The sequence below is a fragment of the Hippopotamus amphibius genome, chromosome 14, assembly GCF_030028045.1.
Source record: "Hippopotamus amphibius kiboko isolate mHipAmp2 chromosome 14, mHipAmp2.hap2, whole genome shotgun sequence".
Lineage (NCBI taxonomy): Eukaryota > Metazoa > Chordata > Mammalia > Artiodactyla > Hippopotamidae > Hippopotamus > Hippopotamus amphibius.
The window spans coordinates 64,627,150-64,742,913 of NC_080199.1; the positions used below are offsets into that span (position 1 = coordinate 64,627,150).

General features: G+C 47.7%; 3 protein-coding genes across 3 annotated transcripts; 1 reads left to right on the plus strand and 2 right to left on the minus strand.

Annotated features, from left to right (window-relative positions):
- Positions 1–20,862: 20,862 nt before the first annotated feature.
- On the minus strand, positions 20,863–22,612 carry LOC130835472 (protein phosphatase 1A-like). Its single transcript, XM_057706965.1, is given in 2 exon segments — positions 20,863–22,227; positions 22,230–22,612. Coding segments are annotated over 2 exon segments (1,137 nt in total). The 5' UTR covers positions 22,294–22,612; the 3' UTR covers positions 20,863–21,154.
- Positions 22,613–33,730: 11,118 nt separating this feature from the next.
- Positions 33,731–101,839, minus strand: ATP7B (ATPase copper transporting beta). The gene is made up of 22 exons (XM_057707696.1): positions 101,535–101,839; positions 101,126–101,218; positions 68,191–69,379; positions 64,886–65,146; positions 63,147–63,310; positions 61,598–61,759; positions 59,135–59,211; positions 57,580–57,754; positions 56,297–56,530; positions 55,488–55,579; positions 48,900–49,027; positions 48,623–48,777; positions 48,338–48,418; positions 45,103–45,297; positions 42,988–43,170; positions 41,452–41,620; positions 40,155–40,298; positions 38,569–38,711; positions 36,932–37,135; positions 36,716–36,833; positions 35,597–35,699; positions 33,731–35,074 (listed from the first exon to the last, which is right to left on the minus strand). The coding sequence occupies exons 2-22, from the start codon at positions 101,165–101,167 to the stop codon at positions 34,801–34,803; spliced, it is 4,293 nt and encodes a 1,430-aa protein (XP_057563679.1). The 5' UTR covers positions 101,168–101,218; positions 101,535–101,839; the 3' UTR covers positions 33,731–34,800.
- A 343-nt stretch (positions 101,840–102,182) lies between these two features.
- On the plus strand, positions 102,183–114,966 carry ALG11 (ALG11 alpha-1,2-mannosyltransferase). The gene is made up of 4 exons (XM_057707773.1): positions 102,183–102,231; positions 106,795–107,025; positions 110,661–111,592; positions 113,866–114,966. The coding sequence occupies exons 1-4, from the start codon at positions 102,188–102,190 to the stop codon at positions 114,135–114,137; spliced, it is 1,479 nt and encodes a 492-aa protein (XP_057563756.1). The 5' UTR covers positions 102,183–102,187; the 3' UTR covers positions 114,138–114,966.
- Positions 114,967–115,764: the final 798 nt, after the last annotated feature.

Here is a 115,764-nt window from a genome sequence, read left to right on the forward strand (position 1 = left end):
AGGTAAAGGTAGAGCCAGTGATGGGAAGACCAGATAAAATCTTTTTAAGAAGCAAATTCCTAGGTCCCCTTGCCAACTCAGTACAGCCAGAAGCTGTTGCTCTTCTATTATGCAGAAGATTGGAGATGTATTCTTTGAAGGGGACAAAGCTCACAGTTTTAGAACTAGAGATATCAGGTCTAGCGGAAGATGGTGATACCGTGCTAAATATGGCTAAAAAGTAAAAATGTACATGAAAAGTGCTGAGATGCCCAACCCAACCCTAGTGGTAGCCAGCCTCCACGGTGGCTCCTTGTGGGTCTGCCCTCCCAGTATGCGTGCTCTGGGGTCGTCGCCTCCAAAACTGAATAGGGCTGATCTGGATAATCAGTCGCGTATCATGGACAATGATGGGGTATGACTTCTGAGACTAGGTCACAAAAGACATTATGGCTTCTGCCTCGCTCTCTCTTAAATCCCTCACTCTGGGCAAGGCCGCTGCCATGTCGTGAGGACACATGGGGAGGAAATGAGGCCTCCTGCCAGCAACGAGCATCTTGCCAGGAATGTTACGTGAGCCACGTTGGAAGCAGAACCTCCAGACCCAGGGAGGTGACTGTACACCCATCTCACTGTGACCTCGTGAGAGACCTGGGCCAGAATCGCTCAGTCAAGCTGTCCTCAAATTTGTAACTGACAGAAACTGGGAGACGATAACAGTTTTGTAAGCCACAAGGTTTTGGAATAGTCAGTTATCAGTTATTCAGCAATAGATTAGTAACACACACACACACACATACACACTCCACCTTTTTTTCCCCTACTCAGCTCCCAGAATGCTGGCAGCCAAGCTTGTACATTTTTGGCAGGAGCCTGAAGCGTCTGCTCTGGGGAATTTGACCATCCCAGGAGAACAGGCCTAAAAGTGTAACACTGGGGACTCACCTGTACAAACAGAGCTTTCAATCACCTCTTTATCGCCCCCCCTTAAATATGAGCGGACATCCAAGGATCACCAGGCACTTTAGAGAAGCCTCTAACATGACATAGGCTAAAATGAACAGATAACTGTAACTTGGAGGAAATAGAGAATATGCAGGGAGAGGGATGCTTTAAAGGGCTGAATTATCATTAATATCCATAGAGAAATAAGAGACAATATTGCATCCCTGAAACAAGAACAAAGGGCTAGGAATATTCAGAAAATCCAAAAAGAGTTACTGGCAGTATGGCATAGCAGGGATGGAAAGTTCAAGAAATGGCTTGGGGACTTCCCTGGCGGTCCAGTGGTTAAGATTCCTGCTTCTACTGCTGGGGTGCAGGTTCAATCCCCGGTCGAGGAATTAAGATCCCACATGCCACATGGCACAGTCAATAAAAAAGAAAGAAAGAAAAAAAAAAGAAATGGATTGGATGATAAAATTGAAGAAGTCCCTAAGAAAGATGAGAAGAAAGACGAAAATTGGTCAAGGGACGTTAAAAAAATAGAGATAGGACTAGGGTCCAGGACATCCATCCTCCAGATAATGAGATCCAGAAAGAAAAGAAAAGGAACATAGGGGAGAAAAATATCAAAGAAATAATTCAAGACTGTATCCCAGAACACAAGTTTACAGATGGAAAAAGCCAAAAGTGCCTAAAACAGTCGGTGAAAATTGGTCCAACTAGGACATTTCACTATGGAATTTCAGAACACTGAGGGCAAAGAGAAGATCCTCAAAGCTGAGAGGGAGAGAAAGACTAGAAATGAGAGATTTCTCGACACTACCACAATGGTACACAGAGGACAATGGAAGAACGGCTTCAACAGACTGAGAGAGATGATTTCCAACTATGGGCCCTATACTCAGCCAGACTGTCAACCAAGAGTGAGGGTAGAATAAAGGCATCTTCAGGCACACAGGATCTCAGTTTACCACGAACACATCCTTTTCTGAGAAGCTTCACCAAAATAAGGGAGTTTAGCAAGACAAGCGTAGATATGGGATCCAGGAAATGAGATCCGACACAGGGGTTAGGGGGAGGGAGACCCCAGGGTGACAGCTGTGGCCCAATCCAGACAGGATCCCAGGACAGACTGGAGCAGGTCTGAAAGTGTTTAAAAAAAAAAAAAAAAAAGACTTCTTCAGGAGATGAAATTGGTGGAATATTTAAAGTGACTGAATGGATTGAGGGGAGAATAACACTGTTGGAGTTTTAGGGTGAATAGCTAACTGGTGAGTAGGGAGAAAACTGAGTCACTAGAAAGAAAGCAATAGTTGTACAGTAACGTGAAACAAAGATGTGTGCAGAAAAGGGAAAAGAGCAGTAGAATACAACACCCTCAGCTATGAATAGCATTCACGTAGTTCGCTAAATATAAATACTGATTGTGATCTATCCAAAATTATAAAACACACTATTAGAATAAGAGGGGGAATGGGAAATCTGTTTTTCGTATTGTGAGAAGTCAGTATATAATGCCTAACGCTACAATGCAAAACGCAGCGACACAAGCGTGTTATTTAGAGCAGCGTTTCTCACACTCTGTCTACATCGGCCCCATCCTTTCTCCAGCCACCCAGAATGTCTCTCCTTCCCTGAACTTGAGCTCCTTAGTGACCCTTCTCACCTGCCACACCTGTAATCAGGAGTGTCCTCTTTCCCTCGGCCTTCACCTTTGCTGATAAGCTCACACTCATCCCTCAAGGATCAGCCTCTTCTCACTTGCCCCGGGTCTCCTCCCCTGACCTGTCATCTGGGTGGGGATGCTTCTGTGGGTCTCTCTTGAACCTGTACCCTGCCTGGCATGGCACTCACTGGTCACCCTGGACTGTCCTCTCTGGCTTATTTGCCTAAATCCTCCTGCAGACTGTAAAGGTGAAGAGGGCAGAGACGATGCATGTCCGTAGGCTTTGTGGCTGCCCTGGGACCCCTGAATCCCAGGATCCCAGCACCTTTGGAATACCCTTCTTATGTTTAAGGAATTTCTCACCTTATGAAGGAAGGCCAGAAATGTATTTCCCAGCCACCCTTGCAGCCGGGGCTCAGACATGCGACCCAGGCTCCAGCAATCACTCACATCCAGGCCAGACTTCAGCGAAGGAAAAGATGCCAGGCAGCAGTCACTGTGTGACAGTGGCAGGAAATGAGTTCTTAGAGACAGCGGTACTGAGGCCCTGGCAGAAGGGTCCCTGCCTGGGACAGTGGCACGCGCCTCCGAGCCCAAGCCCAACTGCAGGGGCGACAGGGGCTCCTCTAGGGCGACCGAGAGCCCTGATCTGGGCAACGTGCCTCGCTGTGCAGCCACCAGCCCCAATTCTCTGACTATTGGGGAGATTCTGTAAGCAACCTATCATCTTTCAGTAGATATTCTGATAAGCTAGCTAGAGTGTGTTGTTGTTTTTTAACTAAGTACCAGGACAAGATGGAGAGAAATTTCCCCGCTTTAGGCTTTATTCTCAGTGCCTAGCAAATCTTGGGCACTTTGTCCTCAATACACGTTGAAGGATATAGATGAATGAATGAACGATTGAGGGGAGAGCACGTCCCCTGACGTCAGGGACCCTGACCCCGACTTCCCTGAGGGTAGCCGTGTGGACGGCTGCAGGTGCTTCCAGCCCCGCCCCTTCTCAGCTTGGAACCACATATCCAGGTTCCCACCCAGGCCATGCAACCCCAGACCCCACGGAAGCGAAGGAGAGATACCCTGTCGTTCTACAGAGGATACCACGCTGAAGATATGTGACAATCTCTTTCACCCCAGAGAAGGGGAAATCATATGGTGACTTCTCTCACTCCAGCAGGTGGGGGCAAGCCTACGTCATCGCTTGTTTTCTTTTTTTTTTTCTTTTCACCCTTTGTGAGCCCCTCCAGCTGGAAAGGCTGGGTTTTTGCTCATGCGTTAGGACTATGCTATCTGTGCATGCCTCCCTCCTCCTCCACATTTGAAATGAGCTTTGGGTAGCATAAAACCATGCTTAGCAACAGCCTGACTGGGGCTCGATTGCTAGGGGTCACTGCACAGCGAGCTGCACTTTTTGCAGAACTCAGAGCTGGTTGCTTAGCAACAAAACGAGATGCTGGTTTAACTAGTTCTAGATCTATGATTTCCTAATCAATGCAGGGAAAAGACCCAGCAGAACCTTGAGGAGAGAGAATGCTCACTAATGTTGGCTGAGAGCTCACTTGGCTCTAAACACTGTTCGAAGCGCTGCCCACTGCATCCATTACATCTCAGTTAATCCTCAGCACGACTGGAGAGGTGGCACCAGGATTAACTTCAATTACGAATGAGGAAACGGAGACACAGCGAGTCCAGGGTGACACAATCAACAAGAGGTGGACTGGCATTTTGAACCCAGGTTGTCTCTGTTCTAGAACCCGAGGTTTTGTCAACTAAATTAAAAATGCCTCATTCAGTAGGCACCCCCAGATGCCTTTCCCTTAAAACAGCTGAGGCAGAAACCTCTTCCAATGGACCAGATGGGCGTTCTTCAGCCACGTAAAAAGATAAGCTGATCTTAACATACTCCTTACATCTTAAGAACGCTCATCAATGAACGACCTGGTTTTGATGGCAAGCCCCCTGTACCCCCTGCCACACACACACACACACACACACACACGCACGCACGCACACTCACGACACATCACCAAGAAGATATTCTAATGATAGTTCCCTTAACTCTGCACCCACCTGCCCCTCCCCAAACCCAGTACAGTGTCAACCAAATTCTGACACGGCCCAGGGGATATTTCTTGGCCCCAGTGTCCCCGGGGGGATTGACCTGGTACAGGGTAAGGGGAGTCTGTGGCCATGTGGGGTGTCTGGCTGGAGAGAGAGAATTGAGGGGAAAGAGCCTCCTTGCAGGAGCTGCTGACCTGAGGTGACCACACCCCTCTTCAATGCCCACATACAATCTCCTGGTGAGACTCAGCTGGCATCCAGGACATCCCTTACTGAAGGCCCCAGGGAATGAGACCTGTCTCTTCCTCTTCAGCCACAAAGATCTATTTAGACCTCGACTCCAAAACCAAAACTTTTTACCTTCAGCCCTGCCCTTCCTCCACCTTGGGTGTTCAGCCCAAGGCAATTCTGTTCTAGCTACTTTTCACCATCTGCCTTTGATCAGCTGGGGTGCTGCCTCCTAGCCCAGATCTCTTTTCATAAGTTGGGGCTTCTCTATGTCTTTTTCATCCTCAGCCCTGTACCCTACTTCTAGTTTGTTCTTTGAAGCTCTCCTGAGTTGGGGGCGAGGGTGAGGAAAGAAGGGAGCAGGAAGGCAACTAGAAACCATTGGTCAGAGCATTGTTCTCTTGGCTTCTCCCACATCCTCTCTAAATTCTACCATGACCTCTTCCCAAAGTATGTTCCCTTTTAAAAGTCCCTGTTGGCGGCTTCCCTGGTGGCACAGTGCTTAAGAATCCGCCTGCCAATGCAGGGGACACGGGTTTGACCCCTGGGCAGGGAGATCCCACATGCTGCGGAACAACTAAGCCCGTGTGCCACGACTACTGAGCCTGTGCTCTAGAGCCCGTGAGCCACAACTATTGAGCCCACATGCCACACTACTGAAGCCCATGCACCTAGAGCCTGTGCTCCACAACAAGAGAAGCCACTGCAATGAGAAGCCCGTGCACCACAATGAAGAATAGCCCCCACTCGCCGCAACTAGAGAAAGCCCGTATGCAGCAACGAAGACCCAACACAGCCAATAAATAAACAAATAAATAAATTTATTTTTACAAAAAGTCCCTGTTGGGGTTTCTCTTGAAACATGGTCAGCAGACCGCTGTTGGCCCCTCAGGTAGGGGGTCACGGAGTCATGAAATGATTTCATTAGCATACATGTCACCAGTTTGAAACTAAATTTAACTGTGAGGACCAGAAATCCTGTTAGGTTCTTAATAATCAGTAAATATGTAGCAACTTACACACGCTACAAAGATTACCCTGTCTGTGTCTTGGGTAACACCCAGTTAACTTCATTTCACATCATTTGTATCACTTTCATTATTTACTGTTAAATCTGTATGTCTGATTTTATGATTGTATTGTCTTATATCTGCATTTCTAAAATTGAGTCGCTGGCTCCAAAGTTGCTTGCTAAATGGAATGGAATGGAATGGAGATGATGGTTTAGGGAGTAATGGGTTGGTGAGAAAGCAGGTAATAAAGGGTCTGGAAAAATCAATGTTAAGTATCTACATTTGTTATTAGATATTGGAAAGCCATTAAACATTTTTGTCTGTTCGCTGGCATGTTTTTGTACATGAAAATTTCTTCTGCTATTTATAACCCCAACTAGCGTATGGGATTCTGTCAAAAGAGCAACATTTGTTGGCAGGATACTCTGATGAGTTTGTGATGGAAGCTGGAGGGCAGAGGCAGGGAGAGAGCAATTCCTTGGGATGCTAAGAGGAAAAATCTTTGGAATTCTTAGCCGGTGGTGGCTCTAGAATTTCTACCCTGCAGTGGGTTAGAGATTTAGTTGGCAGGGAGCTCTGAAGCTAAAGTCCCTTCTTCCAGCCAAAACTTGTCACCCACCACTGTTCCCAGGGCTGACCTGAGAGGCAGGGAGTGTGGACCAGAAATGGAAGAAAGAAAGAATGAAACGCAGGCCGTTTCTGTATGACTGGTGCTCTATGACCCCTCTCTACTCTCACTAAGCACTGTGCAGCTCAGGACCTCAGAGGATGAAATGTGGTGATGTATGTAAAATGCCAAACACATAGTAGCTCCTCAACAAATATCTACTCCCTGGCTTTTCGCCCCTCCACCTCATGTAATATGCCCCATTCCAATGTAAGGCTGGGCAGAGAATCTGCCTGGTCCATATTTGTTTCTTCAGCTCCTTCCACAGATCCTGGCTGATAGTAGGTGCTCAGTAACTGCGTGCGTGAGAGAATGGACCATAATTTACTAAGCCCGTTTACCAGCATTGAACCTCATGTTTGTTTTTAAATTTTTCTCCTTTATCGATATCACTACAATGAATATATTTGTTTCTTTTGGATTTGGACTCAGGGAGGTAGAAATAGTGAATCAAGGGGTAAATTTCCCCAAATTATTTTCTGATGTGTCTGTATTAATTGATCATGCTACCTGCCTTGTATAAATGGCGTTGGTTTTTCTACCTTCTCACTAACTTTGGATATTTCCATTCAAAAGAAATATGCAAATGTGTGAAAATGGGACCTTATTCTGGATTTTAAATTTGTATTAATTTCACTTGTGAGACCACACATTTTTTCTTTTTTTTTTTTAAGACTGTTTTTGATCTGGATCATTTTTAAAGTCTTTATTGAATTTGTTGCAATATAGCTTTTGTTTTATGTTTTGGTTTTTTGGACGTGAGGCATGTGGAATCTTAGCTCCCTGACCAGGGATCGAACCCACACCCCCTGCATTAGAAGGCGAGGTCTTAACCGTCAGGGAAGCCCCCGAGGCTGCACATTTTCTAATGACTATTTACTAGTTTTATTTCCTCTTTTGTGTGGATTGTCAGTTCCCATCCTTTGTTTTTTAACCTACAGGAATTTAAGCATTTTTCCCATCAATTTGTATGAAGTATCAATATTTACAGATGAGATATTAATTCCTATCTTTTGCTACAAATTCTTTTCTCACTCTGCTGTTGGCTGTGTTATTTAAGTTCTGTATGATTTTATTTCGGCTATACTGTGGTCACTTTAAATTTTTAAAAAGCTTGCAGTTGTGTTTCTCATTGTTTTTTTTTCCTGGAAAATTTACACTTAGAAAGTTCTCCTCCACACACGGATTTGATAAACATTCATTTCTAGTTTCTTCTGTTTTTTTCTCTCCCCAATAGTTCATTGTTAAGTATGCAACTCTTGAATGCATATGGAATTAGATTATTATCTGGTACATGGAGAGAGGTCAGGGCCAGAGATGTGTTTCTGAACTGCTAATTAGGAATTCCTTCACAATGTATTAAACGACTCTTCCTTTCTCTATACGAAGCCTCCTTTGTTATGTATTAAATTTATATGTAATATGATGTTTGGTTCCTTACTTCTATTTAATGTTTTAATGCATGAGTCAGAATTTCCAAAAGGACATTATATAAAAATGGTAATATTGGGCTTCCTGGTTTTGTTTTTGGTATTCATAATGGGTTGATTTGAATTTACTCTGAGATTCTGGGAATTGAAGGCTTACAGCAAACCTCCCTGAGCTGGGCAAGAGAGGCCTGGCCCCTGGCCCCACAGATCACAAACACCAGCCAAAACTGTCATTATTACTACTTTCCAATCTTGTTAGAGTGATTTTTGAGTTTTGCGACTGCTTTGGTCCATGGGAATTATGAGAGAGGGAGCTGTGACTAGGACTGGGTCTCCCAGAGCAGGCGACGGTGCGCACCCCAGCCTTGGCCTGACAGAAGAGAGACTGTGTCACCTCAAGAGTTCTTGGCAAGGGGCATCTCCCGTGCACGTGGTCTGAGGAGCAGAGCAGACCAGTTCGCAGCACAGAGGGACAGGGATCCCCAGGCTCCTCGGAGCCTGCTGCTTTCTGGTCCCTGACTTTCCACGACTGGGCTGCCCTATGAGATACTCTGGGGAGTTCCCTAGTGGTCCAGTGGTGAGGACTTGGCGCTTTCACTGTTGTGGCCCCAGGTTCAAGCCCTGGTCGGAGAACTAAGATTTCACATGCCGTGTGGTGGGGCCACAAAAAAAAAAAAGATACCCTGGTGTCCTTATAAGACTTTCTCTTTTTTACTTACATTAGTTCAAGTGGTTTCTATTTCCTGAACCTGAAAAAGTCCTAAGGAACAACACTCACCTTCGTGAACGACCACAGGTTTTGACGTCTCCACCACGGACTGGACCAGCCGTCCACTGCCGCTGCTCACAGAAGCAATCTGTCGAGTGAGTGATTGGCAACATTGCTGGGACGACGCTAAAGTGTTCCTGGGTCACCCGAACCTGCAAACAGAATGAAACGATCAAAACTTTCTAAAATTCAGAGGAAGACTTGGAACTCCGGTGAAGTTACGATGAGCGGTGCATATAAAGGCAAATGAAGAGTGTGTCCTTCATCGTCTCACCACCCACGCCCCACCACACACACAATCCTTCTTTTTCCATCAGGAATTTCAGATCACCTGTTTTGTGCCAGGCATTAAGGAGCGTGAGACTTAATTTCCACAGATGGTTGTATGAGCTCAGAGAGAGCTTTGCAGAGGGTGCTTTGGAGTGTGGAGGAGGGTCATTTAGCCCAACAAGGGGGTTGGGAAGGGCTTCCTAAAAGAATAAGAGGAAGGATAAACAGGACATCAAGTCACTGTGGATGTCTCAGCCGCCAGCCTCACTGACAGCACAGAGTCGGGTGCTCCAAGTACCCTCTTGGCCTCATTGAATGTGCAGTGATGGGGGATGGGTGGTCAACAAAGCTGTTTTCAAGCTCAAATCTGATTTCAGAACATTAGTAATAGAACAGGTATGGGTAATAAATAACAGAGTCTGTAGTTTTCGTGGGTGCTTCTTTCTGGAAGGTAGTAGGCGGCTGCAGTAATTCTGAAGCTCCTAGATTGTTGACTTTTAAATTCAATTCCTTCTACTCAAAAGAAGTAAGAATTCTATGCTGATCTGTGAACAAAGAAGAACTGAGAATCAACTGAAATACTTGAAGAGACTGCTGTAAATATTATCCCCGTCTCTGGATGCTATTACCCTGAGGCATGGGCTATAGTAGTAGTAAAATATTTGGAAATAAGAATTGGTTGTATTTTAGAACCCGACTGGGATGTCCAAGACATTAAGTAATGATGATACACATGGGGGAATAATTTTTTTACAGTAATACTTAAAGGTAAATAACAAAGGAGAAACAAAGAAAAAAGTCAGTTTCCACCTGACTCCACATAGCAATCCCAATATAGTGAAAACAAAAACAAAAACCCCAAAACCAAATACAGTCCTCCTTCAGTACTGGGGGCCTAAGGGGAGATTTTGAAACAAACAAACCACAGCAAACCCTTCCTGGGCCAGAGGGCAGAGCTGGGAGAGAGAGAAGCTGGGGGTGAGAGACTAGATTCAGGAGGTATTCTTCCCAACTGCCCCCCCTCCCCCCCCCACCGCGGCCTGTCCTGCAGCTGGGAAGAAGGCATCTGAAATCAGCATGAACTTGAGTCTGTGAAGCCCCCAGGAGAAGCCTACACCTGGCAAGCAGCTAGGGAGAGGGTAGCAGTGGTGAGGGAGGGGTACCGTGGAGGGTCTCCCACAGATTCCCTTCTGTGCATGTCACGTCTCTCGGGGTGGTGGTGAGGGCCCAGGGAAGGAGTCGCTGAGGCCACATCTCTTTCCGGAGGGCTCTAACCAGGGAAGTGGTCGGGTCACTGCTCAGACATGAGCATAAGTGATGGGCCTGTGTTTGGGGCCCACGTGGAACTCGCTGGCACGCATCACCCCGTGATCATTCAGCCACTTAAATCAAAGGAAGAGCCCACATTGTGATGTTCTTTCATCTCTTTCTCTCCAATATTCTTGAAAACTTCTGTCAAGGAAGGAAAATTACCAAAGGAAAAAACCTTGATATCTCTTTAGAGTTTACAGTTTGCAAACCACTTTCAAATGGATTATTTCATTTGATTCTTTCCCACAAAGCCTTGTCTAGTGCATAGGGATTACTTGCCTCAGCTGTCAGCTTTGCCAAAGGGCACACAGATCATAACATTTAGCAGTTTTTGTGGCAAGCCTCATTTATGTTCTTTCTGTCTCCCAACAGATTCGCTAAGGGAGTTTCTGTTATGTTTGAACAGGGGTTTACAAAGTCTGCTTGGCAAAGGCCCAGGGACTCCAAAACTGTGCCTGAGGGTCCCCGGGTTGGGAGGGGTGAGAGCAGGCGGGGGTGGTAGCACTGAGGCTTCCGTGTCTCGCTTCCTCAGGGAGATGCCATTTGCAGAGGGGATTCTGCAGGGGTGGCTTGGGGAGGAGGGCCAACTACCGCTATAGGGAAACAGAAGGAGAAAGAGGCAGGTGTTTCATTTATTTTCAAATCCCCAACTTCAAGACCTTAGTAGATGCTCAATTAACATTTTTGGAAAGACTATTTGGAGGGGGAGAGGGTGAACTTGACCATCATCGTTGAGGAGTGGGGCAGCAGACAGTCAATGGAATGGACCGGAAAGTCAAATAAAAACTTTGTAAGGTCAATGATCTTTGAAAAATATTTGTAAACTTGGGTTAACCAAACTCTGAAAACCAGGTTGATGAGTCATACAATGCAAAAATCATTTTTAGGGATTTAGCTTTCTCCCAGTGGCAATACAGTCTTTAAAAAAAAAAAAAAAAGATAAATAAGTCTTATTTTCAGGTCCAGAGGTGGAAGGGGTGAAGGACATTTGGGTCAGGGAGGGGAGCTAAAAGACTATCCTCCCCCTGCCTCATCTGAGTCCCTGCAGCAGCTACTGACTCTGGGGAAACTGAGGAAGAGCAGAATTTTTCTGAGATGCTTGGGACATTGGGATCTTTTATTCCCATTAACTATCTGTAGATCTATTGGTTTTTGTCCACTGAAGCCTGCATGTGGGAGCATCCACTCCTCAGAACACGGCATTCTTCATCCCCAGTGTCATCTCAGGGACATCGCCTGAGCCTCCTAAGTACAGCAGACTCACGTGGCAGGGAAACAGCCGGCACAGGTAAGCAGCTCACCTGCCTGCTTGCTTGCAGACCCACGCTGCCTTCCCCTGTTCCTCTCAGATTGCTGGGGTCTGGCCAAGTTCCCAGGTTCCTTTGCCCACTTGCTTTTCATTAGGTTGGGCCTGTGGGAGGCTGGGTGAATAAAAGGGAGAAGCTGTTATACACCAGCCCATCCTGTGCAACCCCCCTTCCAGCCTTGTTAGGGCAGGGGCTACATCTCTGGCAGTGACCACTTTTCCTCCTCGGACCCAGGTCTGCCACGAAGCCCCAGCCTGATTCCGCCCCACCCTCCACGCCACCAAGGCCTTGCCCGTCCAGTTGCAGCTCCTGCCTGGCAGCCAGAATCCTGGGGCCCTCAGGCAGCCCTTATTCCACAGTTCCAGCTTCCGGTTCCTGGGCTCTGAGGACTCAATCTCTTCCTTTTGTTCCTTCAATCCTATGCGTGGTAGCAGCTTCGTGAAGGTGTGAACCTCTGGGTTCCCTCCCCTGCTCCCCTCCCCACCCCAATTCCCGCTCTTGCAACTCTCTTATAACTAGCCCGCTGTACTAATTCCTTCTCCTCAACTCCCTGTCCTGGGAGCTGCTTTGCTGACTGCACCCAGACTGAAACACAGGGTTAACCCAGGAAGTGTTCTCAGTGACTTTATTCATATCTCTTTCTGTTCTCTGACAAACTGTAAGTCCACTCTTCCTTCTCTTTGTTTGGGCTTTTTTGTTTGTTTCTTTTTGGCCTCACCGCGCGGCTTGTGGGATCCTAGTTCCCCGACCAGGGATCAAACCCGCACCCTTGGGAATGAAAGCATGGAGTGCTAACCACTGGACTGCTAGGGAATTCCCCATCCTTCCTTCTCTTTGAATTGTAGGCACACTCTCAGTAAACATCCACCAGTCTTGCCAAAGTGACTGAAAACCCTGGCAGGGGCTTTGCACCAGGCTTCCTTTCTCCAAGGGCCCACAGAAGGGAAGGCCACCAAGGAAGACCTTTTTGAGTGGAGATTAGCTTAATTTGCTTTATTTGCATTTCTCAAATGTTTGCTTAGGGGATCAAGAGAGTTTAATCTGTATCTATTGTTTTGGCCATCTAAAAGGAATTTGCCTGTATTAAACGCATCAAAAGCTCTGTCTCCCTCAGTAAGAAAGGAGATGCAAAAAAGGATTCCAAATCAGAAAGTTTTGGCCTTCCATAGACAGACCAGGAAGAGGTCAAAGGTTCAGCCAAAGGGTTCTTTCTGTGCCACTGACACCCCCTCCTTTCTTCCGGCTGAACAAGGGCCTGCTGCTTCACAATCACTTTCGTCCTGCAATGAGGCAGAAAAACAACAGCAACGAACGTGTGCTTTCCAAAGACAACTTTCCATTTAGAAAAATTGTGCAAACATCTCTTCCTCTGGCTTTTTTTCACATGTACCCCCGCTCGGCGGCTACACTCCAAGAATGCGAACACTCAAAAGATCACCACCAGCCAAGGGCTTGATCACCAGGGAGTGTGATGGTGCTCAGAGGAGGCACTGGCTTCTGGATTTTAAAAAGATGTTTCTTATTTAATTAGTATTATTATTTATTGAATATGTGCCCAGAATGAAGGTCACCCCAAAAGAGATGTTTTTAAAAATGTAAACATCATCCTGAAGCAGTTGGCTATCTTTTGCAGAAAACAACTTGTTAAATCCTCAATCAGAACTTTGTATGACTTTAATAATAATAATAATAATAATAATGATGGTGATGAATGGCAAAGACAACAGTGCTGTAAGCAGAGTGGAAAGGAAAGGGTTCGTCACACAGGACAGGGCCTGAAGGACCCGGACCGGCCAGCATCACCTGCTTACTATCAGAGATTAAATGGATGGAGACCTACCGACACCCACCCTGGGGAACTGCGTGGAGCACAAGTTTCTATTCATCACAACGTTAAAGGTTAGAAATGACAGAAACAATGCAAATCATCAAGCAGAGAGTGGAGCTTATTGGTTCAGGTAACTGAAAGGGCGACCACAGACATGGCCTTAGGCACCCCTGGATTCAAGAACCAAAGCAAGGACGCGCAGCATATTCTCTTTCCGTGTTGCTCTCCTTTCCCTCTGCAGTTTTTCCCCCGCATGCCAGAGGACAAAGGCATGAGCACAGGTGACCCCAGCTTGATGCCATCCCAGTCAAGGATGAGACAGAATGAAAGAGAAGACAAAAATGTGGAAGTTCCATAGAACGGCTCTGATTGGCTGGGTGTGGGTGATGTGTTCAGCCCTGGAGCCATTTACTGTGGCAGAGGATGAGGTGATGGTGATTGGCCACGTCTCCGGGCACGTGTCCACGCATTTGTCTCTGTAATTCATAGCTCTGCCTCAATTCCTGGTAGCCGGAGGGCGGGAATCAGATGACCGGTAGTGTCCTCTCAAAAGGCCTGAAAGGACTGAGAAATCGGCAAAAGAGCAAACCCAAATGTGTGGATGGAAGTTACAGTCCCTCTGAGGAAAAGAAACCAGGGTTGGCCTGGCTGAGCTGCTTGTGGTCTTGGGGGCAGTTTGAGGGGAGGGGCCAATGACCTCTGACAGCATTGCCCTCTTCAGCCGCCGTCTCGTGGCGGGAAGCTGTGTCCGGGGGTTGGTTTTCTGGATCCTTCAGCCTGTGGGAGTGGTCACCCTGCAGGTGGACATCCCATGCTCTGATAACTGCAGGGAAATGAGCCTCCAGACAAAAGATTCGTCAGATTCTCTGCACTTTGGGGGGCCGGGGGCGGGGTTGGGGGACTACAGTGGAGTGTTCGCCAGCAGATCCACCTGGGGACACTGGCAGAGAGAATTTTCTCCTAACACACTCCTGGTTAAGAATCACTGATGCAGGATACTGTTTCCATATCTAAATGCTTTTCATTTTTCAAACAACTAATTGACAAATGAGCTCTATGGATCCTGTTTGATGGGTTGGGGAATGGGCAAATGCCTTACGGTTGAGCTTCCACTGCACAAATGTAGTTTATTCCTACATATATATACATAAAACCCCACCAGATTCAAATCTGCAGCTGCAGGAACACAGGCAGTAAAATTTAGTTCTTCTCTTTCTTCTTCTACGCTTTGCCTACTTCATGGCCTTGCCTGGAACTATGCTGGCTGCACATCAAGAATGGCTTAGATTTATGTCTTTTTCCTGCTACTGGTGGCGCTGCTGAAAGGAGTCCATTGAATCCTTCAAATGAGTCCCAGGAGAGGCACCCAGCATTCTATAAGGGCAATAAAAATGACAGAGCTGCCGGCAACCTGTTATCTGTGGTTTTATGATCTGCCACTCACTCGACTCTCCCATTCCTTCTGACTTCTTTTCCTACCTCCATCTCCACCCCATTCTGTTGGCCTTCTCAAGGCCACCTCCTAGAGGCTGTCCCCACCCTGCGTTCTCTACAGCCACAGCTCTTTCTTGTTTATTCACTCAGTGATCATTTGCAGATGACATGATCTCTTGTATAGAAACGTCTAAGGAATTCCATTCAAAGGAATATCAGAACCAATAAACGAGTACAGTGAGGTGACAGGATACAAGACCAATATACAAAAATCAACTGTATTTCTGGAAGGCAGCTGTGCTCACCACTATACCACCAACACAAAAGGGACGAAACAAGTATGGCCCGTTTTCAAGGTGTTGCGGAAAGTACCGATGCGGAGGGGGAGACTCTTGGACTTTATCTGCCGGGGGAAGGGATGCTATCATCAGCTGGGTTTCTTAACCTCATCGCTGGTAACCTTTTGGACAAGATCCTTCTTCATTGTGAGGGGCAGTGCTGTGCACCTGGCCTTCAACCACTTGATGCCAGCAGCACCACCTCCAGCAGTTACAATAAAAAAATGTCTCCAGATGCTGCTGGATGTTACCTGGGGGAGGTCAAAATCGCTCCTCGTTAAGAACCCTGAGGGGAAAGGGAGACACTGCAGAGCAATTGGCAGAGAAGATCCCTACACAGAAGAAAAGTCAAGCTGAAGGTGGCTTGTAGGAGGGATGAAAGAGATTGTTCTTCTCTGGAGAAAAGAGCCATCAACAGGAGCAGGGCCTAGAGCAGAGGTTCCAGGTTTCGGGGCAGCCTCAGCACCTGCTGTCCCCACATCCGGATGCAGCGGGGCTCACCATGGGAGCTGGACCAGCACCAGACCCTCCCCCTCCCCCCTAGACAGGGAGATGCCTTTGCCCTCTTGGGACCCTTTTGTTCAGACGGCCTCTTCTTCGAGGTGTCCGAAGGAAAGCCTGGATTCTTCTTTAACAGCTCTCTGAGATTTTTTTCTGGATGGCAAGTTACGTCTGAAAGCAGAGCAAAGGGGCAAGGCCTAGTAGCAGAGTCACCCTTCAAGCTGGAAATGGAATCCTGAAGTGTAACCACTGCCTCTGGACCCTGCTGGGTCGCTGTAAGAAGCCTCTGAGTTCTAGGAAATGCACAATGTGATCACAGGCTATGCATTTAAAAGACTGCACTCTGGTTTCCAAAGAAACAGGATATTACGGTGAAAGATGTCCCTCATTATCCCTGATTAATGTCCTCACGCGTCTAAGGAAGCAGCCCATGGCACTGGGCCGGAGAGAGACTCAGCTGGGACTCAGCCTTCTTTTCTGCAGCAGCTTGACTTGTTGGGGTTCTGAAGCACACGGATGGGCCTCTAGCTCAGACTCTTAGAAGCAGGACAAATGAGTCACCTGAATGAATCCACCGCTGCACCTCGGAGGTGATTTGGGGATCTGGAGTTGAGAGCCAGTTTGCCTTTTCTCAGGCTGTGTGTGCTCTAGGGACTGAAATCCGCTCCCAGCAAATGGTTGGCCCAGCTGGAGTATTTGGAGTGAAGACTGGGCAGAGCCGTGGGCAGGATGGGCTATATCTGGGGGTGTCAGAGCAGTATCCCCCGGGAGGAGTGAACTCCTCAGTCACTAAAGGGACTCTTTGAAGCATCTGATTCAAAGGGAGAAATAACCCCCTAATGAGTACCGCCAGAAAAGCAGGTAACGGGGCACAGAAGTGACTCACCGAAGCGCCCAAGTGAAGTAGGGGAGGGTTTGTAGGGCTCCAGTAGCCTCACCCACGGTCTCAGGGCACCTCCTAGGACCCCAAACCAATATAGATACCCTACCGAGTCCCTGAGACCCCATGGCCCCAGTCTCCACCTGTGAAAAACTAGGGTAATGACGCCTACACCATAGAGGTTGTGAGAACACATGAAAAAGCACACAAGAAGGTGCTTCATGGGCCCTCACATGTGATGTGAATGTTGGCTGGTATTGGCCCAATTCCACGTGCCTTACAAATGGTACTTTTATCATAAAGCATCTGCGCTTCTATGGGAGAAGTTACAGGGTTACTTTCACTCCTGATGAGAAAATAAGATGAGGGAGCCTGACCCTAAGACATTCAAACAGTAAAGGCCTGGGCTCCCTGCCAGGGCACGCAGTCACTTTCCTGGGATGCCAGGCCTTGGGGCAATGGGAGGGACAGCAGCTTAGAGCCATGCCAACCCGTCCCTAAACTTGCAAGACATCCCTGTGGGCTCCTGGGCAAATACCCAACTGCCCTTCAAGGCTGGGACCAACTGTGGGGAGGGAAGGTACACTCTGTCCACATAGCAGCAAAGGCAAATGAGCTGGAACTGCACTTCTTTCTGCCCTTCCTCTTGGATCTGATCAATTCAGAAAGGCCTTGGTAACATTCTAGAACCACATCCTCTGTGGCACATTGTTTGCCAAGATGGTTACAACAACCATCCCATCCCGCAGGGTGAGTGTTCCTCCCCTCCCGTCAAAAGCATGAATCTGGGGGTGGCTCTGTGACTTACTTTGACCAAACAGAAGTGATGTCACACACCTTCCAAGCCTTAAGAGCCTTGCCGCTTCCGCTCTTTCTCCTTTGAGCCACCCTTGCCGTCCTCTAAGGAAGCCGCCTCTTGAGCCCTTAATGAGAGACTCCGAGACCTCTGTCGACCTTGTCTTTTGTCTTGTGTATCTGATGCTTTGGCAGCTGGGGCTCGCTGACCCTGAGAGACCAGCCCTCCCAGGGCTGGCCAGTTCCTAGAGATAGGAAGCTGCATTCCCATGGGTGTGCCTTTCACACACTACACAAAGCAGTCCAGGGTCCACACCCCCATCACCTCCTTTATTGCGGTGTCACACTCTGGGCCACTTTCCACCTGCCTTCAACACCCTAGACAAGCAGGGATAGGCCCTAAGCCCCAGAGCCCGCTGGAATTATTTATACTCACCCATCCTGAACCTGCACACGCTGCCTCACCTGTTCCTTCCACGGAAACCACAAGGAAGGCTCTTGGCCACGTTGGCCCTCCACTCCTTCTGCCTTCTGCCTGACTCTAGTGCTTCCCCATGTGGCCCTGTGGGGCGGGCGTCGTATGTCTCCCCCTCTGGGGATTTGTCAGTAAAACAAACTCTGTTTTCAATGGCAATCATCTCCTGATCTGGAGATGCAGAGGTATTGGCCTCACGGCACCTGAAGATCAATAAAACCTATATTTTCAAACAATACTGCATAGAAAGGTCCAGATGGCCCAGCAAACCAGCTGTGCCCATCCCCGGGCTGAACCCCACCCCCACCCCCTGAACAAAACAACATGGGTGAACCCAGGCAAAACCCACAGAAGAATCTCCCAGGCAGCACAATCACAAGGAATAATAAACCAGCATCTTGAGTCACGAAGCCCTGGGGTCATTTGCTAAGGAATAATCACTAACTAAAGCCCCCACCACCTTATCACCTTGGTGTTTCAGCGTTTCTGGTCTGAAATCTCTGATTTGGATGCTTGATTTCTCCCCGCGGCAAGGCCTGGTAGGTAGTTTTATAAATAAAATTCAAGGTTTCTTACTGACCTTTGCTTTGCTGAAAAGATGTTTACTTATCTCCTCCCAGAGGAGAGAGACAGATATGCTTTCCACATTTACCCCTCCAGGAAAGGGCAGGTGGCTCACGTCTGCCTAACACCATCCTCAGCTATCCTACGTGCAGGGACTTCCCTGGTGGCCCAATGGTTAAGACTCCGAGCTCCCAATACAGGGGGTCCGGGTTCAATCCCTGGTCAGGGAAGTAGATTCCCACATGCGTGCCACAACGAAGGAGCCAGTGGGCCACAACGAAGGAGCCCGCCTGCAGCAACTAAGACCTGGTGCCACCAAAAAAAGAAACAAACAAACAACTATCCCACATGCAACTGAAACACACTAACCCCACCCCCAGAAGGAGACCCAAGGCTCTCAGTAGTGAGCGCCCTTCTTACTCGCCGTGCAAGCGTCCCTGCTCTGTGCCCCGTCTCTGAGACTCTGCACCCACAGGAATGTATGCAATGTACCATCCTTCACTGGGCTGTCCTCTCCATGCACGCACACACCTCTGCTCACCTAGACGGCTCGCTCCTCAGGATGACAAAGTACCCCCCAAAACGTCCTTCACGTAGGAGGTGTGCTGTCAGAGCTGCTCCAGGTTTCTGCTCGAAACCCACCAACCCTCCCCGTCAGCAGGAGTGGCCTTGCTCAAAACCTGCCAACCCTCTGCCTTTAGCAGGAGCAAACCTAAATCTTTAAGTTAAAGGGTCCAGAGATAAGAAACAAGACACACACACACACACACACACACGAAAAACAGACGGAGCCAGCTGGGACCAACATGGAGATGAATCTCACCTCAAACAGACCCTGCGTCTCTTACGCAGTGTGATACATTAGCATATTAAACAGCACACCTACTGGCCGCCAGGACCGGACATTAAGGACCAAAAAAGGTGGCACCCCACTCCCTCGAAAAAGGTTCTGCCCCTTCCCTGAGAGACTAATGCGTATGCCTCCTGGTCGTCAGCCTCACTCCTCCTCCCTTTGTCTTTGTAAAATTAAATCCCTCTCGCCAGGTGGGCGGGAAATTGATCTGTGAACGTCGTTTCCACGTCTCCATTCCTTGGCCACTGAATAAATCTTGTGCTGTGTCGATCACAGCTTCGATTTCAGTTTTGTTCTTCACCTACTTTAACCTAACGGAAAAAGAACCGTCCTGCCGAGGCAGAGAGCCTGGGCCAGGCTAGGGCCTGAGCAGGGGCTGTAGGACTTAATTCAGTAACAGATGTTCTATAATATTTTTGCTTAATCAGTTTCCGAAGGCCCCTGATTTTTCTTTGCGAGGCACCAGTTCGCTGCTCTGAAGTCTGAGCCTGCCCTGACCTGATAGTGGGTGACCCTGTTAAACAAAAGTCACATCGTGCCACTCCTCTGTCCAGATATCACTTCTCATCTTGCTCAGACTCAGAGCTGCCCAGTGGGTGCCCTGGCCCCATCCCTTCCCATCCTTCTGCCTCCTGGGCCTCCTTGCCTCTCCCTGAACATGACAAGTACACTGCTGCCTGGGCTTTTGCACACGCCACTTCATCCTCCTGGGACCTGCTCACCTCGGGGATCCATATGGTTGGCGCCCTCGAGCGTTTGCTCAGTGTCACCTGGCAGTGTGCTCCTCCATCCCACTTCCCACCCCCTGCACCTATTCCCTTTCTCTTTCTCCATCCCCGTCTGCAGACCATAGATTTACTCACCTGTTTTTTGTCACCCTCTCCCCATCATCACATACAGCCCCAAAGGACAGTAACTCAGTTGCTAGTACTCCCAGAACCTGGATCAGTACGTGTAGCAGGTATTCGATTTTTTTTTTAAAGATTTATTTATTTATTCATTCATTCATTCATTTTTGGCTGCATCGGGTCTTAGCTGCGGCACACGGGACCTTCACTGAGGCATGCAGGATCTTTCCTTGTGGCGCACGGACTCCAGGGTGCATGAGCTCTGTGGTGTGCACCACATCAGCTTAGTTGTCCCAGGGCATGTGGGATCTTAGTTTCCCTACCAGGGATCAAACTCGCGTCTCCTGCATTGGAAGGCAGATTCTTTACCACTGGACAGATATTCAATTAATATTTGCTTAGAAGTGACTGAATAAACGAGAGGGAGGCAGGGCTCCTGAGACCTGAGTTTTCATGCTTTTTCCCTGTGTTGCTGCCTGTGACCGCCCTGCAGGCAATATTCTCTGTCTCATGAACAGCCTCAGGTGTCACCCTTGCCCTTAAAGTTCAGCACAACCTGTGCATCCCTGACAGAGCTCCCAGCCCGCAGGCCTTCATAGGAAGTGGATCTCTAGCTAAAGACTGTGGGGAGTTTGGAAAGAGGGTTTCCATGGTGCAGCATTTGGCCACACTTTTTTTTTTTTTTTTTTTAATATGAGCATTTTATACAAGGACAATTATACTTTACAAAAAACAAAATCATACAACAAAAATTGCTGGAGTCTGATTTACAACATGAATTATGGTTTGAAATCACATTTACGTAAGTCTCAAATTTACAAAAAAAAAAATCAGTTCTGGGCTAGCTGTTGTACTGCTGAAGTTCTCTGGTGTAATCAATCTCACCCATGTTATATATGCCCTTCTTTAAAGTTGAGGATGGATGTTTAAAAGGTTCAATGAAGCTGTACTCTCCTTTGGAGGTGAAGGTAAACTCCATGGCTAGATGAGCAGTTTCACCACATATCATCAGTTGAAGTAGAGTCAGTGTCATCATTTTTGTACGGATTCAGTCTATTGTAAACGGCTTCAATAACATTCCGCTTGCTTGCCAATTCACCCCCTAGTGGGAGGCTGGGGATGTTCTCACTCGCTAATGTGCGCATCACATGGACTAAGTCAGGGACGCCTTCCCCCTGCTTCTTTATGATTTCTTCTACTCTGCTTTCCAGGTACTTGTCCAACTCTGCCTCCTTCTTCACTGCTTCTGGAGATACTTTGGGTGCATTTGGAAAACAGATCAATATCACACTCATGTTGTCTCGACTTCCCTTATACAAACAGGTGTCGACTACTTCATTGCAAACTTTCTCAAGGTCATCAGTGACTTCAAGTCTGGATCTTACAAAATCACAGAGCTCTTCATTTCCCATGACATCCCAAATACCATCACATGCAAGAATAATAAACTGATCATCTTCTTCAGATCTTTCAATATCATGGACTTCAGGCTCTGGTGACACAAGCTGCTCTGTAGGACCTTTTCCATGGACACATTTGTGATCAAAGTCCCCAAGGGCCCTCGACACAGCCAGAGAGCCATTCACACGCTGAATCATTACAGAACCACCTGCGTTCTGAATTCGTTCTTTTTCCAGAGGATTACTTGGTTTGTGATCTTGTGTGAAGAAGTAAACTTTCCTGTTCCTACAAAGCAAACCTCTCGAGTCTCCACAGTTAATGAAGTAAGTATGTTGAGGAGAAATTAAGACACCCACTGCTGTTGACCCACTTCTATCAGCACCATGTTTCTTCTCTGACATAACTCTCATGTGTTCATCAATCTCCAGAAAACCTGTTCTGATTCCATTCTTTACATTTTCCACAGAAGGTGCTCCTGCAGACCCTTTAAAATCCTGGTTATTGGTGATGTGATCTAACAAATGCTCACAGCAGTATTTGGCAACCTGAGAACCAGCATGCCCATCATACACAGCAAAGAATGACCATGTTTCAAGTCCACTTGGCAAACCGATCACAGCCGTATGTGCATCCTCCATTTCAACTCGCCAGCCTCGCATGCTGCTTACAACCCATTACCCTGCCCCTGGGCACTATGTTTTTCCATCTTTGGTTTGTCTAAAAATGCTCCCATTATGTCTTGATCCTCTAGGTCCGGAGCAGCCGAGGGCGGGCAGGTCCCTGGTCCGCCGAGGCAGCGGCGGCGACGGCGGCCGGGGAGGGGGCGGGAAGGGGGTCACCGCGGCGGCGGCCGGCCAGGTCAGGCCGGGGAGGGGGCGGAGGAGGGGAGGAGCCGGGCTGCGTCCGGGTCCCCGGCTCTCGGCGCCCTCGCGGCTCAGATCATCCGGGCGTTGGAGCGGGAGGCGGAGAGCGGGTCCCGGAGGAGGAGGAGGAAGAGCCGAAGATTCACAGCTTTCGCGTCCCCCCTGCCTGGCGCCCCCCACCCCCCCTCCCCAACCACCGGTTCCCAAGCTGCAGCCGCCCGAGCACCCGAAGCTGCGGGCCGGGCCGACGCCGAGACCACTGCCTGGCCACACTTTTAAAGAATCTCTCTTTAAATATTTTTGTTCTTTCTCCGAAGTTCCTTTCTAGGCAGCCCTCAGTTATTTATTCAGGAGCCTGGTCTGTCCCCACTCCCAGAACGGGTAGGTGCCCCAGACCCTGGGTTTCCCACTAGAGCGGCACAGACCACGCTGTCTGCACATCTGCCTCCTGCACTGGCTTATAAACCACTGGAAGAGAGTGACAGTATCCCCAGTGCTCGTGCAGTCCTGGTACACAGTTCACATTTAATAGATGCTTGTTGAATGGATGAATGGCTATATGAGCAAATGAAGCAGAAGAAATACTTTGGAAATCTGTAAAGCAGACTGATGGAAATGATTCTGAGAAGGATGTTTAGAGTTATGAAATCCACCCTCCTGAGCCCAGGGTTCTGCCTGACATTCAGAATTAACAGGTGTCCATTAAACAAAGCTTTCAGAGGAAAGAAATTTCACAGCTTCCCCTCTTCCTCTCTCTGGCCAGAAAAGCTGTTGATTCAGACACCAAACTAAGAAATAGATGAGTAGACAAAGTGCATTGCCAGGGCTTGGTCTGTGCTGTTATTGTCCTGAAGCAAATGTTTCCCTGGGATGCATTTGAGGTCATCTCTACCTTCTGCTCTTGGACTCCCCTCTTCCCCCAAATGGCAGGGTCGGGGCCTAAATCCACTGCAAAAAATTCTAATGAGGTACATAAAATCCTAAACAAACAACCAAGGAGCTAAGGAAAGCAGTTTGCGTTTACCTGTAGCATTTTGAAATTTACCAGAGTTTTTCTTTTTCTTTTTTTTTTAATTTTACTGGCACCAAAGAAATGGGAGGGCTGCCCCCTAAAGGGGCAATTCAGCAGAGCGAATCTCTTGGCATGACTGTAATTATATTGTCTGCCTGCTCTCTTCCTCTCTGCCAGTGACAGCGTGTGCTTGGCGAGCTGTTCCCTGGTGAGCAGGTTTTGCGTTCCTCTTTCTCTGGATGTGCAGCTGCATTGCAGGGGCAGCTTCAAATAACCAAATCCAGGCCAGGCTGCACCCTGATGTGGAATTCAGACCCTCTGGGCTGCAGAGCCTGAGGCAGGACCACCCCGAGTCTGCAGCCACTATAGCACACGTCCCTCTGGTAGATGATGAACAGAAACCTCCAGAGGATCAGGACATTTAGAAAACTCAGCCCACCCCCATTTATTGGCATTTTCTCCTGGAAAATGTATCCACAGGACAAATGTCTGATGTCTCTGGGGAAAAAAAAATCATTGCTGCATGTGCTCTAAAGACGACAAATAAAATCACCGAAGCGTGATGCCGTCAGGTGGGCCTGTGGTAATTAAGTAGTGTGGCTGGGATTTGGGGTGCATTTGGGAGGATGGAGGCAGGAGGAGAATGCCAGAGGCTGTCAGCCTGCTGTACAGCTGCAAACACGCTAAGAGAGACAGTCAGGCAAAGCTGACATCTGCCAGGAAACAATTAGCTGCCGCCAAGCCCTGAGCCTCTGCTCCGCACTCTGCAGGGTTTGAGATGTTTCCAGATGCCCTCGTGTTTCAACACAGTCTCTTCTTAACACACATCAGGAATAAGGAAGCCCAGGGTACAAGCTGTAAAAAGTACCCACTTGATCGCCAAGTTCAGCTTAGCCCAAGGACAAGGACCACTTCCAAGGTGCCCTGGGCCAGCATTAGTAGGAACATGGAATGCATCGTATAACACCTCATTGAATCCCGTAAAACCCTATGAGGTGGGTCACATTAAGCCCCTTTAATGAACAGGGAAACTGACACTCAGTGAGGCTAAGGAACTTTATCACGAGGTGGAGAAAGTGAGGCAGTAGAGGTCAGCCAGGTTATATCTGTTACAATGGAAACGCCCGTGCTCACCTGTGGTCTCGCCTCTCTTGAGGCTGCGTGCAGCATCCGGGCCAGTCCCATGGCGGAGAGGACCCTCAGACACATCCATCCTGGCTCCTGGGATTTTTGTGACAGCCCCTTGGTCCTCTTCTCTCTCAGGTCATCTGCAACATTTAATGCCGCTGACATTTCCCTCCTTGAAAATCTTTCTCAACCTCTGGATAGTTCAGCAATGCGCGCTGTAGTAGGGGCGGAAAGGCATGATGTCTGGGATTCGCTGTAAAGCACTTCAGCCAACCAAAAAAGGGAAAAAAAGAAAAGCGGAGACAGAAGAAGCAAATTTGGCAAACTTGACAATTATTCCGTTCAAGGAAAGGTTCAGGATGGGTGCGTGAGGACTCCCCTTGCTATCCTCTACCTGTAAGGACTCTGAGCAGTTGACCTTTTTCATTATAGTGTTTGAAAAAAAATTTACTTGCTGGACCTCCTGCTCACACATCCCTTCTGGCTCTGTTCCTTCTCTTTCTCTACCCCCTTCCTTAAAAATAAGTGTTTTCCAAGGTCTTTGCTCACTTCTTCTGTGTCACGACTCAAAGTGCAGGGCCTGCCCGCTGCGTTACCTGAGCTCTCTGTGAAGATTCCCTGACTCTGTAGCTTCAGTCATGGCTTCTCTCCAAACTCCACACCCACATGTATTTTTAAAAATTTATACATACTAAAAATAATTATACATATTAAAAAATATATAGAGAGAGAGAGGGAGGGAGGGAGGAAGGAAGAAAGAGAGGGGAGAGAGTAATATAACAAAACTCATGTACCCACCATTCAGATTTACCCAGTGCTGACATTTTTGGCATATTTCCTTCATATTTTTAGAATCAACATGCTACAAATGTAACTGAAGACCCTAACACTCTAACATACCTCTCAAACTCTCCCGGACCCAATTCTCTTTCTTTTCTCCTAGAGGAAACCCTTGTTCTGAACTCAGTGTGTATCTCCGAACCATGTTTATACTTTGGCTATAGAAGTCCTGTATCTACCATATATGGAACTATTTTGTTTTTTAAATTTACAGAAAGCAATTTCACTCTGTGTCTGTCTGTAACTTTTTTCCCTCCACACTGTGCTTTCCAGAGTTACCCATATTGATACACAAGGATCGAGTTTATGCATCTTGAATGCTGCAGAGTATTTTGGTAGATGACCCACAGCACAACTTTTCTCCTTATTTCCCTATTGATGGACATCGTGGCTGTTTCCTGGACAAACAGCGCGGCGGTGACTGTTCTCTGTAGGTCTCCTTGTGTACATATGGGCAAGCACGCCACTTTCCTCTGTGCATCCCCTACCAATGGCGCTTTAGCACGTCACTGGGCTTGTTTGCTTTTCTTATCGTCCCACTCAACCCCAAGCAGAGAGTCCATTCATCTTATTTCTGTGCTATTAGCACATCACACCTAACACAGAATGGATTAACCTAAAGGGAGGGGGAGCAGGAGGGAAGGAAGAAGAAGGGAGGGAGGCAGGCCATAAAGTTTTCATCAAGGTCAGGATCAAAGGACAAGGCAGCCAATGGCATTATTTTGTGGAAAGACAGGTATGAAGTTGGTAGTGAGGAGTCCATGAGGCATTTTAATAGTGATTTATATGCCTGGGATCAAAGAACACACTCTGAGTGTGCTTCAGACTCACTAGCAAAATAGAGTTGTCTATATTTTGCACTAGTACTTCAACAGGTTTCTCACAAAAGCCAGTTAAAGACTACTTTGTGCAGTTTTTCAATGAAGTGAAACTACACTGTCTTAAGCCAGCTACGACTAGACAGATGAAAGACAAGACTCTGTCAACTTTAAAAATAAAGGAGCCAGTTATCTTACCAGCAGAATGAATTTATTTGGAAATATCCAGAGGAATTGCAATTTGAGAAAGCAAGCTATGGAAGACCATAGGCAAATCCAGAGAACAAGCCAGAGAGCTTGCTTTTATGGGGGGGGGGGGGGGGGGGGGAGGGGGGGATTTGGGAGGGGCTGCTCCAAATGAAATGATTTCATTGGAGGTAATAGAGAGTGTAAGGTGGTGACAGCTTCTCATTGGCTGAGCTGCAGCACTTCTTATTGGCTGGGCTGTTGCTAGGCAAGAAGAAAATCTTCCTTCTTCTTACTGGGGTAATAGAGATATCTTCTTGCCCAGGATTTTAAAGTAAGCTGCACCATGGACCGTGTGGGTATGAGAGCTCCCCTTTCAGGGCTTCCCAACCCCATTTTAAATGAGGTTTCTCTTTATTAATGTTCAAAACTGGTATTTTTGTGGTAATTCAGCAAACATGTACTTGACTTCTCTGTGTCAGGTGCAGCTCAGGGGAGCTCTGGGAGGGTCTGAGCTAAGGCATTCGCTTGGGAAAGGGGATCAGTGTGAGTCACAATTACTGATCAGCTGGCAGAGGGGGGTGGTGCTCAGGGCGGACTTGCTTGGGCTTCTTCAGGGTCCTGCTGAGGGACGAGATCATTCACGAACCTCCTGTGGGTGCAGGCTTGTCTCCTGGACAAGTGGGACCTGGAGCATCAGACCCACGAGAGGTTGGGCAGCTGGGGCAGGGGCAGGACTGGACCAGGGGAAGATCCTGAACACTGTGCAGGAGGGGCAGCCAGGAACAAGCCAAACAGCTCAGAGGAAATGGGACTGGAAGAGAAGGACTCAGCTCCCGCCACCAGGCTGGACTCGGGACCACGCACTAAGGCTGCCGTGCTCTGCCAGACCGGGGCAGGGGAAGATGATCTGGAGAAAGAAAGACAGCAGCAGACTCTGGGGGGATGCAGGGCAGAAGGCAGGATCTCGACCCTCACCCCAGGCATCCCTCTCTAGGTTAAAGCCACGAAGCCCCCCTTACTCCATCTCTGCCCTCAGTGAGGCAGTGTCCCACTGATGCTCTCCCTGCCACACACCACTTGCTACCATCCATTCTCCACACAGCGGCTGGAGTGATCTTTTATAAACACAACTCAAATCATGTCGCTCCCCTCCTTAAAACCCTCCAATATCTTCTATCCACCTTAGAATGAAATCTCAGCTTCCTGCTCCGGCTCTGGCTGCCACACCCCTTTGAGACCTGGCCCCTGCCCTTCCCATCACACTTCCTCCTACTTGCTGGCACTTGCTTTCCTGCGACCCTCAAGCTGGGTCCCCCCCAGGGCCTTCACACTCACCTGGCTGCATCTTTCCACTGACACCTCTCCCAGCTGCCTACCTGAAATATCCCTCCCCCCCTCAGTCCATCACCTCTACCTTGTGGTCCTGCTGCAGTGTCTCCACAGCACTTCCCACTAGCAGAGATGATGCTATGTATCTATTGTTGTTTTTCTCTGCTCCATTAGAATTTCAGCAGCTGAAGCACGTTAACTTTGTCTGTTTCGTTCTCTTCTGTAGCCCCAGCACCTACAATCAGGATAGATGCCCAGTAAATATTTGTTGTATGAGAAGGAGCGAGTGAGTTCCTGGTGGCCTTCAGATTCCCAGCCTCAGTTCTTCCCGAGGCTCAGCCGTGTCCCTACAACACTCCTACAGCCCAATGATAAATTCCCCCTTGGCTTGAACTTGCCCGATTTGACTTCTGATCCTTGCAGATCAGTTTCACCCAGCCTCGCGGTAGAGGAGCTGGGCAGGGAGCTCTTAGGAGTGCTGATCTCGCTCAACACTCAGACATTGGATCCGGGAGCTGAGAAGGGCCTGCGGATCTCCCAGGCTGTCAAGTATCCGCGGTGACCGTGAGCAGTAAGGCATGTGCCAAGGGACGGGGGGCGAGCCTGGGTTTCTCCTTCATTACCTGAAGCGGATTAGGCATTTAGATATCCAGCAGGCTTGCTTCTCAATTCATAAACTCGGGTCTGCCAGATAATTGCTTTTCCAACTGCCAATTCCACTGGGCTGGAAATTACACGGCCGTCATTACTGGACTCCAGGCAGTTAGTTCCCAAAGTCATACAGGAATCCAGGAGCCTTAGATGATCCAAGGGCAGGAGAGAGGACCTTCCTTCCCAGCCTAGCAAGCTTGCTCCTCAATCTTCAGTGTCTGAGTTCAGAGCCACTCCTGGGAGTTCACTTCCAGGCCACATGTGAGCACGGGCGCCCTGGATCCTGGCACTTTCAACCCATCAGAATTTAAGGGGTTCAAGCATTTTTCTTTCAAAAATGTATGCCCCCGTCCCTCCCCTCTCTCCTACTCAGCTGGGAGGGGCAGGAAATCAACCTAACAGTCTTTCTCGTTCACTCTTCCTCATCATCATCCCCCCACCCTCAGCCAGTGTGTGTGTGTGTGTGTGTGTGTGTGTGTGTACGTACACGCACGCACGCACAAGTGTATTCCAGTGTGTGTGTTGGGAAAAAGGGTTTAGTCTGATCGTGCATTCTTCCCACTCCTTCAGTTGTGGATCTGGGCTGTGCCTTTTTGAAACATAAGGGCCGAGACTTCTGTCTTTGCTCTCTAGGTCCTCCATCACACCTCCCCTCCAGGCAACACTGGTCCCCGAATAGGGGGTCACGGGATGGAGGTAAACAAGCTGGGGAGAGGTGGACAGTACATCAGTTAATCTTCACAGACCATCCAATCACAAGAGTTATCACTTGAGAAGGATTTTCACAGTTAGAGCATCAGGAAACCCTCCACACATGCCCTCCTCTTGAAGTCTCACTAGACAGGTACACACGTTGAATGTTCTAAGACATCATCTCCATTAAAGAGTTCTTTTTATACACCAGTGTCTTCCAAACTCACTCAGCTTCAGGACCTTCTCTGGAGAAGCTTGGGAGGCTTAGACTGTTCTCTCCAGGACCGATTGGCTCAGGGGCCTGCAGAGACCTAAGAGGGGGCGGGTTATTTTCCTATTGCTGTTGTAACAAAGTACCACAAACTCAGTGGCTTCAAACACACATTTACGGTCTTACAATTCTGGAGGTCAGAGGTCCAAAATGGTCTTATGGGTTAAAATCAAAGTGTCAGCAGGGGTGGGTCCTTCTGGAAGCTTGAGGGGAGAATTCATGTCCTTGCCTTTTCCAGCTTCTCAAGGCACCAGCGTTCCTTGGTTTGTGGCCCCTTCCTCTATCTTCAAGCACATCACTCCAATCTCACTTCCATCCTCACATCTCCTCGTCTGACTCTGACCCTCCCACCTCCCTCTCATGATGACCCTGTGACCTGATGGGCCCACCTGGATAACGCAGGACATCCTCCCCATCTCATCCCGCGGGACAGTCAAGAGGGCAGTGCTTCTCACTGACTAGATGAGGAAACAGAGGTCTGGAGCAGGTAAGTCCTCCTCAGGATCGAGGCCCCCTGGAGCCCAGACACTGCTGGGACAGACTCCTGCCAGGGGGCTGGGGTGGAAGCTCATAAGCCCAAGGCAAACACACAGTCTTGGAACTTGGAGCTTTGGAGCCATTGAAAACACTGTGAGCCCTTAAAGCTTTTTTTTTTTTTTTTAAATGTTCAAACTTTTTAAAAAAACAGCTAAACTTGCAGGAATATAACATGAAGCTCAGACACATGTGACAACAAAGGAATGTCACTGTTGAGTCATCCCACCGATGTACTCTGCTCAGCTCAGTGCAAATGTGAGGCGGCTCTGAAACGCTGGGCTGCAAGGACAGTTACAAACACATCATAGAGGCACCCAGTGCTGGGGGTGAACTTCAGCCTCACACTCTGCCCCATCACCCACATCTTCATTATGATGATGTCTGAGTTTCCATATGCATCCAAAAAACGATCAAGAGAATTTGGGCTCTGGCTGCAGACTGGGAAGTTGTTTTGGTCAGAGAGACACCTGGTGGCTCTTGAAGATAAACCACACTGTCCTGCCAAAGGACACTTCTCGTGTCCCAAGCACGGCACCAGTGGGTGGTGAGGAAGTCTAGCTTCTTCTGCTAAGGAAGAGTACCCAACATCACCTTTGCAGGAAGGGGGTGGTCCAGAGGGGCACATGGGCTTTGTGGCCGGACCAAGTGGGCTTGAACACCCAGGCTGGCTCTGTCTCCTGGACAGTCAGCTTGACTACTGAAATGGGGCAGGGATGTAAATAGCTCTTAACACCACTGTGAGGACCAGCTGAGCCAACAGTGATGGACCCAACCGTGGCCTCCACAGTATTTGAACATTGTCTGTCCCCTGAACTTACCGGGACCTGGGTGCCCATCAGTTCACAACAGGTCCTCCCAGCGCCCCCTCCATCACCTCTGTGCTGAGATGGTTACAATGTGATCAGAGAGTTGGGTCCCCCATGGACAGATGGGCTTTTCTCCCTCAGCGCCCCAATGTGGTCCACCCACAAAGGACATTCCTCCACGAAATCATGTCCATGGGATTTCAAGCCTTTTCGGCGGGGGGTGGTATCATGGCAGCCTCTTTCCCCCTTCATAAATTTCTGCATGCTTAAATTTTTGCTACAAGCAGTTTCATGTTTACATTAAGAAGGAATAATTGTCATTTCCTTTTCAGAGGAAAAAAAATGTTAAATTGTCATCAGTTCTTGTTTTCTTCTTAGCCCTTGGGTGATTTTCCGTCAGTTTATTTTTTAAGTCTTTTTGAACAGACTGAAGGAGACCGGGATTTCTCATATTCTATCCTGTAATTTCAGCCGTCATCATTGTCTTTACACAAAGGAACACGGCAGACAAGCAGACATCTCCCTCCGGAAGGAACCCAAACAATGGTGTTCATGTCTCTGCCCAAGTGGGGGTTGAAAAGGAAGAAGGGAGGGTGGTTTCATTCCTAAGAGCTCCACGATACCTCCCAATGCCAGCTCAGCTTTCCCACACATCAAAGTAACCTGAACGGGAAAGAGCGTCGGCATGAGTGGTTACTGACAGCTTTTCTTCATCTACGCACTCCTCATCTTCTTTCAAGACAAAAGATACAGTGAAGAAAAAGGTGCATGCAAACAAAACTTTTCTCACTCAAGAAGAATTTTATACACATTGGGGAACTTACCTGCTGAAGTAGCATCATGAGTTTTTCAAAGCAAAAAAAAAAAAAAATCCTTCTATAATTCAAAGAATCTTTTTCTAATTCACCTATTTGATTGGCTGATTTGGGTTTACGCTGGATTTTCTTAAAATAAAGGTCACTTTTATTAATCTTGGTTCCATAGTGAATTAGCAGAACAATTTGGGGACTGATTTTTGGACGTGTCGGTTTCCAGGTGCTGTTTAAGAAAAAAAGAAAAACTAACAGAATTATTACATTTATTTATTTAACAGGTGATCCTATCACAATTCTTTCAGTCTTTAAGTCTAAAGTCTTAATCAGGAATGGATGGATGTTATGATTTATCCTGGTGCATGTGGAATCCTATCAGGGAAATTTGCTCAAGTTTTAGAAAACATCTATTTTCTAAAGAAAAGGACTCCCTTCCTCAGGTGGTATCAACCTTCCCTTTGCACAATGGGATGTGCATACAACTTGAAATTCCCACAGCCAGGGGTCCAGAAAAGGAGTCCAGCACGCCTGGTGTGAAAGTCCCAAGACTGTGCTGGAGGGCAATTAGCACAGCCCGTGCTGGGCTCTCTAGCTGTGCCGTCACACTGAGCTGCAAGATGGTCACCTCATGACTCTACAGAGAAGAGTTGGTATCAGGATGTGACAGAGGGGAAAATCTCTCAATCTGATGAAGGATTAGCTCACCAGCACGTCTGTGGAACCCACAATCAGGGCAGAGTTCTAAAGTGCTACAGTTTGGGTCAGTGAGGACTGCAAAATGTCTATTTCCCTGTTAAGGCAGGTGACCACACGTCCCAGTTTGCCTGGGTGGTTGCAGTTTAGGCCAGTGGCCCTGACCTAATTATTAACAGCACCTCCTTTCACTCTTAAAAGTATCCTGGTTTGGATGATGAATGACACGGTCACCTCACCTCTAGGTACAGCTCAGGACCCCCCACCCCCACCCCGCCACACTCCCTAAGATGCCCACAGAGCTTCCCAGCAGAGCACTTTGGTCCAGACTTTTCTACTATTCCCCCAGCCCCACTCCTTCAGGGGCAAGGATCCCAAAACATAACTTTTCTGATTAAACTGTGTGCGTTTGTAGATAATCGCCACCAGCCAGGGACGTGCATCTGATGGGGGTCGTCTAGGCCATGTCTGAACCAGCAGGACAGATACCCTGAGGGGATACTTCCCAGAGCTCTCCTCTCAGACCACTGAGACGGGCCTTTGGGCGAGTGCTGGGATGGCCCATCAGAGGGCTCCGGCCACCCTCCCAGCTTCTGCGGTTAAACCCCATCCTTTTCTTTCCCTGAAAAGGCATCAGCCAAAGGCAGGTTTTTTTAGATGAATAAAAAAAGAAACTTTATTCTAATATAGCATGGAAAGTTTCTGAAATAGGAATTCTTTTCTGACCAAAAAAAAAAAAAAATACGCTTATACTTTGAACATCTAAAAGCTTATTTTCTGTACAATTATATAAATATTTCCATGTCCCCATAAACATGACATTTATGGTCCTAAAAGCTTTTTGAAAAATCAATACAATTAGATTCTTTAGACAGTGATTAGCCTAGTTAGAAAACAGGATACATTCCCCACGCACAGCTAGGAATAAAGAGGACACGACTGGGAACACAGAGCAGGAAGGGGCTGGGGAGGGGGAGGGAAGATTGGGAACAATAAAAACACAGCAAGACCCTGCACATCAATTTTGAGGATAAGACCCAGCAAACACTCAACTATATGCAAATGGAAAGGAACCATCCAAAGGGAACATGACGTGACCTTGCGGTCAAATTTCACCCAAGTCAGTGAATACATCACCTGACAGGTTTGTTCTTTCAGGAGCAAGGGCCTTTTTCTTGTTTATTCTTATCAAGCAAAATATTCAAGGTAGAGCCAAGTTGGAGAAAAGACTTCAGAGCCAACAGACATGAATTCAGACCCCCGTTCTGGCGTGCATACTGGCTGTGTGATCCTGGGGGGGATTCCTAGCCTCTCTGAGCCTGTTTCTCGCTTGTGAAATGTGGACATTATCTACTTTACTGCTTTGTTGGGAGGATTAGAGGTAACTTAGTGCTTATATCTGCCTGAAAAATAACGGACAATAAACAACTAAAATGTGTGTGATAAGGGCTTCACCTTGGAACTTAGAACAGGCTCTGCACTGCCAATTCTAAGATTCTGATAGTACTAGCTACCCGACGTGGTCTGCCACAGGTCCCACTGCTGCCCCTCCGAAGTCGTGCAACCACAAAGGCCACTTAAAGTTAGAAACAGATGTTCCCTTGGGAAGCTGTGGTCACCCCCATCCTAAGGCACCAGTTCCCAGTGCAGAAGTCAAAGCGCGTGGAGGACTGGGATTTCCTCTCTTATTTGGGTATCATTTCCCCGGAGCTGCACGGCAACAACCTGAATCCCACACTGGACCCTGTGAGGTGACAGTCACACAGCAGGCCATGTAACGGAAGCCCCTGGAACCAGGCAGGAAGGTTCCTGCACCACATACCTCCCCAGGTCCACCTGGACCCCCCAAGAAGCCGCATTTCTCAAGTCTCAGACTCGGGGACCCTCACTCCAGCCGGGCAGCGACAGTCAGCAACAGCACTGGATTCTGCGGAGTGAGAAGCCAGGACTTCACAGAGAAGTGGCTCATAAGCAACAAAGACCTCTCGCCACCCAAGGAGAAGCGTGGTGGGCTTCTCTGGGCGAGGGGTTCAGGCAGGAGCACATGAGCCCCCTGGAGAGCAGCCGCGGGGATGCCAGGATGTCGGCCCTGCCCTTAGACGATGGGGTGCCACACCCCCAGCATCAAGGACAGAGAAGGAAGAAACAGTGCCAGTAGAAAAGCCAGGCGCGCTTGAGGTAAATGGTGGTCTCAGACACACGATGCACACGGGGTCATCAACAAGAGCTGGACCCCGAGGTTTTTATGAGTTCTGTGGACAGACCCAGCCAAGTTTCCGGACCCGATGAGATCATCCTCGTTTCACACGCGGTCATCCCAAACGCTAAGGCAGAGGATGTGCGGAGGGCTAGCTGTCCCTCCTCTTCGGGAGGCCAGCAGGGTTTCCCACGAGCCCGCAGCACGGGTGAGGATGCCTCCCCCTCGCCCCTCCCCCCGAGCCCGTGGGACTCAAGCAGCGTGGTCCACGGGCCGCAGCGAGGGCTGATCTAGAACGTCCAGGGCTGGCGAGGGGCCCCGCCACCTGCTGCGCTGCTGCTGGACTGGCGCCTGGGCCACGGGGAGGGGGGCCGGGCGGGGGCCGCGCCCGCCCGCCGCTTTCAGATGCACTGCTCCTCGTCCCGGTCGTTGAGGAGCAGAGACCACTTGTCCCCCCTGTCGTCGGCCGCGGCGCTGTGCCGGGACAGCTTGTCGGACTTGAGGGAAGACAGGGACACCTGGCTGATGTAGCTGACCTGGTCCCAGGGCGCGGCCCGCGGAGAGTCGCGCCGCCGGTCGTCCATGCCGATGTGCACGCTGACCTGGGACGCGGTCAGGGGCTTCATGCGGCCCTGCGCCTGCGCCTCGTACCGCGCCAGGTCCGGCTTCCGGTAGCTGCGGAGCAAGACCCCAAGAGCCCCTGAGCCCTTCCGGACACACGGAACCTGCCCCCGCCCCCGCCGCTTCTTAAGCCCAACGCAAGCCTCTCATCAAATCTTTAATATCCCGCAGTATCAGAGCCTCACGGGTTTTAAAGGAAAGGCCACTGAACTCCTAAAGCTCCGGAATGCCTGATTTAGACACGTCTACCCAAACGCCTGGTACACAGTAGGCTGTGATTAACTTTTCTTAAATGAAAGCATGAATAAATAAAGATCTCTTTTTAAAAACGGAAACATGATAACAAACGGGGACCCTATGGCTACGTATCTATATAAGCAGCCGTCGAGGGGAACGACTGGAACCAGCAGCCCGCGGTGACGGCAAAGTGGTAAAGTGATGCTCACGGTGGAGAAAGCGCTACACAAACGCACGCTCCGCCCTGCTGGGGCTGCGGGCTGTGCCCCGGCTGCCGGGCCGCAGGTGAGGGAGCGCGGCACACCCCCGCCCCGGCCCAGGCCCGCCGAGGGGACTCACCACTTGAGCTGCAGGGACGAGAGGACCACGGACACGGAGGAGGCGGCCATGGCCGCCGAGCCCATCCACGGCTGCAGCACGACGCCGATGGGCATGAAGACACCTGGCCGCGGGGAGGACGACACTCAGGCCGCAGCCCAGGGCAGACAGCGAGGAGGGCCCAGCCTCGCCGCCCACCGGAAGCTCCCCGCCTCAGGGCGGCTCAGAAGCCCCTGTGCTGGATGCCGACCACGTGCCCGTGGGCCTGGGGTGGGCTGTCTCAGAGCTGGGCGGTGGGGGCGCTGTCGAGGGGACTGGGGTCCCCCACCTGCCCTGACCGTCCTGGGACCGTCCAGAGGTGCCCCCGCCTGTTTGGGGGAAGCTCCAGGGGACAGGGCACCCCAGGGACCCGCGGGGGCAGCCGTCCTGGGGCACCTCAGAGGAGGGAGCACCGGGACAACACGCTGATGACCACGGTCCCTGTCTACGCGGACGGTCCTCCCTCAAGGGCGTCAAAGCACCTTGATAAGGGGCAGCGAGACCAGGTCCTGGGACAGAGCCACAGCACGGGAGGGGCCCAGCTCCAGGCCAGCCCTGGGGCAGGACGCACTGGTCCACTGTGTGAGGCAGCACTGGCCGTTCGGGACCACAGGGGAAGGTGGGGTGGGAAAGTCATGTTTAAAAATAAGTCTTGGCCCATGTAGGCGCCTTCCTTGCAGGAGGGTCTGGAACTTTCTCTCTCTGGTGACACAAAATACAGTGGGGGAGGGAGGAGTTAGGAAGCAGAAAATATCCATCTTTCCAGGATTATTTCTGAGTCAGGATAAAACCTGGGCGGGATTAACTCTTAACAAAAGGTTCTGAAGCATCGGTCCTGGGTCTAGTGTGTAGCAGGTGCCCCATAACTGTTAATAATAATTATTTCTCAGGCTGTATATCTTAATAATGTTCCAGAAAACAGGGACACGGCAAATAGGGTTGAGCAGCTTGGCCAGCTTTCACCCCAAGCCTCTTGGGTCCTCCCTGCAGTTTCTCGTTTACCTTTAGAGACGTACAAAGCGGAACATAATAAAATCAAATCTTCCTACAAGGCTTCTGGCCACAGCTGGGGTCCAAGGGAACAGGGCGGTGAGGGCCCACCTGCTGCAATGGGGATCCCGACCAGGTTGTAGATCAGCGCCAGCACCAGATTGAGTCGTATCCTCCAGACGGTCCTCTTGGAGAGGTGAATGCTGGCCACCACGTCGAGCAAGTCATTCTGCAGGAGAGGAGCAGGTAGTGAACCTGGAGCCCCGTCCCCAGCGCCCCCCGCTCCGGCTCCGGACCACGGGGAGGGGGAGAAGCGGCCGAGCTCACTCTGATGAGGACGACGTCAGCCGCCTCGATGGCCACGTCCGTGCCCGTCCCGATGGCAATGCCCACGTCAGCCCGGGCCAGGGCCGGGGAGTCGTTCACCCCGTCGCCCACCATGGCCACTCTCTTCCCCTCGTTCTGGAGCTCCTGGACCTTGGCCACCTTGTGAGAAGGCAGCACCTCTGCAAAGACTTTGTTGATGCCAACCTGAAAGAAAGAAAAACAGCAGTCAATAAAAAAACAAACACACGATAACATCCAGTACTGCCAAGGGGCAGGAATAGGAGCAGGAACCCACCAGGCATCCTGCCTCCCCCTCCCCTCAGCCTCCAGGTCCCGTCACCAAGCCCTGCAGATTCCAGGTCACATGGCAAATGCATCCTCTGCTCCCATCCCAATGCCCTGCGGTGGTCTGGGACCCTCACTGGCCTCCTGCCCACATCCCAGCCTCCCAACGCTCTTCTCCAGATGCTGTCCCGGTGACCTTTCCAAAACAGTAATCAATGGATCCCACTTCCCTTAGGACAACATCTAAACTCCTCCGCCTGCCTCCCAAGGTCCCCAGGTCAGGTCCTGCCTGTGCCCAGCTCCCTGCCCTCTGGCCCCAGCGGGCCCGCACTGGCCTCTCCAACTTGCCACTACTTTGCACACGTAGGTGGCGCTCATGCTGCCTATCTGTCCTACAAAGGTCACGTTTCCTTTCCCCAGCACCCCCTCTTCTTCATCTGATGACTCCAGGCCTCCTGTTCTCTGGAAGGTGTCCCCGGCCCGCCAGGCTGAGGGGTAAGCTGGCAGCTCCCACACACCCGTGCAGTCTTCCACTGGAGCATCCAGCCCTCGGTTTATACTTGGTCCCTGGGCCACCCTCCCCACGGGACCGTGAAGCTGTGCCCTCTGCATTCCTCTCTGTAGCCTGTCTGTCACAGGGGTGGCACTTACTAAGTGCTTGCTTGAATGCATGTATGAGTTTTAACCTGGGGTGGGATGGGGTGGGGGGGGTACTCTGAGAAGGATGGCAAAGAGGCACCGCTGCTCCCTGCCTAAGAAGCAATTCATTTCCAAAGCAGACAGCTTTACACACATTTCCAGAAGGGGTGGCATTCAATCGTCAGGAGTTTGCACTGAAGCCATCCCTGCGTGGCGGGCCAGGCAAGCATGCAGCCGTGCTACTCTCGTGGCCCAAACTCAGAACCAAGGGCTGCAGGAGAACTGCCGGGACCCAGTGACTTATCTGGTGCAGAATGAGAAGAGGCGGGCCAGCAAAACAGTCGCTTAACATAAAGGGTACAAGATTATTTCAGCCCTCAAGCCACGATCTTTTTTCCTCACTGCAGAGACTGGGAAATAACGGATGTGGGAACTGCTTTTCCGGGGCTGCAGCCAGCCTTGCAGGAATGATGGCACCCAGGCCCCAGGGATGTGATCTTTGGGGCAGCAGCAAGGTGGTCCCCTGTGGGATGCCCACGGCTCGGAGCAAATCAGAGCACGTGGAGAGAAAGCCCCCAGTGAGGAGAAAAGATCAGAGCAAAGCTAAATGCTAGATGCACTAGTGCTTATTCATTTTCCTCAAACTGTTTCTGCCAGCTTGAAATTGCTTGTAATTTCAGAGGTGAGAGATATCCTCGGCTCCCGGCCCGTACCTGGGTGGCAATGGCCCTGGCTGTCTTGCGGTTGTCCCCCGTGATCAGAACCACGTCCACGCCCATGCTCTTCAGCGTGTGCACGGCCAGGGCGGCCTCCTGCTTGACCGCGTCCGCGATGGCGATCATGCCACAGAGCACACCTGCCAGAGACACCGCAGGTGAGCACACGCGGCGGAGCCCTGGGCTGCCTGAGGAGGAAGTAAGACTTCCTGACCCGGAACAGTTTTCCTAACACCATGCTACATGTCAAAAACAAAACACCAAATTATACAACAGAATACAGATCTGACTCTGTTTTTTTAAAAAATGTATATACATTTCCAGATGCAAACAAAAGTCTGGAAGGACTGTTAAAAAGTTAACAGTGGCTCTCTGAGAGGTAGGATAATGAGGGATTCCATTTTTTTTTTTTATAGCTCTCAGAATTGTCCGCATTTTCTGCAAGGAACATCTATTGCTTTTCAGAGTACCTGACTCATAATAACCTAACACCTGTCAGCTATTAAAACACGAGAAATACGGCATATACTACAAATGCTACTTAAAAAGTGACAAATGTCCCAACTGCTAGAAAATCAATACTTCCTTTCTGTATTTTCCTACAGAAAACACTTGGGTAGAATTTTTTTTTTGAGTGACTCATTAGATACCGACACAGGAAGACGTCTGAGGACTGAGGAGTGACGGGAGCAGTGAGGGTGAGGATGTGTAAGAGGCACTTTTAACTGAGCCCATTCCGGCTTAATGAGCTGAGGGGGCTGTGGGTTTAAAGGACTCAGGAGCAGGCGTGGTGGTGGGAGCAGGTGAAAAAGAGAGAGAGAGAATGGGGAAAGAGGACATTCAAAATACAGCAATTAAATTATTTCTTATTTGCATATAGTTTTTAGCAGAAACTAACATTAACAAAGTGAGTCTAATCTACCGGAGATGTAAAGCCCAGGATATAACCTGAGCACTAAGATACATGCAGTCTTGCGAAGCTCTGTGAAAGCTGCAGGGGATTTCAGTATGTAAAGCATCCCAGAGTTAAACCTCTTAGAGCAGCGGTCCCCAACCTTTTTCGCACCAGGGACCGGTTTCGTGGACGACAATTTTTCCACAGGCTGGGGGGCGGGGGTGGGGTTGGTTTCGGGATGATTCAAGCCCATTACATTTATTGTGCACTTTATTTCCATTATTATTACATCAGCTCCACCTCAGATCATCAGGCATTAGATCCCAAGAGCTGGGATCCCTGTCTTAGAGAGTCAATTGCTGTTTTGCCTGCAGTGATGAATAAGAAAGGGTGGCTTTCAACTGCCAACCTGGACCGAAGCAAACAATGGTGGGGAAGCCAGTCTAGAATCCCAAGAGCAAGGAGGCTGAAGCCATCTTCACTCTGGTGGCAAAGATGGAGATGACCAGAGGGGCGTGGGGACTGAGAGTGAAGTGAAAAAACAGTAAGACAGCCTTTTGAGAAATAGAACTAAAAGTAACAGAGAGGAAGATTTACTTAAAAAAAAAAAAGGGGGGGGGGGGGACTCTATTTCTGCCTAATGTCTCCGGCTTCACTTGAGAGCAGAGGGCGGGGAGCAGAGCGGTACCGTCGATGGCCACCAGGATGGCCGTCTGGCCCTTGGTCTCGTGATCCGTCATCACGTCGCTGATGTCGCTGGTGACGGTCAAGCCGTTGCGCCTCATCCACTCTCGGTTTCCGATCAGCACAGAGAAGGTCTGCGGGGCCGCCTCTGCTCAAAAGAGCGTGTGGTTATTTCCAAAGAGCCCGAGGTCACTGTGAGGAAGCGCTAAAAAGCATGGGGTCCTTTTAACAGCAAAATGTCCACTTGACAGTTCTGGGAAAACTGCAACCTAGTAAACGCCTCTTGGAACACCATCCTTAAAGAATCAGGGGAAAAAGAAAACTAACACGCAGAACCACGGTATGAACTAAAATGTGTCAAGATGTTACAAACATATTAAACGCCGCGGACCTACTGGCTTTAGGGGTGTCTGCTGCTGCAGTTAGATTAGATGAGAATCAGGAACAGACACAGCCAGTTATTTGGTCAGCACCAAAACCAGGTGTTGAGCAGCCTCATCAGGGCTCAGCACAGATCACCCAGGTGAACCAGCCAACAACCAGCCTACGTGTATGACATGTTTTGAAGCTATACCTCTTAAAAGGCCAGGTGAGTCTTGCACCTGTCACCTCTACCTTGGGTGTCCCTGGAAGGCAAAGGAAAGGTCATCCCGGGGCTTTAACTTGCTAGAAGGTGGTAAGGGCTTCTAACAATAAAACCTACATCAAGATTTAACTACTAACATACTTAAGAGCAAACACTAGACATGGGTGTTTTGGTTTGGGGGTTTTTCCATTCTCTTATGCTGATAGCTAGCAAGCGACCCTTTTAATAAGAAAGGCCGTTATTCAAAAAGCTACTGTCCCTCCAGTGTCCCTTCTTGGCTGGGGCAGACCACTTCCATTCGCTTTCCCTGACGGCTGCCAGCTCTGTAAATACGTCACATCCCATCAGAGCTGACCACGTGGAGGTTTCCTGTTTAGGAAGGACAAATGGAGGACACCCATCTGTCTACTCTACAGCGTACGAGAAGCAAGACTAACCTGGGATGAGAGAGAGGAGACTCAAGATTAGGGAGCAGGTAAACAACACTCTATGAATTTAAGTCATACACCGCTTTTGCTGCCATCGGCATCAGGACTCAGCCACATCAAAGAACAGGAGAGATGCTGCAGGCTTCCCTGGGAGGTCGGCGTGAGGTGCGCCACCCCGAGCCACCTTCTCTGCAGGCGGGAACCACGGGGCGAGCCTGGCGTGGCACGCTCTATGCCTGGGCCCAGCCCCTGGCAGGCCGGGTAAAGGAAACCGAGGCCAGGGATACCTGTTTCCGTGGGGACGCTGCTGCCTCCATTCGGGTGAGTGGTTGGTTGGCCCCGTGGGGGCTCACCCTGGGCCAGGATGCCCTCCACGTTGCTGACTTTACAGCCGATCCCACAGCCGGGCACCGCCTGGAAGTCAGTGCAGTATCCCAAGGTCTCTGTGCCAAGTTCCTGGGAATGAAGTGGGGGAGAGAAAGCAGAAAACAGAGGTGAGATGAGAGGGAGGCAGGACAGAGGTGGGGGTGAGGTGGGGGGAGACCTGCAGCTGCCAGGAATTACGAGGGAAGGGAGGGACGGGAGGAGAACTTCTGGGAAAGGCCAAGAGGTCGACTGTTAAGTCGGCAACTCTTTTTCTCTTATCTGACACAGACATTTAAAACAGCAACTCTCTCCTAGAGTTTGGATGCCTGGGGATACTGGACAGGTTGCAGTCCAGAAAGGAGAAAGGCAATCCACATCAAACACCCCAAATTAAGGAGTGGGGGGTGGGTGATGGTGCCAAAGGGAGGAAAGATTTTATTTTTATGTTGCAAAGAATTTCATAAAAACGATGGAATATGTAAGTGGTAACAAACTATTTTAAGGCCATCAAGAGATAACTGCCCAGGGACAGACCCTGGGGGGAGGGGCGACGTGGCAGGAGAAAGGGAGGAGCTGGGCTTATTTGGGTAACAGAACTGCAAAGGAAGGATGCCTGGGGGGTGGGCAGAATTCTTCCTGAAACATCAGAAGGATGAGGGGAAAGGGGTGCACCCTACACAAAGAACACAACATGAAATGAGATTTCTGGAAGATTCCCGTCTGGGAAAGAGTTGTCAACGTTTCCCCAAGGCATCCATGTCAACTTCTACATTTACTGATAATTATATTGTCCAGACAGTTTACATTTTTTCAGGACAATATTCTGGTGCATCCTGCTGCCTCCATGTTCAGACTGAAAACAGAGAAAGCTAACTAAGCCCTTTCATCTGGAGAGATCAGAGGATGAAGGCTGCCCACTAACTGTGCCTGCAACCCACAGGCCTCCAGTCACTTCTGCTGCTTCCTCTCCATCTCAGGCATCCCCTGTGGGGTGGATTTCTCCCGCCCTCGCCCCAATACCCCATTCGTTTCTGCATCCCTTTGCACGAAGCGCTCGTACAGGGCTGAATCTATACACCTGACTTCCCTACCCGACCATCAGCTCCCAGCAGGCAGAGTTCGCCTCCTATTAATTCTTACTCTCCTGAGCTCAGATGCTCAGGAAATGCTTAATGACGGCCCATTAGTTCATTCACACTGAACTGCTCTGTGATGACCTGGAAACGTGACGAGGGACCTGCCGCTGTGAGCTGCACCCCCACCTGCTCCAGGCGGACCTGCCCAGCAGTTTCCAGACCACACAAGCCAAGGCCTCCAGGGGGGCCGCGGATGCGGGGGCCAGGACAGGGAGGAGGGAAGGCAGGTGTGCGGGGAGGAAGGAGCCCCGAGTCTTCCAGCCCAGCTGGTGAGGGTAGCGGGCCGGGCGTAGCGAGGGCCCAGAACACCTGCCCACCTACCTCCTTACAGTATCTGGTGACTGCCACGCCCAACGGGTGCTCGCTGCTGGCCTCCGCAGTCCCCACCACCGCGAGCACCTTCCGGAGGGGCAGCGTGGCCACATCCACGAGCAGGAGGACCCGCATGACTCTGGGGACCCCGTGGGTAATGGTGCCAGTTTTGTCAAACATCACAGTCTTTATCTGCCAAAACAACCACATCTCAGTGACCAAAGCACAGATGGACGGGACTCACAGAGTCCTCACAAGCTCGAAGCAGAACGTCACCCAACCCACGCCAAGCAGGCAGCAACACGCCTTCAGGACACGGAGCAGAACCCTCTGCGGCCATCCCAAGGTTCGAGCACTCCCGCTGCAAGAACATCGTTTCCCTCTCTCCCCAGTTAAAAAAAATCCACACTGTGGCTTAACCTTGACCATGCTGAGCTGGACGCTCTCACTCTGACGTCACGGGAGGCGGCGTGGCACCGTCCCCCAGACAGTAACACCGTGCAGACGTCTCCTCAGGTCGGGCCAGGAGTGTGACCCTGGGGGCCTGCCCATCTCCCGGTCCACCGCTATCTGCCAGGCCAACCCCTGTTTTCTCTGGCCTGTGTCAGTGCAAAAGTCTATGGAGAATAGTGTTCTTGCATTTCAAGTTCAAAAAAGGAAGCCAATGTTCCTTGGCCATAATGACAAGTAACCACAGAGTCAGTTTGGGGACCTGTCCCCTTGGTCAGCGGCAGCTCTGCACCGGTCCCCCGGGTCTGGGCTTGGCCACACTCAGCTGCTGCGCTTGCGTGGCTGGAGTCCACCAGTCCCCGGACCCTGTCCAAGGTCAGCCCTTGCTGTGCTCAGACTGTGTCCCGCAGGCTCAGGTCTCCCCCATTTAGCAAACAACAGCTCCGCTTCTTGTTTCTGAATGAGTGGGGCCTCTTCCCCACTATTAGCTGGTCTTCCTGCAACCATTCCGGCTGGTTTCTAGTCCAGCCCCGACTCCGCCACCGCCAGGACGACCTTCCCAGTGTGCGATTCAGTCCCGCAGGTGTTTCACCCCCCCCCCCAACCCCCGCGACTCCCTGCTGTTCTTTGGTTAAGTTCTGGATCCTGGACAGAATAACCCCCCGGGGTCCTCCAACGCCCCCTCTCCCCTCCCTCAATAGCCTCAACTCCTGTCCGTTTCTCTCTCTCCATGATTTTCTTTCTGTTCCTCATTTATTTGTTTAGAAAGTAACTGTGGAGTGACTCTAACATGCCAGGCGCTGGGCGAGATGCTGGGGACACAATGATGGGGCATGTCCATGGTCTCCAGTCCTACCGCGTCGGGGATGGGGCCACACGGCCTCCCCGGGTCCTTTCCACGTGCTGGTCCCACGGCCGGGACGCCCTTCCCACCCTCTGTGGTCACCTGACGGGTCTCAGGCCTCCCCTGACCACCTGCACCAGCCGCCACCCCGCCCAACACACACGGGTCTGCGGTCAGGCCCCGATAAACCGTCCTCCCGGCATCTCACACTCTCCACAGCGCCTGCTGTTTACTTCCTCCATGTCTGTCTTTCCTGCTGGACTGGAAGGTCCTTGAGAGCCAGGGCCCAGCAAGGGACCCACACCGAGCAAACGCTCAATACATACCGAAGAAACAAAGGGAGGATGGAAGGCTGGGGGTTGCTGGGCCAAAGGGAGATTCTCCACAGACACGGCTGCCACCACGAGGTCCCAGGAGCCTCCCAGATGGCGCGGAGACAGTGCAGCCGCCTTCCCCGGAGCCCGACCTGGCTGTGAGCCTGGCTCTGCGCATCTTACCTGCGGGCCCTTGGCACGTCGCCCAGCCCCCTCCTGCTGCACCTCCCTCACCTGTGCAACCAGCGCCCACCTGGGGCTTGTCGAGGAGATTCATATTTATGCAGCATTTTGCTCTTTCGCTGGGAGCTGCCGCCGGCCCTGCTGTCATTCCCAGTTAGTCCTGGCTTCCTGTTTTACTTAATTAGCAGCGCCACCCCCTCAGCCCTCTTTCGGGTTTTTCTCTGAATATGAAATTTAAACAGGTACTATTTTCACTAGGACTCTCTAAGTTAAGAGAAAAAAAAATTGCACAGCATACAGCTACAAAAGCCCTCGAAGGAAGCGGGGGCCAACCTTGTGGGCCATCTCCAGAGGCTTGCCTCCCTTGATGAGGATGCCGTTCTGGGCGGCCACCCCGGTGCCCACCATGACGGCCGTGGGCGTGGCCAGGCCCAGGGAGCAGGGGCAGGCGATGCACAGCACCGTGATGGACGTCTGGAACGCAAACCGGAGGATCACCTCTGCCTGGGAGATGTGCTTGCTGGGGGCCTGACGAGAGGAAAGAGACGGGGGCAGGGTGAGAGTCAGATGAGGCATCGCACGCAATTCTGATCCTGTGAGAACGTTCCACGCTGCAATGGCCTATATGGGAATAGCATCTAAAAAAGAGTGGACGTACGTGGAACTGATTCACTTTGCTGTACAGCAGAAACTAACACGACCATGTAAGTCAACTCTACGCCAATAAAAATTGATTAAAAGACAAAAAACACTGCAGTGCAGGCAGAGGACCTGAGATGGCATGATGCACTGGGCTCTAGGCCACGTGGTGTATCCCACTCTGCTTGGGTGGTATCACATGGTTCCCTTTACTACTCCACAGCCCACTTTTCCAACCTGATCCCACAGGCTTTCCTCAGGGAAAGGCATTATGAGCGGAGAGAGGCACATAAAAATCCCCGACGGGAAGAGCACAGGCTCTAGAACTGGACCGTGTAGGTCCATATCCTGGCTCTGACACTCTGTCTCTCAGCTTCCTCACATACAAGAGGCAGATGATAATACACATCTCACAGGTTTGTGTAAGGATTAAATGAGATAATATACGTATAAACACATATAAACATAAATATACATAGTACAACACCTGACACAGGAGAGAGGCTTCTGAGAAATTATAGCTATTACATTATCATTATTATTGTTATTATTATGAAAGCTTTAAAAAATTATAGCTCTCCAAGGAATCAACTCTAAGGTAATAGTCATGTAGGAAAAGATACAAGGATATTCCTCACAGTGCTTTTTCATAAAGGCCCAAAACTGGAAACAACCAATAGAGGATCAGTTAATTAAACTGTGCGTATGGCGTGCATAGTGGAATATTATGCAGATGTTAAAATGATGATGTGTACGTACTGACATGGAAAGGTATCATTAGCGTTGCTGAATTAAAAAAGCAAGCACAAAATGGCATGTGTTATGATTTAATTAGTGCAAAATTATCTGACTATATCTCTAGATAGCCTTTCAACAATCCTGGAAAGATGTTCACCAAAGTGCAGAAAAGTGCATACAGGGATGGGATTTGGAGCCATCTTTACTTTCCTCTATTTTTTTTTTTTTTTTTTACCATTGTTTCCTTTATAAATCCAAAACCAAAAAAACACAGGTCTCCGTCCCAGTTACCTGGTGACACATATTGGTATGATTCTTTGCATTTTAACATCTTGAGTCATTTTGGTTTATCTTTCAAAATGGCCAGTGTCTCTGGAGAACAACTGAGAGATGCTATATTCACTTAATTACAGAAAAAAATGCATGTTTTCTAAACTGAGGATATAGACCACAATCTCTTCAGCTTCCATCTACCCTCTATTCCTTGACTTTGAAAAGGCGGGATTCTAAAATAAGATACGTTATTAAGGGTCATTCTATTTTCACAGAAACAGTTTGATTTAGGTAGAAGGACATGCTGTTTAACACGTGATGTTTTTAGAGGTAAAGATGAAGTGATTTTTTAAAAAAAAACCTGGAAATTCTTGTCAAAATCACACCTGGCGTTCTGAGCGGGGTGGGGTGGACTTCTAGAGGTTGACACGAACCCTGTCCCTACAAACGATGTGTACAGAGCAGAGTGACCACAGTGTCTTAAAGGAACATGCAGTACCTCATTTGCCAGCATCCTCCCTGATATTGCAGATAAAGACAAAAGAAGCGAAGGTAAGATGGAAAGGCAGGGAACAGCAGGAAGCCACATATCCTGACTTGTTTAGGGCTGAGTTTCCCACAGCCACATGCCAAGGAGCTGTTTTCCCACAAAAGCCTAAATTTTTGGCGGTCAGATGCCATAATAGCTACTGGCAAATTCTAGAAGTACAGTCACAGGCTACGCTTAAAAGCACTGACATCTCCTTAGATGTCAGAAAGTGTTTAACTTGGACAGTTTTCATTGTAAGATAGGAAATCTGAGGGAGAAAAATGACACCTAAGTGAATGACAAGTATACCAAGAATATATGATTTGCTTTTAATGATGGATAAAAATTTTTTAAAAAAGGAAAAAATGATCCATTCTGCATTTACAATTTCTTGTTTTATGGCTCTAAGGTACATATTAGGCTGGGCTAAGTATGAGATATTTTAAAAATTAAGGTAGAACATTGTTCTCCTCACTGGGCAGTTATCAGATACCACTCCAGTGGGCCATTAGCTCTTTACGTCTATCAAGATTTCTCCAACTCAGCACTATTGACATTTGGGGCCAGATAATTCTCTGCCATGGGGGCCTGTCCTGTGCATTGTGGCATGTTTTGCAGCATCCCTGGCTTCTATCATACTTACTAGATGCCAGAAGTACCCCCTCCTCAGTCATGACAACCAAGAACATCTCCAGACATCACCAAACTAAAATCATCCCCAACTGCGAATCCCTGGTGTATGTAGTTCTTACTTCCGAAGCAGAAAAGTTTCGTATTTTTTTGAATTTTGATAAAACTGTATTTCCTAAGATAGAATTCTTCACTCACTTTTTAAACTCAAAAATGTATACTCCATTGCTTCATATATAATGTTTAAAAAATAATCATTAAAAAGCTATTAGTATTATCTGGGAAGCTTCAAGGTTAGACGGTCTATATGGACGTAGCCAGCAAAAAATATATTTTTCTTAAAACTGGTTAAATAACATTATGATGCTCTTGTGACTGACGTGACCTATCCTCTATGACGTGTGCCTCGTAACCTCAAAAATGGCCAATAGTGCAAAATGTAAATGCTTTAAGCATTACAACCGAGAACCAATGGTGTCTGAAATTACCTAACTAGAAAGCAAAAGGCGTCTTTAGTAAAAACCTGCAGGAGTTGAGTAACGGATGGTCCTACCCTGGCTGAGGTTTGGCTGCCAGTAAGTGAAGCAAGCAAATAAATGAAATGGGTAATTAAAGCCCAGTGAATCTAAGACATGAAAAAACAGGATTAATGGCAATCGATTATTTAAAACACAACAACCACACTGCCCACGGCATTCAACTTACAGGGAAGTATTTCTGAACAACACCAAAATCGATAAAACCGATTACAATCCATACCACCAACGTCAAAGTTGAAATGATGATGATAAATGGGACAAAATATCCACTAAACCGGTCAGCCAGTTGCTGAATGGGTGCCTATGGAAATAAAACACCAAGACCGCAGGGGATTACAATCTCCGAAGAAATAAACCGCCACAAGCATGGGACTCCCAGCTCCCTCACTAGCTACATTTATCAATCTCTCGACTCAATAAAATCTGCCTGATTCTATGGGACTCTTGGAATAACGTCTCAATAGAGGAAGCTGACGCTGCATTGCCCTTAAAATTCCTTCCTTACCTTGGACATCTGAGCCTCCTCCACCAGCTTCACGATCTGCGCCAGGGTGGTGTCATTGCCAACGTGCGTGGCCGTGATGAGCACAGAGCCGTGGGCATTCATGGACCCGGCGATCACCGTGCTTCCGGGCTTCTTCGTGACTGGCATGGCCTCTCCTGGAGGCGGAGGGGAGACCCACACCACGCGCTGAGCCCCGACGGCATCCCCGGGGCCTGACCAGGGCGCGGACGCCCACCCAGAGGGACTCGCACACGCCGCAGAGGGACCGAGTCATCACCTGTGATGAGGGACTCGTCGGCCATGGTGCTGCCTTCCAGGACTTTGCCATCCACTGGGAACTTGCCCCCGGGGACAACCTTGATGATGTCGCCACGCTGCACCAGCTCCATGGGCACTTGCTCCTCCCTGCAACAGACGCCACTCAGGTGACACTTGGGGCCGCGCGCACGTGCACACGCGGGAGCTCACCCTCCTGGCCTGTCACCCAGGTCGGGTTCTAGACAAACCACCTGCTTTACACCACAGGTGTAATCACTTTATCCGCTGTTTACAATGCTGTGCAGCTGCCAGGCCCTGACCCAGCTCCTGGGAAGACAGCTGTGAGCAGGACAGCCAAGTCCCCACCCTCATGAAACCACCTCTGGGGGGCAAAGAGACAACAAGCAAGATAGCCCCAGGTCTTAAATAAGTGCTGTGCTGACAACAACGTGACCGGAGGGCTTCTTTCGGGGGTGGGGGAGGAGGAGAGAAGTGGGAAGGCCTTCCGTGAAGATGACGTTGGAGCTGGATGACAAGACAGTCCAACAGATGGGGAAAGAAAACTCGAGGGAGACGAAACAGCTAATGTAAAGGCCCTGAGGTGGGACAGAGGGGGCCTTGGAGAAACAGGAAGCCACAAGCACGGCTGCAGGGACGTGAGTGAAGCAGGCGGAACCCTGACCACGGTGGGTCTTGCAGAGCAAAGTGTGGCTTTCAGGTGTAAGGTTTTTAGTGGGAAAGTGACATAAGCCGGTTTGCATTTTCAAGTCATGTCTCAGGCTGCTGCGTGAGAATGGGCTGTAGGGGCGACAAGAGAAGCTGAGAGAAGAGTTAGGCTGTGGCACCAGTGGCCTGGGCTGGAGACGGAGGGGAGGAGACACCCGGGAGCTTTGGTGTCAGCACGATGCGTCAGCAAGACGTGCGGATGCGCTGAACGCATAAGAGAAGCAAGCACGAGCGCTTCGTTTCAGTTTGAGCCGCTGGGTAGGTGGGACGTTTAATGAGATGGAGACGCCTACGGAGAAGCAGCGGCAGGAGGGAGAGGGCAGCGGAGAGGAGATGAGATGAAGATCTCTGTTCTCACATGTCGGGTCCCAGATGCCTACTTGACTTCCACGTAGACATGCTGAGTGGGGAGAGCAGGGAGTCGAAAGCTGGATTCAGGCTGAGACTAGATGTCAAATCAGGAAACTGTCACAACATAGACGGGATGTAAAGCCTGAAGTGGTACGAGCTTCCCCAGGAGTGTGCCTGGAGGAGAGACCTCGGCCCTGGGACAGGCCCACATCAGGAGGCTGAGCAGGCGGAAGGGCCAGTAAGGGACGTGGAAGGAAAGGAGAGCGTGGGCCCCACGGGAGGGAGCACCCGTCCCACCGCATCGAATACGGGACGTCGTGACCTAGACGCAGATACGTGTAAACGTCATCATGCCCTACACTTGGGATTCATGTACTTCAGTGAAGGTAAGCTATAGCTTCATAAAAAAGAAAAAGACAGGTTTTAAAAGGGACAGAAAAGGGGGAAAATGCGGGTGAGAGGCTGAAATGAGGATTAAATAGCAGCCATGCTTGGATTTGGTTCACGGAAATTATTTGATGTCTTTGGCAAAAGCGATTTCAGAAACTGGTGGAGGAACAAGGTCGGCTGGAAGGAGCTGGGGAGAGGCTGGGAGGTGAGGAAACAAGACAGCGGCTGAAGACCACCTTCAAGAGACGTTCTGCTGTGAAAGAAAAAAGAGAAACAGCAGTAGAAGAGGGTGTGGATTAAGACTGGAAACTGTGAATTGTGCGCATGTGTGAATTCGCTGCTGGGGGGAACGGTGCCACAGAGAGCGAGAGAGGCAGATGGGGGGACGGGAAGGAGGGACAGAAACAGAGTCATCCAGGGAGCGAGGACAGCTTTGGCAGCATCTCTCTGAAAGCATCACGGGGACCAAATTTACTCAATTGTATATATAGCGTTGGCTCATGAACCAGTGGTGACAAAGTCAGAAAAGCAGGCGTGAAGAACAAGCAGGGCTCTGAGGTTACTTTACGCCTTCCTTCCCTTCTACGAAGACGACATTTCAACGATCACAGAGGAGTGTACAAAAAAGCCACCGTATTTGAGAAGGAAAACCAGACACATATTGAGTGCAGGTGCTGTGCTGAGACTGACATGAATCCTCCCCAAATCACGTGAGGCAGGTGACAGTCACCCCCATTTGTTCCCAGGACGACCTGAGATGCTGCCTGTGGGCACTGAGGGCAGTGCCCGCCGCACAGGCAGTGCTGGTGACTTTGACCATCACCTGAAGGATATTTTCCCTGTTGACTGGGCTCTGTGTACCGGGCACTGTGCTGGGCTGGGGTTACACACAAGACAAAGCTCTCAGGTCTACGACCTAGTAAAACTAAAGGCAGGCTGGTACACTTAGGTTCAGTAATGGCCACAATAAAATAAAGGGTGCGTGGAAAAGGAGAGGCTTTTAAAGGGAAAGTGGGTGGCAGTCTGAGTCTTGAGTGCTGGGAGTAGATGGGGAAATCTGTTTGGTGGCTGGCGGGGCAGCAAAGAAGAAGAAAGGGGAGGATCTCTAAAACCAAGAATACCCTCTGCTTCTTTGTAAAGTCTCCCCAAGATGGGGACGGCCAGGCTCCGACACTGCGCTCTGAGGCCTGTCTGCACGGCCTGGAGTTTACCATCCAGAGGTCTCCACGGCAAGAGAAGCCCACGTCAGGGAAGGAGCAGCTGCTCCCTTAGAAAGGAGGCGACGACAGGGCCATGGGCAGAGCCTCCTCTCACATAGCCTGACTCCTAAGCTTTAAAAAGTCTGCTTAAAAAGGGTGATGCTCGGCTCCAATGCCCACTGGTGTCTTCCTAGGACATCGTTAGTGAGGCTCAATTCCACAACATCTTTGACCTTCCCCTTTGATCTGAATTCACCATATCTTCCTAACCCTGAACAGCTGAGTTTAGGGGGACGGGTGGCTCCTTCTGGTGAATTCCCAGTCGCATTTCTGCTTCAGAAGCTCACGTCCCCCAGACGCCAAGCCGTGGGGATAGCTTTCTGCTGGCATGTCCTCAGCTCTGAGGGTTTCTGCCGGCAGCCTGCTCGCCTCACCTGTCCCCTCTTCTCTGCTCTCCTTCTTCATCTAACACAAAGCAAAAAGACGACGAGAAAACCTACAAGAGAAGGGCCAGTGGGCTGTAGAAAGTTTGTAATTCTGTTTTCCTAACTGTAAGAAACAGAAGACGTCAATGTGGGAGACTGGGGACCAGCTGTGCAGGACTTGTCGTGTCAAGCACACGCATGTGTGTAACGTGTTTAACACTGGACAGTCATTTCATGCATTCAACTAGCGAGGACCTGAGCACCTGCCGCGTAGTCCCGGGGTGACTGGAAGCACCAAGTGCTCCAGGCCCCAGATGACAAGGGAGTCAGGCCAGGGGACAAGGGGCCAGGCCAGGGGACAAGGGAGTCAGGCCAGGGGACAAGGGAGTCAGGCCAGGGGACAAGGGGTCAGCCCAGGGGACAGGGAGCCAGGCCAGGGGACAAGGGGCCAGGCCAGGGGATAAGGGGTCAGGCCAGGGAGAAGAAAGAAAGGCGTCTGAGGGCAGGGAGGGCGTGTGCAGAGGCCTGGAGGCAGGAGAGCACCTCCTCCTAGGGTGCGCCAGTGGGCTGGCTGGAAGGAGACGGAGAGATGGCAGGACCAGAGGCCGGGCCCAGGAGGCATAGGCACAGACGCTGAGTCTCATTTGCACGTCTAGGACTTCATCCTAAACCTCGGGAGGATTGTCAGCTACAGGGTATCAGATCCGTGCCTTCAAGAGCGCTCTGGTGTGAATGTGGAACATACCAGGAAGGAGACAAGGCTGAAGCAGGAGGCCCGGGAGGGGCTGTTGTCGGGCCTGAGGGGAGACACCGCGGTGGCCTGAATAAGCATGGAGGCAGCGGGAGGCGGCTGCGGCCGGGGCCACCAGCGCTTGTGGAGCCAAAAGCAAGAGGACGGGGACTGGCTGTGCGGGCGGAGGCCAGCTGTGCAGACGAGGGAAGCGGTCACAGAGGACGCCCCCTGAGATCTGAGCTGGGTTTGAGAATGAAGGGGGGCGGGCAGTGGAGAGAGGCCCCCGCAGCCTCTGACGCACCAAGACAACGGGGCCCACGCTGAAACCCGGACGATCGCTCACATCTAAGGAATGAGGAGCACGAACAAAGTCCACGAAGGGAACAGCGAGCAGCAGCTAGGGAAGAGACGACCATGATCACCTGTGTAGATGCTCACATCACCCGAGACTCCGGGTGGAGAGGAAGGACGCGTGCCCCTGGCAGAGGGACAGAGGGAGGGAGGCGCGGAGTCCCCCCGAAAGGAGCCAGCCGAGGCGTGAAACCCCGCTGGCCTGCAGGAGGCACCGCAGACCTGCCCGTGCTGGCAGAGGCCCAGGCCCTGCAGGAGGCTGCCTGGGGGCCCTGGCACAGCACACCCCATGCTACGGAAGGTGAGAGGGTGGCCCTGGCCCTGGGAGGGCAGGTGTGACCTCAGCCCGAGCACCCCGTCAGGAGGGGGCCGGGTAGGAGTGACCCCCCCGTCTGTCCAGCAGACACGAACTGCGCCACACAGGCGGGAACCCAGCTCCAAGCACATGGCCTGCCGCAGGCAAAGCCAGAGAAACTCTGGTCTTCCGGCTCCTCGCTTAAAAAGTGGTATCCGCACACGTGACGGCACAAGCCGGGCACACAGCGTGGAAAAGAGCCACGTGATGCCAGGGGTGGCCCCACACTCCTCCGGCATTGCGGCCAGCCTGGGCCTTCTGGCAAAGACGCACGTGTCCTTGTCCTCAAACCAGTGGAGTGGCCCGGGCGCTGGTGTCCTGCCGTCATGGGCCCTTCGAAATGAAAGGCAAAAAGTACATGCAGCCGTCCACCACTCAATTCCCAGTCTGAACGTTTCCACATCTCAGACACTCATGTCATTAATTCACAAGAAAAAAAGCCGCCAAGGTGCGCACCCGGGCAGAGCCACCGAAGCGTCACGAGGCAGCCGCACTGCCACACGGCTCCTGCCATCCAGGGGGCAGGTCGGCGGGAGGCTGAGAGGACGGGTGTGTCTCCAGGGCCCCAGGCCTCCCTCTGCCTCACCTCACCTGCCACGGACTCCGGGCAAGTTACTTCCCTCCTGAGCTGCAGGCTCCTCCGGAGGACAGGGGGTCACGAAGGCACCCCCTCACGGGGCAGCCACCAGGGCTACATGCGATAATCTACATGCCGGGCTGGGTAGCGCACCTGGCACACCGCAAGCTCCGAACCTCCGTCGTCACTGCCATACTTCTGAGGATTACTTAAGAACCTGCGTCCAGGCAAAACCTGGTGCTGCTGTGCTTGGTCAGCCTGAGCCTCGTAAACGTTCAGTCACGTCTCACTCACGGGTCCACGTGCTCTACAGAGGCTCGCCCAGTGGCCCTTGGGAAGCAAGGGACCCGCCTCTCAGAGACACACGAGGAAACTGGCAACAGGGTGATAACGGGTGAGCGCACAGTGGGAGGGGCACTAACGGTGGCTTTAGGAGCCGGAGAGTTAGGAGTAAGTCACACTGGATGGTAAGAATCAGCAGAGACAGGGACACTGGAGATGGAGGGGAAATGGGCAGAGGACGGCTCTGAGCAGAGGCCCCGGCAGGAGACGCCTCTTCGTCCACCGGCCTGCGGGGGAAGCAGCTTTGCAGGCTGAGTGACAGGAGACGGATGGACTTCCTATCACAGCTTCTATTTTCAAGTCAGAAGTGACATCACAGGCTAAAGGGGAAAGTAGTGGGGTCAGAGAGATTTCAGGAATGCGAAGAAGGCCTAGAAATAACCATTGCCTAGAAGATGAAAATGAGGCTGACTGGAGGAAACACAGAAGCCTTAATTTGTAAAAATGCCCACGTTATTAAATATGCTTTAAGAGTCAGTATATATAAGCGTAAAGAACACAGGCTCTGGAACCAACAGCGTAGGTTCTGTTCTAATTCCACTACTTAATACCTGTGTGACCCTGGGCCAGTTGCTTAGCCTCTCTGAACCTCAGTGTCCATACCTGTACAATAAGGGTACTGAGAATCCCTTCCTCTAAAGGTATTTTTTGGGATAGATTAAATACAAACAGGTGAGTATAGCATCTGGCAAACAGTAAATGCTACACAAGTCCCAGCAATAATAACAATAATCATTATCGCTCTTAACATCTGCCAAGCTTATGAAGAAGAAAAATACTTCTCCCATTTTTATTCTTTGGCAAGTTGAAGCCCTCTCTCTCAGCCTGTCTGAATCCTCCAAATCTTGCGACGGAGACCCCGCTCACATTCCACGTTCTGTGAAGCTCTGACCACCTCTAGCCTCCCTCTCTGAAGTTCCAGAGATACTGCCTGTACCTCTCACTGGTCATTAGCAAACACACACCCCTTGGACCCCTGCTCATCTGTTAGCAGGTAAATGCCTTGCTTACTTAACTGGACTGAGATGGGGATCTTACTGCACCATCTCTGCTGGCCCCCACGAGGTCTAGCATCCTGTCCTGCACACGACGGACGTGTGAGGGGTAGTACACAGGCTGATCTACCTTGATCGAGGACCTTGGACAGAAACAACGCACCTGATGATTAAGCTGTCCTCCCCAAGGGTCACGACGGTGGCTTCCGTGGCTTGTAGAGACATAAGTTTGGCAAGGGCTTCTGAGGTCTTGCTCTAAGACGTAACCAGAATGTAAAATGAGAACACCGGTGAGCTGACCCGCGCAAACCCAGACCATCACTCCCGAGGCTGGTGTTAGAGAAAGCCCCGCAAGAAAAGGCGGCCCCCGAAACACAGCCACGCGGCACGCCTGCGGGCTCTCCCGGGATGGGTGTCACTTGCTGCCCGTCGACACGCGGCCGAGCCGTCACCACCCTGGGTGTACAGTGCCACTAAGTCCTATGAAGTACACTTCAGATTGAAGGAACGATACCCATCTGCCTGCTGACTGTTTTCTTTCAAGTTCAACCTGATTTCTTTTAGGACCCGAGTCCCACTCTCTCACAGGATACACTGAAATCTGGGAACAATGCAGGGTGCTAAAAATGGCACGACCCGGCGGTGGAAATGTGGATTTCTAGGCTAGGAAGCTACATACTCAGTTATGTGTCAAAGGACGGTGTGAGCTCTGACCCGAAATCCAGGCTTCTTTCCCCTGCACCATACATCTGAACAAAGGTTCTCATAATTAACCAGATTAGCTGGGATTTCAGAAGTAGCAACCGCTTTGGAGATTAGTGGTCGGAGCACCTAATTACACGTAGGTTTCACGTTTCTTTAAGCCTCGCCCTAGACTGTGTATAATTAGTAATTCTAAACACGATGCTCAGATAAATTAAGGTGTGTGTTACTGAGGAAACAGTTCTTCCTTTCACCTGAGGCTGCAGTCACCTTGGCCACGTGTTCCAGCCACCGCCCCAGGGCAATGAACACGAAGAGCATGGGGGGGGTGTCGAAGAAGGTCACGGGGCTCCTCTCCGCCTTCTCGGCAACGGCCACCACCAGGATGACAAAGGAGTAGACGTAGGCGATGCTGGTGGCCAGCACGATGAGCACATCCATGTTGGCCACCCTGTGTCTCAGAGACTTGCAGGCCTGAACGTAGAAGTACCAGCCGCCGAGGAACTGAAAGGCGGGGAGGGAGAGTGACAGCGGTGACAAGGCCCCTCGGGACTGCAGATACTCTGGGCTCACCCACGACACTGACGTGACCTTTTCCTCCACCACTGATGTGTATGAGATGTACTTCCTGATTCAGAGGACTGCTGGCCACAGGAGTGGCTGATCAAGAGAGGCCTTTAAGGCCCAGAGGACTAGACAACCCAAATGTCCATCAGTAGGAGAACGCTGAAGATGGTGAAAGAAATCATGGTGCCTTCACACTGTGGACAGTGCTATGCGGTCCCTGAAGACAATGTGCTAGATCCCTAACCGCTGGTGTGGGAGATGCACACATTACGTGGTTAAGTGAAAAGGCCAGTCGTAAATCAGTGTATCTAGCACAATCCTATTTTGGCCTAAGAAAAAGTCTGTAGTATGTAACATGTACACACATGTACATATGCACATAAATATGTATTTTTTTCTATACAGATGAGGATCCGGAAAAAACAAATTCAGCCTACAAACACTTGCCCCTAGACAGTCCTAATTAATATTAATTCTACTATTTTAATATTAAGTCAGGAGTTTTATTTTCTATCCCAAAATAAATGGAAGGCACACTTCCCACCAGAAACACAGCGAGTTCCTTAAAGTGGTCCCCAGGACACAAAGTAACATGAGGCCTGCCCCTTTTAAATTATGATTCCTCAGGACCACATTTCAGTCATTCGAGACAAGACTGTTGCTTCTAACAGCGAATTCAGCTGAACAACAAGCAAAGGAGCCACCCTGGATTACCCAGCCTTGCCGCCGGGGGAGTTTGGTCTTCTATGGAACTGCCCGTGAAACCAGGTCCTTTCTCGACCCCTGTGTTAGAGGACGCCCCCCCAGCTGGTCATAAAACAGAGAAAAGCAGCAACCGTCTGGGTGGTGGGGAAAGCGGGAACGAGGCCGCACGTGGAGCACACTGGGGGCTGTGCCCGCCCAGGAGGACAGAGCATCTGCTGGCCACACACAGGGCAGGTGTGGTTCCCCCTGCCCCCCACCCCCACCCCGGCTCCCATACTCACCTGGACAAAGGTACACAAGATAAAGAAGATGAGGTTCAGGATGGACAGTCCTGGGATGATGTTGTGGTCCAGGACCATAGACTCGTGGGGCTCGTGGCTGGGTATCAACATATAGATCATTAAACCCATGACAGGGATGCCAAACACCAGGCTGCACAGGAAAGACTTCTTCCACCTGGAAAGAAGCACAGCAGCACCAACATAGCAGGTCCCGCCTGTCACCTGGCTTCTGGCCCCGTCCCCTCCGGAGGACTTGGTTTGAGACCTGTCTCCGCCACGTGTCTGGGACAGACCACCAAGGGCTAATGTGAAAGGAAGGCTCTCTCCCTACAGCAGCCATCTGAGGGGATATCAAAGGTCTAAATTTCGCTGCAAGGATGCTCCAGAGACTTTTAGCCGCAGACCCTGCCTGCCTGTGGGCTGAGGTGGTACCTCCTGTCTACAGGTAAGGCAGCCGAGGCCCAGAAGCTGACAATTCAGCCCCAAAGAGGCTGACCAGCCTCAGCCTATGGCTGCCACTGCTCTTTCTTCACAACGCAGTCTTATAGGATGCCCAGAAAGAAACAGACAGAAGCAACATTTCATTAGTATAAACTTACTTATACATTCAACTTCTAAACTATTACTTAAACAGAGTCAGTGGGAATAGTGCAGCTGCTCTGATGAAGTCTGAAGTCCACGAAATTCCAACCAAGTGGTTGTGGAAGCTCTAGGAAGCACAGCCTCAATGCCGATCTGAAAATCACTGGCCTGTGAGATCGAAGTCTTACACTCCTAGGTCCCCCGCCTCCACGCCCCTAAAAGACCTTGCTTCCAGCCCCACTCCTCTCAGCCTGGAAAGCTTCCACTCATTCTTTGAGGCTCAGATCATGTAACCCCTGCTTGTCAGCCTCCCAGACCCCCCCAGAACCCACCTGAATCACAACGCACACGCTCTTCCCAGGCCGACCAAGGGTCCCCTAAGGTAGGGATGACACCCTATTCACCCCTAGCACCTGGCACGGTGCCCTGCATACAACACTGGCCTTGTGTTTGTTGAACGACTGAGTAAACGTCTGCAACAATGAACGAGCTAAGGTCTCCTGCTTCCCGGCCCATTTTCTTTCCACGTGGCCGTGACTCCCGTCCTTGGATCCTAGTTCTAGAAGCCATTCCAGCAAAGTCTTGAAACACTGTGAAAGAAAAAACCCACTCTCCCTTCCTCCCAGCATAAGTGCTGTCCAATCTGTTAGCCACCAGCCATAGGGAGCTATTTAAATTAAAATTAGTTAAAAATGAAGTGAAATTAAAAATTCACTTCCTCAGTCACACTGGCTGCATTTCATACTGAGCAGTGCAGATATAGAGCGTCTCTGTCACAGCAGAAGGTACCGCAGGACAGCATTGTTTTTGAGGATTAACCTTACAAGGGTAAAGGCGACTAATTTGGCAGAAGGTGCCTTGGAGGTGGGGGTGGGTAGCAGGGACACCAATTAGCACAGAACAAGGCAGAGACAGGCCTGGGGAGAGCAGGCCCTCAGACAGAGCTACAGTTTATCTTTCCTGTTCTACCTACTGCTTTATTTCCACCTTGTGGTCCAAGTGACGAGCGCTGGGGTTCCTCTGGGCCGGGGAGGCATGAAAGCCGATCTCCTTGTTATTAAAAAGGAAGAAACAAGAAAGAAGGCACTTGGTTAAAATATGCATAGGTAGAAAGCATTTGATATCTTTGGAAATAACAAAGTTAATCTAAAACTGCCTCAAAGGATTGTATTGGTTTTTCCGCTCACGACTTCTGTCCCATCACCCTACGGATCTCGTAAGAGGTTCCACACGACTCCTGCTCCTTCTGTCCGCAGAGGCAGCGGACGCTGGGAGGTGACTTAGCGTGCCCCGAGCTGACGGATGCTGAGTTATAAACTCGGGATTTGTGAGTAAAGGACTCCTCCGTGTTGAGTGGTCCGGGGCTATCGCTCTCTGCAGGAGGAAGCCGAAGGTCAGAGGTTAAACCCCCGTCCAAAGCCACAGCATCATTGCGAGCGCTGAGTCCAGCCGCAGGTCCCCCGGCTCCAGCCCAGGCCTCTCCCACTGAGCAGACCTTGGCTCCGGCAGGATCTGTGTTTTTTTCTGGGATTATCCCAAGCAATTCTTTCGCCGCCTTGCTCCTCCACCCTCTCTGCCTTATTTGATCTGGTCACTAAATCTCTGATTCCCTTTATGAAATTACACAGGAAAGGCTGTCAGGAAATGTCAACTACTGAGCCTGTGCTCTAGAGCCTGCGAGCCACAACTACTGAGCCCACGTGGTGCAACGGCTAAAGCCCTCATACCTAGAGCCTGTGCTCCACAACAAGAGAAGCCACCACAATGAGAAGCCTGCGCACCACAATGAAGAGTAGCCCCTACTTGTAGCAACTAGAGAAAACCTGCGTGCAGCAATGAAGACCCAACGCAGCCAAAAATAAATTTAAAAAGTTATGGTGGGAGAAAGAGCACAGAAGGCCATCTAGAGACAAATCTTTTAAAACTAATACTGGCCTAATTACATCAGGAAAAGATGCCTAGAGATGCAGGAATAAGGGCCAGACATTGGCAACATTTCTCAAGTAAGAACAAGGAGGGGGCTGCAGCAGGCTGAGTGTCTGGGTAGAGGCCAGCAAGGGTGTTCTGAACAGTAAGGGTGCTGGAGATGTGCTCCAAGCTCCACCCAGACTCTCCCTATTATTAGCACATCTGGGTAGAGGCCAGCAAGGGTATTCTAAACAGGAAGGGTACCAGAGACGTGCTCCAAGCTCCACCCAGACTCTCCCTATTATAAGTGCATCAGTTGACTTCTCTCCCTCATCAATGCCCTATCACTACTGTTCTGTAAGACCTGCGGGTTGCAGAAACTGGACACCCGCTGAGCTTGGAACTGGGAGATCTGGGCTGGAGCACTAGCTCTGCAACCTTTAGCTGGGTACCAGGGATCGACGTCTCCCAACCTCCCTGGGGGATCTCAACTCATCTGATAAAGAAGCTGTGTTGTCTGCCTCTAAGACTGAGGCTCCGTAACAACAGCAGTAGCAGTATTTGCACCTCAAAGAGCTCTGAGAGGCCAGACAACATCTCTCTACACACACACACACACACACACACACACACACACACACACACACGTGTGTGCGCGAAAATTAAGGACAATGCAAAGCCTGCTATGAGATGTTTCGTTGCCTAAGCAGTCATTCCCGCTAAACTTCACCATTAGCTGTTCCAAGTTCATCTTGTTCGGTTTTGACTGTCTCGACCCATTCAGATCACCACTAACGCTCATTCTCTCCTGGTGTGATATAATAGACTTGAGAGAGGCCATGGAATGTCTGTGGACACAGTGAGGGAAGGATGGGGTGGGAGTACATGAAACTACTATGATTGATTTTCCAAAGGAGAAATGACTAAACTCTCCCTCTTGTAAAGGGGGCCTAGGTTAGTGGTCGACGCATTGTAATTCTTCCCAACACCACATGCCTTTGGTCTGTAGATACTTGGCACAGACGTAAATAACACTTAAAAAAATCACAGTTAGGCAAATTTTTTTTTTTTTTTGGCCACGCTGCATGGCTTGTGGAATCTTAGTTCCCCAACCAGAGATTGAAGCCAGGCCCTCAACAGCGAAAGTGTGAAGAGTCTGAACGACTGGACCGCCAGGGAATTCCCACAATTAGGCAACTTATCACCATGTGCCAGGAATCTCGGCAATCCTGCTGTTTCTCAGGGAATATCTAAAATTAAAACAATAATAATGTCTTTTTCTCCCCATCTTTTTCTTACCCATTCACTGATTTTCCTCCTCAGATTATCTGATATTTTCTAAACCCTCACACTTTATTTCAAAATGAGTCACCTTATTTCCATGGGAAAACGTGAAGGATTTTAGATTAGGTGACTTTCTTTTTTCTTTTTCTTTTTGCTTAGCTATATTTTGCTCATTTTTCTACGATGATTATAAATCACTGTTTTTATAAAGGTGGATACCATATTTTTTTGATGAATGACTTACCTCGATAATTTTGACAATATCCCTTGGACCGATAATTTCAGGATCAAACTTCACGTGGGCTTTGCTGGTGGCGAGAGCCACAGAGGCGTAGGTGATGCCGTTTGTCCTGGTGAGTTTGGACTCAATGTTGTGAACACAGGAAGTGCAGGTCATCCCCGTGATCTGCAGCAAAGGAAGACAAAGATCGCACTGACCCAGGATCCAGAGGATCCCACCAAAGGCACACAGGGGCTTGGGCTAACGGGCAGCCCAAGTCTATCCTCCTTCCCAAGATGCTGGACCCACAACCCCCGGGTGCAAGATTTTCACCCCCGACATTCCCCTGGGGGCTTCGGGGATATAAACAGTGGTTCTTCCCCAACCCAGGTACAGGAGACCAATCACTAAGCAGATGGCAAGGACCGTGGTCTGACTCCAAGCTCTGCCAACGATGGGCTTTCACCGCACTCAACGCCCTGCCTCGGTGATGCATTTCCGCCACCCGGTGCTGTGTGCACCGATGTGAGAAAGGAGTTCCAGGCGAGCCAGGCACCCCTGTAATACACATTAGGCAAGCCAGGCAACACGCTCTTCTGAGTATCAGTGGTCAGTACTTCCCAGAACACAAGTTAAATACAGACATAAAAAGCCTGAGCATGTGATGATACAACTATTGATATCTCTTAGTTTTTTTTTTTAAAAAAGAAAACTGTAATAAAAAAACACTGTTCAAAAAATGTTTTCACCTTCCCCACTAAGAGTCTTGCTCTAGATTTTCCACACCGTAGTCTGAGCAAAGACATGCACCTCTGGACCTGGAGGTCCGCAGCAGGGCCCTGCTCCTGTCGCGGGGGCTGATCCTGGCTGCGACCCAGCGAGTACTACACTGTGCCCCACGGCACACACGGAGGCCCGGCCAGAGCAGAGGACCGGCTCTGCAAAGAACACCACTTATCAGGAGCTCAAAGTGCCACTTGTGTCCTAGTACTTTCTCTTCAAACATTTACTTACTGCTAATGGCAGTGACTAAACATAGCAAGGAAGTAAGACTCTTTCAGCTCGGGAAACAGCATCACTCAATTCCATGTGGATGCCTTCTAAATCTCCCTTTATTTGCACAAAAAGAGCTCTGCGCTGGTGGCCCCGGCTGCCTCGCTGACTCACATCCCAGGGCCTCGAGACACCTCTGGCATTCCAGCTTCCTCTCGGCCTCACGGGACGTGTTCATATTCGATTCCCTTGAACCACCAAGCTCAGGACAGCCGCCACCTCTGATTCCTCTTCCTGTAACACCACCACCTCCTCCTCCCGATATCCTGATGTGCCCGGCGGGATGCCCCACTGTGACTTTCTGACAAAGCAGACATTCCTTCCCAGAACGAACAGGTCCTTGTTACTGGCTTCAGAGCAAAACCCAACAGCAATGAACAGGACGCATGCAAGATGGGAGAGCGTCCTGATGGCAGTGTCAGAAGGCCTCTGGAGGCTAGCCAGAGCCTGCAGCCCCCTGCACCCTCCCCACCCCTGCCCCGCCCCCGCCCCCCGGCCCCAGCCCAGCCACCGTGCTTACAATCAGCTCAAGGTCGCCGTCTGAGCCCGTGCAGTCCTCCATCACCGCTGCCTCGAAGCCCAGGTCCTGGATGAGCTGCACGATCTCCAGGGGCTGGATGACTTCCGGGTTATACTTCACCTCTGCCTTTCTGGCCATCAGGGCAACCAGCACGGAGAGAATCCCTGAAACCAGCGGGGCACAGCTAGAACACTCCAGGCAAGGCCTCTGGGGTAACGTGTTCAACATGAGCGAACAAAGAGAACCCTCTGCCCCAGAAGCTTCTAGAACACTGGTTCTCACACGTGGCTGTGCATTAGGATCACCTGGGGGGCGGGGACAGGGGTGGGGGTGGGGGGGGGTTAACAATCACGGCACTGGTGCTTCACCCTTAACCCAGACCGATTAAATCAGAATCTCTCAGGGTGGGGAGCCGGCGTCTTTGTTTTTAAAGCTCCCCAGGCGATTCTAACACACACCTAAGTGTGCGAGCCACGGCTGCAGAGCACTGCTCCTCACACGTCACCGGGCACTCGAATCGCCGGAGGACCTGGTGAACACACCCTCTGGTTCAGTGGGTGTGGGGTGGGCTCTGAGGGCCCGCAGGTCTGCCCGGCTCCCAGGTGGACCCCACGCTGCCGGCCCCGCGAGGGCTGCTCTGCATCAGGCTCTAGGAGACACAGGTGCGCGCGCACACCTCCGCGCAAGGGGCAGGGCCTGCCGCCGGCAACTACTGTGACGTAACGGATGTAACGCTGCCTCCACTTCCACACACAGAAGGAAAAATAATTTTCAAAAGTGGTTTTCCTTACTCTTTTCCAGTTTTTAATCACTTTCAGGAATGAAAAAGAAATCCCACAGGCTGTCTTGCTAGCACTATGGCTTAGTTTAAGGCGGGGGAAGAAGGGCTCATTTACATAAAGGGTTAGCAGCGCTTTAGAAAGAATGTCATAAGGCATAAAAAAGTTGGGAAGAGAAACAAGGGCCCTGTGAGACACAGGTTAACTTCCGAGCGGCCAGCCCACCGGCCACAGAGCAGCTCCTAGAACACCTCGGTTTGAGAACCGCCTTCTAGAGCTCCAGGAAGCTGCAGGCTTGCTGAGCAGGAGGCTGAAACGTGTCATCCTAATTTAGGGTTGAGCCTGAGGGCTGAGAAGTCTGAGCAGAAGGACCCACGGAGCCAGAGGAAGAGAGAAGGTGACACTGGACGCCTACAGAGTCACGGTTAAGATAATTTCCAAACAAAAAATTGGGACAGGATTTTTGCTGCTCTTTCAGGTGTAAGAAACCAGACCGGCAATGTCGCTCAGAGGACAAAACTTTGGCACTTGTACAACACTCTATGATTTACAGTGACAACAGGACCGAATGCAGGCTATTTATGTATTTGACAGCAAGAGGCTCTGGAAGGGAAAACCACAGGCTACTACCAGGATGAGCTAGCCGGGGAGGCCACCCATGACTGTACCTTGACCCTTAAACTGGATTCCCCATGGCCAACTTACGCAGTGATCCGTTTTATCTCAAACTGAATACTTCTTAAAGAGCAGAATGCCAATTGCCCCAGAACATCAGACAAACACCTATCCTATCAGACAGTGAAAGTGCCACCCAGATGATCACGGCTCCTGACAAAACACAGTCAGTGGAGATGCCCAAGGGCGTGCACACCTCCCCGGTGTGCCGACCGTGGCGCCCGCCAGTCTACACACTACCGTCTACGGCAGCATCCCCAGCTCAGTGCAGTGGAGACCTCTTACCGGCTTCTTTCTGCAGGTTCCTCTCTATGTTGGACACACAGGACGCGCAGGTCATGCCTGTGACCTGCAGAAAGCACTTCTGCGGGGCCACGGTTGTGGAGGAGGCCGGCGGGGACTTGGATGTGCGGCCGGGGTTGTGGTTTGTAGGGAGCCACCCAGGCTGGGGAGCCACGTCCTGCATGGACACAGGTGCGCCAGCCACCGCGTGCCCCGTGGTGTTCCCAGCACGGTGGTTCCCAATGTGACTGCTGGAACAGTTTTCTAGGGTAGAATGTCAGAAATCACTCAAATTAGAAGAATGGATAATTTTTTTCCGAACAGGAGGGTCAAGCCAGTCAATGTTCAGATGAAAGTTCCTGGAGAAGATATGGGGAGGCTGGTGTTTCCCTCCCCACAATGAGACAGAGGCACACGATTCCAGACATAGGAAAACACGCCAATACTGCACGGATGGAATGTTCTGGGTAGATGCACAATGACGACAAGAGCAGTGGTAACTCATCAGGCACCCTGCTAAGCACATGTATGGCCTGCTTTAACTGTTAAGGTAGCCCTGTGGCAAATACCACCACCATCCCCATTTTACATCACGTCCTTGGGAGCCTCACAACCAGGTGTTAAGATTCTCTTCTTACCGTCTGAATCCCAAGAGCATCTGACCTACACCTTCCTTGTCACAACATTTATTCCAGCCTGCCTTGGATGATATGAGGGGTCTCTGTGATCCACTTCCCTGTGAGAGTGAGAACCTCTGTGGGCGGGTGCTGGAGTGCCTCTGAGCACCTCACAGCAGCCGGCACAGGGCCTGGGCCCCAGGAGAGCCCCAGCACATGCAGAGATAAGAGAACCGTGCCCTGAAAGTGACATTACTCATTCATGAGGGTGAGAGGAACATGCTACACATGACAGGTGACTTTGCCTCACTTTATATTCATATATCCCTCCCATCCATCCATCCATCCATCCATCCATCCAAAAACTACTTACCATGCAAACAAGTGGACTAACACAGAGCTGCCTTCTAAAACCAGGTCTAAATGTATTTTAGCTGTAAGTAAGTGACTGGAATTCAATGCCTGTCCCTTGCGCGTGTGCTCTCAGACCCTTTCCCTCTGTCCCCCTGCTCCACCACTCTCCCCAGGTTCCCTTGTCCACTGGTTTCTGAGTAGACTTGGCACATGGCGGTAACAAGCAGGAAACAACAGGACAGAAAGGAGAAGGACCCAGTGTTTGCCATCTCTCCACCGGGGCCCCGGCGCCTGCCGTAGCCTTGCCCTTGGCCAGTCCCCACCAGGCAAACTCAGGCCCTGGGCTCCTGCAAACACCTGCTTCCCTCGGACGCTCCCTGCCTGTGGGTGGTGGCTGTTTTCCTGTTTTTAATTTCCTGTTTTCCTTCCCAGTTCCTGTTTGGGTTTTCAGCTCTGTAACCGCTATAAAGAATTCCCTCCATCAGGCTAAGCTGACACCTGCTCATCACAGCCCATTATTTCCTTTCTCTTTCGTTTCCTTCACAAATGCCTACTGTGTGCTGGGTGCTGCAGCGTCAAAGGAGTAACAAATCACATGGTTTGAAGACTGTCCTCAAAGAGCCCCTGGTCAATCCAGGCTGGCCGACCAAATACAAATAATGCCTTTTTAGCATTTAAGTGGCTATAAAAGACAGTCACCAGCACACTTACGGTTTACCCTAAATTAAGACTGTCAGGTAAAATACAGGATGTCCAGGTAAAATTGAGTTTCAGATAAACAACAATTTTTTAGTATGTCTCAAATACTGCACAGGACATACTAACATTAAAACGTTGTTCACTGTTCACCTGAAATTCAAACTTAGCTAGGTGTCCTGTATTTTTATGTGCTAAATCTGGTACCCTAAATACCTCTTGGGCTAAACGTAATTCTCAAATTCTGGCCAATAAAAATCTCTGTTTCCTTTCCAAGTTTACTTCGTCAAGTTCAATTACTCTAGATTATGTAGTTCAATGCAAATTTCTTTTTACTGCTAATAACTTGATTCCACTGTTGAGAGACTTTAAACCTCACACAAATCTAGCAGATGGCGACTACATCCTATCTGTCTTATCTTCTGAGGACAGGATTTACTGTTCCTGTTTTCCTTATTGATTTTTGTTTAAAAAACAAAACAGAACAAATCTCCTTCCTGAAACGTGGTACGAAGACAAAGCTCAGAATGGGGCCCAGTCACTCCACATGACTCACCGGTTCCCCTTCAGTGGGGGGGGGGGGGGGGGTGTGTGTGTGTGTGTGTGTGTGTGTGTGTGTGTGTGTGTGTGTGTGTGTGTGTGTGTGTGTGTGTGTGTGTGTGTGTGTGTGTGTGTGTGTGTGTAGGCATCTGAGCCCCCCCCAGGGGCCTAGGAGGGCTCTTCTGCGGGGGGAGGTGAGTGGGAGTCAGCCATGAGGGGCAGGGCAGGGGGCCCAGCTTGCTGCCATCTCCCATGGCTCACTCCCAACCCCCCCCCCCAAGAGGAGCCCTTCCCAGGTGGCCCCCCATCCCCAGGCTCACACCTGCTGCTCCGCATGGCTTCCCCTTTCTCGTCACCACAGAAGCTCTCAGGAGGGCCCGGGCCTCATGGCTCAGCAGCCTGCAGCTCACACAGGCCTGGTGAGGGGCAGGGACACAACAGGAGCTCAGATAACTTGCAGGGCTCGCGAGTGAAGGAAACAGAAGGAAAAACGGGCGAGTGAGTGGCTGCAGGGTCAATGGAGGGGCGTGGGGACAGCCACACCCTGAGAACCGCCTGGGGACGTCGTGTCTAGGCGTGTGGGCACCGCACGCTGAAGCCTATCACCCCCAACGCACACAGCCATGGGAGGCGGGAGGGAAACCACCAGCACCTTTCCTTTCTTCCCACTTTCAACAGAATGGGATCCAGGTGGGGAGACACGGGTCCTGCTACCTTTATTATTCTGTTTTGTTTAGCAGAGAAATCTCAGAGCAAATGATGACGGTTCCTTTGGAGAGAGAAGGGCCAGGTGTCCCCACAATACTCTTTTTAAAAAGAACACACAATCAGTGTTTTCTTCAGAAAAGAAGTCCCAAACCCAGGGAACTTAGCATTTCGTCCCAGCTACACGAGAGGCAAAATCGAAACATCTGGAAATTCCAGCTCCCTGATCCTGACAAGTAGCCTAGGAGGGTCAGTTGCAGAATTCTGTCACCTTGGTCCATGTGGGAGGCAGGCAGTGCGGCTCACCTATCCAACCGTGCAGGGACCACATCGTAAGACAAGAGAGAAAGGGACGCCCCCAGGATGCCCTCACACGCACACGCATCAACCACGTACCAGCCAGGACGGAGGCCTCGAATCCCATGTCCTCCACTGCCGCTCGGAGTTCTTCTGGGTGAGTTAGAGATGGATCATAGAGAACTGTCCCAGTCCCTTCGGCCAAAGAGACCGAGATCCGATGCACCCCCTCCCTCTGGGAGACCAGGCCCTCGATGGACTGGGTGCAGGATGTGCAGGTCATGCCGGTGATGGCCAGCACCATGGTACAGAGCGCGCCGGGCGCCGGGGGGCTCCTGCTGTCTGTCCCACTCCCTTCTGCTCGATCCGGAAGAGAGACTTTAAAGTTCCCGGGCGGCAGAGCCTCGATGGCCCTCTGCAGGGCCCCTGGGGAGATGCGAGAAGGGTCGTAGTGGACTTGGGCAGTCCTGTTCTCCAGGGACACTTGAATACTCTGAACCCCTGGGAGCTGGCCAATATTTTCTTCGATGTTTAGGACACAAGACTTACAGTGCATTCCCTCCACTCTCAGGTGCAGGGGGAGCCCCTGGCCCCCCGAGGTCTCCGAGTTATTGCCATTCTGGTTCATGGAAGCTGGCGGGACCTTTGGGTGGATGCTTTGGAGCCGCCGGATGTCAATAGGCCCCAGGCTCACGGGGGCCACCTTGTTCTTGATGATGGCTTCAAACCCCATGTCGTTTACGTGGTCCTTGAGGTCTTGGGGTTGGATAAGGTACGGCTGGTAAGTGATGACCGCCTCCTGGTTGCTGAGTGAGACGCGGACCCTCACGACGCCCTGCAGCTTCCCGATCTCGCCTTCGATGGAGCTGACACACGACTGGCAGGTCATGCCCTCCACCCGAAGCTTGACCACGGCCTCCAGTGGGGGTGAGAACCTGGACGGCCAGGAGGCAGCCTTTCCCTCCGCCACGCTGGCCTGGAAGCCCATGTCCTCAACCTGACGGCAAACCTGAGGCAGGCTCAGGACCGACGGCACGTACCTCACAGTGGCGCTGCCCTGCTCCAGGGAAACCTTAACGCTCACGACGCCTTTCAGACTGGAGACCCTGCCCTCGATGGACTTCACACACGACTGGCAGGTCATGCCCACGATGCTGATGGTGCCAGTGGCCGTGGGAGAGGGGCGCACGCCGTCCAGGCCGTCCTCGTAGCCATTGTTGTCAAAGGCAAATCTCTGCTTCATGGCTGGCTCCCAGGCTGGGGCAGGCCAGGAAAGCTTAGACAGGGTCTAAAAGGAAGAGAGAGAAGAGTTTTTATCCTTAAATCTAAACACTTTCTAAAATCTCCCAGCTTGTCTGGCACTGAGGAAATGGAAAACGATACCACGGGTGTCCAAACATCCTAAGAGTACGAGAACATCAAAGGAGGGGAAGAAAGCTACAAAGACATCACTTATCATAGGAAAGGCAACAGAAGGGCACGGGTCCCGGGAGCCCTCCCCGACTCCAGCTGACACCTGAAATCTCCCCGCTGGACTTGGTCCTTTCAGCTCAAACTTTGGAGGTCCTGCTGGCATGCAAATACACAGAATAGGCCACACCCCAATTCTGCCTCTCTTTCTAGGGGTGTCCGTCTCATTCTCTCAGCAGGGATTAGATTTAACAACCGTAGGGCACATGTTCCAAATGCAGACCTGCCAGCCCATGGGGCCAGACCACAGTGCCTGTGGAAGAGGGTCTGGAAGGACACTCCTTGAGCCCCAGAAGAGGAGCACAGTGGTGCCAGGGGACCAAGGGGGGCGGGAGGGGGAAAGCTGGAAGCACAGGACGTTGGGCTGAACGAGGCACTGCTAGTGCTGCTTCCCCTGAGTCTCTGGCAAAAATGTTACACGTGCCTACAACTTTTCCAGTATGTAACCTCCACCCCATATAACCCTATGCACCTGAACTTTCATGAAATTCAAAACACAGAAAGGTCCTGAGTTTTTCTCATGTACACAGACCCAATAGTAGCAAACAGTTAATGATTCTCAGTGCTACTTTATGAGGATGGCATTTTATATCCCTAATACTCAAGATAATTCTGTAAGTAGATATTCTTACCACCATTTTACTGCTGAAACAGACTTAGAAGTTTATCCAAGGTCATTTAAACAACAGAGCTGGGATTTAAATCCAGCTCAAAGTCCAGCAGGCTTTCTACTTTTTTAAAAGAAATTTTGAAGTTACTTTTTTTTTAGCCATGTTAACTACAGGAAGAGACTACAATGCTGAAAAGCAAAACAGAAAAAACAGAAAAATAGCCACATCCAACTGTAGGGAAGCAGCATTTGCTGCCCTAAAATATATCTCTTTGCCGTATTGTTTTAAGCTCGTTATTTTCTGGTAAACAGCAGACACTGCAAGGGCTCTGAAAACCAAGTAGGAGCCATCTTTTTGTAGGAAACACTTATATTTGTAAGGGCATCTCCCTCTCTGTCCCTGGAAGAGGAGGCTGACCAAATCTCTAGAAACGCGATGTATCCATGGAGAAGGAAATGACTTAAATGTGTACCACGATCACCCTTGTTTACTGTGCTTTTCTTGGTAACTTCCCCTAACTGACTCTCCCCACCCTCAACATCCTCTTCTGTCTTTGGTTGAGGATGGCATTTAAGGTGAGGGCTTTGGCCATTTTGGTGAGTTACTTTTCCTTGGTCTCTCCCACGTGTTCATGTTATTAAACTTTTGTTTGACTTTCTCCTGTTAATCGATCTCCTGTCAATTTCATTCTTAGACCAGCCAGAAGAACCTAGAAGGGCAGATGAAAATGTCTTCCTCCCCACCATCTGTCAGGTAACAACAGGCTATATCCAGGTGAGTGAGCATAGTATGGAGGTGAGGGTGTGGCTGAGATCACTGGGCAGCCTGGGTCTGAGCCCAGCCTGCCGCCCTTAGTATCTGCTCTGTTCTTATCTGAGAATTCTCTGGGCATCAGAGATTCACAGGGGAAGGAGGGTCAGAAGAGACTGGCACAAGAAAAGATCCCACCCAAACCACCCCAGGCAAATGAGTGTCAGTATCTAAAAATCCCCACACAGGAAGAATCAATGTCCCCATGTTAAACCTGTATGTACACAGATTTAGACAGGTACATACTTAGCTATTAATACATAAAATTGAGGTTATCTACGGCTGAGTTATGACATTCTGATTTTTCACTATCTGTATATATTTTCCAATTTTTAAAATTTGAATGAGAAAAATAAACAAGTACTACTCTTATATCAGAAAACAAATGTGGTTTTCAGTTTCTCTAAGGCAAGGAAGAAAATGTTTTGTTAAACCACTCTAACATAAGCAATGATAGTATTATCATTGTGATAAAGGTGACAGCAGTGATGAACAGATCACCTATTTCTACATGGCTTTATCTTCTAAGGAACATTTTCACATCTATGTGTTTAAATATCTGCCCTTCCTATTTACTGTGAACGTCTTGAAGGGATGTCTGACAGTCTTAGGTAGGAGTTTCAGCCTTGTCTGAGCAAATCCAAGCCTCAGTTTTCTTAGGTGTAAAGGAGGTAACAATAACACCCATTCCAATTCTGCAGGGAGACCTGAAAGCTAAGAGGACTTAAAAGGCTAACGTCATAAATGTTTGAAAATGAATGACTATGAAGACAAACATGGCCTCATTTGATCTTCAACAGCGGTCCAGGGAAGTAGGCAAGGAATTTATTTTCCACCATCTTACTGATAAGAACTAATCATTAAAAGTCATGTACATATTCTCCCACCCTCACCTCAACCCCTTCAAACTGTTCTTTAACACTGTTTCACAAAGGTCCAGAAAGAACTTCCAATGAGAATTATTTACATTTTATCTACTGACAAAAACAAACCAAAACTCAGGCACTAGTTCAAACACTGAAGAGGACGGACCGGGTGCCTGGGCTATGTGGGCTCCAACCTGACCTCTGGCCTCAGGGCCACCCCCAGCCCTGGTGTTGACTGTGCACTTTCTGGGAAATTCCACACAAATGACCATTTACTGCCTTTTTCTTTCTCTTGATCACAATGGGGAAAAATACTAAGCCTTGCTGAGAAACTGAATGCACTATATCCATTATTTGCCACGGAGAAAAAAAGAGAATATTAACAACAGAGAAAATTAACAACAAATAAAATTAACAAACTTCGATATATACAGACAACATGTACAATAAGGTAAAATTCAGAAATTCACAAACTCTAAGACCTCTCCAAGAAGCACTTTCCAATAGTACCTCGGAAACCCCATTTGGATCTCACCCTACACAACTTCACTATCAAGTGTTCCAGAGAATTCCATTGCTTTTAACTTACATCTACTGTAACAATTATCCCATCAGATGTTTATCAATCAGCGGCATTTTTTTTAGCTTCAGAATCTTCTCTGATAAACTCTGTATTTCAAGCCTCTCCCAAACAAAGAAATTTTAAATAGCAGGCCCATCATATCAAGCAACTGTCATTATCTGGGAATATTTTTTTACATTTGAATGGAATAGTCTGAGTGAGAACCATAAGGTCCTAATTCCCTAGTCACTTCCCAGAATGATACAGAAGACCTGCATTAGACGTATGCAATATTATGACTGGTTAGAAAAAAAGGTCACAATGTTAATTCAGATATTTATATTATGTGACCGAAGTCAATGAAATTGGGATTATTCTTGTTGGTTATTATTATTTTTGATAAACTGCATACAGTATCATCAGATTTGATGAAATAAGGCTATTAGTATTTTATCACACAAAAATGTATACTATAATGGCTAATGAACACAGTGGTTTCTACCTAGAATTATAGGTATGACCAGCTGTAAGGAAACAAATATTCCTTTGAAAGACTTGGGTATAAACTTAGTGTTTATAATTTATGCTAATCTACAAATGCAAGATAGGAACTTGCTACTTAAAATAATCCTCAGAAAAAGAAATGTAAGTGGTTGCTAAACATTTTCAAAAAAAATAAGAATATATGGTCAACTAATATTTGATAAGGGAGCTAAGAATACTTAACAGAGAAAAGGCAGTCTCTTCAATAAATGGTGCTGGAAAACTGGGTATTCACATCTAGAATGAAAGAATGAAATTAGGACCCTATCTTACACCACTCACAGAAATTAACACCAATGGATTGAAGACTTAAGTGTAATACCAGAAACCATAAAACTCCTAGAAGAAAATATACGGAAAAACGCTCCTTGACATGGGTCTTAGCAATGATTTTTTGGATATGATATGGAAAGCACAAGCAACAAAATAAAAAATAAACAAGTGGAACTACGTCAAACTAAAAAAGCTTCTGCACAGCAAAAGAAACAATTCACAAAATTAAAAGACAACTTACAGAATGGAAGAAAATATTTGCAAACCGCATCCCTGATAAGGGGTTAAAATACCCAATGAATACTCAGTTTCCCAGCACCATTCAAAATACATAAAGAATTCATACAACTCAGTAGCAAGCAAAATTAACCCAATTAAAAATAGTAAGAGGAACTGAACAGATTTTTCCAAAGACATACAAATAGCCAACAGATGCACGTGAAGGTGATAAACATCACCAATCATTAGAGAAACACAAATCAAAACCACAATGAGATATGACTTCATACCTGTTAGAATGGGCATCATCAAAAAGGCAAGAGATAACAAATGCTAGTGAGGATGTAGAGAAAAGGGAACCCTTGTACACTGTTGGTGGGAATGTAAATTGTTACAGCTACAATGGAAAACAGTATGGAGGTTCCTCAAAAAACTGGAAATAGAACTACCATACAGTCCAGCAATTCCACTCCTGGGTATTTATTTAAAGGAAATGAAAACACTATGTTGATGAGATATATGCACCCCCATGTTCACAGCAGCAATATTTACGATAGCAAAGACGTAGAAACAACCTAGATATCCATCAATAGATGAATGGATATAGAAAATGTGGTATATATATGCCGGGGTCCAGCCCAGGCAGGATCCAGGGAGTCCCTTGGGAGGGGTAGAGTCGGCGAGAAAAAAAAGAGACAGGAGGCAGTGAAGTTGCAGAGAAGTGGAGAGAGAGAGTGAGAGAGAGAGTAACTTTAATTTTTGCTCCGGTCTTATATATCTTACATCTTGTTATGTGGATTTTTCCATTAGGGGCCCCATATCCCTCCCCCAAATGTCCCAATGACTCCGCCGGGGGCCTGTCCTTAGTCAGGTGACGAGTCTTCTATGTAATCATCAGTTCTCATCAGTTCGTCACGTTCTTGTCCATAAACAATCGAACAATTTTTTTTTTCCATGCTTAACATTACCATTCTTGTTTTAACCCTCCAGTGGTTACAAGGGGGAGGAGAACACAGGATAACAATCTGTAAGGGCAGGCCTCTCAGGCGCCACAGGCTTGAAGTGACAGACACATTGTTAGCAGGTTAAGCTTAATTAGTGAGCTATTCCGTTCTTATAAGGAAAGGGTGTATGGGACATTTTATATGCAGTTTTGGTTTGACTGACCCTCACTTCACCGGAGTCCCTAAGTTCCTATTCTTTTATCCTATACTAAAAACTATGGTGTTTAGAATGTGCATCCTGCCAGCTCTTGTGAGGCCGAGGGGGCAGAGGTTTGGGATCATTGGATTGGGTGAGGCAGCATTCCTGATCACAATGCATGGCCCATTACGGCCGAATTGCCAGCATGGCCCAAGGGTGGGGATAATAAGTTTAAACATTCCTCCATTACCCGGGCCCCCTAAGGGTCTACATGTGATTTGTTTGCGGCCCATAGAATTTCCACAACACCAAGAAAGCGGGGGGTAGCCACCATTCTTGAAGGCGGCGTAGGCGCCCCTTCACCCAGAGAGCTCATCATTCCTAGAAAGAGAAGTAAACAGAGGAAACTCATAGTGAAACTAAATCTCGGAGAACTCCGGTACTTCCAGGATGCCTGCTTTGCAGCTCTCCCGAACCGAAGATGCCTTCATCGGAATTCCTGCCTTGCAGGCCATTCCCAGAGTGCTCGGCCTTGCCTGAGCCTTTAGGCAATCCCCGAACGGCTCCCGGCATATATACATAATGGAATATTATTTAGCCATAAAAAAAGGAGACACCCCTCCCACCATTTGTGACAACATGGATGGACCTTGAGGGCATTATGCTAAATCAGACAGAGAAAGACAAATACTGTATGACCTCACTTATATGTGGAAATTAAAACAACAACAAAAATTCAGAAAAAGAGATCAGATTTGGTTACCAGAGGCAGGGGGTGGGGGAGGGGTAATTGGATGAAAGCGATCAAAAGGTACAAACTTCCAGTTATAAGATAAATAAACACTAGGGATGTAATGCACAACATGATGGCTATAGTTAACACTGCTGTATGGTATATACGAAAGTTGTGGGACCTCCCTGGTGGCACAGTAGTTAAGAATCCGCCAGCCAATGCAGGGGACACAGGTTCGATCTCTGGTCTGGGAAGATCCCACATGCCTTGGCGCAACTAAGCCCATGTGCCACAACTACTGAGCCTGAGCTCTAGAGCCTGTGAGCCACAACTACTGTGCCCGTGTGCCACAACTACTGAAGCCTGCCCGCGCTCAGCAACAAAAGAAGCCACCGTAATGAGAACCCCGCATACTGCAACTGGAGAAAGCCCGCGCACAGCAACAAAGACCCAACACAGCCAAAATAATCAATAAATAAATAAATAAAATTAACTTTTAAAAAGAAAGTTGTTAGGGTAAATCCTAAGTTCTCATCACAAAAAAAAAACAAAACATATTTTTCCCTTTTAAAAAAAAATTTATATGAGATTACGGATGTCACTAAATTTACTGTGGTGATCACTTCACAATATATGTAGGTCAAGTCATTATACTGTATACCTTAAACTTATACACAGTGGCATACATCAATTATGTCTTAATAAAACTGGGGAAAAGAGAATGAGAAAGGAAAATAATAATAGCAAAATACAAATGTAAATAAGCTGTCACTTTTCACCCAACAAGCTGGCAAAAATTTTAAAGTTTAATGATACAGAAAGAAAGAGTGTAGGGAAGAATAATTCTCAACCATTGTTGGTAGAAAAATAAATTTACACAACCTTTTTGAGAGCAATGAAGTAATATCTGTCAAAATATTAAATACCCACTGCCTCTGTCGCAGTAATTCCACTTCTGGGTATTCCATCATATAGATATACGGTGACATGAGGAAGTCCATTGATACACGCAGTAGTGGAAAGGTGGAAACCATCTAAATATTCTTCTATAAAGAACAGCTTACGTAAAGTATCCATCCAATAGAATTTTATGTAGTGGTTTTTTAAAAAAGATGAATTTACATGTAATGACATGGAAAGACATCCTTGAGAGATTAAAGGGGGAAAAGTTGCAGAACTGTGTAAGAATACACACTATATCCTATTTTTCTAAAGAGGAAGAAATCCACACTTCTATACTTTGTTACTGATATTTATATCCAGCAGATACTAATTTTAGAGGAAAATAAAGAAATACAAGTTCTCTAGAAAAGTGAATAATACTGTAGTACTGCTGATGATGATTCCATGACAATTTGCTAGTGACATCTTTAAGTGACTAGATCACCCACTTCATCTATGTTTTCTCTTTATTTAGCAGGGGTATGCGTGTGCCAGCTGGGTCGTCTTGGTTTCATCTAGGCAAAAATAAAACGCAGCCTGACCACCCCTCGCCTGGCACAGAATCCTGTACGTTGCTTTCTAAAATAGTGAAGCCCACAACCCAACACTCTCATCACAGTCGTCAATCAGTTCAGTGTTTCCAGCATCCGTCCTCCCTCCTGCCACAGAAATCCACTTCCGGTTCATGTATTCCTTCACTCACTCAACAGCTTACTTAGCGCAGACTGATACACTGCTCGATATGGAAGAGAAAGACAAGTAACACAGCGGCCAAGCTTGGCGACGGCCATCAGGAAGGCCGTGGATAAGGAGGCCTGGGCTGGCAGCTCTGAGTGGAGAGCGGAGTTCCCTACACCCTCCAACTGGAACGAGAGCCAGAACGTCTACTTCCCGCAACTCCCCAAAGCGGTTCTGAGAAGCAGGAGCCTGTTTCCTTCCAGGCCACTGTCCTGGGCCTGAGGGGAAACAAGACCCCTGGGGAGGCCTGTGGACGCAGGGCCAGAGCAGCCAGGCCAGGGCGCTGAGGCCCCCGCCTTCTCCTCTTTGGTGAGCGCGCTCCTGGCGGGGTGGGGGTGGGGGAACTGTCTGGGAACCTCACCAGGCTTGGCCCGACCCACAGAACCTGCTCACACCAGCGAACGGGAGACTCTAACATATGGGGGAGGGAGGCATGGCCTCTCCAGACTGTGTTTTGACCCGTTATGCCTTTAAAAAAGACATTTCCCCCCTTGGTCCGACACACAGAAGAAAGTGACAGCTTGCTCAACATCGTGTTTTCATTCTAAATTGTACAGAATGTACTCTACATTTTACAAGAAATGCAAAAAGTACACAGATCCACTAACCACAAACACAATTTTGAAATGTTTTCTTCAGGGCAGCTTCCTGCATCTTTTGTGTACCATGCACCACCCAAACACTTTTTGTTCACTATATGTTAGCGCTCTCCAATACTCAGCTATTTTCAAACCCTGTCTCACCCGGGATGTTAAGGACTTCCCTGTCCCAGCGGGAAAGCCAGGGGCCTGTCCTCAGACAGACCTGGGATTAAATCCTTCAGGCAGATTACCTAACCTCTTGATGTCAGCTCTCTGTCTGTTAAAGGAGGAGGATGATTAAATGAGGTGACACGTCCCTTTCAGGTACCAAGTGCTAAATAAGTTAGCTCTCAAGTAGATCCAGAGTTTGATTTACAACAAACTTTGAGTCAATACACTGTTATCAGTGAACAAATACTCAATTGTACCTGACATTTAGTTTGGTTTTTATCATAAACCAGCTACTATGAATTTCCCCCATTTGGGGATCATTCATTTAAATTATATAATGTATACATACGTGTGTGTGTGTGTTATATCCACAAATTATTAAGTAAAAAATACATTATATACTATGCACACATACACAAACACACGTAAACATATTCACATGCGTAGTGGCAAAATGGCAAAAAAGCATGTGGCTGTTTTCATTTTCTTTATATTTTTCTGTATTTCCCTTGCCTCGTTAAATTTGTTTTGTATAATAAGTGGGTGTTACTTTTATAATCAGAGCTTCAGGAAAAAAAAGTTGCAACTGTGCTCAGACAGATTAACCGGCTGACATAGTTGTACCAGAGGTTCGGAGAGCACCAAACACATCTCCCAGCTGGGAGTCCCACTGAAGGTCATTTTGGCAGAGACGATACCACTGTGCGTTTATATAGTACTTGACGAGGTGCTTTCACAACCAGGAGAGAAAGGACTTCTGATTCCAGGAATCTGGAGCTGGAAGAGTCCAAGGCTCACCTGCCAGGACCCACAGCCTGGCAAGGGCAGGGCGCAGATCTGCACCTGACTCTGGAGGCTGCAGCCCCTACCCTGGCCACCAGCCCGGCCTCTACCCTGGCCTCCTGCCTGGCCCTCCTTTCTGAAAGGCTCCCCAGTCAGGTTCAGGTTGCTTTCCTAGTCACACGAGGTTGGAAGTGGCCACTAAAAACCATTAAAATGTTTCACACTCAAATACCTCAGACCTAGGCTGAATTTTGTCCAGTAGTAGTTTGAACACTTTAAAGAAATGCTCTTAAGCACTTTACAAAAAAAAAAATTAATATTTTGTTCTCTTAAAAAGTTGACTGTGTGCTGCATAAATGGACGTTCCTAAATCTCCCTCAGCGTACACACCTCTTGCATAGTACATTTCAAATATTTCTACTCACAAAATTTCCTTTAAAGACTTTTTAAACAACACCAGAAGAAACAAAAATAACTCTTAAAGGAGCAAAGGACTTATGAAAACTTCCCTTTATATCTAAGTAGTATTTTTTTTCCCACCTACTCGTGTCAATGAAAAGGACCCCACAGAGACCACCAGTCCTGCCCGGAAATGCTACTAAAGCGCCATCTTTACAAAGTGTTCATTACACGGTCCTGCTTTTGAACACGACCTGACGTTTGCGTTCACAAACCTTTTGTTTGCTTAAGAAGAGCAGGTTCATTTGGCAGCAATATTTTAAAAATGTATATTCAGCTGAAATGTGAAGATTAACAAAATAAGGTACACAGGTTAAAAAGTAAAAAGAAGGAAGAGATCCATTTTTGTCTGATTTGCGTTTTGGGAAACTTGTGAACCACAGAAGCTTACAAAATATCCTGAAAATAAGAAGCAACAAAACCCAAGATTTATCCATCGTGGACTTAATCTCACTCCCTAGCCCAGAGCTGCTCCCCGGGCCCCTCTGACATGAGACCCTCAGGAAACCTCCATCTATAACCTGGAGCTTTTATAAACAGCCCCTCCTGGCTTTTCAGCCCTTCTGCCTTGGCACTCACCTGCTTGGAACTGATCTCCTGTGTTCCATTCAAAACCTTCTGCGAAAATTCTCCCTTCCCTGACGGAGGAGAGCATTCCTCCTCCGAAATCACTGGCCTGGGGGAGCCCCTGGCCCTAGGGCTCCTCCTGAAGGACCGCCGCTTGCGGTAAGACAGCAGGGTCACCTGTGGGTCATCTGGAGTCGCCAGGGAGGACAGCTCAGTCTGGCCCCCAGCTCTCTCCATAACAGCGTCCACAGTCACACCTTCACCTCACGCAACAGCAGTTCAGCTTCGCCGGGCTATCTGGTTATTTCTGGATGCTCGCAAAGCTTCCTCCTAACTGGCAGAGGGGAGGCACCTGCTGTTCCGAGTTGGGCAGGTTCCCCTCTGCCCCAAAGCCAGTCAAGGAGAGGCTGCCAAGCAAGCCTCCAGGAACTCGGGGAGGCTGCACACCGCTGTATATATATTTGCTCTTGTTTATCTACTCCTAATAAACCAATTGGCATCCTCTCACTCATCACATTGCCATCTCCGGCACTGGGGATCTTTGCACACGGCCCCACGCACGCCCAGCGCTGCTAGGACACCCAGCCAGTGTGTACAGGAGCCCAGCACAGAATCATCTCCCCACGCTGAGCAGTTTCCTTTTGGCCCTGTGCACTTCCAGGAGCCCAGCCTGGAGGCAGAGGGGAAATGGCATTTCCTTTTATTACCAAACTTCGTGCGCTTTCTTGGAATAACTTCAGTGGCCTCTTCCATAGCTCCAGCGCTGGTGGGGTACAGATCGCTAGGGAAGAAAAGTATTTCCCAGGCAACATGACTTGCATTTTCAAGAAGGTGTAAGAGAGTTCCATGTCTCCTGCAGCTTTGTTCTCCCTTGGACCAAAGGCTTGACTTCAGTAGGAGCTGACTACAGAAACTCACTGGGTCACAAGGCTCATCTGTATTTTATATGTGGCAGAACAGCTGGGAACTAAGACACAATTCAGGCGTCTCAGGCGACCCACGGTTCCACAGGATTAAGAAGAGAAGGAGACACATGACAGTGGGGTAATCCAGGCAGCCCTGCCTCCCTTCCCACCCCCACCCACCCCCACCCACTCAGAGAAACAGGAAGGAGGCGACCTCAGCCCCCAGGGGAGGAACAGCTCCGCCAGCCACTAATCCTGGCAACACCTTCTGCTGCAAGTACGTGCGGGGTGTCCACACTGAGGACGGAGTTGAGCCGGTTGGTGAAACAGTCACTCCATGCCCTGGCTTATTCCCCCAGCTGAATGTGCCCTTGCGGGGGAAGAGGGGGTCACAGGGGTGTGCACCAGAAGAGGGCATTTAGAAACACATCCCCTTCCGCTCAAGGTCACTGAGGACTCTGCCTCTTTATGGGTTCCTACAATCACCCCCTCCTCCCCCTTTAAAACTGCCATCCCTGCCCCCAAGAACTCCTGACCAAGAGACCTGTTCTCTCTGAGGGAAGGTGAGCTCACCGCAGGTCCATGCCCCACGGGTCAGTCCTTCAAGACTCTTCCTAATTCTTCTCTGCCTCTCATTTAGTCCGTGGAGATTTAACTACTTGTTTGCTTCCACTTCTGAAACACGCTCAGGGCAGCCAGCTCTCGACTGTCTCTGGGTTGGCTTAACGTCCATGTGCTCAAAAAGGAATCCTCCTCCATTTTCAAGAAATGCCATTCAAATCGGTGACCCAAAAAGGAAAGGCGCGTTTGATGGCAAGGATGTCAGGCCCCAAACCTGTGCAGGGGTCGGCGAGGATGAGCCTGGTGTACCTGTGATGGCTCAAATCCTGCTTCCTTCCCTACAGTTTTCATGCTTCCAGACAGGCACTGTCAGAGCTACACGTGCCTGCCAACCACGTCACCGTTCCGTTATTACACATCGTAAGTGGGTTTCCATCTCTTTGAGCACCAGATTTAAAAAAATTTTCTTTTTACCATTTTGGGTGGGAATCCTCCCCAAAGGTCATTTATCGTTCTGTTATCTATTCAAATATGAGTTACTACTCATGGTTCAACTCTTCCTTGGTGATATGGGACGTTATCTGCTTCTGTGCTCTAGCTATGAATAGTTAATAAGGAAACTATGTTGGCCTCATATGTCCCAAGTGCTTTTGAAGAGTCTATCCTGTTAGCACCATAAACTGTGGAAAATTTGAGTACTTTACTGTAAAATAATTTTACTTCTCCTAAATGGTCACTCAGACCCAGGACACAGCCAGGAAAAGGAGGTGGGGCCAGGTTAGGCTGTAAAGGGTAGGAAGGTTAGACTTTATCCTGTGCATCGGGCAGAACCACCGGTTTTGAAGCAGACGACTTACATGATTACATCTGTGATTTAGAAATAGTTTGGGCAGGCATGAGAACTCGGGGGGGGGGGGGGGGGATTATAGAGTTACAGGGGCAGAGAAAATGAATACCTGAGTGGGATTAATAGCAGAGGAGGCCCTCAGGGCTCGGCGATCAAGAGATCACAGCAGGTGACACAAGAGAGGACCTGAGGGTGACCATGCCACTTCCAGTCTGGCTGAGAGGAGGAGAACTGGGTGGGGGGCAATTCTGGGGGACGGAAATGGTGGATTCAGCCTGGTTCCATGGAACCTAAGGGACCTGCGAAACAGCCAGGACGTGAGCCGGGCTCCCAGCCGAGAGAATCAAGTCCAAACTCCTGTCTGGCGCCGTCCCCTTCCCGCACACCTGACCCCTGGGTTCCCGCTCCCTCCCCATCTAATCCTCTTTCAGGCCTGCCTCTCAGGGGAGTCACCTCCCTTATCTGAATTCCAGTATCCCTAAAGCCAACACCACAGACCTGGCAGGTATTACTGGGGAGCCAGTCTTCTCCCTCCGCTGAGGCTGCACTCAGCTAAGTCTGTGCTTGGCAGCACCAGGAAACGTGTAAGCTCATGGAAGACAAGGCCCTTATGCCTTATCTGCCCACAGATGTAATGAGATGATGAACAAATATCAGATATTAAATAAATACTGAGCTGGACTACAGACAGATCAGAACGTGCTCTGTACCTGGAATAACTTGCTGTTTTTTGTCCCCCTCATCACGATGCAAAGGCAAACTTCATCAGTGGCTCGCATACTCCTTCTAGAACTACCAGTCTTCAAGGGTCTCCTTGCACTAAAATATTTTGCCTCCCACTTGTACTAAATTTTTTCAGCACCTTTCCAAAATAAAATGCATCTTGTTTCTCTCCTACCCACCTCCCCAGTCTCTGTGGATCCTTTCTGTATAAAAAGAAAAATCCCTTCGGTGTCCTAAACAATCGTGGCTATAACCCGAGAAGCCTGGGCCCAGAGGCAGATGGGTGGCTCATGTTTCCATGAACCTCTGGGACAAAGAACCCTGCCTGGAGGAGGTGCATCTGACTCAAATACTGCAGTACTCACCAAGATTACCTGCTCCACCCAGGGGGAGGCTTCTCAGAAAGAACCCTGGGCCAGTCCTCCCAAGGCCGGCAGAGGAGCCGGGATCCCGTGACGGGACAGGAGGACAGAACCTGACACTAAGCTGCACGCTGGGAAGCAGTGGTCTGGAAGGTTCCCATACACCCCAGAGGCCAAATGGGAGCACGTGAAGATGAGTCAGTGCCTGAGAGCCAGATATTTAAGTGCCTCGTGCAAAGGAAGACACGGAGACACTTTCTGCCCTCGGGAGTTTATTAGCAAGTTAGGAGAGAAGACCAGTAGTGGACAGTGTTGAAGTAGAAAGAAACCACGCTGACATGAGATGCTGGGGGTAAAGGGGGCCTTGCCAGGGGAAGGACTGGTGGGCTGCGGGGTCTACTCCTTGCACCCCCAGGGACTGGCCATTCTGAGACTGAAACAGCGGGGTGTGACTTTTATGCTAGCTTAGGAGCAGGAGATGAAATAAAAACAACAGAGCACCACCTAGGCAAGCTCACCAGGGGGAGTGCTCTTCAGCAAAACTGCACATGGCTGAACGGCCCGGAGTGAAAACAATCACAGCAGTTCTGCATCATGAAGAGACTGGACGGGGCCAAAAAGAAAAACACTGAGATTTTATCAAAGAGGCAAAGCCAACCTTTCAACTCCACAGTTAATCACGTGTCCCTTCACCTTCCTCGGCTGCCTTGCTTACCTGGGGCCAACACTGTTCACCTCTAAGTTCCCACGTCCTCCAGGTCTGTCTCCTCGGAGCTGAACAAGGATGAGATACAACACGCGCAGGCTGGCTGGCCATGTTCATTCACGACCACTGACCTGGAGAAGCCTCAGTGCCACGGGCAGTCCAGCTCCACCTCCCTGGTCCTCCCACCCCTCACCTTCCAGGACGGGGTCCCACACCCCTCCCGCCTCCTCAGAACTCTACCCCCACCTCCATCCTCCAGCTCCAGTGATGACCCTGCTCCAATGATGACCCTGCTCCCTGAAACAAAGGATCAGCAAAGAACCCGCAGACATCTCAACCACCCCCCTGATGAGAGCGTCCCCTCTCATTGTGAGTGAGCGGTCCCTGCCCCCAAGGTCAGCCTCCAGGTACCCACAGCTCCTGGTTTTCCTCCTACCCCCTGGCAGCTCCTCCCTGGAGTCCTTCACGAGAGACTGGTCTCTAAACCTCTGTGGGCTGGAGTGGCTCCCCGCTCAGCCCCTGGATCCCTTCCGAGACTCTACTCCTTGGTGATCTCATTCAGTCCCGTAGAAATACCACCTATAGCCAGTAACTCCCAAACTCCACCCTTACGAACCCAAAAGCTTAACTAACACCGCCTGCTGGATACTTAATATGCATCTCAAATGTTAACTTGTCTAAAACTGAGCTCCCGACATGATGTCTGTAAAGAAAAAAGATGTCGCCTGCCATTCCAGCTCTACAAGGATCAGGCCATCAGCCACCGCAGTCGCCCAGGACAATGAACTCAGGAGGGAGGAAAACAGGAAACAGTCCATGCTTTGGAAATACTGGCCCCGAGACAGTTAAGATGTATATCTCAGGAAAAACTTCAGTGACTCCAGATTCTTGCATCGTTACGTACAAAGAAAAGCACTAAAATCATTAACTTGAAAAGTCTGTTCTTTGTGATTAGCTGTGATCTTTTTATGTATGACTACATGTGTTTTTCCAGCAAAAATCTCATATGCATCGTGGCTCCTCTCTTGCCTCTTTGGAACGCCTCCTCAGAGCAATCTAAGAGGCTAGCTCTCACGTTGTGCCTTTTTTTTTTTCGTCCACATGCCCCATCCCTGCTTCTTCCAAACTCCCCCATCTTAGTAAATGGCAACTCCTTCCTTCCACTTGCCCGGAAGAAAAAAAATCTTGGATTCATCCTTGATGAGAATCATCTCCTTTCAAACTCAATATAAATGTCCTGCAAATCCCGTCTGTTCTGTCTCCAAAATACACCCAGCATCCAACCACTTCTCAGCACCCCCACTACAACGTGGTCCAGGCCACTAGCATGGCTCATCTGCATTCTTTTTTCTTTTTTCCTTTGGCTGCGCCCCACGCGGCTTTCAGGATCTTAGTTCCCCAACCAAGGATGGAACACACACTGCCCCCCACCGCCATCTCCCCGTGCACCCCACCCCCCCATCTCCCACAACACCAAGCCCTAACCACTGGACCGCCAGGGAATTCCTTCACCCGCATTATTAAAATAACCTCCTCAGTGACCTGGCTTCTGCTCTTTCCTCCTGAAGTCTACTCTCAAAACAAAAGCCAGAGGAATCCTTTAAAGGGGAAATCAGACGATGAGGTTCCCCTAAAAACCCTCCAAGGGGTTTCCATGCACTTAGAGAAAAACCTAAAATCCTCACAATGACTTAGAAGAACTGGTGGAGAGGGGCCCTCTCCCTCCACCTTTCAGCCTGTCCTCACACCCTCACTCCTCTGCCAAGACCATTCTGATGCTGCTGGTCCTGGAACAAAGGAAGGCTCACTCCTGCCTCAGGGCCTGTGTCCCCACTGCTCCCGGGCTTATCAATGTCCCCCACCAACACCGCATATCCAGATAACTCACTTCCTCTCCTCCTAATGTTCCTGCTCAAATGTCACCTTTTCAGGGGCTTCCTCAATTACCCTGGGTACAATTTCAAACATTCTCACTTCTCTGGTTCTTTCCTACTTATTTTTCTCCAGAGTGCTCAAGTACTGCCTGATATACTAACATGTATTTTACTGATCTGTTTACTGCCTCTCCAGTTAGGATATAAGCTTCACAAGTGCAGGAATTGTCTATTTTCTTCACTCACTGCTGCACTCCCAGCACAAAAACAGTGCTTATATTTTAAAACTTCTCAATAACTATTTGTTGAATGAATGAATGACAGAGTACCAAAAACACGGACTGCTAAACTTTCAGACAGATACTCAGCGTTCAGAAGGTGCCCTGTGCAAAGCTGGCTCTCTCCTCTTTCACTCACTCATTCCTTTCTCCCTCCAAGCCAGCAGTCTAGGCTCAAATACTATGGTTAAAAAGAAATAACAAGCCTCAAATGCAGTCATTTGACCCCCACCACAGCAAGTCAAGACTTAATTGTAGTTTCAATCCCTTCCAGAAAGATGACCTTTAAAACAGTCGATCTGAAATTTCCTAATGAACATTAGTGAGATGATCTGCATGATAAAGATCCCTGCCATTCTCTTCCCCCTCCCCCCCAAAAGATGTCCTAGCCCAAAATAACTCACCCCTATCCTTTTTTTTTTTGCGCTAATACCTTCATGCCCCATCCTTTAACCTATAAGAGCCTTCCTTTTTTAAAAAAAAATAGGTTATTTTTACTTATTTACTTTATTTATTTTTGGCCATGCCACATAGCATGTGGGATACCAATTCCCCAACCAGGGATTAAACCTGTGCCCCTTGCATTGGAAATGCAAACTCTTAACCACTGGACCACCAGAGAAGTCCCAAGAGCCTTCCATTTTGTACCTCTGCTCCTTGGAAGACCTTCCTATGCTAGGTGGGATGCTGCCTAATAAAGCCAATTCAAATTTACTCGGTTTTTTTTAGCACTACCAAGATCAGGCACTGATCTATGTGAGCATGACAGGTTGGGTAGGTTTATGGCCACATGAAGAGCTCATGCGCCACCTAAAAGAGGCAGCTCCTCCTGGCTCCTGTCAAATGGCCTGGGGTCACCAGAATTCCTAAGAGAAGGGAAGTAGCCCGAGTTTTACACAATAGAGATCTTCTAATTTTAAAATGTTGAAAAAACAGATGCAAAGTTCTGGCCAATGAAACATAAGGAAAAGTTGTTTGTCAGGGCTCCTGAGAGAATCGTTCAAAGAGAGAGTGGGTCTGTCCTTACCCCCTCCCCATTTCTTCCACGCGCAGCATGAATTAGAGGTCTGGGGTCCTAGCAGCACAGTAAGGTGACCACAAGAAAGCTGGTGTCATTCTGCTAATGACAAAATAAGACTCATATTTTATGGCAAGACAAGAAAAGTTTAAACATAAAATTATTCTCTGCCCGTGTGGGCCTCCTCCCTCCCCTTTAAAGTGTCTGCGTTAACTGGACCTCCTTAGAAGATAGCATTCCTTCTTAATCCTGTGAGGCATCCTGACTCCTTAAGAGACAGCCTTCCTCCTTAATCTTCCGAGGGGTCCTCAAACTGTCAATATTCTGTGACTCAACATATAACTTTTGTCTCAAAAACTTACACAATTGTGCTTTGACCTCTAACGGGCAGAGCAAGCCTCAGAGCTTTCTGAGAGTCTGTCTCCCAGATTAGTATCCTCAGGTTAGCTCAAATAATGTTTCCATTTCTTTCTTAGGTCAACTATTGATTAATTTTTTTCACTGACACTAATATCAAACAAGAACAGTTTTTGTTATCAGAAATGAAGGTACACACCTCGGAGCAATTAAGCCCATGCGCCACACCTACTGAGCCCATGCTCTAGAGCCCATGTGCCACAACTACTGAGCCCACGTGCCACAACTACTGAAGCCCTCATACCTAGAGCCCATGCTCCACAAGAGAAGCCACCACAATGAGAAGCCGTCACACCACAATGAAGAGTAGCCCCCGCTTTCTGCAACTAGAGAAAGCCCACCTACAGCAACAAAGACCCAACACAGCAAATAAATAAATAATTTGTTTACTTAAAAAAAAAGAAACAAAGGTACACAATGAAGACCCAACGCAGCCAAAAATTTAAAAACAAAATAAATTTAAAAAAAAAGAAAGAAAGGTACATTTTATATCCATCAGGAAGTTATAAAAGTCATAAACATATGTACCAAAAACTGACAAAAATGGAAAGAAAGACAATTCAACAGCTGGATACTTCAATATTCACTTTCAGTAATGGACAAACACTAGGCAGAAAGTCAACCAGGTAATATGTGATACTGTCATTTATAATAAGAAAAAGATATTTGGTCTTTGTTCCCTTTCTTGCACAGAGCTCCCAAAACCCTTGGAATTTCCGAAGTGAGGAGAAATGATAAAGGTGTCTTTTGTTATGGCTATGGACGTGACTCCTGGAAAGACCCGAGATCATGTGAGGATGGGGGCTGGTGCTGGGGGAGCCAAGGAGCTGATTACAGGGTTAGACCGCTCATTCCCACCCAGGCCTCTGGGGAGGGTGGGATGGCTGGAAATTGAGTTCAATCACCAACAGTCAATGATTTAATCATTCATGCCTCCATAAAAACCCTGAAGGACTGGTTTTCTAGAGTTTCCAGGTTGGGGAGCACGTGGAGATTTTGGGGAGAGTGGCATGACCAGAGAGAGCGCAGAAGCTCTGTGCCCCTTCCCACGTCATCTGCCAAATGCATCTCTTCCATCTTGCTGCTCCTGAGTTGTATCTTTTTATAACACACTGGTAATCTAGGAAGTAAATGTTTCTGAGGTCTGTGAGCCCCTTTAGCAAATTAAACCCAAGGAGGGGGTTATTGGAACCTCCGATCTATAGCCAGCTGGTCAGAAGCACATGTGACAACCTGGACTTGTGACTGGTGCCTGAAGCGGGAGGGCTACAGGGCCAGTCTTGCAGGACTGAGCCCTTAACCTGTGGGATCTGATGCTACCTCCAGATAGATAGCATCAGGATTAACTTAAATTATAGGACACCCATGATGCCTGAGAATTGCTTGGTGTGGGGGAAGAAAAAAACCCATGCACTGGAATTGGGATCAGAATCACAAAATAGAAAACATGAACAACACTATAAACCTAATCAACATCTACAGAACCCTCCCCCCAACAACAGTATAGTATACATTCTTTCCAGGTACACATGGAACATTCTCTAGGCTACGCCACATGCTGGACCATGTAAGAAACCTCAATTCGTTTAAGAGAACAGAAACAACGCAATGTTCTCTGACAAGAATGCAATCAGAAATCAGTTAAGAGAAAGAAATTTGGGACGCTTACAAATATGTGGAAATTCAACAACACACTCCTAAATAAGTAAGGGGTCCAAGAAGAAATCAACAGGAGATTAGGAAATACTTTGAGAGAAGTGAAAAGGAAAACACAACATACCAAAACTTATGGGATGTAGGTTAAGGCAGTGCTTAAAGAAAAATTTATACCTGTGAATGTCTCCACTAAGGAAGAGGGGTCTCAAATCAATAATCTAAACTTCTGCCTAAGACACTGGAAAAAGAAGACTAAACTCAACCTAAAGCAAGCTGAAGGAAGGTCTCGGTGTCCTAGGACCATAACAAAATACCATAAATTGAGTATTAGAAATTCACGCTCTTCTAGCCAGTTCTAGAGGCTAGAAGTAAAGGTTTTCCTTCTGGGGACTCTGAAAGAGAATCTGCTCCAGGCTCTCCTCCTTCTTGGTGGCTGCTGGCAACCCTCAGCACCTCTTGGTTTATGAGGGCATCACCCAACCTGCCTCTGTAATCACGCAGCTTTCTCTTCTGTCTTCACATGGTGTCCTTATAACAACATCAGTGATGGGATTCGGAGCCTACTATAATCCGGCAGGACCTCATCTTAACTAACTTGAGATCTACAAAGACTCTATTTCCACAGACTATCACATTCACAGGTTCCAGGGTTCAGGACTTCAACATATCTTTTAGAGAACACACTTCAACGTACACAAAAGAAAACAAAGATTAGAGGGAAGAGAGTAAAACAGACAATAGAAAAATAGAGGAAATTGTCAAAACCAAAAGCTGATTCTTTGAAAAGATCAACAAAATCGACAAACCTTAGGTAGAATGATCAAGAAAAAAGAAAGAAGACTAAAATTATTAGAAATGAAAGGTGATTATTACTTATCTTACCGAAATAAGAAGGATTATAGAGAAAGAGCAGTGAACAATTGTATATCAACAAATCAGATACCTTAAATAAAATGGACAAATTCCTAGAAAAACACAAACTACCAAAACTGACTCAAGAAGAAACAGATACTCTGAATCAACCTGTAACAAGTAAAGACATTGAACTAGCAATAATAGAAAACTTCCCCCAAACAAAAGCTCAAGCTCAGATGGCTTCAACACTGAATTCTATCAAACATTTATAAGAATGGAGCACTTCTCAACTCATTCTGAGACCAGTATTACCCTGCTACCAAAACCAAAAAATCTGAAAAAATGGTACTAATGAACCCAGCGACAGGGCAAGAGTGGAGATACAGATGTAGAGGACACGGGGCTGGGGTTGGGGGCTAAGGGGAAGCTGGGACGAAGTGAGAGAGTAGCATAGATATACTTCCACTACCAACTATAAAATTGATAGCTAGTGGGAAGTTGCTATATAACAAAAGGAGATCAACTTGATGATGGGTGATGCCTTAGATGGCCAGGACAGGGAGGGTGGGGGGGAGTCGCGGGAGGGAGGGGATATGGGGATATGTGTATAAATACAGCTGATTCACTTTGGTGTACCTCAAAAACTGGTACAAGAGTGTAAAGCAATTATATTCCAAGAAAGAGCTGGAAAAGAAAAAAGAAATTTAGTAATATCTAAATTTTAAAAGCTAAAAGAAAAAAAAAAAAACCAACAACCAGAAAAGACACCACAAGAAAACTAAAAACCAGTATCTCTTATGAATATGGGAACAAAATTCCTCTACAAAATAGTAGGTAACCAAATCCAGCAACATATAAAAAAAGACTACATGCCATGACCAAGTAGGATTTGTCCCAGGAATCCACGTTTGGCTTAACATCCAAAAAAATCAATTATTATACTACATCATACCAACAGAATAAAAACAAAAGACATACGGTCATCTCAGCAGACACAGAGAAAGCATTTGACCAAATCCAAAATCCTTTCACATAAATGCACTCAACAAACTAGGAATTGGAGGGAACTCCCTCAACCTCATAAAAAGCATGAAAAACCCACAGCTAACATCCCACCTCATGGTGAAAGGCTGAAAGCTTTCCCCCTAAGATCAGGAAGAAGACAAAGATTCCATCTACACAAAATGTCTGCAACAGGCAAATCTATAGAGACAGAAAGTAGAGCAGCGGTTGCTTAGGCGTGGAGGTCATGGGGAGATGAGGGTGATAACTAAAGGGTACAGGGTTTCTTTCTCGGGTGATGAAAATGTCCTCAAATTGTCTGTGATGATAACTGCTTTTTTAAAAAAATGTAGTAGAGAGGCCATTAACATAAGAATTAGAGAGGATACGATTTTGGCATTCATGGAGGCCTAAAAAGAAAAGGTTTCAGGAGAGTGATGAGGCGATAGAAGTGGACAGACTGCAAAAACCTACAAAGCACCCCACATCCTTCAAGGAGAATGGATAATCTGGGCTGCATCCCCACTACAACACACTGCACAGAAACGGGTCTTAGAAACATAATGTTCTAGAGAAAAAAGCTAGTTCCAGAAGACTAAACACACTATAATATCATTTTCACAAAGCTCAGAAACAAGCAAGACTAAATAACGTATTGTTCAGGCATTCATATGTGTGTGATAAGACCACACACACACACACACACACACACACACACACAGCTGGGTTACGACAAACACGAACTGAGGGTGGTGGTTACTCTACAATGGGTATATCCACAGGTCACACAAGAAGATGAGGAAGTGTTGGGGAAGTCAGTAACACAGTCGTGTTCAGGCCTCAGAAACAGAAACAGGGCTCTGACCGACCTGTGTCCTTGGCCGGACCGCATGCTTGCTTACACACCTCACAATTGCTGCTAGCAAGTCAAATGGCACTTTATGATAAGAAAGGGAGTGGGTCTTAGAATTTCTTGAGCCCTGGGGACTTGGCCGGGATCTGGAGAATCTTGTGACTCACATGATAAAACCAACAACATTGCTAAAGTAAATCCCAAACTGCAGTTTTAGACGCCGTTTGCGGCCTGGAATGATAAGCAGGAGCCCCCAGAACTCCAATCTGAAGTCTCATCTCTGGAGTGGACGCATTGCCCAGAACCCTTCCCAACTGGGGCTCCAGACTGCTGTTCCAGGGACTTCCCAGTGCTGCTTGGATCTGGATGTAGGTGTTTCCCCAGTTTGGTGATGTATCTACTTTTATTTCTTGCCATGTTGCTTGTTCTTACGCTGTGACACTGGGACTCCAGGTAGCTGCTACTTGGATCTGGATGGAAGTGCTTCCCCAATTTCGTGATGTATGAGCCTCTGTCTTTACTATTCTTTCTTAGCCAATTACTCTCTTAATTAGTATACTGTGATCTTTGTTAATTTAATAAATTCTCTCTAAATTCTTGCTTAACTGAGTGTAGAGTGGTTATTTTGCCAGTGAATCCTATGAACCTTGAAACTGAAAGTAAGGCTCTTGGCAAAACAGGAGGGAACAGCTGGGTAGAAGCCACGGCATTGATAACACTCTCGTTCTTGGGTCAGATGGTGGGTTCACAGGTGTGCTCTATCTTACTATGCTTTATAACTATATATGTGTATGTTTATATATCGATTTCTCTTATATTCAATAAACTAGTAAAATAATGAAGGGAAAATGTTAGAATGAGTGAAGGTGTGGAAACAAGCAAGTGCAGGTGATTCTTCCTAAAAGACTGAGGAGGAAGGGGAGGGAGAAGTAGTACAACAGCCAGTAGGAGACACAAGGTAAGGAAAGGCTTCGGAATGAAGGCAGGTGGATGGCTTTATAAGCCGAGGAGAGAACTCTGCAGAGAGAAGGAAAGGCAAGAGGCAAAGAAAAGACAAAATGAGACCTGCTCAGACCAGTAAAGGCTCCAGAACAGGCAGAGAGGAAGGGGCGGGGGTCAAGGACACCAGGAGAGGAGAGGACCTTGAAAGGAAGGCAGGCCTCCTGAGACTAAAGATGAGCAAGTGAAAATGGACTGTAGATCAAAACAAAATTTGGGAAGAAGATGCGTAGGGACAGGCAAGAAGTTGAAGAAAATCACACGCCATGGTGTCAATGTTCTCGAGGTAAGAAGTGAGGTCATTTGTTGAGGATAAGGGAAGGCAGAGACTGAGCAGAGGGCTCGCTGCAGGTGGTGAAGGCTTCAAAGAGTGACTCAGAGGTTGACTAATAACAAGACAAAGGCATTTGCATGTACAATCAAGATTAGAAACAAATTGCCAGCTGCACCGACCATGTGGTTGCTTGAATTTCCGTGGCAATTCTGTTGCTCAGGTGTAGGAACAGAGAGGGCCGTTTGTACACTGATGCTGGGGCAAAAGGATGGAGGGACAAGGAAGTCCAGAGTGCTGGTGAAAGAATACTTCAGGCTGTAAACCAAGAGTCTGTCAGGACAGAGAAAGAGAGGCCACAGACTCAATAACAACAACAACAGACCCATTGATGGACAGCTTTTAAAACTGTTTTTAAAAAGTACATCCATAGGGACTTCCCTGGTGGCACAGTGGTTAAGAATCTGCCTGCCAATGCAGGAGACATGGGTTTGATCCCCGATCTGGGAAGATCCCACATGCCACAGAGCGACTAAGCCCATGCACCACAATTATTTAGCCCACGCACCACAACTACTGAAGCCTGTGCACTCTAGGGCCAGAGTGCCACAACTACTGAGCCCACATGGTGCAACTACTCAAGTTCGAGTGTCTAAGAGCCTGTGCTCCACAATAAGAGGAGACACTGCAATGAGAAGCCCGCGTGCTGCAATGAAGAGTAGCCCCGACTCACCACAACTAGAGACAGCCCATGTGCAGCAACAAAGACTTAATGCAGCCAATAAAAATAAATAAAATTAAAAAAAAAAGTACATCTATAATGTTAGCACCACTGGGATTAGAAAAAGAGGGAAAAAAGTGTAGATGAGAGACTGGAATGAAATATGCCAAAGATTTTAATACTGGTTATCTTTGAGTTGAAGAATATATGTTTTATTTATAAAAACTAAAAACTAGTACAGCAAAAGCAAACAGTAAAGCAAGTTTATAAACATGCTAACAACAGTCATCCTGTTAAAAAAGAGACAACAGGTCCCAAATGGAGTCACTTGTGCTCAGCCCCACATCAGCAAACCAAGACTTAATACATAACCTAACTGCAACTTCAGCCTCTCCCAGGAATGTCATGACCTTCAACCAGACAGTTTGCAACTACCTTGTCAGCACTAGTGGGGTAATCTGCCTGACAGACCCCTGCTTTCCCCAATAGGAAGTTGACCCTACCTGAAACAATCCACTCTTTGCTAGAAGAACTTCCTAGGGCGCCTCACTCTACCTGTAAGTCTTCCATTTGCTACAGTTCCTTGGAGCCCCTTTCTTTCTATTAAGATAGAAGAATGCCTGGTTCATGAATAATTAAATAAAGCCAATTTGATCTTTACTTGGTTGAATTTTGCTTTTTAACAATCCTAAGAGTAACAGGAATAAAAGCAAAATTTTCCCTTTTGGTCTTTACTTTCCAAATTTTTGTTATGGAGTTAAATTACTTTTATAATAATAATTTCCTAAAGAATTTAAAATGCTTTTAATGCCCAATGCAGAGTGACTTTTAGTTTCGGGAGGAATTGGGGCTTCAACAAAACTGCTACATTCTAAGACCAGAGGTTTCACAATTACTGGTGTTTCAAAAGTCTTATTTGCAGTGTTGGTTACATCACAATAAAAAATCACTCTCTGCTTTGCCCTCTACTTTATCTCATCAACCTTTGATCTGCTCAGATTTTCTTCTTTAACCTAGTTTTAAAAAAGTCACAAACATTCCAGAATTTCACTTGGCAATGATTCCAATCCTAGAGATAAATATAATATTGCACACACCTGAACTCCGATATGTCCTTGTGATCTATGCTATAGTATCAGTGAACAGTACTCATGTCATTGGCCCATCCCCACGGCTGCAATGGAGAAAATGTATGTCAGATAAAAACGCATTTAAAAAGCCAGTGCATGCACCCCCCAGTTTATTACCCAGTTACTTCAGATCCAACTCTGCTTTCTGTTGCTGCTGTCAGGACCACCACGGCCCTCTGACATTAGGACACTCAGGAGTGTAGACTCCACAGGGAATGGGGCAAAACAGCTGACTCCCAGTTTCTTTTTAGGCTCTTCAGCCATGTGTGGTCTGGATGGGGTTGGTTATTGTCCAAGACTTCTAGCAGGTCTGCGGCAGCTCCACTCCCTTGAGGAGTGTCTCAAGACTGTCGTCCCATGCTCAAACTCTCCACTCTCAGGTATAAAGTCCAAACTCCTGACCTGAAACCCAGGGCCTTCCCTAATCACTTTTCAAGCCACTCCCAGCCTCCCAAATGCATCTCTCCAGTCCCATCCTTGGACCTTTGCACATGCTGCTCTCTGCCGGCAACATCCTTCCTTCCATTCTACTGTGTGTCCAGCCAACGCCCACTCCTCCTCCAAGACTTCACTCCCCTACCACCTCCTCTGAAGTTCTTACTGCATCCCTCCCTCTCCTCCCTCCCTCCCACATCTGTGTGCTGCACTGTGAGGACACCTCTGCTCTAGCACCTATGACTTTCGGCTCCAAGAGCACGGGGCTGACCTCTGTTCATCTCTGCATCCCTCTGCTTGGCCCACCACTAGGCAAACAGAAGGTGCTCCACAATGTTCATGCACTGCTCCAACCACTCTGGCTTTCTGCCTGCTCTTCAAACATTCAGGGCACTCCTGACTTAGGAGCTTGACACCCTCTGGTTTCTCAACCTAGAACACTTCTTCCCAAATCTGAATCATTCAGGTCTCCACACAAAAGCCACCTCCTCCGAGAAGAATTCCTTGACCATCTGCTTCAAAGAGTATCTCCTCTCCCATGTCATCCTAATGCCCCTACCCTGATTCATGCACTTCACAGCCAGAAATAACACTATTTGTTTACTCTTTTTTTTTGTTCCTTATCTCCTACTGGGATACGAATTCCTCGAAAGCAGAGTCTTGGTCTCAGCTGGATCCCCAGTGCCTAGAATGCCTGGCACATAGTAGATACAGGTATACCTCGGTTTATTGTGCTTCACAGATATTGTGGCTTTTTTTTTTTTTTATAAATCAAAGGTTTGTGGCAACCCTGCATCCAGCAAGTCTATCAGCATCATTATTTCAACAGCATCTGCTGACTTTGTGTCTCTGTACCTCATTTTAGTAATTCTTACACTATTTCAAACTTTCTTCTTATTATTATATTTGTGATGGAGATCTGTGATCAGTGATCTTTGATGTTACTCTTATAATTAATTTGGGGGTACCACAAACCGCCCCATATAAAATGATGAACTTAATCAATAAAATGTGTATGTTCTGACTGCTCCACCAGCCAGCAGTTGCAGAGCAAGGGCCTAACTTTCTAAAATTCTATGAAGCCTGAGAGAGGTGAGGAAGCTGCAGAAGAAAAGTTTGAAGCTAGCAGAGGCTGGCTCATGAAGTTTAATGAAAGAAGCCATCTCCATAACATGACAGCACAAGGTAAAGCAGCAAGTGCTGATGTAGAAGCTGCAGCAAGCTGTCCACAAGATTTAGCTAAGGTGGGCTTCCCTGGTGGCGCAGTGGTTAAGAATCCACCTGCCAATGCAGGGGACACGGGTTCAATCCCTGCTCCAGGAAGATCCCATATGCCGCAAAGCAACTAAACCCATGTGCCACAACTATTGAGCCTGCGCTTTAGAGCCCGTGAGCCACAACTATTAGGCCGATATGCCGCAACTACTGAAGCCCACGCGCCTAGAGCCCGTGCTCTGCAACAAGAGAAGCCATGGTAATGAGGAGTCCGCGCATCGCAACAAAAGAGGAGCCCCTGCTCACCACAACTAGACAAAGCCCGTGTGCAGCAATGAAGACCCAACACAGCCAATAAATAAATAAAATACATAAATAAATTAAAAAAAGAAAAAAGATTTAGCTAAGGTAATGAATGATGGTGACTCCACTAAACCACAGAGTTTCAATGTAGATGAAACAGCCTTCTACTGGAATATGACATCTAGGACTTTCATAAACAGAAAGAAGTCAATGCCTGGCCTCAAAACTTCAAAGGACCGGCTGACTCTCTTGTTAGAGGCTAACGCAGCTGGTGATTTTAAGTTGAAGCCAATGCTTATTTACCATTCTAAAAATCCTAGGGCCTTTAACAACAATAGGTTGGTGGGAATGTTAAACTCATACGGCCACTGTGGAGAACAGCATGGAGGGCCCTTAAAAAACTGAAAACAGAACTACCAACCATAATTCAAAAAGATACATGTACCACAATGTTCACTGCAGCACTATTTACAATAGCCAGAACATGGAAACAACCTAAATGTCCATTGACAGATGAATGGATAAAGAAGATGTGGCACATATATACAATGGAATATTACTCAGCCATTAAAAGGAACGAAATTCAGCTATCTGTACTGAGGTGGATGGACCTAGAGTCTGCCATACAGAGTGAAGTAAGTCAGAAAGAGTAAAACAAATACCGTATACTAACTCATGTATATGGAATCTAGAAAAATGGTACTGATGAACCTAGCGGCAGAGTAGGAATAGAGACGCAGATGTAGAGAACAGACTTGGGGGCAGGGATGGGGAGACTGGGACGAAGTGAGAGAGTAGCACCTTACATATATACACTACCGAATGTAAAATAGATGGCTAGTGGGAAGCTGCTGCAGAGCACTGGGAGATCAGCTCGATGCTTTGTGACCTAGAAGGGTGGGATAGGGATGGTGGGAGGGAGGCCCAATAGGGAGGGGATATATGTATACATATAGCTGATTCACTTTGTTGTACAGCAGAAACTAACACAACACTGTAAAGCAATTATACTCCAATAAAAATAAAAAAAAAGAATTATGCTAAATCTATGTGTGCTCTACAAATGAAACAAGGCCTAGATGATAGCACATCTGTTTATAACATGGTTTACTGAATATTTTAAGCCCACCCTTGAGACATACTGCTCAGAAAAAAAGATTCCTTTCAAAATATTACTGTTCATTGACAATGTACCTGGTCATCCAAGAGCTCTGATGGACATGTACAAGGAGATTCATGTTGTTTTCACATCTGCTAACAAAACAACCATTCTGCAGTCCATGGATCAAAGAGGCATTTCGACTTTGAGGTCTTATTATTGAAGAAATACATTTTGTAAAGCTATAGATAGCGACTCCTCTGATGGATCTGGGCAAAATCAATTGAAAACCTCTTGGAAAGGAGTCATGATTCTAGAGGCTATTAAGAATATTCATGATTCACGGGAATAGGTCAACATACCAACATTAACAGGAGTTTGGAAGAAATTGAATCCAACCCTCCTGGATGACTGTGAGGGGTTCAAGACTTCAATGGCGGAAGTAACTGCAGATGTGGCGGAAAAGTAAGAGAACTAGAAGTAGAGCCTGAAGAAATGGCGGAATTGCTGCAGACTCATGATAAAACTTGACAACAGATGAGGAGTCACTTCTCACAGGTGAGCAAAGACAGTGGTTTGCTCACAGATGGAATCTACTCCTGGTGAAGATGCTGTAGATTGCTGAAGTGACAAAAAAGGATTTAGAATATTACATAAACTTTATCAAACTAGTTGATAAAGCAGTGGCAGGGTTTGAGAGGACTGACTCCAATTTTGAAGTTCTACTGCGGGTAAAATGCTACCAAATAGCACTGCATGCTACAGAGAAAGCATTCATGAAAGGAAGAGTCTGATGTGGCACACTTCACTGCTGTCTTATTTTAAGAAATTGCCACAGCCACCTCCACCTTCAGCAACCACCACCCTGATCAGTCAGCATCCATCAACACTGAAGTAATGAGGAAAAAAATGCACAGTGTGAGGGTTGTGAGTTGTGTCATTTGGGCCTAATGAGATAGCCCTGAGGAACTGCTCTGAAGAGGCCGGGGGAGGGGGAGTCAGTATATATGTGATTTTAGTGAAGGAGGGTACATGCAGTCAGACACGCATTTTGGCAGAAGGTTGCTGCCAGTCATGAGGAGCAGAGGTCTCCATTAATGCTTTCAGTGCTTTTCTAGATCTGAGAAGATACAAGAAATTGGGCTCACAAAACCTCCTGAAAATATCAAGCTATGTGAAGGCCTGCTCTGCCAGTTTTTCCAGAGCACAGAGGGCCTCATTCCTGATCTCCCCCCTGAACTCCTTTCAGGCTGTGCTGAAGGTCAGCAAGTGCAGTGGCCAGTGACTTCATTCTTTTTTGTTTTAGTTGCAGCGAGCAGGGGCTACTCTTCTTTGCAGTGCATGGGCTTCTCACTGCAGTGGTTTCTCTTGTTGCAGAGCACCGGTTCACAGCACGCAGGCCTCAGCAGTTGTGGCTCGAGGGCTATTGACCGCAGGCTCAGTAGTTGTGGCGCACGGGCTTAGCTGCTCTGCGGCATGTGGGATCTTCCCGGACCAGGAATTGAACCCGAGTCCCCTGCATTGGCAGGCAGATTCTTAACTACTGTGCCACAGGGAAGTCCCTAGTGACTTCATTCTTATAGACCCACATGGCGAGTGACAATTTTTAGTTGGCAGTGGCAAGACCCTCCACTGGCAAAAAGATTACAACTCACTGAAGACGCAGCTGATGGTTAGCATTTTTTTAGCAATAAAGTTATTTTTAAATTAAGATACATACTTTTTTTTTTAGACATAACATGTAACACTTTACAGACTACAGTATAGTGTAAACATAACTTTTATATGCACTGGGAAACCAAAAAATGCCTGTTTTCTTTACTGTGGTGGTCTGGAACTGAACCCACAATACCTTCAAGGTATGCCTGTACTAAAAAAATCACTGAATAAATGGTGATGACAAGAAAATACCTACATCAAAAAGTTTTGTAAGGATTAAATGAGAGTGCCTATATAGAAGGATATAAAATGCTTACAGTGCCCAGCACATAGTAAGCTCAATAGTATTGGCTAATACCATTATCAAAGGAATGCAGAAGAGGGTGAGGCTCGGCAGGAGCAGAGGCAGTTACAAAGAGTTTCACGAAGAGGCAGGTCTTGAGCTTGATCTGGACAGATAAGGATTTTTCTGCCGGGCAGAGCAGGGGGTTGTAAGAGTCCCCTTCTCCACACAAGCTGCCCCTCCCCCACAGGTGCTCTCCCAGCTCCTCCGTTAAATGCAGAGTCATCCCAGCTAAGAATCATCTATTGACCAGCCTCTCTCTGTCCAACCATTAATCCATTTATCTTTCATTTCTACACCACCAGAGCCTAGTAGAATTTCACTCCAAAAGGGTGTGCAATAATGTCGAATTAATTTCAGAAGTCTGTAGAAAAGGCATAGCCTACTCTTCAGACCAGCAGTCCTAGCCTAAGTGTCTATGCTAGAGAAATACCCAGAGGTCAGCATGAAAAATCACGTACAAGGATGTCTACTACAGCATGGTTATGTCGGGTGAAAAAACAGAAGCAACCAGAATGTCCACAGAATAACTACACTATGGCCCATCCGTATTGCGCAGAGGTGAAACTAAGTAACAGATACTTATGTACCAACATGAAACAATCTCCAAAATATATTGCTCAATTGGAAAAAAAAAAAAAACTACATGATTTCATTTAAGTAAAACAAATATTCTAAAACCACACACACACAAGAACCTAAAGATTTCTCCGGATATATAGAGATGCATGAACATAATAGACGCGTTAACACCACTATATTTTCACCTTTTCGAAACTGTGCCTGAAAAATGTTTTCAATAAATACTTGCTAAACGAATGAAGACCTAGGTACATGGACAGAAAAGGACTGGAAAACGTATCTAAATACTTCTGTACTCTTTGCATTTTAAGAGACCGCTCTAATTATGCATAATTTAAATAAACTCCAGAGAGTTCTTCAAAAACAGAAATAACAACAACAAAAACATCGTCGCAGGACATGGATAGACCATAACCGGGTCTATGCACCAACTCTTGAATAACTTTTCAAGGTAGCTAATTTAATCATATCGAGCAATTAGGGGTCTTACACAAGCAGCTCAACTCTCACTTCACCTCTCCAGCATCAAACTCCTCAACAGCAGACGAACGGAAAAGTGGTGCGTTTTCAACTGTTCCTGAAAACCAGTTAAAAGCATGCCCTTCCGAAAGGGTGTTCTAACAAACCACGCGCCGGGTGTCCCCCGCGCACACCCAACAGCAGAGTGAGGACCTCGGGTGGGCGAGGAAGGTCCTCCAGGCAGGTGGGCGCGCACAGCGCCCGGGAAGGAAACTCCCTCTCCGACTGACCTTTTCACGATCTGAAATCTGTTTCTCCTGCTCAGGCTTCATCTCCCGGAGGAACTAATTTCTTCTGTGCTGCAGCCCAGAGCCCGAGGCCACCTGGTGAGCGGAGGAGAGGCGCGGCGTTAAAACCCAGGGCGCAGAGGAGGCGCGCCGTGGATGGCACCTTCGTGGTTCCGCTCCAAGCCGAACCGGCACCTGCATTTCAGACGAGGAATCGGCAGCCCTCACCCCCACCGGCTAATTCAAACTTGCGCGCCACTGCGCCCCTGGCCCTGGGGGGGAGGGGAGGGCGCGGGGACGAGCCCCAGAAGGGAGGCTGGGCCGGGGACCCTCTCCCACACCCGGAGACAGGCCTGCCGGTGCCCGAGCTGAAACCCAGGCGGGCCCGTCCCCCTTCCCGGGTCTCCGCTACCTCTCGGGCCGGTGCGCCCCGACCTCGGTCTTCAGCCTCTCGCGCGTGCCGGAGAGAAGAGGAGGGAGGGCGAGCCGCGCAGACCCGGGCGGGAGACGCCGATCCCAAGGGTCGCCCACTGCCGGCTGGGAAGGTGCGGTGTGGCGGGCCCGGGCCGGCGTCGGGTCCCCTCCGTACAGCTCCCTCCCGGGCTCCGCGCCTGGCTCCAGGGCGCCGCGGGTCCGAGCTGCCGCAGCCGCTGCGGGAGTGAACTCCGCACCTGGAAAATCGATCGGAGACGCGCAAGAGCCTCCCATTGGTCTCCGACCGGCGGCGGGGCTGTAGGCTGGGGGCGGGGGCGCGGGCGCCGGACCGGGGGCTTCAGTGGGGGAGGGGGCCGAGGGCGGGAGCGCCGGCTGTCCATCACAGGCCACGCCCACCCCATGGCCAGCTCCCCGCTCCGGCTCTGCCCACGGTGGGCCGGGCCCGAGGACGCCACGCCGAAAACGTGTCCACTCCCCGGGAGGTTCTATTGGCTGGAAGGCCGTGGGAAGCTACGACCAGCAACCAATTGAAATGCAAAATCGGCCCCCGTGTGGGCGGGGAAGCCTCCTCAGGAGCCAATAGAGAAGAGGAACAGCGAAGCGCTTCCTGAGTTCGGGGGTCGGCGGAAAATGGCGGCCGCCGGGAGGGGTTGGTCCTTGTGCGAGTTATTGAGGTGAGGAGCGGGCACTGTGGGCTCGCAGGCGCTTTCGGTAGTGCAGTGGTACTTGGCCGCCCAATGCAACTAATGTTTGCGGGGGAGGGCTTTTCTTGTCACGAATCTAAGCTATTTTCTCAAGGCCAGGGAGCGTTTCCTCTTCCTCTGGGGTGTTCTAGATAGACGAGCAGAGTGGGTTAAAGGCTCCGTTTACCGCGTTTTCTTTCTCTGCGCCACTGCTGGCTGAATGAGGGCTCGAGTTTTATTCCTGGCTTTAGCTTTTTCTTTCTCTTGTTCTCACTCAAATTAGTCTGTCACAAATTATTCATATTCATTCCTCATTTTCCTTTATGATTGAGTCACGAATCATTTTCCAATGTATCAGGCTCATTTTGGTGAAGGAGAAACCGGATCTTCCTGCATTTGTCTTAGTTTGTCCTCTTTCACTCACCAGGTGTCATTGTTAACACATATCATTTAAATGTCAAGTTTATGTTGAATCCTCGTCTTGATTTTCCGTTGATTTCTTTTCTGCTTGATGTAAGAATAGTTGTACAAGATATTTCTACCTTTGTTTTTATTGCATAGGTAATACGTTGTTTCTTGTAGAAAAGTTAGGACATAGATGAGCAGAAAAGAAAAGTCTCCAGGAATGCTACCATCCAGACATAACTATTGTTAACATTTTGGTGAAAAAACTCCCAGACCTTTTTTCCACATTTGTTGTTATAATACTACTGTATTTTGCATGTGCTTACTTACACTAATAAAACAGAAGACCTAGTATATTCTACCTACACAGCTCTTTTAACACCTACGTATTTTTGTTCAGGTTTAAAATTTATCATTAATACGATAGCATCCTGAATAGCTGTGTATAGGTATCCTCTCCAAAATTCAGGTATTATTTCTTCTTCATTTTTGTCCCCTCTGCTTCAGATTCTATAATGATTATTTAAAACATTTGAACAGGAAAGTCTGTTTTCAGAGCCTTCATGTTTTCCCCTGCCATTTGAAGTATCCCTAACTCCCTGCTTGCACATAATAATGACTAAATAAAAGTTTGCCGAATGGAATGACTCCCTATTGATTACTTTTTAAAGTCGTGTGTTATTTTTTTAAAGTCTTGTGTTTAAATATGAATAAACATTTAATGGCACTCATTTTAGTTATAGTTAAACGAATTCTAAAATGGGTAATATTGACATGCAAGTAATGTAGGGTATTTAATAAATTTCTTTATAGAACATGTATGTGTATCTTTGAAACGAACAGACTCAAAACGAAGGACTGGTTCAACTTTAGTCATTAATGTGATTTTTTTTTCTGATTTTAAGTTGAATGGTTTAGTTTGAAAATCCTATCACATTTATTGATATTTTCCCACTTAAGTCATTACAAGGAAATGCCATAAAAATCTTTGGATTCTGTGAGTCAGCTACATTTTAAATTAAACAGACTTTTGTCTCATCCTGGGAAAGCTAACAATCCAAGATAATACTGCTTTTATGAACTGATCTATTCCAAACATTAAGTGGCCAGTCTTACCACTTCTGTCAAACTCTGTTCATCCTTTACAGCAGTGGTTCTTTAAGTGTCGTCCATAGACCTCTGCAAGTCCCCAAGACCCTTTCAATGGGCCCTCAAGGTGAAAATTATTTTTATAATAATGTTACGGTAACGTTTGCCTCTTTCATTTTGTTGACATTTGCACTGCTAGTGCAAAAGTAATGGTGGACAAAACCACTGCTTAGCACAGATCAAGGCAGTGACATCAAACTGGGCTAGCAGTCGTGTTTTTCACCACCATGCACTTGCTAAAGCCAGTTTTTCTTAATGTCGTTGATGAAGCAGTAAAAATTATTAATTTTGTTAAATCTCAACCCTCAAGTACATATCTTTTTAATATTCTGTATGACAAAATGAGGGGAACATGTAAAGCAGTTATCCATACCAGAATAAAATGGTTGTCTCTTAGGAAAACCTCTTGTATGATTGTCTACGTTGCAAGCTGAATTAGACACTGCTTTTTTTACAGGACACAGTTTTTATTTGAAAGAATGACTGACAAACTGTGGTTCTTCTGACTTGGGTATTTCATAGATATTTTCTCGAAAATGAATGAAGGGACCCTGTCATTTCAAAGAAAGCAAGTAACTGGGAATTCCCTGGTGGTCCAGGGGTTAGGACTTCGCGATTCCACTGCAGGGGGCACGGGCTCGGGGATCCCACAAGTCTCTCAGAGCCAAAACAAACAAACAAACAAAAACCAAAGAAGACAAGTGACAGAATTTGTTGCTAATGATAAAATTTGAATTTTCAAGTGAAAATTAGAATTTTGGGAAACGTGTATCTGCCATTCCGAGCTTGAGCATTTTCCAGTACTTAAAAGAATTTTTCTGATGAGATGGGTAGTAATATTAACAAATGTGATTCCGGGGTATTGTGTAATGAACTATGTCAACATTTGAAAACTCTTCATAACTCATGAACCAGTATTTCCCAAATAATCAAGTCACAATGTTACAAAATCTCATATATGGAAAAGTTCTATTCAAAGGGCAAGATAAACCTATAGATTTCAGTGGAACAGAGCATGGCAAGGGCATTGATAGGATTTCAGATTCCATGTTGCAACTGACTTAAGAAATTGCCACTTGTCTAATTTGGCATAGTATTTCAGAAGAATATTCGTAGCCATCTGAAAAGACCATTAAGAAATACTCCTCTCTTTTCCTGCTATGTATGTGAATGAACCTGGGTTTTCTTCATATATTTGAACCAGAACAACATATCATTATAGATTGAATGCTGAAGCAGATATGAGAAGCCATTATCTTCTGTTAAGCCAGACATTAAAGAGATTTGTAAAAATGTAAAACAGTGACACCCTTCTTACTAAACTACTTGTTTTGGTTTAGAAAATATAAGTTTTTAAAAATAAAAATATGTTTGTTATGTATTGGTTTTATTTTTTAATGGAGTCATAATTTTTTATAATTTCTCAGTTTTAATGTCTGATATGTTAAATACTGGTAGATATAATCAGTGTAACAGTGGTTCTCAATCAGAGGTGATTTTGCCCCCTGCAGGACATTTGGCAATGTCTCAAGATATTTTTGATTGTCATGGTTGGGAGGATACTCCTGGCATCCAGTGCGTCAAGACCAGGGATGCAGTTAAACGTCCTATAACGCACACAGCAAAGAAGTATCTGGTCCAAAATGTCAGTTGTGCCATGGTTGAGAAACCTAATGTAAATAAAAACTGTATGGGGTCCTCAGCAGTTTTTAAGAGTATAAAGGTGTCCAGAGACCAAATCATCAAGTAATAGACTTGTTCACAAGAGGAAATCCCACATGAGAAATTTATTTCACAACTAAATATCAATAAATATTTATTCCTCTAAAGGATTTGTATGCTTTCTACTTATGAACAATGAAAACTATGTAACTCCACAAAATGTCCCCCTATTTGCTTTGGTCACAAAGCAGCCCCAAACCCCATCTACTGTTCACTGCTGTGTACAGATTTAGAGCCTGCATCTCTGTGCCCTCCACCCCCATCTTTCCTCCCCTCCCCACACCCCGAACATACTTTTAACTGCATACTTTCCCTGGTCTTGACTTCATTATTGAATCCCCTCAAATCCTTTATAAAGCGCAGGCAGGGTATTAAATTTAAAAAATTGTTAGGTACCAACTATATTAGCCAACCCTATGAGAAAACCATACCTTGGGAAGACAATTCAGCATAATTTAAGAGATATCTGAGGATGCAGTAAAATTTTGCATTCAGTCAACAAATGCTTTTTGTCTGCCTTCTTGGCCAGGTATGATGCTAGGAGTTGGAATATGGTGGTGAACAGGCCTGCATCCTTGCCTCTGCAGAGCCTCAGCCAACCGGGCAGCAGTAGAGATCCTTGCAGCAGTGACTGAGAGAGTGAATCTGCCTACGTGCAGGAAGTAGAACAGTAGTGGATTTTTGGCATCGCATTCAGAGGCCCATAGGGAAGGCAGTGGTTTCAGGGTCATGTAAATAGATCAGATGCAGAACTCAGAGTAGAGCTGGAGAAATCTAAGTTCCATTCCTCTTCCCCCCAAAATTGTTCTGTTTGAGGTGAAGTGATAGAATAAAGATGAATTAATGTCTCACCAAACTTTTAACTGAGGAGTATTGACTATTCAGAAGACATATTTCTTTGGGTTACATATTGTTATCTTCAGGGTTAGATGTCATCCCAATCATATCTTGTTTAGGTTAATAATTAAATTTAATCCCTTAACACATATACTGAGTTAGGAGAAAGGTGGCTCAACATTGATTTTTACTGCTGATTAAAAAGAAAAAGTACATTGAATTGCCAGCATGCTGTGGAATTAAAGGAAACTTGCGCTTTTGACATTATTTTGTAGCATTAGAATTTTAATAACTGAGTATTTTGTTAGACTCACAAGCTGTAAGAAGTTTCTTTGCTGCTAATGTATAAAGGAGTTATGTGAAAGTAGATTTTAATTTGTAGCCTTTCTTTTTTTAATGGGCATTGTATCCATTTTCACTCCCCTTCCCCTCTCGTTTCAGGTTTTTTTACTCATTATTCTTCCCTGGGCTAATTGTATGTGGAACTTTATGTGTGTGTTTACTCATTGTGCTTTGGGGAATCAGACTGCTGCTACAGAGAAAGAAAAAGTCGGCGTCAGCCAGCAAACCTGGGAAAAATCAAATGGTGATAGCATTTTTCCATCCGTACTGCAATGCTGGTGGAGGAGGAGAAAGAGTGCTATGGTGTGCCTTAAGGGCTCTACAGAAAAAGTAGGTATGCATCTTTCTTAGCTACTCTGGTATACTGTTACTATTTTTTTTTTTTAATCATTACCTAGGATGTATCTTTCTCTAGTCATAGCCAGGGATTCTTTTTTTAAACTATTTTTCAGTAAGGAAACACTGCTGTCATAGGCTAACCTGTCTTACAAGACCATATTGCATTTTACTTGATATGATAAAGAAACAGAAAGGGAAAGTATCTGCCCTTTTATGGCATAATTTAGTGGGGATAACTAGTCACCTTGGGAGAGTGTGTGGAGGAGATTGAATAGTAAATGGAAAAATACCAAGTACTGTGGAGCACTTTAAACCTGAATACTTTTAGTCAGTGGCGGCACACAGGAAATAATCTCTATGAAAGCATCTATTTGATTCTGATTTTAATATCATTACCAGTTGGATAGCATTAAGTAAGTTACCATGTTAGAAAGAATTTGATGTTACACATCTTCTGATGTTTTACGCTTCCTTCTCCCCACTCCTATCCCACAAGAAAAGCACAGCAAGATACAGGTTCCATTATACAGGTTTTATCATATGAAGAAAATGATTATCCTTCCATGGTGACCCTACTTCCTGTCACATGCCCTTCACTCAGTTTCAGAGTCCTTAGCTCTACGTGTCTACATTCTTGGGGCACCTTGGCTTCTAGCCACTGTCCCTGTGTATCCCCTGCCACCTCCCATAACTGCCTAAATCCAGAGAATTTTCTTAAATTCCAGCTTAATTCCCACCTCCTTGAAGCCTTCCCTACTCCAGTCCATCCTGTTCTTCTCATGACAGTGCATCAGCCTTGCCTCTGTAGATTACTCCTGAGGGCAGTGGTCAAGTTCCATGAGATCTGCACTTATACTCCCCAGCACCCCCATCACTCCTCTAATTCACTTTTATTTGAAAAAAGAATCCAAATAATTAGTGTGACGTAGAGGACACTTTTTCATCTTGCTCTTGCCACGTTTTGTTTCTCCTCCCGCCCCATCCCCTCACACGTAACTTTGCTCCAGCATGCTGACCTAGGAGCATCGCACCCTCTCGAGATTTCTTGCCTTTCCATCCAGTGTTGCTTTTTTCTGAAATGACCTTTTTCTCCTTAGTTAATTCCTACAAGTCTTTTCTGACTCAGCATAAGCTACAGTACACTTTTCATTCCATCTCCCCATATTGGCGGGGGCAGGGGAGTGGGGGACCTACTACGTATCAAGCACTGTTCTAAGGGGTTGAGTTTAAATGGTGAACAAGATAAATCAAGTCCCTCTTATGGACCTTAGATTTTAGTTGAGAGAGAGACAAGATAATAAACAGGAAAAGAATCAAATGGTGAGAAGTGTTATATAAGAAATGCAAATAGGGTAATATGAGAGTGACTCCACCCCTTAGATTGAGTAAGTTAGGTACAGTCTCTAATAGTTTTCCTCTAATTGAGGAAATACCACTACTTTCTGAATGACAAAAGTGGCTGACGTTTACTGAGCTTTTACTGGATGGCAGGCATGGTTTGAAGTGTTTCACATGTATTAGCTGACTCAGTCCCATTACAACCTAACGAAGTGGTTACTGCTATCCTCACTTGACAGACAAGGAAACTGAGTTACTAGAGCCCCTGTTCTAAACCATATGCTGTCCTGCTCACTTTATGAAAAGACAGTGAAGGTGAAAAAAGGGAATTCAAAGCAGAGGGAGCAGCTACTGCTTCCCCTAAGACTGGAAGGAGCCTGGCTTGTTCAGAGAAAGGAATCCAGTTTGTATGAACCCTGCTGAGCAAGTGAGAGCGTGGAAGGGGGGTTGCAGAGGGAGGCAGGGCCCAGGTTACACAGCGCCTGAGTGCACAGGGTGGGTTTAGACTTTATTCCAAGTGCTGTGGAAAACCATATGAGGGTCTTAAACAGAGAGAGATTTCACTTATCTATTACTGCTTAATAAACCACCCCCAAATTGAATGGCTTCAAACAAGAATTTATTATTATTTCTCAGCGTTTGAGAGTTGACAAGCCCTGTTTGGAATCCTTCATGCTCAGACTTTTGCAGTTAGATGGCAGCTGGGGCTGAAGTCGTCAGAAGGCTTCTTCACTCAGCAGATCTGGGTGCTGGGCGGGGGTGACTGGGTCAGGCATCTCTGTCAGCAGGCAGACTCTCTGTGTGACTAGCTTGGGCTTGCACACAACATGGCGGTCTCAGGATAGCAGGACTTCTTATGTGACAGCTGTCTCCCCTTAGAGTGAAGTAGAAGGTGCCAGTCTCTTAGAACCTGGGTCCAGAAACTGGCACAGTGTCACTTTTTCCATATTCCATTGGTAAAAGCGGTCAAGAGCCCACTGTTACTCCAGGGGAGGGGACATAGATCCCAGCTCTCAGCAGGAGCAGTGTCAAAGATTTTGTGGCTGTCTTTAAGCTGCCAGAGATGACAATCCTTTTTACATTTTAAAAGGCTTAGGGGCTTCCTAGGTGGTGCAGTGGTTAAGAATCCGCCTGCCAATGCAGGGGACACGGGTTCGATCCCTGCTCCAGGAAGATCCCACATGCTGCGGAGCAACTAAGTCCTTGCGCCACAACTATTGAGCCTCCGCTTTAGAGCCTGTGAGCCACAACTATCGAGCCCATGTGCTGCAACTACTGAAGCCCACACGCCTAGAGCCTGTGCTCCGCAACAAGAGAAGCCACGGCAATGAGAAGCCTGCACACCACAACAAAGAGTAGCCCCCACTCACCACAACTAAAGAAAGCCCGCGCACAGCAAAAAAAAGACCCAACACAGCCAATAAAATAAATAAATAAATAATTTTGTAAAAGGCTCAGTCTATCCATAGTTGCTGGGAGGAGCGCTAGGGAGGAGCGATTAGATGCTTATCCTTTAGATGCCACAGCATCCTGGTCGCGTCATCAGTACATAGCACATTATTTGTTTTTATATCTGATTTCTCCACTGGACTGAGCTCCTTGACGATAAAGACTTTCGCTCAGCCCTTATTCCCCAGAACCTAGTAGCTCACACTAGATACTTAATAAATGTTTTATTTGACTCAGAGAATAATTATAAACACAACCAGAGTGAAGCCAAAGTGTTAAAATCATAAGAGTATACTTTTCCATATTTCCATTATGATTATATCTAATTGTGATGCAGGCACAAGGTCCAGCTTTTAAAACCTTTGTGCATTTCTCAGATTAAAAACACTGAGTAATGCTTTAGCATTTATGATCCTATCTAAAGATACCTTTAGTGAATTCTTGTTTATGAATATTTTTTTAATATTTCATTACCATTTTAATACTGAGAAAGTTGTCAAAATCAAAATTTTGAAAATTTCTTAAAAATGAACATCTCAGCATGTTCAACATAAATCAGCAATTTTGTTGATGTCTGCTGTATGCAAAACTCAGTGGAGGGAATAGCAAAGAACTAGAAGTCTCCTTTAGAGGACTGACATTTTAGTTGTAGGGCAGTGGAAGACCCAGAAAAGAGTGGAGTCAGTTAAAAAACAGTGGAAAACCTTTTTTGTTTTTTGTTTTTGTTTTTTTGTCTAAAAATAAGCTTCTTTATGATTGGGAGAAAATAATTGTCTACAACGTTTTGCTTGATTTTAACCTAAACTAATGAAATTCTTCACGGTTACATTCTGTTTTAGGTATCCTGAAGCAGTTTACGTGGTTTATACTGGTGATGCTAATGTCAGCAGTCAACAGATACTGGAAGGTGCTTTCAGAAGATTTAACATCAGATTAACCCGCCCAGTGAAGTTTGTTTTCTTAAGGAAGCGCTACCTTGTGGAAGATTCGCTCTATCCTCATTTCACACTGCTGGGCCAAAGTCTGGGAAGCATTCTTCTTGGCTGGGAAGCGCTGATGCATTGTGTTCCTGATGTTTTCATCGATTCGATGGGCTATGCTTTCACACTCCCTCTGTTTAAGTATTTAGGCGGTTGCCGTGTTGGAAGCTATGTTCATTACCCCACCATCAGCACTGACATGCTCTCTGTAGTGAAGAACCGGGATGTCGGAGTTAACAATGCAGCCTTCGTTACCAGGAATGCTTTTCTCAGCAAAGTAAAGCTCATCTACTACTATTTATTTGCTTTTACATATGGGCTTGTCGGTTCTTGCAGTGATGTCGTCATGGTCAATTCTTCTTGGACACTAAACCATATTCTGTCACTGTGGAAGGTTGGGAATTGCACTAATGTTGTTTATCCCCCTTGTGATGTGCAGACATTTCTGGACATTCCCTTACACAAGGAGAAGACAACCTCGGGACATTTATTGGTTTCGATTGGCCAGTTCAGGCCTGAAAAGAATCATCCTTTGCAGATCAGAGCCTTTGCTAAATTGCTGAATAAGAAGGAGGCAGAGTCACTTCCTCCACTTAAACTTGTCCTCATTGGAGGTTGTCGTAACCAAGACGATGAACTTAGGGTAAATCAACTGAGAAGGCTTTCTGAGGACCTAGGAGTTCAAGAAGACGTGGAATTTAAAATAAACATTCCATTTGATGAACTAAAGAATTACTTGTCTGAAGCAACAATTGGTCTGCACACCATGTGGAACGAGCATTTTGGGATTGGTGAGTTTATCCTGTAAACAACTTGTTTCATGCCAGGAGATATACATTTAGGTGGTTTTGATAAAATGATAATACTCTGCAAGTTTTCATTAAGTCCTCAGTCTCTTCCCCGAATCCACCAAGTGTGCTTTCCTTGTTTGAGACCCTGTAAAACATACAGTCAATAATAATAGCTAATATTTATTGACCACTCACAGTATGGCTGTCACTCTCAAGGTCTTAAGAGTATTATCTGATTTAATCCTCTCTAGAACTTTATTTGATAGGTATCATGATTATTTCCATTTTATAAACTCAGACACAGAGAAGGTTTAGAACTTGCCCAAGTTCAGTCACACAGTAGGAGACAGAGCCCAGCTTCGAATCCAGACAGCCCCTGCTCTTCACTGCTGAATATCCTCTCCACATCTGACCCCGTCTGTGCTGGTACAGGTTCCTGGGCCTCCTCCTAATCCCACTGTGGGGCCAGATCAGAATCCCTGAGGGGGCCAGGTGGGGGTGTTTTGGTAAAGCCGGCAGGTGATTCTGTTGTGCACCAGAATCCGAGAACTCCTTTCTCCAGGTGGGCTACTCACAGTCATTCTTTCGGTTCTTTTATTGATTCCATGCCCATTATTGGAATGGCCTCACGCATTCGGTTTGGACAGCCGTGTGAATGGTGGTGGCTTTCACCCAGAGAGGCACATAAGAGCAGGGGCAGGTGAGAGCTGAGTTTCAAGCACATGGAGTGGGAATTGGCTGAGGGGTGTGGAGTGGGAATTGGCTGAGGGATGTGGAGAGTGTGTCCAGCAGGCATCGTACATGTGAGTCTGGAGTAAGGAGAGGGACCTGGCCTGGGACTACAGAGTAAGGAGTTGTCCTTGTCCAGGGAGTTACCGCAGGCCTGTGGATGTGGCCATGGCCATGGCCAGGATGGCCTAAAGAGAGTCTGTAGAGCGAGAGGAGGCCTGTAGTGGAAAATGCCGAGAACAGTGAGACGTCAGAAGTTGGCAGAAGAGCAGCCAGCGAAGAAGAGGAGGAATACCAGGCAGAGCAGTTGTGGAAGCCAAAGGAAGAGCGAGTTTAGGGAAGAAGGGAGAGGGCAACAGATTCTAGCACTGCCCAGACACTGGGCAAGACGAGGACGTGGTGGGTGACCTGGGCAAGAGCAGTGTTGATAGAGGGTGGGGCACGGGGGTCAAGATGCAGTGAGTGGAGCCCTGAGTGCAGGTGAGCCCGTGGAGTTGGTGAGTGCAGACCACACTTGCCCCAAGTTATCTGCGAAAGGGAGGTGGAAGGACACAGTGGCCAGGGGATGACTTGTGACCTGGAGAGAGAGAGGTGCGTGTGTATACATGCTCGCGGGGACTTTGTTTTTACAGGTTTGAACTAGCTTAAGTGCTGATAGGAAGGGGCCAGAAGAGATGAAGACGTGGAAGGTTCTGTAGGGAGAGGGTAAAAATGATTAGGTCAAAGTTTCTAAGAAAGTACAGAGGAATGGTATCCAGCCTTGAGTAGAATATTAATGGTGTAATCCATTTTTTCAAATAAGAGTTCAAATTAAAGCATTAGCAGAAAATTCTGTCCTGTAGAGATTTCACCAGTGTTGGAGAAACAGTTGTAATGATTTAACTTCTCCCTGTGCATCTAGGATGATATCAGCTCTGTACTATCCTTTGGAGAAATAAGAAAACAGTCACCTAAATCATTTTCTGAAGGGCTTAGTTCTCTCTAGAAACATGGGTAAGAAAGTCTGACTAGAATAATTTATATCCTCACCTACATCATTTGGCAGAAACTAATCAAAACTTTCATTTAGTTCAGCACTGCTGTTGGGCACACAGTCGTCTCAGATTTACCAGAAATCCAGGCAGTAACATAGCACCAGCCTTAGTTAGTATGCCTCACTAAGTGGCTTACTTTCTTCCTTTTTTATTCCTAATGCTGTAATTTGAACTCAACATTTTGTTTTTGATATCCTTTTTACCCCTTTTATCTTTTAATATCCATTATCTACCATCTTGCTAATAAGATTCTCTAGTCTTATTACCTGCAGTATATTTATTTTTTTAGACTATTCTTAAAGAACAAAGCAGCATTATTGTGAAGCTTTGAAAATTAAAAAATTTTAAATTATTTCCTTTTGCACCAGGGAAATTAAAGGAGCGAATTTGTAAACACACAGACATTTGCCTAAATTGCTCGAGTCTCAAAATTTGTAGAGTTCTGCTCATCCTTGTTCTTTTGAGCACGTTCAAAACCTTAAAAGACCACACAATTTGTGTCTTTCTCAGGAATTGTTGAGTGCATGGCAGCTGGCACGATTGTCCTCGCACACAACTCAGGGGGCCCGAAGCTGGACATTGTCGTTCCTCACCAGGGCGAGAGCACTGGGTTTCTGGCTGACAGTGAAGAAGGCTATGCTGAGACTATGGCCCATATTCTTTCCATGTCTGCGGAGAAGAAGCTGCAGATCAGAAACAGTGCTCGCGCATCCGTAAGCAGATTCTCTGATCAGGAGTTTGAAGTGACATTCCTATCATCTGTGGAAAAATTATTTCAGTAATGCCACATCTGTACAAATTAAAGCTATTTTATATAAAATAGATAGATACCTTCATATGTTAATATTTTTCTAAACTCATTCCCTGTTGTAATAAAGTTAGTCTCAGCAGCATGTATATAGCAAGGTATTTATTTCAATGGAAAAAGGCAAAATTACCTAATGGAAAAGGTAACCTAATATGGTTTAAATATAAAAATTTTAGATTAGTGTTTGGTCTCAAATTCTGAAAAGTATGGGTCTGAAAGAAAAAAATTAAATGATCTTAATTTTGGTATAATCCATATTTTATTTATTTTTTATTTATTTTTTTAACTTTTTATTTTTTTATTTTTTATAATAAACTGCATATATTTAGAGTGTACAATTTGGTATCCCAATCTCCCAATTCATCCTCCCCCAACCCTCCCCGCTTTCCCCACTTGGTGTCCATATGTTTGTTCTCTACATCTGGGTCTCTATTTCTGCCTTGCAAACCGGTTGATCTGTACTATTTTTCTATAGTCCACATATATGTGTTAATATACAATTTTTTTTTTCTTTCTGACTCACTTCGCTCTGTATGACAGTCTCTAGGTCCATCCATGTCTCTAGAAATGTCCCAGTTTTATTGCTTTTTACAGCTGAGTAATATTCCATTGTATGTATGTACCACATCTTCTTTATCCATTCATCTGTTGATGGACATTTAGGTTGCTTCCATGTCCTGGCTATTGTAAATAGTGCTGCAATGAACATTGGAGTGCATGTGTCTTTTTGAATGATGGTGTTCTCTGGGTATATGCCCAGTAGTGGGATTGCTGGGTCATATGGTAGTTCTGTTTTTAGTTTTGCAAGGAACCTCCATACTGTTTTCCATGGAACCTCCATACTGTTTTCCATAGTGGCTGTATCAATTTACATTCCCACCAGCAATGTAAGAGCATTCCTTTTTCTCCACACCCTCTCCAGCATTTACTGTGTGTAGATTTTCTGATGAAGCCCATTCTAACCGGTGTGAGGTGATACCTCATTGTCGTTTTGATTTGCATTTCTCTAATAATTAGTGATGTTGGGCAGCTTTTCATGTGCCTCTTGGCCATCCGTATGTCTTCTTTGGAGGAATGCCTATTTAGGTCTTATGCCCATTTTTTGATTGGGTGGTTTGTTTTTTTGATATTGAGCTGGATGAATTGTTTATATAATTTGGAGATTAGTCCTTTGTCTGTTGATTTGTTTGCAAATATTTTTTCCCATTCTGAGGGTTGTCTTTTCATCTTGCTTATAGTTTCCTTTGCTGTGCAGAAGCTTTGAAGTTTCATTAGGTCCCATTTATTTTTGTTTTTATTTCCATTATTTTAGGGGGTGGATGAGAAAAGATCTTGCTGTTGTTTACGTCGAAGAGTGTTCTTCCTATGTTTTCCTTTAGGAGTTTTATAGTGTCTGGCCTTACATGTAGGTCTTTAATCCATTTTGAGTTTATTTTTGTGTATGGTGTTAGGAAGTGTTCTAATTTCATTCTTTTACATGTAGCTGTCCAGTTTTCCCAGCACCACTTATTGATGAGGCTGCCTTTTCTCCATTGTATATCCTTGCCTCCTTTGTCATAGATTAGTTGACCATAGTTTATCTCTGGGCTTTCTGTCCTGTT

Excerpts from the sequence above, each read along its gene's own strand:
- ALG11 (XM_057707773.1), top strand. The coding sequence starts at position 102,188 with ATGGCGGCCGCCGGGAGGGGTTGGTCCTTGTGCGAGTTATTGAG. Across the intron at positions 107,026-110,660 it reads TTAAGGGCTCTACAGAAAAA|GTATCCTGAAGCAGTTTACG; the intron begins GTAGGTATGCAT and ends ATTCTGTTTTAG. Across the intron at positions 111,593-113,865 it reads GAACGAGCATTTTGGGATTG|GAATTGTTGAGTGCATGGCA; the intron begins GTGAGTTTATCC and ends TGTCTTTCTCAG.
- ATP7B (XM_057707696.1), bottom strand. The coding sequence starts at position 101,167 with ATGAAGCCTGAGCAGGAGAAACAGATTTCAGATCGTGAAAAG. Across the intron at positions 43,171-45,102 it reads CTCTGGAGATGGCCCACAAG|ATAAAGACTGTGATGTTTGA; the intron begins GTTGGCCCCCGC and ends TTGTTTTGGCAG. Across the intron at positions 35,700-36,715 it reads CGGGATCCCCATTGCAGCAG|GTGTCTTCATGCCCATCGGC; the intron begins GTGGGCCCTCAC and ends CCCCGCGGCCAG.